This window comes from Hydra vulgaris, chromosome 01 (genome assembly GCF_038396675.1).
Source record: "Hydra vulgaris chromosome 01, alternate assembly HydraT2T_AEP".
Taxonomy (NCBI): Eukaryota; Metazoa; Cnidaria; class Hydrozoa; order Anthoathecata; family Hydridae; genus Hydra; species Hydra vulgaris.
This window is the reverse complement of record NC_088920.1, coordinates 67,040,030-67,184,208: the sequence shown is the minus strand read 5'-3', so window position 1 is coordinate 67,184,208 and position 144,179 is coordinate 67,040,030. Positions and strand designations below refer to the sequence as shown.

Genomic DNA, 144,179 nt, shown 5'->3' with positions numbered 1-144,179 from the left:
TATTTTAAAGTAACTAAACTAATATTTTATCTTCATATCGATGATTTCAAACAAAAAAAGTTAAAAAGTTTTATGAAAAATCTAAAGATATCAAAATAAATGCGTGATGTGAGTTCTAACACCTGTGAATTTTTATTTAGTCGATTCCAACTAAGCTTTCTTGTCTGATTCTGCGCGTCACGACGTCAGACATATTCAGACTAAATATCGTCTACAGATTTCGGTAATGTTTTTGCATTAAATAAAATAACACTCGGTTAAAGCTCATTTAATGAAATATGGTGTTCGGATCCGGTTTTTTAAAACTAAGTTCGGGTTCTTTCCCATTTTATGGTCATCATATTAAGGAAAGACGTCTTTACAAGAGTTTTCCACCATTTAAATTCGATTTTATACAAACATTTATGAGTATATTATATCAAAAATTAATAGTTGTATACTATTTTATGTCATTACTTTTTACATAAAATAATATTTCCTTAATACAGCAAACAAATAATATTATATTTGTTATGTAGTCTGCATAATAAATATAATATTATTTGTTTGCTATATTGAGAAAATATTATTTTATGTAGAAAGTAATTACAGAAAATACTTTCTTTACATTGTAGAGTAAACGTTATTGCTAATAACATAAGCCGTTTGGGTTTATTATTTATCAAGGTAATATATATAGTTTAATCATCTAATAATGTTATGTAAATGCGATATATACATACATACATATATATATATATATATATATATATATATATATATACATATATATATATATATATATATATATATATATATATATATATATATATATATATATATACATATATATATATATATATATATATATATATATATATATATATATATATATATATATATAGTTATATAGATAGATAGAAATATATATATATATATTATATATATATATATTTACCATATATATATATATATATATATATATATATATATATATATATATATATATATATATATATATATATATTATATATATATAAATATATATATATATATATATATATATATATATATATATATATATTATATATATATATATATATATATATATATATATAGTAAATATATATATATATATGTAATATATATATATATATTTAATATATATAATATATATAAAATATAGATATATATATATATATATGCATTTAATATATATATATATATATATATATACATATATATAATGCATTTATATATATATATTTATATATATATATATATTCGGTATGAAGTTGTTACGAAAATATTTTTTGATGGTTTGTTATAAATTTCTAAAGTGAAAGATTCGAAATCCGGCTTAGAAAACGACAGGTCATATCTAATTTTATAAGTAAATTCTTCAAGCACATAGACACATATACCTCCACCTGTTTTCAAAGATTTACGTTCAAAGCTAATGGCTTTGTAATTGGGCAAAATAAAATTAGAATTTTGATAATATGATGTATTTAAAATCCAGCTTTCCGTTAAACAAATTAAGCTAAAGTTAAAGTTTAGATTAAGTAGTAGGATTTTGAGTTCTTCAAAGTTTTGGTAATACTACGAATATTTAGATGAAACACTGAGAATTGATTAGAAAAGCATTATTTAAATCTTTTAAGAAAAATAGTGGCTTTATCCGAGTCAAAGTAGGAAGTGTTTTTCTTGCTTTGAAAGGTTGATCTTGAATATGTTTAGATTTTATTTAAGTATAGTCATTATTTATCATTTGTTTTAAGGTTATTTTTGATGACGGTTCTAAATTAGTGGTTGCTAGTGGCTATTTGTGGAAAATTCTAGTAAGATTATCATTTCTAATACCACATTTACATATTCTTCGATTTTTCTTAAATTAATTGATGCTTTAAGAACCATATTTTTGCTATTTACATCTTCAAGCTCGATAAGCAAAGGATGAATGATTCCTTTAGATTTAAGGCGGCGAATAGATCTAACTCTAGTTCCATCGGATTCAATAGCACTAAGTAAGTTATTTACTTGTAATTTGTCAATTTTGTCAGCTTGTAATCCATAGATGATGACATTTAATTCTTTGCGTTCCTGCTCTTTATGTTCTTTTGTGGTTTCAAAAAGAAGTGACACTTGGTCATTCGTTTTTTTGGCAGCCCCTGATACAACTTTCAACCACAAAGTTTCTTTTATATCAGAATTGATTTCCTTTGATTTTTCCATTTCTGCAGTTTTACTTTTCAGTTGCTTGTTTTCTTTAACACATTCTGCAACCTCAGACTTTAAGTTTTTTATTTCATCCTCAAAATTTTTTATTGCGCTATCTATTATCTTTTTTATCTGTTTTTCTTGCGAAGCAGTTAAATTAGTCATGGTTTTGCTTATTTCTTTGTTTTAATGATTAATTGATTTCTGGTATAGTTTTGTTAAAAAATTATTCTTGTGTTTGTCTTATAACTGTTTGATTGTATCTTATATATTGAATATAGTTGAAAATCAAAAAACTGATATATATATATCAAAAAAAATAATATATATTATATATGCTAGTAAGTTTTTCGTTAAAAATGAATATAATAGTAAAACACCTAATATTGTTTATATATTATATATATATATAGACTTCAGGAAAAATATTTTATATATATATATAAAGACTTCAGGAAAAATATTTTTTTAACAATATATATCTATATTTATAAACAATATTATATAAAGATATATACACTTTAGGTATGATAAAAGAACAATAAAAAAGCTTATAGAAATTTAAATTAAAAATAAAACAAACAGATTAGTAGACCAGGTGCACAGCATAACTATTCGATATGACAACTAATGAGAGGAAGAAAAATGGAAAGAAAAGAACTGAGAAACTCGTTTAAAAAGTATCAAAAAAATTGGAAAAGAAGTCTTGTCAGTTCAAAAGCCAAAAGCCAAAAAAAAAAAAAAAAAAAGATTTAGACTTTCCCATATTTATGAACGGTGATGTACTCGATGAGTCATCTACTCTTCATCTTCTAGGATTAACTCTTCCGATCTTGATGAATTGGAAATACATAAAATTCCATACATCAAATCCGTTGCAAAATTAGCATCTGCTAAGGTTGCATCTCTATATCAAGCTCGACACTTTCTTACTTCGGATTCTATTCTCTATCTCTGTAAATCTCAAATCCGGCCTTGTATGGAATACTGTTGCCATATCTGGGGTGGATCTTCTAATGATGCCCTTTTTCTTTTAGACAAGGTGCAAAAACGCATTTTAAACATAGTTGGACTTGCTCTTGCAGCCAACCTCCAACCATTATCACATCGTTGTAATGTTGCTTCTCTTTCTTCTTTCTACAAATTCTATAATGGGTACTGCTCTAAAGAGCTAGCGTCTCTAGTGCCATCTTCTAAAATTCATTCTCGTGTTACTCGTCATTCAATTAAGTCTCATCTTTTTTCTGTGACTGTTTCTAAGTGCTCCAAAAACTCTTATTCGTCTAGTTTTTTTCCTCGCACATCAGCTCTTTGGAATTCGCTTCCTTCATCTTGCTTTCCTGATTCATATAGTTTGCAATCCTTTAATACATCCGTCAATCGTTATCTTGCTCTACAATCTTCATCTTTTCTCTTTCAGTAACTTCCAATTTTTATTTATGGTTGCTTGCAGCCTTTGTAGGAATTGAAGAGGTTTGAAAAAAAAAAAAAAAAGAAATATACCGCAAACTATTATTATATGTCTAGAATATCACACTTTCCATGTATATTGTTTGCAATTTTCAAAGTCATATTTGCTGCATTGAATCTTAGAATATTACATCCCCTAATGTATTTAAGAAATCTATTGTATACTATCAGTTTTATATTATTTAAAATATCACATCCCCCATGTATATTGTTTATATATGTCATAACAATAAGTTGTATTTTCTGCTATGAATCTTTGAATATTACATCCCGTAAATTAATTCAAAAATATATCACTAACAATCACTATTATATGTTTAGAATATTAACTCCTTCATGTACTCTTTGGTGCCTAATAGACGCCCCCCCCCCCGCTAATTAATTTTTCAAAAATTTTCCACCCAGGACGTTCTTATTCCAATATTAAATTTTAGAAAAAATTCCATCCAAGATAAGACAATTTTATATAAAAATTTTTTTTTTCACTACTTACTTACTTTACGTAATATCATTCATTCAAAAACTTCTGACTTCAAAGACTTCTGTTGATATTTCTTCTTTGGGCTTTAGTACTTCTTTATTATATATTTACTTGTTTTCAGACACTAATATATATGTTAATAATTAATAAAAACATTACTTAGTTATTGCTTTAAGTATTTTAAAAACTCGCAATTTTCTACACCCCCCCCCCCCCCCGACGGGTATTCCAGCCCCCCTGCTAATTAAGTTTTAGTGATATTTCCAACCCCCCCCCCCTCCCCCGCTTATTCTAACCACCTCCCCCTCCCCCCCCCCTCCCCCACCTCCTTTTGAGAGGCACCAAAGAGTATATAGTTTACGAATGAAAAAAATAAAGTTCCATATAACAATATAAAAAAAATGTTAATTAAAGTTTCTAATTAAGTTTTAATTAAGTTTTATTACAACTCTAAAGTTAGTTTAATATCCATTAAAATATCTAGATTGTTTTTTTTTTTAATAATCGCAAAATAATGAAACCGGAATACTATTACGTACTATTTATTATATAAAGTTTCTTTTCAGCCGTTTTAAATAATTAATATACATATATATATATATATATATATATATATATATATATATATATATATATATATATATATATATATATATATATATATATATATATATATATATATATATATATATATATATATATATATATATATATATATATATATATATATATATATATATATATATATATATATATATATATATATATATATATATATATATATATATATATATATATATATATATATATATACAGGCCCGCCGCGATCCTTAATGACGCTTGGGGTCAAAATTTAACTGGCACCCAATCATATTGACCAAACTAAAAAAAGTTTGAGTACTGTCTAAATGCTAATTTTTTTTTACTGAATTCCGAGGGGGTGGGTTGAGGAAGCCTCTAGAATTTTTTAAATATATTAAAAAAGAAATGCACAAATAGACATGTTATTGAACTTTAGTTATATTGCAAGTAACTGTAAGTTTTAAATGTAATAGATATTTAGGGTGGAATGCAAGAAACGAACATGAGTCGAGTTCGACGTGACCGTTAATTTGTAACCAAAAGCGGCAGTGTATTTTTTGAGGGGAACACCTATACTTTGTCGAGTTCAAGTCGAACTCGAACATTAGTCGAGTTCGACATGAACTTTACTTTGTAACCAATAGCGGCTGAGTATTTTTTGAGGGGAAAACCCATACTTTGCCGCTATTGGTTACAATTTAAAGTTCAAGTCGAACTTGAATCAAGTTCGCTTCTTGCATTCCACCCTTAATGCTTCAAGAGAAGTTGACTCTGCGAGCTTTACTCATAGCAAAATTTGCAATGACCTCGTCATAGCACAGACTTTTTGCAAGATCGTGTTCAATAGATATAACTAGGAGATTTGTTAGCCCTTCTTAATTGTAGATCTAAATGTTGTTTTGACTAGACCAAGCTTACTGAAAGACCGCTCTCCTTCGGCGGTGGAAACGGGAATCGTGTTAAAAATACGTAACAAAATGCATATTGATTCGAAAGAGAGACTCTAGACCTTTCTGATAAATTCCATTTAATAGCTTCATTGAAGTGAGATTTTCTTTTGGACCGAAAATATTTGGCGCGCTTCAGAGTATCCAGATGACGGACCTCTAAAATAAGTTTGCCTTTATCTACATCGCTCACATAGATTTGCGCCAAAGTTTTACATTTCTCCTCCACTTAAGGTGGTTCAACTTCTTTTACTTCACTCGACCTACTATTTAATTCTGAGACCCATAGGATTGAGAAACTGTTTTTCGTCTTTTCTGCAGTCTGAAATCTGTCTCTCATTTGTTGAATTAAAGTATTGAGAGCGGTGTTGAACACGTTCACCTCAAACTGCTTTTCATCATTTTCGTAGAAATGAACTTCGTTCCTTGCTTCTTCGTAAAACGATTTCCTCTTCCTTGTCTTTTTTTGAACTAGTTTTGACTGTAATCCATAGCTTCCTATACCTGAGGCAACCAAATGTGCTTCATTAACTAATTCGGGCCAAAGAAGATCTGAATCTCTTAGTAAAATCCTCGATAAGAGTCCTCATAAGTTTCATCCCATCATCTAGAGTAATATTTTCTGATTGAAATGACACGCTGACATAGTTTATTGCTTGAAGTGCTCTGAACCAAAAGATTGTCATGATAATAAACTCAAATGACTGAATGCATTTCGCCAAAGGTTTTACGTCGTTCAAAAGATCTCCAGTTAAATCAAGATCCTGAAGTTTCTGCAAAGAAAGAAAAATTTCTCTGGGTCGCTTAACCAACGGCTTTACAGCCTCAATGCGTGCACTCCATAGCTCCATAGGGTTTGCGAGGTTTGATGAAGAGAGAACCAGTTGTCTCGGTCAAGATTTTCCATCGTATAGAGCTTCCACTAAAAAGATTGTAGAGTATCTGAATCCGGCTAAAATAGTTCTTCATTTCTACAGAAAGATCAAGGGAGTGAACACCAACTAGGTTAAGGTTATGAGCTCTGAATGGCATGTAGAAAGCTTGAGAATTTCTATGAAGAATGATCGCTTGTACTCCTTTGTACACAACAGAAATATGTCGGCACCATTGTCGTATCCTTGACCTCGATAGTTCTTTAGATTGATATCGTTTTGCTCCAAGACATCCATAATTAGCTTGCCAATATCTGCACCTTTCTTTTTGTCGAGATTTTCGACCCTAAGAAGACGCTCCTTAACTACCCATCTTTTATCAATACCATATTTGATGATGGCATAGTCTCATTAAAAACTTACTTTAGAACAATATAAGAATATAAAACAATTCTCTCTCTTCTTTTCTTATAAAAATAGGGAAGGGGTGGTTTTGAAAATGGTTGGTGTTTAAAAAGGTTGGAATGTTGAGAGGTTGGCGTGTTTAAAGCGTGATTATCAGGTGCCGTGTTGCAAGGTTGGCGTTGACAGGTGTCAAGGGTGGCATTCGAAGGAGCGTTACCATGGTGTTGGTGTTTAAAGCGTAATTATCCGGTCGTTGGACTTCAAATAAATGTTTTTTTTACTTGAATATATTGTAGAAAAAAGAAAAAAGTTTTACCATATATAATATATATATATATATATATATATATATATATATATATATATATATATATATATATATATATATATATATATATATATATATATATATATATATATATATATATATATATATGTATATATATACATATACATGTATATATATAAATATATATATATATATATATATGTATGTATGTATGTATATATATAATATATATAGATATATAAATGTATTTTTTATAAACAATTCAGCCATGTATATCTATATATATATTATATGTATACATACATATATATATATATACATGTATATATGCATATATATATATATATATGTGTACATATATACATACATATATTTGTATATATATACATATATATATATACATGTATATATGCATATATATATGTGTATATATATACATACATATAGACATATATATATACATATATATATATATATATATATATATATATATATATATATATATATATATATATATATATATATATATATATTAATATATGTATATTGTTATATATATAACAAGAGTTAAAGTACATTGCATAACTGAGATTCCAATGCTTCATTTAGATTCGCTAAGTAACATAAAAATAGCTTTAATACTTGAGTTATTCTGTTTTGTAAAAACAAAACATGTTCATTTTCAAGAAAAAAGATTCTGGCTGACAAAACAGAAAAAATGCGGCAAATAAGACAGCAAATAAGCAAAAATTAAACGTACATTCGAAGATTGTGGTATACGAGTTAAAAAAAAAAGGATGGGGAAAGGCCTGCAGTTTCCAGATTGATTATTACAAATTCCTCCCAGACACGTCAAGCTTTTGAAATAGTAAGTTCATTAATGTAAACATAACCTTCTTTTTCATATATCTCTTTATTATATTTTTGCTATATAAATCAAGAGATTTTTAAATCTTTTTTTTCATTTTCTAAAGGATGGCTTTGCAAATGAGTCTTATGAAAATTTTTGAGCTCAGAAGAAGCACTGCTTCAAGTAGCACAATGTCATCAACAAGAGCTGAAAATGGAAACAATGTATTAGTAAATTTTGCTTTGCGAAGATTCTTTTAATAATCATTTTGAGCTTGTGTAAATAATATACTTATTTAAATATTTATTTGAAATATTAGTATAAAAATAAGATGGTTAAGGCAATTACTACAAACGATCCTGCTTTGTGGGCTGAAAGTATGTCTAAAGTAGAACGTGATGCAGTTGTTCTTCAGGGGCATCCTAAAATTCTTCATCTTTTCCGAGAGACTCGAACAAGATTAAGGTTCCCTAATCAGTTTTCCACGAAATAACTCGCAACGTGGAAAAAATAAACAGAGATTGGCTTCTTTAGAGTGCAACTTATAAAATAATTTTTTGCTTTTTGTGCTCACTTTTTGGAAGCAAGCAAGCTTGCGGGGCTGGTAATCAATTGCATCTTCTACGTTGCAATGGTGGCATCAATGGAAACTGGAGAAAGCTAGCTGCAGATAAAAAATAAAAAGCCACCAAAACAATCTTCACCATCGAAACTATTACATTAAGTGGAAAACAGCGCTGGAAAGCATGGAATATCAGTGTGGGATTGATTCAAGTCTAGAAAAATTGTTAAGAAATGAGGCAGCTAGGTGGCGTGAAATTCTGCGGTGCATCTTAGATGTAATTCTCTTCTTAGCATCACGCAACCTTAGCTTTAGAGGTATATTTATGAACGTTAATTGTTATATTTATATTTACATTTTAATTTTATCTGCACTCTAATTAAAATGTCGTGATTTATTTGTGTAATTATAATCATTGTTTTAGGCTCATCAAAAATGATTGGTGATGACAATAACGGCAACTTTCTTGCAACTCTAGAGCTACTCGCAAATCACAACAAGACTCTTCAGTTACACCTAAAAGAAGTTTCTTGCGGCCAACAAGAAGGTAAACAATTTGTTGCTCATTATTTGGGTTGGAATTCTTAAAATGAATATATCAAAGAGTGTGGAAGAATTGTCCGCGGTGCCGTTATTATAGAGGCTCATATAGCAATTTACTATTCCATACTTGTCGATGGAACGCCTGACGTCTCTCATACTGAGCAAATTGCCTTTGTTCTCCGCTTTGTCTACTATGTGATGATGGCATAGTCTCATTAAAAACTTACTTTAGAACAATATAAGAATATAAAACAATTTTCTCTCTTCTTTTCTTATAAAAATGGGGGGGGGGGGTTTAAAACAGTTGGTGTTTAAAAAGGTTGGGATGTTGAAAGGTTGGCTTGTTTAAAGCGCGATTATCCGGTGCGGTGTTGAAAGGTTGGCGTTGACAGGTGTCAAAATTGCATTAGCCGGTGTAGCGTTAGCCAGTGTAGCAGGGTGTTAGTTGGTGTTCAAAGGTGGTTAGCAGGTGTTAGTTCGTATACTGCCTAATAATGGCTAGAAGTAAAGGTACTGCGCGTCATTTTGAGGAGTATGCAAGAGCTCGAGAGAAAAACCAAAAATACGTTCCTAACCACGCAGAGGACGTGGACTTTACTGTGTTTATAAAAAACAAATAACTAATAAAATCAATGTTTTTTTTAAAAAAATTTTAATGATATCATTTTTACACATGTTTTTTTATTAAAAAAGTATAAATATTATTTGAAAAACGTACAATTTACATATCTAATTTAATACGCTTGTTACAAAGTTTATTATCTTCAGTTAAACGTTTAGTTAAGTTTAAATAAAAAGACTCAACAGACGCACAGTGACCCAGATTAAGTTAAAAGCGGCAAAAATTACTAAACTATTATAAACATGTACATTAAGCTTATACTATGCATCAAAATGAAGTTTTTGGGGTCAAGGAATTCGAATTAGCAACTTAAATTTTTTTTTACATGCACTTATTACCCGTATAATGCACATGTACGCGTCAAAACACGCGTTAGAGGACTTTAAAATTTGTAAATAATATTTTTAGTAAAAAACTTAGCTTCCTTGACCCAAAATATAACATTATTTTATTATTACACTAACGCTCGAGCACGCGTTAAAGACTTGCACACGCGTTCAACGCGCGAATTTGCTAAATGCGCGCAGACGATTAACAAAGCGCGTTATGAGTTTTTAACGCAATCTATAATACAAAAATAAACAAGTCAGAACATTAAAATCTTTTTACAATTTAAATTACTAATAAGTTCACTACCTCTGGAGGCAAAGTTCTTCCTTGATAACTCCTGTGTTTTACAAATGAAATGCTGGATATTTTTTGATCCGATCTAATCAAAAGGTCGTGCATCTGATCTTTCATTGTGTTAATTCTTGATATTTTTGTCGTGTGATGTAACCTTACATATCGGATTTGCTTGTTTAGACTTTCCTAAGCTTCCTCAGAATATTGGGCAATTGGCAAATCAAATTGCTTTGAAATGTAGCAACCATGTATCAGAATTTTGTGAACACTGGGTGGCATTATATACCAACCATATTTATTAACTATAATTTTAGCTGTATCAGTACAATAAACTTCAAATTGATTACTATCGATATGGTACCCAGAGGATATTGTAATAAGGACAATGTGCATTCTCTTTATAACTTCCATATCAACCCCTGTTACTTCAGAGAAAATCGCAGAGTTCTCAAATGCTCTTCTTGAAGTATTTCCATCATTGCTATTACCAAAGCCTACTTTGGGCTGGTCAACAATGAGACTCAACTTTTCTCTGAACTTTGATTTAATAAAGTTCTTCTTTAAAATTACAGTTAGCTTCTCTTTTTCAGTTCTGGCTTGAAACTTCTGGATTTCCATTTTATAACCTAAATGTAAAATTAAGGCTATCAAATTTTTGTTTGTAAATACTTTGACTTGAAGCTCCATCAAACCCAATTTTCACATACAAAATTCCATTCATCTCAACTTTACAACTTTCCTTTAAATCAATCATATCTATAATCCTAGTAACTGTATGATTTAGCATACTTTGTAATGAGCATTTTGCTGACATTTCATTAAATTGAATACCTTCAGGATAACATTTCAGCTTTTCTTCCCCAAGTTTATTAAGACTAGGATATATTTTTACATTGTGAGAAAGAGCTGAATTTCTCAACATTTGGTATTGTGAATCACTTAAGTCAGTTTGCGTTTTCAGGGCAAGAGCCTCCTCTAGTTTCATAGTTGTTGGAGTCAAGGAATCAATACTTCTTCTCATCTGGGCTACATCAACACATTTAGAAGTTCTCTTCAAAATATAAGCTGAATCGTTTTCTTCTGCTGATTTAGCACTCTTTGATGCAGCAAGAGATAGAGCTACATGGTGTTCATTAGCTAAATCTGCAATCTTTGCTCTTTTACTTCTTTCACAAAGATCTCCCCATTCCTTAATTGGTCTTCCAGATCTAGGATGAAAAGACACACTATAATTAATGAGATTTTTTCCGAGCCAATTATTTTCGTACTTTAAAAACTTTTCATAGTTTCTACAATATTTTTTAAGCTTATTTTTCACTTTCGAAATAAAAATCTGTACAAATCTATTTAGTTCACCAAGTTTGTCTTTAGAAATTATTTCGGATTTTTTGATAAATTCAACAAGTATTTCAGGAAGTGCTTCGTTATTTGTTTCAGATTCGCGAATTTTTAAAAATAAATCCAACCTTTTCATTTCACTTTTGAAGCTTAATTTTTTTTTTCCAAATAATATTATGATTAGATTTCTTTTATTTTCAAAATAGAAGGTAAATACTAGATTGTATATTATTACAGAGCGTCCGAAAATTATTTTTAAATTGGAAAGGGAGGGGCGGTGTTGCATTTGACAAAACTATGCATGAATCAATTTAAAATATCTCCTTAAGGAGCAGGAGGTTGCAGCAAATATTGCAGAGTTAACTTGGCTATAGATTAGTGGTTTTATTTCACTAAAAATGAACGTGGAACAACGTAGAACTTTTTTTTGGCTGGCACTTATGTTTAAACTTGTGTACTAAAATTTTAATTTTTGAAAGAAAAATTTAAAAAACTTACTTTTTAAATCTAAAAAAAAAAGTAAATAAATTTTAAATATCTAAGCACTCATTACTTTAACAAAAATAATGATAAAGTTTTTTATGGAGGTGGAAAATAAGGTTGCTTACAAGATAACCATACCTTAGATTTTCATAATTTTATGGTGATAAATTTAACTTTTTACGCATATATCCCTTTATAATTACACAATAATAATATCTTTAAAATTATTTAAAGTTGATTTTAGACCAAAAAGTAGTTTACTTTAACATTTTAAGTCTAAAAATTATAAAACTTCCACTTTTTTTTTCGGACTTTTTGCCATTTTTAGGTTAATCTGGGTCACTGTGAGACGGGTGAATTTTAATATTGTATAAAAAAGTTTAAAAAAATGATTGTTGGGCTATAATGTAAACGCCTTTGCGTGTTTGTGCTCTCGACAGAGCCACATAAAACAAATGCCATGTAAACTGTGGTCTATTTAAATGAATAACAACTTTTAAAAGAGTGAGACCTTGCACTTTGTGAATAGTGAGTGCGTAGGCTACCACAAAAGGCATTCCTTTGCATTCGGTTATAATGTTTCTTTTAGAGTCATATAACATTTTCGTTAGGAGCGTGATTACAATTGGTTGTTCGTTTACCGTCATGACGACTCGCTCTTGGTTCACTGACTTTACAACGCCTTGCGTGCCATTAACAATGCCTAGCTCGGGTATTTTTCGAACACAAATAACGGGTATTCTTTTTTTGAACGTAACACTTTGCGGCGTTTTAAATGCCCATTTTTCATCGAGTTTGAAATTCTTAAATGTTTTTATTTCGCTTTTAAACACAAAATCAGGAAAAATAATTTTTTAAAATATTCCTCGTTGTGCGCAATCCGATCTTTGTTATACATGAACAACCTGGTGAAACTAGGATCCAAATGCTTATCGGCTGGCTCTAATCTTTTTCTTAAAAAAGCAAACATAGACTCGCAAAAGACACCCTCTTGTACGTTGTTCAAATGTGTTTGAAAAGTAAGGCCTTTGTTTTGCCTAAAGTTTTTTACGAGTTCGACATTAACAAATTGACACTCCTTACAGAAAGGATCCTCGAACAACAGTGTTTCCTCGCCCACTGGCGTCAGCTGGTAAAAATCTCCAGCAACGAGCAGCACGCATCAACCAAATAGCCCTTTTGAATTTTTAATGTTTTTTAATATTATATTTAATTTTTTTAATAAGTGTACAGGTAACATAGGTATTTCGTCTATAATCAACATTTGAACGGTCTTGAGACGTTCTATTACCAAGTCAGTCATATTTATTAAAATAACGGCAACGGACTCGAGTTCATAGCCGAGTCCAGCAAACGAGTGAACTGTGCTTCCTTTAGGATACATTTGTGCAGCGATAGCTGTGCTTGCCGTTACCCATATGTTTTTTTTTACTTTAAAATCCGCTCGAAGATGACATTGATCGTAAACGATATTCCAGTGCCAGCCTTGCCTGTGAGAAAAAATATTTTCGTTGTTTCTTCTCAAACAAAGCAGTGAGCTTTTCTTGGATCTTTGTTCCATTCTTACCCCCTTTGTTTTTTTAAAATTTCAAAAAATTGTGTTGTTTTTATATGAAGCAGTGACGAAAAATACTTAAGACTACTTAAGACATAGCAAATAAAAAATGTTTAAAAAATATAAGCCGCAAAAATTTTCGCTTTGTTGTTTACTTTTGCGACGTAGCCAAAAATTATTTATATAAGCAAAAGTCGCTGTTGTAAGAAAAAATATTTGGCAAACTATTACATTATAAACGGTGGATGTCGTAAAAGATGAAAGTAGAAAAAAGGATCGAGTGTCATTTGACATGGCTTAAGTTTTTACAAATGAAAGAGATAAGGTACGTTTTTGAGTTTAAAAGCGACTGTGTAATAATATTATTCTAAGAAACCTACAGCGAGATTAATAAGAATTATGAAAATGAAAGTCAAGTGTTGAGACTATAGTTTCAAAATAAAAAGTCATCTGACGCAGGGTTATGTTACCAAATGAATTAAATTTTTTGAAAAAACAACTGAGAAATAATATTTTTTTAAAAAAGCTAGGTGAGATAAAAAAATTGATGTTGACAAAAATTGGCGTTATTGATTTAAAAAAAAACATATAAAAAGAGGTACTTTTGACAGCAAAAGATCAAAAAACAAGTTGAAGCTAACAAAGTCACAAGCTCGCAAAAGTAAAGAAGAAAAGAACGTAAAAGAAAAAAAATGCAAGGCATTGAATTTACAGGGCAAACTGCAAAATTTATTTGCAGCGATTCTTTTGCACTAGGAAATTATCACATACTGGTAAATCCTTCTCAAGTGACATTATTGAATAATTCGCTTGTTGGACAGTTTTTCATCCGTGCGCATTTTCCTAACGTGACTAGAGTTAACAAGAAGGGGGAAACACTGTTAGTTGTACGAGAAAAGATCGATAACAATGAGGAACCGCAAACAAAAAAAAGAAGACAAAAAATAGTTTCAGATGAGGAAGACAATTAATAAAATGTATTTTATATTTTTTTGGAAAAAAGATTTTTTAAAAATTATTTGTTATTTTCTTTTTTTATTATATATTTGAAAGCAAAGAAATGCAAAAAACATTTTTTAAAAATAACATTATTTTTTTTAAAAAACCTTTTAAAAACAACCAAATTTTATTTGTTTCCTTTTTAACAATAAAAATATTTTTAATGTTTTTTGAAAAAAACCCATGAAAACAGCATGTTTTATTTGTTTATCTTTGTTATTGTATTCATATTGCTATTGCTTAGTTTTATTTTTTTTAAATGTTTTATTTTTTGTTATTGCAAATTTTTTTCTGTTTTTTCACAAAAAATAAAAATTTTTTTTTTAGAAAAAAATGTATTTTGCATTAAGAAGCTTTTTAATGGCTCATTCGAGCGAGTTGTGTGCTGGATTTGGAAACTGTTCATACGAGCCTTGTTCTTTTTTAGAATATTTTATTTTGATTGACGAGTTGCAATGCATTTATGACATCGCTGCAGAATATTTTCGACAAACAAAACATGAGAAATTGGGATATAGTAGTTTTTTGTACACAGATTATTCGTCAACATTGCAAACGTTAAAAAAGATAACATATTCTGATTTTGATGCTGAAGTTTACGAAGTTATTTTTTATATTTATTTTTTGAAAAATATGAAAATAAGAAAAAGCGAAATGATCAACTCGGTTACGGTGGAGTCCAAGTTAAAGGTATTTTTAACGCGTATTCAATTTGTTTATGAGTTGAGGAAAAGAAAAGTAAATATTACATTTCGTCTTCAACGAAACATTCAAAGTGATGACAACTACTATTACGAGATGTCGCTTTACCGATACATTTCAAGTATATTAGCTAATGATCGTGATCGAGTTCAAAGATCGAGATTAAAGAGATGTGAAAAAATAGATTGTCTTGTCGATTTAATATTGGACCCTGGTACTAGTTACCAAAGTAGGGACGGTTGCGCGTATGGTGTTAATGTTTTTGCAAGTTGCTACGGTAATCCGCCGTTGGTTATAAATTTTTTGAGAGGCGGCTATCTTGCATTCATATGGCAGTGCGTTTTAAAATACACTTTTTCTTTTTGTTGTGAAACCAACGGTAGGTCAGATATTATAAGAAAGGATTTGTTTATGCAGAGTGAGGATTTTTTTAAAATTCAAGAGGAAATGAAAAGTGCGGACGGCAACAAATGGTCTACATTTATAGATTACTTGAAAAAAAATTCGAAGGATTTTTTAGGTTTTAATTTGAAATTAGACGAAAATTTATCGACTTTTAACGAAGCTTGTTGTGCTCTTCTGAAAATTTGGGATAAAAAAACATATGATGATAATTACGGAATTACAGACATGTGACTTTAGAGAAAAAAACGTTTTTTCTTTTCTATGTATGAAATGTTTTTTTTAAAAATATACTTTTTTAAATATTTGAAAAAATATTTGAAAAAGTCTTTTTTATTAAATATATAAAAAAATTTAATCTTCCCAACTCATCTTGCTAACATTTAAATTTTGGAACAATACTTTTAATTTGACTACCACTGGATTTATAAGTCCTAATGGATCATAAATACTTGCAACAAATTTAAGAACTTCTTTTTTCTTCGAAATATCAACTGCGATCTTCATTAGATCATTAAAGTAAAAAATCAGAATATCCTTTTGCTTGTCCCAGGAAACACCAAGGACTTTGGTTTTAGGTTTAGGTGTAAAGTCACTTTCACAAAAGACATCTTCTAATACCTTAGAGTTTGATTCGAATTTTCGAAGGTTGAAAACACCTTTCTTTAATATCAATTTACACCACCTATAAAGGTTTATGCTATTATTAACTTCATCAGTGAAGAGTTCAAACCATCCACATGAAGGCTTTGTAAAAGTTTAAGAATATAAGTGGGGTAACTGTTTAAATACATTTCCACATGTAATTTTATAGTAGCATTAAGCAAAAAGGTGAAGAAGTAACACCAACTAAAACTCTACAAAGACAAAATGTTGCAAGCTTTGCATCAGGTAACATATTAAAATAAAGATTTTCAATGCCATCAAACCATAAAAATCGTACATAATCGCGACACATTTCACTAAGTCCAATTTGAAGAAACGCCTTCTCAATATCAGCCAGAAAGGCAAAGTTTTTTGAACGGAAAAACTGAATAGACTTCCAAATAATGATGTTGTCAAACTTGGGCCTGCATGAAGACAATCATTTAGTGAAAGTCCAAACGATTTCAAACTTGCATCAAACACGTAAGAACTTTAGTTGTAACTTTTTTATCACGCCTTACTGGTCTATGAGGTAAATAGTGTACATCACCTATGTCCAAATCATGATTTAAAACTTTTCCAATGATGCCATGGGATAGCTGATCTTTAATAATGTTGTTATAGGAGTTAAACAAATCCTCATCTTTTGAAAATTTTTTTAGAAGAGACTGTAAACGGTTAGCACATAAAGAATAGTTGTCAGGCAGTGTTGGATGATTTTCATGAAATGGTTATTGAACTACATAACGACCAGAGGTTTCATCAAAAAATGTACTATTTTATAACGACCAGAGGTTTCATCATACTACATAATGACCAGAGGTTTCATCAAAAAATGTACTATTATATAACGACCAGAGGTTTCATCAAAAAATGTACTGAAATTCCTGCAAAATAAGATTATTCTCTTTGCAACTATCACTACAGCACCATAAATCATTTAATGCATCCTTTAAAGTTACATTTTCTTCAACAAATTCAGCTTGAACCTTTAAAACATGAGTGATATTTACATTTCAACTATTATCTCCTTCATCACACACAAATCCTCAAAGAACATATCCTCCAAGTTTAAATTTCAATGCGACTGGACCTGACTTACTGCGAACTGCAGTGTTATCAAAAAAATTCCGCTCCAACAAGAATATCAATGTCTAGAGGACAATCTCCTGTAACACTATCAGCTAATTTAAAACCCTTCAAGTCTAAGAATTGTAATTGCTTACTGCAAAATCGACTTTCTGACCATTGATAGGGGCACAAATATCTTTCACAAATCAAGATATGAAAATGGAAAAATCATTAAAACATTTAACACTAAAATGAACCCTTTCCAGTAATTCCTTTTCACTTTTGTTCCCAAAACTGTTTATAATTATTTCTTTAACATTTATTGTTTGTAAATTGAGCTTTGTACGTAATGCTGGTGAAATGTAATTTACTTGTGAACAACTATCAAAGAGTATACGGGTAGGATAAGAAAGTTTGTCATTTGACATTGCTGTAACTTAAGCTATTTGTAGCAACACTGAATGTGCACACTTTGTTAATGTAGCAGCTACTAATGCACACAAGCCACTGATCTTAAAATATAACTGGATAGCGTATGCGGCAAATTTTTTGAAGCCAGTTTTGGCCTCATAAGATGGCGACGGTTTCGGTTGGTTACAAATGAAGAAATCTAACTTATATGTCATTTACATTTATAAATATTATGAAATGTACATGCCTCAAATATTATTTTTTGGTTTTACGTAACAATAATTAAAAAAGGCAATATTACATATTTACGTAAATTTCTAAATTATGTATTGTTTAACAAAATATATTCTAAGCAATAAGTTTGTATAATATCTTGCTTTTTTAAAGATAAGTAAATGTTTTTTTTTTTTTTTTTTTAAACATCTTCGCTTCCAACAAGGCTGCAAGCAGCCACTAATTAAAGTTGGAAGTTACTGAATGAGAAAAGATGAAGATCGTAAAGCAAGATAACGATTGACGGATGACTTAAAAGATTGCAAATTATATGATTCAGGAAAGCAAGATGAAGGAAGCGAATTCCAAAGAGCTGATGTTCAAGGAAAAAAACTAGACAAATAAGACTTTTTGTAGCACTTAGGAACAGTCATAAAAAAAGGATGACACTTAATTGAATGACGAGTAACACAAGAATGAGTTATAGTAGATGGCACAAGAGACGCTAGCTCTTTAGAGCAGTGCCCATTATAGTATTTGTAGAAAAGAGAAAGAGAAGCAACATTACAACGATGTGATAATGGTTGGAGGTTGGCTGCAAGAGCAGGTCCAACCATGTTTACAATACGTTTTTGTACCTTGTCTAAAAGAGAAAGGGCATCATTAGTAGATCCGCCCCAGATATGGCAACAATATTCCATACAAGGCCGGATTTGAGATTTATAGAGATAGAGAATAGAATCCGAAGTAAGAAAGTGACGAGCTCGATAAAGAGATGCAACCTTAGCAGATGCTAATTTTGCAACTGATTTGATATATGGTTTCCAAGAAAGATTGGAAGTAAGAGTTAGTCCTAGAAGATGAAGAGTAGGTGACTCATCGAGTACATCACCGTACATAAATATAGGAAGATCTAAGTTATTGCGATAACGATCAGCTGAAAAAATTGAGTTTTATCTGAATTAAAGTTCACCAGACACTGTGAGCCCCATGCTGTAGCAGAAGTGAGATCCTTTTCAAGCTCAAATGCCCCCTCCAAGCAATCAGGGAGCGTTGGTTTCTTATCACGACAAGAATAAATGGTAGTATCATCAGCAAACAATGCCACCTTAGATGTGAGAATATCTGGAAGATCGTTAATGTAAATTAAAAAGAGTATAGGGCCAAGGATAGAACCTTGAGGAACCCCTGAAGTTACAGAATAAGAAGAAGAGTGTTGTCCATCGAGGACAACTTTTATGCTACTATTGGAAAGGAAGGATTCAATGATCTTAAAGATGTTGCCGGATACACTATAAGAAGAAAGCTTATGGAGAAGACCAGCATGCCAAACTTTATCAAAAGCTTTTGAAATGTCAAGAGCGATGGCCTTAACCTCTCCACCTTTATCTAATGTACGATAAAACCTGTCAGTTATTACTGTTAGCAAATCAGCTGTAGAACGAGAAGATCGAAATCCATATTGATGGTCAGAAAGTAAGTTATTAGATTCAAGATGAGAAATTAAGTGTTTGTTAATTAAAGATTCAAAAACCTTGCTTATGATAGGAAGAAGACTTATGGGACGGTAGTTAGACGAATCAGATCGCTCTCCAGAGTTTTTGAAGATAGGGATAACAGTTGCCGCTTTCCAGCAGGCTGGAAAGCAAGACTCTGATAAGCACTTGTTGAATAGTTTTGAGAGTATAGACGACAGCTCCGGAGAACACTTCTGCAAGACAATAACAGGTATGTTGTCCGGGCCACAAGCTGTAGAAGAGTCTAGGCAGGAAATCACTTTAAATACAGATGCTGGAGTGATATGAATATCAAGCAGTGGATCAACTTGTTTGTTGGCAATATCAGGTAGAACGCAACTAGTGGAATCAAGAGATGATATTGATGAAAAGTTTTTAGCAAACAATTCGGCTTTGTCTTTAGGTGAGGTGACAAAGTCTGAACCATACAAGAGAGGTGGAATTAAAGATTTGCCCTTATTATTGATATTATTAAAGATTCTCCAGAAGTCACGAGAGCCTAATTTTTGAGATGAGATACGAGATTTTATGACCTGAGAATAGCGGGTTTTGGCGTTAGACAAAACCTTTTTACAATTGTTTCTAGCAGTAATAAGCAGACGTCTGTTTTCTGGAGAACTGTTTTGCTGATAAATATGGAAGTAACGGTTTCGATTGGCAATCGCAGCAGCACAGTGTGAGGAAAACTATGGAGGAGAGTGAGGCTTGACCTGGAATCGTCGAGAGGGAATAAAAGATTCCATGCCAGCCTGGATCCACGAAGTTATGTAAGAAGCACATTTGTCGACAGGAAGACGAAAGATTTCTACACAAGAGCCATCACGAAGAAAATCACGGAAAGAATCCCAGTCAGCTTTACTGTAGTTGTAAGAGGTTCGATAATAGGGGGATTTAGGTGATGAAGAAGAATGAGATATTAGTTTTAGAGAGATCAAACTGTGATCAGAAGCACCTAAGGGTGAATGTGGAGAAACTGAGCACTGACTAGGATCAGAAACAAGACATAAGTCGAGTAGAGAAGGTAAATGATTCGGGTTGTCTGGAAAGCGAGTTGGAAAGTTGACTATTTGAGTTAGGGATTGAGAAAGGCAAAAGTTGTGGGCTTTAATGCCTGCAGAATCACTGAATGTTATTAAATAAGATAAAAATTTTCAGTTTTTTCAATTAAGAATTAGTTATTTAACATTAGAACAAATAAGAAACTAGAAGTTATACAAGTTAACAATTTCCAAACAACTTTCGAATAATTATTTTAAGTTTGAAAAACTGAAATAATTTTATTCATATTTTGTTTATTTTTCATTCAACTACTTTCTTTTAATTTTAGTTTTACTATAAATTATTTGTTTAATATTGTTTATAATACAACTTATGCACCTTTTAGTTCTTAACTACCCAATGCTGTGTGTTAGAAGGTTACTAACATATCTGCATGGTAGGCAGCTAAGTATCTTTTTAAAATAAACTATTATGAAATTAGTTTTTCAAATAGATATCACAAATTTACAAATGCTGCATGAACTATTAGCTGAGCTCTGTGAGTACACACAACTCAGGGGTTCCTTCTAGAATTTTTTTATATAGTTATTTGTGTCATTATTTTATTATATATATATATATATATATATATATATATATATATATATATATATATATATATATATATATATATATATATATATATATATATATTTTAGTTAGTTTGGCAGCCAAACTGCCAAATGAGCTAAAACAAGGAAAATATATTGTTATCACTTATAGTTGAGTCAAACATGAGGAGCTAGATCAATTATTTTTTTCAAGAAATCGACTGATCTTAAAGCAGCATTTGCTAATGCATTTTGAATTCCAATTTCATTTGGAAAGAGGCAATCTATTAAAACAACCAATTAATTTGGAAACACCTTTCTGTTTCTTTGCATATGATAATAACACTTATGGGTGGTTTAATCAAACCTCCTATGTCTTTGAATTTTAAAAAGCTATTTTATTTTAAATGAAAAGGGAGTACTAGTGCCTTCTGACATTTAATGAGAATATTTTTTTTGAAGTCATTTTATCCACGTATCCAGCAATATATGAGATCAAAGTTTTTTTGTATTCAAATAGATTGTTGCAGTTTAGAATATCTGCATTATTGTGATCACTAACTGTTGGTTTTCTCTCCAACAAATCATATTTTCTTATTAATTCAATTTCAGTCAAAGATATTTTAGAACTAAAATCACCAAAGGAATCATCTAAAACATATATATGAGTTTTATCTCTGATGCTGCAGTTTTCATTTGAAAATTGAAGGGTACTTTGCATAAAAAGTTATTTTTATGTGAATTGTTGGCAATTAATATTGCTGTTAAACATTTCTGCAGATCTCACAGCACCAAAAAAGAGGTCTAGATGGTTTTGACTGAGCTTATATGATAATAAATAATTTAATGGTGAACCTTCTTTTTCAACCCAGTCAAGAAATACCTTGAGCAGATTTAATTGCTGCCAAATATCCAATGAAATTAGTTTTTTGATTATACAAGATCATTTGTGTAGCAGTAATCTCTTTAAGACTAATTATATTTTTTATCAAATTATTTTCTTGAATTTAATGTCATATAATCAATCTATTATGCAAATAAACTCAACAACATATTTATAAAATTATTTAACAACTATTTACAGTTCATTAATATAAAAAAGTCAACAAGCTGTAATATATAACCATAATACTTAACAGCAGGTAAGCAGGATATTTAATTAAAGTTAAGGAGATATTTCAAAAAGGAGGAAATGTTTTGAACATTTCTATATAAAGATTTTTTTCAAACAAATGTATTTTTATATACATTTGTTTCTTCAATTGTATTGAGAGATAATCCTTCAAACTATAAGAAATTATTATTTACTTTTTATTTGTTTTAAAAGTTGTTATTAATAACTATAATTCAGACCTGGGTTTTTTTTACCAGTATAAGTGACACTTAATAATATTTTATTCAAATAGTTTATGCAATAATAGAATTCAAGTATAATATAATTCTAAAAGGAACCCCTAAGTTTTTGTATACTGACAGCACTCAGTTAACAATTCATGTAGCATTTGTACAAAATGGCATCTTGCTACAAAAAATAGAGAATATAGTTGTAGAAAATATAGAGGTTAGAAATGATTGCCTTTTGTCATGCTGTTATGTTAATAACCTTCTAGCATACAGCACTGGCAACTAAAAACTAAAAGGTACATATATTATACATAAGGCTTAACTAAATTTGTAAATGCCATTTAATAATAAATTCAATTATACAAGAAAATAGTTTCTTTTTTTCTCTAATATTTATAAAGTTCATTTGTTTTCTTTTATTTTTAACAAATTTATAAGCTTACTTAATTTTTTTTTTTTTTTGTAATTTGATATAGCCATTTAAAATGTATATCGGTTTCACCGCTAGGAACTAAAATCGCCGCCATCTTGGGAGGCCAATTTTAGCTTCAAATTTTTTCGGAAAAAACAATAGAACCAGCTATCCAGTTATATTTTGAGATCAGTGCACACAAGCACACGAACACAGTTTCGTGTTACGTTACACACAAAAAAATATAAGAGAAGAAGCGTAGCGGCTAAAACATACTCAGAACACAACATAATTGTTTCCTTGCGGTGATAGAATAGGTTTTCGTAATTATTGAAAAAAAACTTGAAAATACATATCAAATTATCCATGATCTCTAAATCGAAATTACCAATTAAACTCGTTCCAGATTTACTCAATAACATGGATCAATGGAGGGGGAAAAGTCGTAGAAGCGGTAATTGAAAAAAAAAACAAGAAAAAGTAAAAAAAGACCCATAAAAATCAAATAATAAAAGAATAGTTTATGAAGAAAAACTATTGTTGTCAATGTAAACGGAAGGTGTTTTGTATTTGGCTACATAACTAGAACAACAATAGGACTTAAATCTTTTTTTCAAGTTGAAACCAAAGTCCTTCGACTATTTATCTTAGCCATATATAGTCTTTTTCACTTAATTCTTTGTTTTAAATGCAATTTTATTTTTTTAAATGAAAAAAATAAAATATGAGTTTAACTTTTTAAGTCATATGCAGAGTACAACCAATTGTCAGCGCATACTTTACATACAATAGACTGATTGTTTCAAATTTTATTGTCTTATGCTTTGGTTACTTTCTTTTATAATATACTTTGGTTACTTCCTTTTATAATAATACATTGTTGTAATTAGTTCGAAAACTCAAGAGACCAAAGTTCAATTACCAAAATTTTAAGGTACAAATACTTGTAACAAGAACAACAAATAATTATTTTTACTGTAGATATATGCATTGATTTTAGTTAAGAGATATATGCATTGATTTTAGTTAAGAGGTATATGCATTGATTTTAGTTATGTTTATATACGCTTTATTTTTAGTTTAGATGTATACGGATTAAATTAAGTGAATTGGTATGCGCATTGATTTTAGATCAAAAGCAACCAATGCATTTATTATTAAAACACAAGTGATTTTTGTATCGATTTTAGTCAAAAGGATGATTTGATGAAAAGTTTTATATTATTAAAAAAATTTTAAAATAACTATAGCTACTTTAATATAGTAAATTAATATAATATTTAATAGTTAATTATTAAATATTGTTTAATAATATTATTATAAATATTAGTTAATTATTAAATATCATTTTAATACTAATCGTCTATTGACAAGTAAAACTTATTAAGTGACACTGCAGCTAATTTGAGATAATCAAGTTTTAGTTAGTTTTACCTGCAGTAAGAACTTGCAAAACAGCAATTAATGATATCTCTAGATAAAGTACTACTATTTCGGATTGATTTACGCACTTAGTGACTTTTTCTTGCAATGTGTTGTTAATATTTGGGCATCACAGTGTATAAAAGTCAATTTCCCATAAAACTGTACTTAATGAGTTTTACTTGTCAACCGATGTTGCATGTAATTTTTAGTTTGAATTTTTTTTTTCAGGGTGAAATTTATTTTTATGTGCTATTGGTATTTTTTATCACTGGATTTAAATGCAATCTACTATTTGAGGTTGATAGCATTTACGGGAATGATAACATTAGTTGCTTAAATGGTAAAAAATCATGCAAAAGCTTAAACTATGTGTTTACAAACATTAAAAATATGAGCCATTCAACTTTAAAGATTTTAAAAGGAGTACATAAAATTTCTACAGTCATTCGGGTAAATGATTTAGTTTCCATGGAGATAGTATCCTTTGACAATTTTTTGCTCAAATGCGTTAATTCATCTGATTTAACATTTATTTCTTCAACGAACATTACAATACGAGGAGTTACAATAAAAAATTGCGGTTCAAAACATAATAAGATTGAATACAAAAAAAAAAGGAAATTTTTATCATTCTTTTATGAGCACTGCAATTTGTTTTACTAAATGCAAAGATGTTTTTATAGACAATGTTGTATTTCAAGAAAATGAAGGCGTGGAATCAAATGTAAATTATATCACAAGAGAAAAAATTTCAGTGGGCGGTGGGGTGTTTGTAGAGTTTACCAATCATACGAGTTTAAGTTCTTTTATTAATACAGATACCAAGTACTTTATTAAAAAATGCAATTTTTCAAACAATTCTTGGTCAGTGGATTAAAACAAATTGATATGTCTACCAAAGTCCAACAAAAAATATATGCCAGAGGCGCTGGTCTTTCTATTGTATTAGCAGGACATGCAAAAGGAAACCTTTTGAACATTGTAAATTGTTTATTTATAAATAAAACTGCTCTTTCGGGAGGAGGTATCTTTTTATTTTTAGCAAAGGCATCTGAAAACAACTCTATCTTTATCAATGGCTGTATATTTAAGACAAATAAAGCCTGTTTAGCCGGAGGCGGTATTCGTATTTACGAGGAATCCAAGCAAAAAAGAACGACTACAGAAAATAATATAATATTAGAAAACGTCTTCTTTAACAAAAACTCAGCTATATGGGGAGGAGGAGTCTCTATTAAAGGCACAAAACAAGGTTCGTACAAGTATGAAGATATGACAGCAAACGTCATTTTTTTTAGATGCATATTTGATGAAAATTTTGTTACTGTAGGTTTTGCAATAGGCCTTCATACACGAAATTTTAACAGAAGAGTATACGATAGAGGAGTATCATATAGGGTTGTTATAAAGAATTGTTTATTTAATAAGAATCAAATAAAATTAACAGAAGATGAAAAAGTTATTGGTCAAGGCTGTATTTACTTCAAAGAAGCGTTACTTGTTCTTACTGGCAACAATAGTTTTACATGTAATCAAGGAACAGCTGTTGTGTTGGAATCCTCATCACTAACTTTCGGCAACTCTAGTTCTTCTGTGTTTCAAAATAATACGGGAACAGAAGGAGGTGAAATTGCCTTGTATAAAACGTCATGGTTAGAACTAGAAAAATATTGTAGTTTATTGTTTGTTCGCAATTCAGCATTACAAAGAGGGGGCGCATTATATGTCAAGCATGGTGGTCCGCGTCGAGTTGCATTTCAAAATACCGAAATGCAAACTTCTCCTTGTTTTATACGCTACAAAGATATAGATAATTTTGAATGGCCTGTTAATATAACTTTTCGAGAAAATTATGCCCCGCCAAATTTTGGAAACTCCATATTGGCATCAGTGTATTAATATTGTCGTTCCGACGGCGAGAGTCACATTAACTCAACAGCTCTTGTTTAGCCTTTTATAAAATACGAAAGTTCAAGCACAGATCCAGAAATTATAACAAGTCCTGTAGAGTTAAATTTTGGTAAAGAACAATGGAACGTTTCACCGTACTTTCCTTTTTCTACAGATGTCCGTCAATTCGAGGACAAAGCGTTTATGGTTCCGTAAAAATAATTATAACTAGCGAAAACCAATTGGTAACATTAGATCCTCCAAACTACCATTTTCTTGTGCGAGATAAAATCTCTAAACTAAGGCTATTGGGAAAAACGCGATCAAAGTTTTCTGTGACATTGGTTACTAATAATGAACAACTAGTTGCTTCACCTGCATATAATTAAAATTCTTTAAATTTATGTATACCAGGTTTTCGCGAAATTGAAAATAAATGTGTTTGCATGAATACTGAATTTGGAGATGTAGTTCGTTGTTTAGAAAATGGTACGGTGTATATTTTACGTGGCAGGTGGGGTTATGTAAATAATAAAACCAGTTTGCTTAAAACTAGAGTGTGTCCAAAATCCTACTGCAAATGCCATAGTGATATCGAAGAATATCTATGCCAGTTTGATGTAAAAGAGCAATGTTCTCAAAATCGTCAAGGAAGGCTTTGTAGTCAATGTTCTGAAGGATATAGTGTGGCTATACTTAACGAAGATTGAAAAATTTGTACAACAAATGGGATGCAAATTGCTTTAGTATTTTTACTTATTTTAGGCTTGCTGCTATTTTATTTCATACTGCTAGTTTCATACTTTTTTATTTTGATATAGATTTTTCTGGATATTTTAATGTTTTCTTTTATTGGTACCAAACAATTGAATTGATTTTTATTGGTACCAAAAAATTGAAATGAATTGATTTAATTATTCCTGCAAATGTACGGCTTACCAGTGGTACACTGTTTTTAATTGGTTTTTCATCATTTACTGGAACAGGTGGAAACACAGGCTTTTGTTTGTATAGTGGACTAAATAACTTAACAAAACTTGCATTGAATTATGTACCTCCAGTTTTATTTATTTCTACTGCTGTTATATTGCATTTTGATTGCATATGGAAAGTATTTTGTCTCCGTAAGTTTAAAAAGTTATCAACAGAGGAATGCAGTGATAAGCAGAAAATCTCTCGCGGAAAAGCATTAGGCTTTGTTACTGTTGTAACATTTTTTCAGATTATTACAGTTTCGTTTAAACTTCTTGACCCTGTTGAAATTGATGGTGAGTTATATGTATTCAACGCAGCGTTTGCTAAATACTTTTGACCTCCGCATATATTTTGCGGCTTACTTGCGGTGTGTTTTTTAGTTGTAATCGTGTTATTCTTATTGTTTTTAATTTTCGATCCTAAGTTTATAAGAAGTCATAAATATGTAGGGAAAAAATATTGTCGATATATTGTCCCTGTTTTTGATGCGTTAAAATCCTGCTTTAACAAATCAAAGATAGTCGGTAAAGATACAAGCCAACAGGAAAGAGAAATAAAAATAAAGTCCAGGCATCAGCGAATGTTTGCCGCTTTTTACTTTGTCTGTAGAGTTACAATGATAATGATTTCTGTTATTATTGATAACGAAATTATTGAACATATTTTTCTCTCTTCAGCATCTATTATAGTTCTCACAATCTTTGCTACATATCAGCCTTATAGAGAACCTTGTTTTAACTATTGGGATATTTTAACTTTACTTTTTATGTGCATTGCTAGCTTGATTAGTTTGATTCTTAGTGTTCCATATGGTACAACCCAAGCTAACTTAAATGGCATTTTAGTGTTTTTGGAAGTCCTTATATGGTTCTCAATGGGAATTTTACTCTTAATGCTTGGTAGACCTATCTGTATATGGTTATTAATAAAATGCGGTTTAAAAGATTTCTTTAAAGATGGTATGTTTTGTTTTGATTATATATTTTTAAACATTTAATGCTTTTTTTTTTTTTAATGTGTGTTTTTAACGTTTTCTTGATATATCAAATAATGCGGTTATAGTTTAATATCATTAAGTTGTTTTTATAAAACAATTGCACAAAATTGAAAAATCAAAAACAAGTTCAAAAAATCCTTTCAACAATAAGTAAAATATTAAAGTATTTAAATATTAAAAGTGGTGAAGTTTCAGTTGGTTAATAAACAATATACGCGCCTCTTCTCCGGGGTGCGCGTATATTAACTTTCTGCAATTTTTCTTATCCAACCCATGCTTATTAAGACCCCCTGCCCCCAGCCCCGTTTATTAATTTTTACTTGTTATTAACAAAGAAAAATAACATTCTATGATAAAAAATAAAAATTCTTAGTATTATCAGACTTTAAAAATCGATTGACCTTTAAAAAATCTCGTAAATTTCGATTAGCAAAATTTAGGTTTTCGTTTATTTCTCACTATAGTATAAAACCTATACAGGCATATTAAATTCGATTAAAATTATAATGAAGCAGCTGTTAAAAAATGCGCATTTGACCATAAAAAACACTAGAATTAAATTGTTTTTTTGTGTTCTTTAAAAAAAATTACCACCCACTCTTTTATTACGACTCTCCTCCCCCTCCCGAACCACCCTCACATCCTGCCCTTTTATTTATTCTACATTATATAGTAAATATATAAAGCATGTTTAATAATTTCTTATTACGAATTATACGAATCTATTAAAATAAATGTAGTCATGTTAAAAGTATCTTTAATAACAAAAACATTTTACTAACCAAAAAGTTATTTTTTATATTTTTTGACGTTAATCTATAAAATTTGAACGAATTTAAAAAAACCTTTTACAATAATAACAAAGTTTAAGGTTTTTGAACACCCGAGTTAACCAATTAAAAGTCGTTTTCAAAGTTCAGGGTTTACTAACACCCGTCTTAACTGATAAAATTGGCATGCAAAGATCAACATTTTTTTACCCGTGTTATTTAAATAAAAGTGGTCAGCAAAGTTAAAAGTTATTAGTGATCAAACAACTTCTAGACTAGAAGAGGAAATTCTCATTCTCAAAAGTTTCATTAAGTAGTTTTTAGGAGTGGAATTAAAAAAGTGTTTACAATAGAATACTAAAATATCTACTATTGAATTGCATATAATTGAGAGATATATATATATCTTATAAATATATACAAAAATACCAACCTGACAATTAAAACTAATTCGTGCATTTGTGCGTTTGTGCATTTGGGGCGTTCTTAAAAGGAGGGCGTTAAAGACGGGAGGGTGTTAAAAACGTGTTTAAGGGGAGGGTTTTAAAGACAGTGAGTATTGCATACTTAACTATACTTCTTCCTCTGTCTTTCATCAAACTTGATCTAATTTTTTAAAAAAAGCGTTGCATTTTATTAATGTAAAAAATCAGTATTGTGCTTTTTTTTTGATTTCGGTCAAAATTGCTTTTTTATATTATAAATTATTAAGAAAAAAAAAAGAAAATTTTTTCTTTCTAACGCTTTGAAAAACTTTGCGCATTGGAAAAGGAAAAGGGGTAATTTTATTAGGCGTACGTATGCAGAGGGAGGGGTGCATTGAAGGCATACAAGTACGTTCAAGGGTAGGGGGTCCTAAATCAGTGGTTCCACTGCGTAGGTAATTTATGCATGCCTCCTAGGCATCGAAAATACGAAAATGTTATCTTTAAACGAAGTCAAAAATAAATGTTTCTATGCATTGCTTTCCAAACAAAAATTGATATCTAGCTAATACATTTTTCTTTATGAAAAAATAAATATCTGTACCTCAACATCAAAATCTCTTGCCACAGATTCTTTTATGTGTCATGATAATATTTTAACAACACAAAAGATTGAACAGCGTTTTAATTAAATGAGAACCGCTAGTTACTGCGTAAAAAATTTATACTAATTATTGCGTATAAATTTACTGCTTCCTGTTATCATCATATATATCTATTCAAAAAATATAAAGCAACCTGAACTATATTGCTTACATTCTGAAAATCTTTTGGTACGCTCATATTAACTAGACTTCCATGAAATGATAGCTGGTAGCTGGTATATTTAAGAGATATAATTCTATAATTATTAATACTTGAGGTGGATCATTTTTAAAAAATTGGGGAAGTCAAAACTTAAAGTCATTGATTAGGCAAGGAGCTTTAGTGATTTTTTATTCATATATGAGCAAAAACGGAATACATATTATGTGCGCTAGCTTTTTAAAAGTTATATTTGTTATATCATCAATACCAAACGATGTGCTTGGTTTTTCGTTATTTTGTTTTGATAAACTATATCTGCTGAAAAGTCTACAACGTTGATTTTAATTTTATTATTAACGAAGTGAAAAAATATTTAAGCAAATATCTGTTACGTACAGTTAAAACACTTCTAAAGTAATAATTGAGCAGTAATACTAATACCTGAGCAATATCGATATTGCTTGTAATTAATTTCTTTAATGGTTTGAGAGGATATATAATTTTTGTTTTATGTAAGTTTTTATTCGAGTATCTGAAAAACTTACCTAACTTAGATATTAGTGACATTTGAATTGAACTTAGATATCTGTCTTTTATTACTGTTCACTTTTTTTATCACTTTTATTTTTTTTTTATTGGTTTTGCATGACTGTTTTTGCGGCGTAAAATTTTTCTAAACAACCGGTAACAATTTATTTCTTCCTGAGTTGTTTTGTGTTTAAGTAGTAATTAAAATCACTTTTAAAACAGAAGTCTTAAACACTAATTTAGACAACTATGTACTCATTACTCTGAATAAAATTCAAATAACTTGAGTATTCGAAAACCACGAATACTCAATTTTCTCAGATCAGAAACTTGTTTTTAGAATGTTACATACAAAGGTCAAATAATTAACAATTAAAGGCAAGGAATAAAAAAAAAGCATTTTTTTAAAGATTGTTTTCAAAATAATAATTAGAAATAGTATTGAATCATGCATGTATTGCAAACTTAATTAGAATTTTATAATCTTCTTGGAATAAATTAGGTACTAAAAACAATTGTACAAAATTACAAATGAGGAAACAATATTCTTGACCTGGATTTTCAAATACAATTTTCGTAAAAATAATACTTCTGTTGAATGTCAAATTTTGTTTAATACCCAAAAGTGACCATAAGTCAGCTCTCTTTTATTAAAAAAAATAAAAATTTTTCAATAAAATTCCTAAATTGGTCAATTTATTTTAGAAAGCTTGTTTTACTTTGAGTTAAAAAGTAAATTATTATTATTATTACTATACTTTTTGATGAAAATTAGGAAAAATTTTAAACATTTTTTACATATACAATATCAAAATATCCTTACGGATCAAGAACCTTGTTGTTCTCTAAATAATATTGGAGAGAGTTTACTAAATAAATTTTAATACTGGCATCATATAAAATTGTTCAACAGCCTAAAAACATTTTTATTTCTTCAAAAAAATTCTGCTTTTTATTTCTAATTTCAACATATTGATTTGATTGGTTTTTTTTCTTACTTATTAGATGTAAAACAAGTTTTCATTTGTTTTTACAAATGAAGAGGAGGAAATTGAAAGAGTATTGAAACATTAAAAGTTTTGACTTCCCCAATTTTTTAAAAATGATCCACCTCAAGTATTAATAATTATAGAATTATATCTCTTAAATATACCAGCTACCAGCTATCATTTCATGGAAATCTAGTTAATATGAGCGTACCAAAAGATTTTCAGAATGTAAGCAATATAGTTCAGGTTGCTTTATATTTTTTGAATAGATATATATGATGATAACAGGAAGCAGTAAATTTATACGCAGTAATTAGTATAAATTTTTTACGCAGTAACTAGCGGTTCTCATTTAATTAAAACGCTGTTCAATCTTTTGTGTTGTTAAAATATTATCATGACACATGAAAGAATCTGTGGCAAAAGATTTTGATGTTAAGGTACAGATATTTATTTTTTCATAAAGAAAAATGTATTAGCTAGATATCAATTTTTGTTTGGAAAACAATGCATAGAAACATTTATTTTTGACTTCGTTTAAAGATAACATTTTCGTATTTTTGATGGCTAGGAGGCATGCATAAATTACCTACGCAGTGGAACCACTGATTTAGGACCCCCTACCCTTGAACGTACTTGTATGCCTTCAATGCACCCCTCCCTCTGCATACGTACGCCTAATAAAATTACCCCTTTTCCTTTTCCAATGCGCAAACTTTTTCAAAGCATTAGAAAAAAAAAAATTCTTTTTTTTTTCTTAATAATTTATAATATAAAAAAGCAATTTTGACCGAAATACTATAAGTAAGACCGAAATACTATAAATAATACAAATAGTATAATACTATACCGAAATACTATAAATAAGACCGAAATACTATAAATAATACAAATAGTAAAAAAAAAACATAATACTGATTTTTTACATAAATAAAATGCAACGCTTTTTTTAAAAATTTAGATCAAGTTTGATGAAAGACAGAGAAAGAAGTATAGTTAAGATGCAGTACTCACTGTCTTTAAAACCCTCCCCTTTAACACGTTTTTAACACCCTCCCGTCTTTAACGCCCTCCTTTTATGAACGCCCCGTTTTTAACACCCTCCCCTTCCTTTGAACGCATTCGTTCGTACGTACTTTATAGAACCCTTAGTTAAAAACCCCAAAATTACAGTAGTTTTAATTGCTTTTTAAATAAAAGTAAAACGCAGTAAAAAATTTTAATACTTTAACTAAACCTAATATCTTTTTCTGTAATTTAAAATTAAAAAATTAGTATATTCATCGTTTAAAGGTATTTTAGGAGTTAAAGAAATTATATAAATACTAATTTTTGTTGTTGTTGTTGTTGCGTAAAATAAAGTTTTTTATTGTTTCATTAAAAAGTGGCGTAAAATTCAATCTTTTAATGATAAGTTTTGTTAATAAACGAATCATTATATCACACTAAGTTCTAATTGCACAAACGCACAAATGCACGAATAGTTTTAATTGTCAGGTTGGTATTTTTGTATATATTTATAAGATATATATATATATATATATATATATATATATATATATATATATATATATATATATATATATATATATATATATATATATATATATATATATATATATATATCTCAATTATATGCAATTCAATAGTAGATATTTTAGTATTCTATTGTAAACACTTTTTTAATTCCACTCCTAAAAACTACTTAATGAAACTTTTGAGAATGAGAATTTCCTCTTCTAGTCTAGAAGTTGTTTGATCACTAATAACTTTTAACTTTGCTGACCAATTTTATTTAAATAACACGGGTAAAAAAATGTTGATCTTTGCATGCCAATTTTATCGGTTAAGACGGGTGTTAGTAAACCCTGAACTTTGAAGACGACTTTTATTTGGTTAACTCGGGTGTTCAAAAACCTTAAACTTTGTTATAATTGTAATAGGTTTTTTTAAATTCGTTCAAATTTTATAGATTAACGTCAAAAAATATAAAAAATAACTTTTTGGTAAGTAAAATGTATTTGTTATTAAAGATACTTTTAACATGACTACATTTGAAGACCTCAGTGGAAAAACCGGCGTTGTCACATTTAAAAAGTATTGAGAAAGTATTTATTGATCATTAATAAAAGTCTTTATTTAAAGCAAATGAAACTAAGCAATTTAAAAAAATTTATATTATAATTATTTTATTTAAAATTTATTCAAAAACAAAACATTTTGTAATTTTTTATACAAATATTTTTTTTTCTTTTCTTTAAATAAAGACATTTATTAATGATCAACAAATACTTTCTTAATACTTTTTAAATGTGACAACGCCGGTTTTTCCACTGAGGTCTTCATTTATTTTAATAGATTCGTATAATTCGTAATATGAAATTATTAAACATGCTTTATATATTTACTATATAATGTAAAATAAATAAAAGGGCAGGATGTGAGGGTGGTTCGGGAGGGGGAGGAGAGTCGTAATAAAAGAGTGGGTGGTAATTTTTTTTAAAGAACACAAAAAAACAATTTAATTCTAGTGTTTTTTATGGTCAAATGCGCATTTTTTAACAGCTGCTTCATTATAATTTTAATCGAATTTAATATGCCTGTATAGGTTTTATACTATAGTGAGAAATAAACGAAAACCTAAATTTTGCTAATCGAAATTTACGAGATTTTTTAAAGGTCAATCGATTTTTAAAGTCTGATAATACTGAGAATTTTTATTTTTTATCATAGAATGTTTTTTTCTTTGTTAATAACAAGTAAAAATTAATAAACGGGGCTGGGGGCAGGGGGTCTTAATAAGCATGGGTTGGATAAGAAAAATTGCAGAAAGTTAATATACGCGCACCCCGGAGAAGAGGCGCATATATTGTTTATTAACCAACTGAAACTTCACCACTTAAGAATATTAAAATACTTTAATATTTTACTTATTGTTGAAAGGATTTTTTGAACTTGTTTTTGATTTTTCAATTTTGTGCAATTGTTTTATAAAAACAACTAAATGATATTAAACTATAACCGCATTATTTGATATATCAAGAAAACGTTAAAAACACACATTAAAAAAAAAAGAAAGCATTAAATGTTTAAAAATATATAATCAAAACAAAACATACCATCTTTGAAGAAATCTTTTAAACCGCATTTTATTAATAACCATATACAGATAGGTCTACCAAGCCTTAAGATGGAAAACCCCTGAAAAATATTTTTTGAGTAAATATCGACATTTTATAAATTTAACTTCATATGCATAAAGTAAATAACAAAATTAACTGAAAAAAACAAAAAAATTTTTTTGGGGGTAAAATGGTAGCTGTAGCAGGTGCTAAAAACACAAAAATATTGAAAGACCCCGGCCAACGTATCTAAAGATGTACACAATTTTAACAAAATCTTTTTTGCATACTTGTTCTAACAAGGTAGTTTTGTGATATGAGCGAAGCAGATTTTTCATAATAATTTTTAATAGGCTTTTATATTAGACCGAAGAACATGTAAAAAATTTGACCAAATTTTATGAATTTGTTGACCTATTTGAAGACTGGCTTCAATTTTTAAAAAAATCTGTCACGTTTAAATCACAGAAGACAATCAAACAAATTCATACTTAAAATTTTAACTTAACACCACTTTTAGTTATTTAGATATGCTGGCCGGCGTCTTAAAAACTCTTCATCTGAGAAAAACAGCTTTTAAAAATGCTAACATAAAAAATTTCAAAATAGTGTAAATAATATTTATTTATTAATCTATATATAATAAAAAAAGTTAAATCTTAAAATGCACCAGTTTGATATGGGTTTTGCTCTTTTTCAATAAACTTGTCATATCGACTCTTCTTTTTACCACGAATTACTCGTCTGCGTTTCTTTGCTCGTTCTGTGTTTTTATATATGGTTAAGTATAATTTAAGCATATAATTTTGATTAATTTTTCTACATCCTTCTAACAAATACTTTCCAGGTCTCAAATTCATTTTTTCTAAAACTAAAACACTAGCTTGTCTACCAATGTTAAAATGGGCAACTGCATCAAAAGTGCCAAATTGAAGATGTGTAAGTGAGACATAATGGCCTTTTGGTATACGCTCCCATATTGTCATGTTAAAAGACTCATTGTTATTTTGGGTAAGGCCATGCAGACATTTTTTTAAAAGAATATCACTACTTAATTCATCATAAATTGGCTTAAGTTTCCAAACAATAGATATTGGTAAGCCAGGACCAGGTCTATATGTTGAGGTATGGTTTGCTTTGTCACGATTATACCGACACCAAATATCTGAACCTTCTGGACAGTGAGGAAAATGTAAATTTTCATTTTTTGATGAAGCAACATGATAAAGTGTAGCTCTTACAGCAGATTTCATAGCATTTATATTTTTTTTGTTTTGGCGAATTGCAATGCCATAATAATTTTGGAGACGATCGATAGTTGTATCGGTCAATTTTCCACGACCACCAAGACCTTTTTCTTTTTTTTTTAAATTACGTAAACGTGTTCCAACTCTTTTTTGCACATGGCCAACACATTCAAGTTTATTTATAAGAACACCTTGACAAACATTTTTTACAGCATCATAAGGAGAGGGCTCCCTCTGGCTCCATTCCACCGGGTAGTCCTTGGTAATTAAAAGCACATTTATGCTTATCATGCCATTTTTCATAGGCTAATGGGTTTTCTTTCTTTAGATGTTCTTTATGAAAACATGCTTTACATACTTATATTTTGAGAAAAACATATTAAAATCTGAAGTATGTAACATCAAATAGATTTTAATATTTAAAAAAATACCAATCTTTTATAATATGTAATATATATATATAATATAGTATGTAATAATATATATATATATATATATATATATATATATATATATATATATATATATATATATATATATATATATATAAATATATATAAATACATATATATATATATATATATATATATATATATATATATATATATATATATATATATATATATATATATATATATATGTATGTATGTATGTATGTATGTATATATATATATGTATTGTGTATACATATATATCAAATCAGGTGGGCGTTTATATACACACAGACAAACATATATATGCATATAAGCATATAATATATATGCATATATGCAAACCTAAAAAAAATAAACAAATTGTATACTTAACTTGTTCATAGCTTCAACATCTATTACTTTGCCTGTTTCCATCGAAATAACAGAAACAACGCCATTGTTTGAAGAATAGCCTCGTCGCTGCCAAGTGCCATCACATGATACTGCAACATCAACAACATTGGGCACATGGTCGGGAGTAGAATTTAAAACAAGATTACTCTTCAAGTCTTTTAATTCTTGAGCAGCATCCATCATAGTGTCTTCAGCTACAGATTTTACTGCATTAGTTAGTTTTATAACAATTTTATTATAATTATTAGCAGTCATTGGTTTAGGCATGTCCATTAATGAGACAAATCTTGAGAATCCAGAATAGCCTTGACCACATGATCTCATAGCATATACAGCCCTGGTATTAACATCAAAACTTTTTTGTATATTCAATGTTGAGGTGTAAAATTCTCTTGAATAATCACATACACAGCAGTTAACATAAAGACAAGACGCTAGACCTTTTCTCTTGTTTTCATTTTCAGGGAGAAACAACTTAGATGACATACATACTGGACATATAAGGGTAGAAATTACAGAATTTAGTATTTCTAAATCTTTAAAACGGTATCCAGTAACTATATAACTAGATAACTTTGGTCTTGATGACGAAATTTTTTTTATTTTTTTAGCAGAAGCACATATTTCATTAGAATTAATAAAGTTAAAATCAACTGGTTTCTCCATATTTATATTTACATCACTTGTAGTAACATATATTTATATTTACAACACTTGTAGTAACATTTATGTTCATATCCACAATATTTGATTCCATATTTACATCCATATCAACATTATTTACAACGAACTTTTTTTTTACATTGAAAATTTTTTTCCTTTTATTATTTTTATTTCTTTGTTTAACTCTGCATGCCTTCGTCATTGTAGAAGATTTATGATATATTTATGAGCTTTCCAGTAACTGTTTTTATACTAAAGTTGTTTTGAACAATGGAAAATACAATTCACTTGATAAGATATATTCTTCATATGAAAAAATTGGATTTTGGACTATTTTTTAGTTAAGGTAAAAAATAGTGCCGTTGCTATCGCGGTTGTTAAGGAAGCTTAAAATACTAGGGTTCAATAAAATCTATTTTAATGAAGATCTATAGCGAATTTTCAAAAATGGTTTTCAGATTGTGAACCTCTAATAAATTTTGCACAAAACAAGAAAATAAAATTTTTTTTCAAAAATTTCATATTTCTGAGGGGTTTTCCACCTTAAGAGTAAAATTCCCATTGGGAACCATATAAGGACTTCCAAAAACACTAAAATGCTATTTAAGTTAGCTTGGGTTGTAACATATGGAACACAAAGAATCAAACTAATCAAGCTAGCAATGCACATAAAAAGTAAAGTTAAAATATCCCAATAGTTAAAACAAGGTTCTCTATAAGGCTGATATGTAGCAAAGATTGTGAGAACTATAATAGATGCTGAAGAGAGAAAAATATGTTCAATAATTTCGTTATCAATAATAACAGAAATCATTATCATTGTAACTCTACAGACAGAGTAAAAAGCGGCAAACATTCGCTGATGCCTGGACTTTATTTTTATTTCTCTTTCCTGTTGGCTTGTATCTTTACCGACTATCTTTGATTTGTTAAAGCAGGATTTTAACGCATCAAAAACAGGGACAATATATCGACAATATTTTTTCCCTACATATTTATGACTTCTTATAAACTTAGGATCGAAAATTAAAAACAATAAGAATAACACGATTAAAACTAAAAAACACACCGCAAGTAAGCCGCAAAATATATGCGGAGGTCGAAAGTATTTAGCAAATGCTGCGTTGTATACATATAACTCACCATCAATTTCAACAGGGTCAAGAAGTTTAAACAAAACTGTAATAATCTGAAAAAATGTTACAACAGTAACAAAGCCTAATGCTTTTCCGCGAGAGATTTTCTGCTTATCACTGCATTCCTCTGTTGATAACTTTTTAAACTTACGGAGACAAAATACTTTCCATATGCAATCAAAATGCAATATAACAGCAGTAGAAATAAATAAAACTGGAGGTACATAATTCAATGCAAGTTTTGTTAAGTTATTTAGTCCACTATACAAACAAAAGCCTGTGTTTCCACCTGTTCCAGTAAATGATGAAAAACCAATTAAAAACAGTGTACCACTGGTAAGCCGTACATTTGCAGGAATAATTAAATCAATTCAATTCAATTGTTTGGTACCAATAAAAGAAAACATTAAAATATCCAGAAAAATCTATATCAAAATACAAGAGTATGAAACTAGCAGTATGAAATAAAATAGCAGCAAGCCTAAAATAAGTAAAAATACTAAAGCAATTTGCATCCCATTTGTTGTACAAATTTTTCAATCTTCGTTAAGTATAGCCACACTATATCCTTCAGAACATTGACTACAAAGCCTTCCTTGACGATTTTGAGAATATTGCTCTTTTACATCAAACTGGCATAGATATTCTTCGATATCACTATGGCATTTGCAGTAGGATTTTGGACACACTCTAGTTTCAAGCAAACTGGTTTTATTATTTACATAACCCCACCTGCCACGTAAAATATACACCGTACCATTTTCTAAACAACGAACTACATCTCCAAATTCAGCATTCATGCAAACACATTTTCAATTTCGCGAAAACCTGGTATACATAAATTTAAAGAAACATTATATGCAGGTGAAGCAACAAAATTTAACTCTACAGGACTTGTTATAATTTCTGGATCTGTGCTTGAACTTACGTATTTTATAAAAGGCTAAACAAGAGCTGTTGAGTTAATGTGACTCTCGCCGTCGGAACGACAATATTAATACACTGATGCCATTATGGAGTTTCCAAAATTTGGCGGGGCATAATTTTCTCGAAAAGTTATATTAACAGGCCATTCAAAATTATCTATATCTTTGTAGCGTATAAAACAAGGAGAAGTTTGCATTTCGGTATTTTGAAATGCAACTCGACGCGGACCACCATGCTTGACATATAATGCGCCCCCTCTTTGTAATGCTGAATTGCGAACAAACAATAAACTACAATATTTTTCTAGTTCTAACCATGACGTTTTATACAAGGCAATTTCACCTCCTTCTGTTCCCGTATTATTTTGAAACACAGAAGAACTAGAGTTGCCGAAAGTTAGTGATGAGGATTCCAACACAACAGCTGTTCCTTGATTACATGTAAAACTATTGTTGCCAGTAAGAACAAGTAACGCTTCTTTGAAGTAAATACAGCCTTGACCAATAACTTTTTCATCTTCTGTTAATTTTATTTGATTCTTATTAAATAAACAATTCTTTATAACAACCCTATATGATACTCCTCTATCGTATACTCTTCTGTTAAAATTTCGTGTATGAAGGCCTATTGCAAAACCTACAGTAACAAAATTTTCATCAAATATGCATCTAAAAAAAATGACGTTTGCTGTCATATCTTCATACTTGTACGAACCTTGTTTTGTGCCTTTAATAGAGACTCCTCCTCCCCATATAGCTGAGTTTTTGTTAAAGAAGACGTTTTCTAATATTATATTATTTTCTGTAGTCGTTCTTTTTTGCTTGGATTCCTCGTAAATACGAATACCGCCTCCGGCTAAACAGGCTTTATTTGTCTTAAATATACAGCCATTGATAAAGATAGAGTTGTTTTCAGATGCCTTTGCTAAAAATAAAAAGATACCTCCTCCCGAAAGAGCAGTGTTATTTATAAATAAACAATTTACAATGTTCAAAAGGTTTCCTTTTGCATGTCCTGCTAATACAATAGAAAGACCAGCGCCTCTGGCATATATTTTTTGTTGGACTTTGGTAGACATATCAATTTGTTTTAATCCACTGACCAAGAATTGTTTGAAAAATTGCATTTTTTAATAAAGTACTTGGTATCTGTATTAATAAAAGAACTTAAACTCGTATGATTGGTAAACTCTACAAACACCCCACCGCCCACTGAAATTTTTTCTCTTGTGATATAATTTACATTTGATTCGAAAGATGATTGGTAAACTTGCACAGAACTGCCAACATCAAAAAAATCAAGTGCAACATCTTCATTTTCTTGAAATACGACATTGTCTATAAAAACATCTTTGCATTTAGTAAAACAAATTGCAGTGCTCATAAAAGAATGATAAAAATTTCCTTTTTTTTTTGTATTCAATCTTATTATGTTTTGAACCGCAATTTTTTATTGTAACTCCTCGTATTGTAATGTTCGTTGAAGAAATAAATGTTAAATCAGATGAATTAACGCATTTGAGCAAAAAATTGTCAAAGGATACTATCTCCATGGAAACTAAATCATTTACCCGAATGTCTGTAGAAATTTTATGTACTCCTTTTAAAATCTTTAAAGTTAAATGGCTCATATTTTTAATGTTTGTAAACACATAGTTTAAGCTTTTGCATGATTTTTTACCATTTAAGCAACTAATGTTATCATTCCCGTAAATGCTATCAACCTCAAATAGTAGATTGCATTTAAATCCAGTGATAAAAAATACCAATAGCACATAAAAATAAATTTCACCCTGAAAAAAAAAATTCAAACTAAAAATTACATGCAACATCGGTTGACAAGTAAAACTCATTAAGTACAGTTTTATGGGAAATTGACTTTTATACACTGTGATGCCCAAATATTAACAACACATTGCAAGAAAAAGTCACTAAGTGCGTAAATCAATCCGAAATAGTAGTATTTTATCTAGAGATATCATTAATTGCTGTTTTGCAAGTTCTTACTGCAGGTAAAACTAACTAAAACTTGATTATCTCAAATTAGCTGCAGTGTCACTTAATAAGTTTTACTTGTCAATAGACGATTAGTATTAAAATGATATGTAATAATTAACTAATATTTATAATAATATTATTAAACAATATTTAATAATTAACTATTAAATATTATATTAGTTTACTATATTAAAGTAGCTATAAATATTTTAAAAATTTTTTAATAATATAAAACTTTTCATCAAATCATCCTTTTGACTAAAATCGATACAAAAATCACTTGTGTTTTAATAATAAATGCATTGGTTGTTTTTGATCTAAATTCAATGCGCATACCTCCTCACTTAATTTAATCCGTATACATCTAAACTAAAAATAAAGCGTACATTGTGCTCTCCTGAGACCGCCAGGGTAAATTTTGGTTTACTCTAATTTTTTTTGATTAATCATTAATATTGGGTTTAGGTAAGTATATTAAAATAATTTTTAAAATCTAAAATAACTTTTAAACATTTTTTTTGCAAAAATAGTTTTTACCTAAAATTACATATGGAGGGGGAGGGGGTAACATGAGGAGGGCGGTGATTTTTTTCAAAATTTATAGGAGTATTACACTTCTAAAACATTTTTTGTTACAAAAAATACAACTTTAAAATGAAAAAATGAGATCTTTTATGATATAATTAAGATAAATTCTAGATTAACAATATAACATCGAGGCAATAAATGTAGCAGTTTAACATGAAATATTAAAATTCCTTATAAAATAATTCAATCATTTCAATGTTCACAATTTTAAAAAATGAGAGAAAAGGACTACTTGAAACTGTTTATACCAAACTCAATCACACTTTTCTTAAGCTGTTTTGCATAATCATTGTGTTCCAAACGACGCTTGTATCGCTTCTATACTTGATAGTGATAGTGGTGAGCACTTTCTCCTGCCTGCTCAGCATATACACCAAGCCCAAACTGACTATGCTGAAGAAAAGGAAGAAGATGACATACTAAAATATGAACTTTCCAGCTAATATTTAATTGGTAGTTAAACTTTTCCAGAAGATGAAGCTGCAGATTTTCAAAAGCTTTTTTAAAATCTAAAACTGATTCAGCAATAGATTCTTCAATAAACATGCTAAAACCTTTTGTTTTAATAATTGAAAACTTTCTAAGACAGCTAACTACAGGTTGGAGAAATATCATATTTGGTAATATAGAGGCTGCACTTAGAAGGTTAACTTCTAAATTATCTAATTTATCTAAAAGTCTCTGTGAATTATTACCATCCAAACCAGTTCCATGGTAACCTCTAGAGATTTTATAATTCGACTTAATCCACGAATCAAAATCAGGCAACAATGTAATTAATATTTTTACAAACATAGAAGTAATACCAATTAGAATGTGTAACTCTGGTGGAGGAATGAGATGTTCTACTAAAGTTTCTAGAGGTTCATCAAGATACACAACCCTAGGAGAAATACAGTTTTTAAATTCCATCATGTGATTCTTTTTGCATCCATCTTCAATGAACTTATTGTAGTTGATATCAATTAAACCTAAAGTTCTTTTTTTTCCGCTCTCAAGAGTACTTTCCCCTTCACACCAGAGACATGCATACTTGCTGCTGTGACTGCCTAAACCAAATAAAGAGTTACCACATTTTAGATCAAATGCTATTGAATATTTTACATCACTCAGAGCTAGTGGTTTCAATAGTTTGCTAAGATTACCATTATGCTCTGAAACATCTTCAACTAAAGCCAAAACCAATGATCTTTTTACACCACAATCATCAAGACTTTCTGAAGTTGTATGTTTACATAGTGGGTCAAAAACATTTATAACGCATTTTAGAAAACCCTGTCCACCATCAATGGAAATGCTAGCAATAGTGCTATAAGGATTCAAACTTCTTTCATTAATCATATGAAGAATTAAATCAGAAGTGTCTTTTACAAATACCAAACTCCGACTTATCTCTTCATCCCCTGAAATGAATGATTCAGTTTTGACATCATAAAAATCTGAAAATATATTATGCAGCTCCTCTATCTGAGTTGCTATATTTGGTTCTAACATTTTCTTCCCTAAATTTTGTCGCATATGTTTACAAAGTAGGTTAGTCTTTCTTTTACTCAGGTTTAAAGTATTAGAGATTTCCATTATAGTTTGTAGAGATAACTTTTTAACGGATGCTCTGCTGCATTTATTATCAGGTGTGCCAACAACAAGAAGAAGATTGTTTCCAAAGGTTTTTAAAGGAAACTTGTCTCCAGATTTAATATTGTCTCTTTTCATTTTTATTTTGAGAATCCCAGAAGCAACTTGCTCACTGGATACATTTCCAAGACCTTCAGCCAACATAATTAGGTTTTTTACAGCTTCACTTTTACAGCAAAAGGGAGGAATTCCTTTACCTAAATAGAAATTTAAAGTAGGAAAAACTCTGATATTATTATATTTGTAAAACATATAAAAATAATACACTAATATTTAATAAGTCTATCATAGACTATGTATTGACTAGCATAGACTCTATGCTAAATTTAAATTATTTTTTTTAATAATTGAAGAAATAGTTTATTAGCTAAAATATATAAGTTATATAATATTTTTAATTTACTTAAGGAAATCATACCTATTGTAGAAAAGCAAGAAGGACATATCTTTTTAACAATTTTATCAACGATATCTTGATTATTTGTTGTGATCTGTTCAGATATTTCACTAATATCAGATGATCTTCTGAGTTTTTGTCTGTTTATTTGAGATATTTTCTCAATCCAATCATTTAATTTTGATGTTTCACCCCTGTTCAATGCATATAAATTTGTTTTGCAAGAATTACAAATGTTTTTCGGACAACACTCTTTTTCTACATCATATTCTCTCCAAATCAAATTTTGAATGTGAAGTTGTAATGAGGGAGTTACTTTAATAAGTTTATGTGATCCTTTTCCAAAGGAAATAAAGCAACATGCACAAATTAGACATTTTTCGTCAGCCATTTTTTGACAAAAAAATATAAGTGTTATATGATCGCTTTTAACCGTTTTAATAATTTTCATCGGTATTGCAACATTTTGTACCAAATAGAATAGATGATGCAATCATATAATGACGCAATTTATTTTAGACATTTCAATTAATTAAATCTAAAATTTCTATAATTAAAAGTTAGTTTAGATTTTAAAAACTATTTTAAAATACTTTGTTTAACCCATTAATAGTAAATAAACAAAAAATTTAAAGTAAACCAAAATTTACCCTGGCGGTCTCAGGAGTGCACAGTGCGTATATAAACATAACTAAAATCAATGCATATATCTCTTAACTAAAATCAATGCATATATCTCTTAACTAAAATCAATGCTCATGCTTTTTGACTAAAATCAATGCTCATACTTTTTGACTAAAATCAATGCGTATACCTCTTTGCATAAATCAATGCTTAAGTTTTGCTAATCAATGCTTAGATTTTGCCAAAATCTTGACCTATAGACTGTTAACTAAAATATTTGCTTTAAAAATTTTTTGCTGATGCTATAAAACAAAAAATTACAGTTGTGGGTTCTTTTTGCATAAGTTTTCCTAGAATATTAAAGAAAATTTACAAGATATAAATAAATTAAAGAAATGCTGACTCTTTTGTGTCATGGAGTTTCATATTTAAACTCTGAGGCAAAGGAGTAAAATAGATATATGGAACACTGGGGAAACATGAGAGATATTTATAATAATATATTTTTATCAAGCAGTATAATTTGTTAATAATATAGCCAGTTCCGCATTTGTTTCTTAGCCCAATAATTTGTAATAGAGTTTAAAAAATACATATCTACAGTAAAAATAATTATCTGTTGTTCTTGGTACAAGTATTTGTACCTTAAAATTTTGGTAATTGAACTTTGGTCTCTTGAGTTTTCAAACTAATTACAACAATGTATTATTATAAAAGGAAGTAACCAAAGTATATTATGAAAGAAAGTAACCAAAGCATAAGACAATATAATTTGAAACAATCAGTCTATTGTATGTAAAGTATGCGCTGACAATTGATTGTACTCTGCATATGATTTAAAAAGTTAAACTCATATTTTATTTTTTTCATTTAAAAAAATAAAATTGCATTTAAAACAAAGAATTAAGTGAAAAAGACTATATATGGCTAAGATAAATAGTCGAAGGACTTTGGTTTCAACTTAAAAACAAGATTTAAGTCCTATTGCTGTTCTAGTTATGTAGACAAATACGAAACACCTTCCATTTACATTGACAACAATAGTTTTTCTTCATAAACTATTCTTTTATTATTTCATTTTTATGGGTGTTTTTTTTCTTTTTCTTGTTTTCTTTTTCAATTACCGCTTCTACGACTTTTCCCCCTCCATTGATCCATGTTATTGAGTAACTCTTATGTTTTTTTAGAGTTGTCTTTTGAAGTAACCTGTGAATATGGTAACAAATCTGGAACGACTTAAATTGGTAATTTCGATTTAGAGATCATGGATAATTTGATATGTATTTTCAATTTTTTTTTAATACTTACGAAAACCTATTCTATCACCGCAAGGAAACAATTATGTTGTGTCCTGAGTATGTTTTAGCCGCTACGCTTCTTCTCTTATATTTTTTTGTGTGTAACGTGACACGGAACTGTGTTCGCGTGATTGTGTGTGAAAGAACAATATTGGTCTTAGGGAAGAAAAGTATTATTTTTATTGTTTTTGAACCTCCTTTTATTATCTCTGCCATCACTATATGTACATTAACATTGTATTGATAATAACAATACAGTATTTGGAGCCCACGGAAAGAGCTAGACAGACATTTGGTTGTAAGCTCAAAATTCGACAAATCGTTTGATGTAGGGATTTAAAAGGATTAGTTAAGTGATTTCTTTATTTGGAGTTGGATTAATTTACGAATAACTGTATTACAAAACTGAAGTCCCTGCATTAACAAGGTTTATTTAAGTAATAAGTTTGTGTTCTTAGCAATTTCTTTGCGTTCAAAGAATTAAATTTTTTTTTTAAGAAATCCAACCTTTACCATTGGCATCATTTTTGGAAGATAGTTTGACTTATAATATCTAATATTTGACCGCAACAATAGAGTGATATTTATCTTGATTCTGAACAGATCGTGTGTCGATTTATTGTTTTTTATTATCATCTTTGTTTCTAAGAATGTCAACAAGTTTAGTATGCAAACGTAGAGTTCGTACAACCAATATTAATCCTGTGAAGCGTCTTATTGATAAGGTTTTTGAAGGCATTGAGGACTTCAATTCAGATGATAACACCATTGATATCCTGACTAGTTTACGTGACACTCTTATTGAAAAGTTTACCAAAGTACAACATTTAAATGAAGAAATCACATATTTATTTGAAAATGAAACTGAACTACAAGAAAAAGAAAATTTAGACAAAGATTTTGTCATATTTTATCGTACAAAAATTAATAAATTTATAAATAAACAGCTTAACACTAAACCAGATGATGTCATCCGTAATTCTAACAAAAGTAATTCCATGGTAAAGCTTCCACCTTTAAAATTACACTCCTTTGATGGCAAGCCTGAAAACTGGCAAACATTTTATGAAAATTTTCAATGTGCCGTTGACAGCAATAGGACTTAAGTTCAATACAGAAGTTAACATATCTTCGTAACTTGTTAGAGGGGCAGGCTCTTTCAACTATCACTGGACTTGCCCTTACACATGACAACTATAAAGTTGCTATTAGTTTATTGAAAGAGCGTTTTGATAATAGGCAGCTACTTATATCATCTCATATGCGAGCATTGTTTATCCTTATGTCATCCTTAGAAAAAGTTAGCAACTTAAGGAATATTTCTTCTCTTCGTCAAATCCATGACAACCTCGAAATTCAAATCAAGATCTTTGAAAATTTAAACATTGACTCTCTGCAGTATAGACTTCTTCTCATTCCTATTTTGATGCAGAAGATTCCGGAAGAACTTAACTTGATTATTTCAAGAAAGTTTAATGATGTTGACTGCAGAAACATTAAAACTGTATTAAATGTCTTAAAAACAGAGATTCAAGCGCGTGAAAAAAGTAACTTTAACAGAGAAGAAAACCTATTTACGGCTGAAACATTGTACTCAAGTGAAACCTAAGGTACCCATAAAAAACCAATGAACAACTTGAATAACAATTTATCATGTATCTTTTGTGAAAAAGATCACAAATCTCAGAATTGTAAAACAGTGACCAATTTGATTGCTCGAAAACAAATTTTAAAAAGAAATCGTAAATGTTTTAAATGTTCAAAGCTTGGACATCTTGCCAAAAATTGTGCAACAATAACGAAATGCTTTAACTGTTCAAATTTTCATCATGCATCAAAGTGTAATGAGAAATCTCTTCCACAAAAAAATGACAGTCAGGAAGGAGGAAAATCATCATTAGTAGCTGCTACATTAACAAAGTGTGCACATTCAGTGTTGCTACAAATAGCTTAAGTTACAGCAATGTCAAATGACAAACTTTCTTATCCTACCCGTATACTCTTTGATAGTTGTTCACAAGTAAATTACATTTCACCAGCATTACGTACAAAGCTCAATTTACAAACAATAAATGTTAAAGAAATAATTATAAACAGTTTTGGGAACAAAAGTGAAAAGGAATTACTGGAAAGGGTTCATTTTAGTGTTAAATGTTTTAATGATTTTTCCATTTTCATATCTTGATTTGTGAAAGATATTTGTGCCCCTATCAATGGTCAGAAAGTCGATTTTGCAGTAAGCAATTACAATTACATTTGAAGGGTTTTAAATTAGCTGATAGTGTTACAGGAGATTGTCCTCTAGACATTGATATTCTTGTTGGAGCGGAATTTTTTTGATAACACTGCAGTTCGCAGTAAGTCAGGTCCAGTCGCATTGAAATTTAAACTTGGAGGATATGTTCTTTGAGGATTTGTGTGTGATGAAGGAGATAATAGTTGAAATGTAAATATCACTCATGTTTTAAAGGTTCAAGCTGAATTTGTTGAAGAAAATGTAACTTTAAAGGATGCATTAAATGATTTATGGTGCTGTAGTGATAGTTGCAAAGAGAATAATCTTATTTTGCAGGAATTTCAGTACATTTTTTGATGAAACCTCTGGTCGTTATATAATAGTACATTTTTTGATGAAACCTCTGGTCATTATGTAGTATGATGAAACCTCTGGTCGTTATAAAATAGTACATTTTTTGATGAAACCTCTGGTCGTTATGTAGTTCAATAACCATTTCATGAAAATCATCCAACACTGCCTGACAACTATTCTTTATGTGCTAACCGTTTACAGTCTCTTTCTAAAAAATTTTCAAAAGATGAGGATTTGTTTAACTCCTATAACAACATTATTAAAGATCAGCTATCCCATGGCATCATTGGAAAAGTTTTAAATCATGATTTGGACATAGGTGATGTACACTATTTACCTCATAGACCAGTAAGGCGTGATAAAAAAGTTACAACTAAAGTTCTTATGGTGTTTGATGCAAGTTTGAAATCGTTTGGACTTTCACTAAATGATTGTCTTCATGCAGGCCCAAGTTTGACAACATCATTATTTGGAAGTCTATTACGTTTCCGTTCAAAAAATTTTGCCTTTCTGGCTGATATTGAGAAGGCGTTTCTTCAAATTGGACTTAGTGAAATGTGTCGCGATTATGTACGATTTTTATGGTTTGATGGCATTGAAAATCTTTATTTTAATATGTTACCTGATGCAAAGCTTGCAACATTTTGTCTTTGTAGAGTTTTAGTTGGTGTTACTTCTTCACCTTTTTTGCTTAATGCTACTATAAAATTACATGTGGAAATGTATTTAAACAGTTACCCCACTTATATTCTTAAACTTTTACAAAGCCTTCATGTGGATGGTTTGAACTCTTCACTGATGAAGTTAATAATAGCATAAACCTTTATAGGTGGTGTAAATTGATATTAAAGAAAGGTGTTTTCAACCTTCGAAAATTCGAATCAAACTCTAAGGTATTAGAAGATGTCTTTTGTGAAAGTGACTTTACACCTAAACCTAAAACCAAAGTCCTTGGTGTTTCCTGGGACAAGCAAAAGGATATTCTGATTTTTTACTTTAATGATCTAATGAAGATCGCAGTTGATATTTCGAAGAAAAAAGAAGTTCTTAAATTTGTTGCAAGTATTTATGATCCATTAGGACTTATAAATCCAGTGGTAGTCAAATTAAAAGTATTGTTCCAAAATTTAAATGTTAGCAAGATGAGTTGGGAAGATTAAATTTTTTTATATATTTAATAAAAAAGACTTTTTTCAAATATTTTTTCAAATATTTAAAAAAGTATATTTTTAAAAAAAACATTTCATACATAGAAAAGAAAAAACGTTTTTTCTCTAAAGTCACATGTCTGTAATTCCGTAATTATCATCATATGTTTTTTTATCCCAAATTTCAAGAGCACAAGAACAAGCTTCGTTAAAAGTCGATAAATTTTCGTCTAATTTCAAATTAAAACCTAAAAAATCCTTCGAATTTTTTTTCAAGTAATCTATAAATGTAGACCATTTGTTGCCGTCCGCACTTTTCATTTCCTCTTGAATTTTAAAAAAATCCTCACTCTGCATAAACAAATCCTTTCTTATAATATCTGACCTACCGTTGGTTTCACAACAAAAAGAAAAAGTGTATTTTAAAACGCACTGCCATTTGAATGCAAGATAGCCGCCTCTCAAAAAACTTATAACCAACGGCGGATTACCGTAGCAACTTGCAAAAACATTAACACCATACGCGCAACCGTCCCTACTTTGGTAACTAGTACCAGGGTCCAATATTAAATCGATAAGACAATCTATTTTTTCACATCCCTTTAATCTCGATCTTTGAACGCGATCACGATCATTAGCTAATATACTTGATATGTATTGGTAAAGCGACATTTCGTAATAGTAGTTGTCATCACTTTGAATGTTTCGTTGAAGACGAAATGTAATATTTACTTTTCTTTTCCTCAGCTCATAAACAAATTAAATACGCTCTAAAAATACCTTTAACTTAGACTCCACCGTAACCGAGTTGTTCACTTCGCTTTTTCTTATTTTCATATTTTTCAAAAAATATATATAAAAAATAACTTCGTAAATTTCAGCATCAAAATCAGAATATGTTATCTTTTTTAACATTTGCAATGTTGACGAATAATCTGTGTACAAAAAATTACGATATCCCAACTTCTCATGTTTTGTTTGTCGAAAATATTCTGCAGCGATGTCATAAATGCATTGCAAATCGCCAATCAAAATAAAATACTCTAAAAAAGAACAAGGCTCGTATAAACAGTTTCCAAATCCAGCACACAACTCGCTCGAATGGGCCATTAAAAAGCTTCTTAATGCAAAATACATTTTTTTCTAAAAAAAAAATTTTTATTTTTTGTGAAAAAACAGAAAAAAATTTGCAATAACAAAAAATAAAACATTTAAAAAAAATAAAACTAAGCAATAGCAATATGAATACAATAACAAAGATAAACAAATAAAACATGCTGTTTTCATGGGTTTTTTTCAAAAAACATTAAAAATATTTTTATTGTTAAAAAGGAAACAAATAAAATTTGGTTGTTTTTAAAAGGTTTTTTAAAAAAAATAATGTTATTTTTTAAAAAATGTTTTTTGCATTTCTTTGCTTTCAAATATATAATAAAAAAAGAAAATAACAAATAATTTTTAAAAAATCTTTTTTCCAAAAAAATATAAAATACATTTTATTAATTGTCTTCCTCATCTGAAACTATTTTTTGTCTTCTTTTTTTTGTTTGCGGTTCCTCATTGTTATCGATCTTTTCATCAATGAGAACGATCTTTTTATCTAACCTCGCACAACAAACAGTGTTTCCCCCTTCTTGTTAACTCTAGTCACGTTAGGAAAATACGCACGGATGAAAAACTGTCCAACAAGCGAAATATTCAATAATGTCACTTGAGAAGGATTTACCAGTATGCCACGATTAAAGTCGCTTCCATCACAAAAAATCTAACTTTTTTTTATTTGGTCGTATTGGGCAATCATTCCCACTGTCGCCAAACATACGATGACTTATTTTGAAATTCAACATCTGAGAATTGATAAATTCCTGGTGCAAAAGAATCGCTACCAATAAATTTTGCTTTTTTAAGAAAAAGATTGGAGCCAGCCGATAAGCATTTGGATCCTAATATCACCAGGTTGTTCATGTATAACAAAGATCGGATTGCGCAGAACGAGGAATGTTTAAAAAAAAAAAATTTTCCTGATTTTGCGTTTAAAAGCGAAATAAAAACATTTAAGAATTTCAAACTCGATGAAAAATGGGCATTTAAAACGCCGCAAAGTGTTACGTTAAAAAAAGGAGTACCCGTTATTTGTGTTCGAAATATACCCGAGCTAGGCGTTGTTAATGGCACGCAAGGCGTTGTAAAGTCAGTGAACCAAGAGCGAGTCGTCATGACGGTAAACGAACAACCAATTGTAATCACGATCCAAACGGAAATGTTAAATGACTCTAAAAGAAACGTTATGGCCGAATGCAAAGGAATGCCTCTTGTGGTAGCGTATTCACAAAGTGCAAGGTCTCACTCTTTCAAAAGTTGTTATTCATTTAAATAGACCACGGTTTACGTGGCATTTGTTTTATGTGGCTCTGTCGAGAGCACAAACACGCAAAAGCGTTTACATTATAGCCCAACAATCATTTTTTTAAACTTTTTTATACAATATTAAAATTCACCCGTCTCACAGTGACCCAGATTAACCTAAAAATGGCAAAAAGTCCGAAAAAAAAAGTGGAAGTTTTATAATTTTTAGACTTAAAATGTTAAAGTAAACTACTTTTTGGTCTAAAATCAACTTTAAATAATTTTAAAGATATTATTATTGTGTAATTATAAAGGGATATATGCGTAAAAAGTTAAATTTATCACCATAAAATTATGAAAATCTAAGGTATGGTTATCTTGTAAGCAACCTTATTTTCCACCTCCATAAAAAACTTTATCATTATTTTTGTTAAAGTAATGAGTGCTTAGATATTTAAAATTTATTTACTTTTTTTTTTTAGATTTAAAAAGTAAGTTTTTTTAAATTTTTCTTTCAAAAATTAAAATTTTAGTACACAAGTTTAAACATAAGTGCCAGCCAAAAAAAAGTTCTACGTTGTTCCACGTTCATTTTTAGTGAAATAAAACCACTAATCTATAGCCAAGTTAACTCTGCAATATTTGCTGCAACCTCCTGCTCCTTAAGGAGATATTTTAAATTGATTCATGCATAGTTTTGTCAAATGCAACACCGCCCCTCCCTTTCCAATTTAAAAATAATTTTCGGACGCTTGTGTAATAATATACAATCTAGTATTTACCTTCTATTTTGAAAATAAAAGAAATCTAATCATAATATTATTTGGAAAAAAAAAATTAAGCTTCAAAAGTGAAATGAAAAGGTTGGATTTATTTTTAAAAATTCGCGAATCTGAAACAAATAACGAAGCACTTCCTGAAATACTTGTTGAATTTATCAAAAAATCCGAAATAATTTCTAAAGACAAACTTGGTGAACTAAATAGATTTGTACAGATTTTTATTTCGAAAGTGAAAAATAAGCTTAAAAAATATTGTAGAAACTATGAAAAGTTTTTAAAGTACGAAAATAATTGGCTCGGAAAAAATCTCATTAATTATAGTGTGTCTTTTCATCCTAGATCTGGAAGACCAATTAAGGAATGGGGAGATCTTTGTGAAAGAAGTAAAAGAGCAAAGATTGCAGATTTAGCTAATGAACACCATGTAGCTCTATCTCTTGCTGCATCAAAGAGTGCTAAATCAGCAGAAGAAAACGATTCAGCTTATATTTTGAAGAGAACTTCTAAATGTGTTGATGTAGCCCAGATGAGAAGAAGTATTGATTCCTTGACTCCAACAACTATGAAACTAGAGGAGGCTCTTGCCCTGAAAACGCAAACTGACTTAAGTGATTCACAATACCAAATGTTGAGAAATTCAGCTCTTTCTCACAATGTAAAAATATATCCTAGTCTTAATAAACTTGGGGAAGAAAAGCTGAAATGTTATCCTGAAGGTATTCAATTTAATGAAATGTCAGCAAAATGCTCATTACAAAGTATGCTAAATCATACAGTTACTAGGATTATAGATATGATTGATTTAAAGGAAAGTTGTAAAGTTGAGATGAATGGAATTTTGTATGTGAAAATTGGGTTTGATGGAGCTTCAAGTCAAAGTATTTACAAACAAAAATTTGATAGCCTTAATTTTACATTTAGGTTATAAAATGGAAATCCAGAAGTTTCAAGCCAGAACTGAAAAAGAGAAGCTAACTGTAAATTTAAAGAAGAACTTTATTAAATCAAAGTTCAGAGAAAAGTTGAGTCTCATTGTTGACCAGCCCAAAGTAGGCTTTGGTAATAGCAATGATGGAAATACTTCAAGAAGAGCATTTGAGAACTCTGCGATTTTCTCTGAAGTAACAGGGGTTGATATGGAAGTTATAAAGAGAATGCACATTGTCCTTATTACAATATCCTCTGGGTACCATATCGATAGTAATCAATTTGAAGTTTATTGTACTGATACAGCTAAAATTATAGTTAATAAATATGGTTGGTATATAATGCCACCCAGTGTTCACAAAATTCTGATACATGGTTGCTACATTTCAAAGCAATTTGATTTGCCAATTGCCCAATACTCTGAGGAAGCTTAGGAAAGTCTAAACAAGCAAATCCGATATGTAAGGTTACATCACACGACAAAAATATCAAGAATTAACACAATGAAAGATCAGATGCACGACCTTTTGATTAGATCGGATCAAAAAATATCCAGCATTTCATTTGTAAAACACAGGAGTTATCAAGGAAGAACTTTGCCTCCAGAGGTAGTGAACTTATTAGTAATTTAAATTGTAAAAAGATTTTAATGTTCTGACTTGTTTATTTTTGTATTATAGATTGCGTTAAAAACTCATAACGCGCTTTGTTAATCGTCTGCGCGCATTTAGCAAATTCGCGCGCGTTGAACGCGTGTGCAAGTCTTTAACGCGTGCTCGAGCGTTAGTGTAATAATAAAATAATGTTATATTTTGGGTCAAGGAAGCTAAGTTTTTTACTAAAAATATTATTTACAAATTTTAAAGTCCTCTAACGCGTGTTTTGACGCGTACATGTGCATTATACGGGTAATAAGTGCATGTAAAAAAAAATTTAAGTTGCTAATTCGAATTCCTTGACCCCAAAAACTTCATTTTGATGCATAGTATAAGCTTAATGTACATGTTTATAATAGTTTAGTAATTTTTGCCGCTTTTAACTTAATCTGGGTCACTGTGCGTCTGTTGAGTCTTTTTATTTAAACTTAACTAAACGTTTAACTGAAGATAATAAACTTTGTAACAAGCGTATTAAATTAGATATGTAAATTGTACGTTTTTCAAATAATATTTATACTTTTTTAATAAAAAAACATGTGTAAAAATGATATCATTAAAATTTTTTTAAAAAAAACATTGATTTTATTAGTTATTTGTTTTTTATAAACACAGTAAAGTCCACGTCCTCTGCGTGGTTAGGAACGTATTTTTGGTTTTTCTCTCGAGCTCTTGCATACTCCTCAAAATGACGCGCAGTACCTTTACTTCTAGCCATTATTAGGCAGTATACGAACTAACACCTGCTAACCACCTTTGAACACCAACTAACACCCTGCTACACTGGCTAACGCTACACCGGCTAATGCAATTTTGACACCTGTCAACGCCAACCTTTCAACACCGCACCGGATAATCGCGCTTTAAACAAGCCAACCTTTCAACATCCCAACCTTTTTAAACACCAACTGTTTTAAACCCCCCCCCCCCCCCATTTTTATAAGAAAAGAAGAGAGAAAATTGTTTTATATTCTTATATTGTTCTAAAGTAAGTTTTTAATGAGACTATGCCATCATCACATAGTAGACAAAGCGGAGAACAAAGGCAATTTGCTCAGTATGAGAGACGTCAGGCGTTCCATCGACAAGTATGGAATAGTAAATTGCTATATGAGCCTCTATAATAACGGCACCGCGGACAATTCTTCCACACTCTTTGATATATTCATTTTAAGAATTCCAACCCAAATAATGAGCAACAAATTGTTTACCTTCTTGTTGGCCGCAAGAAACTTCTTTTAGGTGTAACTGAAGAGTCTTGTTGTGCTTTGCGAGTAGCTCTAGAGTTGCAAGAAAGTTGCCGTTATTGTCATCACCAATCATTTTTGATGAGCCTAAAACAATGATTATAATTACACAAATAAATCACGACATTTTAATTAGAGTGCAGATAAATTAAAATGTAAATATAAATATAACAATTAACGTTCATAAATATACCTCTAAAGCTAAGGTTGCGTGATGCTAAGAAGAGAATTACATCTAAGATGCACCGCAGAATTTCACGCCACCTAGCTGCCTCATTTCTTAACAATTTTTCTAGACTTGAATCAATCCCACACTGATATTCCATGCTTTCCAGCGCTGTTTTCCACTTAATGTAATAGTTTCGATGGTGAAGATTGTTTTGGTGGCTTTTTACTTTTTACTGTCAGCTAGCTTTCTCCAGTTTCCATTGATGCCACCATTGCAACGTAGAAGATGCAATTGATTACCAGCCCCGCAAGCTTGCTTGCTTCCAAAAAGTGAGCACAAAAAGCAAAAAATTATTTTATAAGTTGCACTCTAAAGAAGCCAATCTCTGTTTATTTTTTCCACGTTGCGAGTTATTTCGTGGAAAACTGATTCAGGAACCTTAATCTTGTTCGAGTCTCTCGGAAAAGATGAAGAATTTTTAGGATGCCCCTGAAGAACAACTGCATCACGTTCTACTTTAGACATACTTTCAGCCCACAAAGCAGGATCGTTTGTAGTAATTGCCTTAACCATCTTATTTTTATACTAATATTTCAAATAAATATTTAAATAAGTATATTATTTACACAAGCTCAAAATGATTATTAAAAGAATCTTCGCAAAGCAAAATTTACTAATACATTGTTTCCATTTTCAGCTCTTGTTGATGACATTGTGCTACTTGAAGCAGTGCTTCTTCTGAGCTCAAAAATTTTCATAAGACTCATTTGCAAAGCCATCCTTTAGAAAATGAAAAAAAAGATTTAAAAATCTCTTGATTTATATAGCAATAATATAATAAAGAGATATATGAAAAAGAAGGTTATGTTTACATTAATGAACTTACTATTTCAAAAGCTTGACGTGTCTGGGAGGAATTTGTAGTAATCAATCTGGAAACTGCAGGCCTTTTCCCATCCTTTTTTTTTTAACTCGTATACCACAATCTTCGAATGTACGTTTAATTTTTGCTTATTTGCTGTCTTATTTGCCGCATTTTTTCTGTTTTGACAGCCAGAATCTTTTTTCTTGAAAATGAACATGTTTTGTTTTTACAAAACAGAATAATTCAAGTATTAAAGCTATTTTTATGTTACTTAGCGAATCTAAATGAAGCATTGGAATCTCAGTTATGCAATGTACTTTAACTCTTGTTATATATATAACAATATATATATATATATATATATATATATATATATATATATATATATATATATATATATATATATATATATATATATATATATATATATATATATATATATATGTATATATATATATGTATATATATATGTATATATATATGTATATATGTATGTATATATATACACATATATATATGCATATATACATGTATATATATATATATATGTATGTATGTATACATATAATATATATATAGATATACATAACTGAATTGTTTATAAAAAACACATGTATATATCTATATATATTATATATATATACATACATACATACATATATATATATATATTTATATATAAATATATATATATGTATATATATATATATATATATATATATATATATATATATATATATATATATATATATATATATATATATATGGTAAAACTTTTTTCTTTTTTCTACAATATATTCAAGTAAAAAAAACATTTATTTGAAGTCCAACGACATAATTGACATCCCCTAGGCACGCCCCTGAATTTCAAAACATTTAAACTCGTTATTAAAAAATTAACATATTTTTAGTTACAAATTTAAACATTTAAACCATTTAAACAAAATCATCAAAAATATTCAAACTATCTATTTATTCAAATTTATGTAAAGTTTGATATACGTTATATATTAGGCGTTGGTTAAAAGTGTTAACAATATTGTCTAGTATAATATTAGATAATATTGTATAATATTATCAATAAAAATTGAAAACGTTTAAGTGACACTTAATAAGTGCATACAGGTATACGTACCGCAAAAACAACCGTACCGCAAAAACCACAATGTTGGCTGAAGTGACCTTGCATGTAGAAAAAGATTCAAAAAACTTGATATAATATGATAGCTATTATGTCAGCCTATAAATTAAAGCAGTGGTTATTTGCTAATTTGTAATCAATTATTAGAACAAGGAGTTTTCCTGATCTTATTGAAGAAAGATTTCTCTACAAATACTCCACAAATTTTATGGATTTTTGCAAAGAACACAATTGCAATCGTATTTACAGAAATGCTGCTTTGACCGACATCAATCATATCCAAAGCGTGTTTTTTTACTAATTTAAAAGAATCGGAAGTTGACTTTATCGCTCAGAGAAAATAAATTTCCTTGAAACATTATAACTTATTTCGAAATATATTTGATTTGATTTCATTTATAAACATGAAAAACCGCTATAAACAAGAAGCAAATTTTTTTTTTATCTAAGTGTTTCTAAAACTTAAATCGGATAATAAAACTTAAATCTAATTCACTTGACTTCAGTAAAAAATTATTTTTAAACATAATATAAGCTTAAACATAATATAAGCTGGCATATATTATGCCAACTTTTTTATTTTTTATTAAAAATAAAAATGTTAGCATAATACACGTTGCATTCAACAGAAACAACAGAAGATTTTGATCCACAATAAATATTTATTGCCATGGGAGAACACTGCTTCAAATGTGTTACAACTCCTTTGTTTATTTCTTGTATATTGCTCGCACCATCAAAAGGCCCACACAAATTAAACTAAATAAAACTTCTACAATGTAACTAAGAAATGCTAACTTTTTTTTAGACAGATTATTTTTTATTTTTTTAAATAAAATTTAAAAAATATTAAACTATATAATTAAATCTTAAATAATAATCTTGACTAGCACTTTAAATAATAAGCAAATTTTTATTTTTTATAGTTAAAAAATAAATTATCAATTAAATTTGAATGTTGTTTGGAAAAAGACAAAAAAAATTTCTTATGAAAAAACTTATACATATTTAAACTTATACAATTTATTTTTTAAAACATTCCTCATATGTTTGCTTTCTTACAATATAGTTTATAAAGTTTTAATTTATTTTAAAATGTTTTCCAGATTTATTATGTCCTTTCAAATGGCTATTTCAGTATAATGGCATTAGGCTATTTCCAAAAAATCATATACTGAAAATCGTGTATATTTTGTCTATTATTTTCATAATAATAAAACTATCTATCTGCAATTTACTCTCATTTAATTCTAATCTATTTAAATATTTTGTAAATAAAGAATGGTTTTGATTGGTATTTTCTTATTGTAATAGAATGTAGGCATTTTAAGAATAATTACAACAATTAAAATTTTTAAAATAAAAGTGAACATATATCAAGCGCTTTTTTTTTATATATATAAGTAGTAATACTATTTATAGCAAAACACTTTTATCATATTATATATAAAACAATCTTTTAAAACGATAATTTTTTTTTAATATCTTTTTTGTTTTCAAAGTTAATTTAATGGTTATTAATTTGATCATAATATCAAATTATTTCAAGTGGTTTTTTTATTTGTTAAATACTTGGGTATTTGCACTAGAGTAAAAATTTCAATTATAAAAGCATGTAGTTTTTTTTGTTTCGAAAATTGTTTGTTTATGCGACACAATGATCGCAAAAAGTGACCAACGGAGCCGTCCAGTCACGTAGATCTGGGAGATGTGAAAATAGAAGTAGATTGTAGATGATGTCATTGGGCGAGAATCATAAATGAATGTAAAGACTATTTTGTAGGAGGAAGAAAATTTTAGGACTCAGGGATTAGGTGAACAATAACTCACGCTCTAGTCATACTAAACAAATGATAAAACAATGGTCTATGAGTAAACAAGTCAATATCGATCCGCTGGTTCATTAAAGGCAACCATGGCTAAAATTATCGCACCATACAAAAACAATAAAATAAGTAGATAACAAAATATAAAGTAAAATGATACAAAATATAAGTACGAGCAATATAAAAAGAAAAAATAGGCTAGTAAATGTGCTACTATATATGGTCCAAACTCTAGATAACCAACTGAAAACTGATAATCACCTGTGTGAGATAAAAGTATATAAATGTCATTAATGTAACAAATTCATAATATAAAGCTCACAAAGCGCTATAATACGTGGGTGTAAGAGGTAAAAAAATGTTGGTGCCATGGTAACCAATCAGAATTAAGTAGTGCATAATGGTGATCCCCCTCCTCAGGAGTGCACTGCGATCACCAATGACGTTTCGGAGAGCCCGAGACCTGCACTAACGCCACTCGTCAGGGGCGTGTCCTTGCAACAGATCTCACCGCCTGCACTCTACGTCATGCTAGTCAATATTGCAATATAACAGGACTACACTACAAAAGCCAAAAATCCCAATCCCTATCCCAGTTTTTAATACAGCTCCAACATTCTTAGAGATCTCATGAGGGTGGTAAGGGATGCGCGTGGTGTAAATATAAGCAAATATGTTGATACATATAAATATCATGTACACTTACATTAGAAAAGACAAACGTGTACACATGCATGTATGCGTATGTATAAAAATAAACAATTTAATGTATAGAAATAACACAAAGCAAATAGAAAATAGAAATTAATAATTATGAGTAAATTACCGTTTCTTTTATGGCTGAAATGTGTCTTATAAATATAATACGTAAATATCACTTCATAATCATCGAAACTCAGAATGTTTGTCGTTAGTATAAAAGTAGTTAGTTGAAAATATGGTAGAAAATCTGGTGACTCCAATAGTATGAGAAATATAAATCATGCCTGATAAGTAGAGACAAAAGCTATCACACAAAACAGACTCAGATAAATTAAAAAATGATTGGCCAGAGATAAAAAAATACAGACATATAATCAGTAGGCAGAGAATAGTGACAAAAATAAACAGATGAGACAATAAATGCGATTTTATACTAATAGCTCATAACCACTGAAAAACGTAACGTTTAAAAACAATATTGTTGACAAAACGACCTAACGAACGTTAGTGAACACTGTATAGTGCAAACCACAACAAACTAACTTAGCGACGTCAGATCAAGAAAACTAGATAGAAACAAAAAAGAAACAAAAAACCTTATAGATTGTGATATGTCTAAACTTATCTAGTGGTATAGTTCAGTACAAACAAACCAAGAATACATTTGTTTTAAAAATACGCTAATACGTAATTTTGTGAAAAATTTTCGCGCTCTTTTGCTTCTCACAAATATGCGGTCTCATTCACACGTAATAACACAAATCTGAATAAATTTACAAGGATAAGGTCAAAAAAAGATTACGAACAAAAGTATATAATAAAGAACAAATATTTGATAAACTGATTTTAGAGACTGTTGATGTCTACAGGTGTGATGGTGTTGTGCATTAGTATGTATCGTTTGGTCGTCTCGTCTGGTCTCGTTATGTTTTCGTTCACTTTCAAATCGGGTGAATAGAAAGCTAAACACACTCACTCCTTGCGCTTATGGGCTAGCACATCAGAGCCAGACGTAAGACCTACAGAATGGATTTCAATTGATCAAATGCACACATTAGTCACCGTAGGCCACAAGCCATCGCTCTTAGTCAAAAGAGCTACTGCCCCGTGCTGGTGTGGAATGATGTGCTATGGAGTGAGATTTTAGATCCGAGCACATAGTCAGCGAGCGCTGATCCGATGTGCATTGTGGAGCTTCCGAATGAACGTGTGCGTGAGTGTTAGCGTAGCCATTAGGTTATTGAGCGCCGTAACCACATCCAGCGGGATAGCCTAATGTCCGTATTGTCGTTGTAGTGTACATTGGAAGAAGTCGGGGCTCACCAGCCACAAAGAATAAATTTGTTTGTTTATGCGACACAATGGTCGCAAAAAGTGACCAACGGAGCCGTCCAGTTACGTAGACCTGGGAGATGTGAAAATAAAAACAGATTGTAGATGGTGTCATTGAATAAAAAATAAAAATCATAAGAAAATATAAAATGTGTGGCGAGACTTTTGTGAAGTAGAAAAACGAAGAATATATGATAAGGGGGTATGGGGAGGAACAACTAACGCTCTAGTCACTCTGAGTGTTGAACATATGCAACAAAGAACAAATATTTGATATACTGATTTTAGAGACTGTTGATGTCTACAGGTGTGATGGTGTAGTGCATTAGTATGTACCGTTTGGTCGTCTTGTATGGTCTCGTTATGTTTTCGTTCACTTTCAAATCGGGTGAATAGAAAGCTAAACACACTCACTCCTTGCGCTTATGGGCTAGCACATCAGAGCCAGACGTAAGACCTACAGAATGGATTTCAATTGATCGAATGCACACATTAGTCACCATAGGCCACAAGCCATCGCTCTTAGTCAAAAGAGCTACTGCCCCGTGCTGGTGTGGAATGATGTGCTATGGAGTGAGATTTTAGATCCGAGCACATAGTCAGCGAGCGCTGATCCGACGTGCATTGTGGAGCTTCCGAATGAACGTGTGCGTGAGTGTTAGCGTAGCCATTAGGTTATTGAGCGCCGTAACCACATCCAGCGGGATAGCCTAATGTCCGTATTGTCGTTGTAGTGTACATTGGAAGAAGTCGGGGCTCACCAGCCACAAAGAATAAATTTGTTTGTTTATGCGACACAATGGTCGCAAAAAGTGCTTTTTTTTTATATATATAAGTAGTAATACTATTTATAGCAAAACACTTTTATCATATTATATATAAAACAATCTTTTAAAACGATAATTTTTTTTTAATATCTTTTTTGTTTTCAAAGTTAATTTAATGGTTATTAATTTGATCATAATATCAAATTATTTTAAGTGGTTTTTTTATTTGTTAAATACTTGGGTATTTGCACTAGAGTAAAAATTTCAATTATAAAAGCGTGTAGTTTTTTTTTTTCGAAAATAATATAAAAATGTTATTGATTTTTAATAGGTTAAAAACACGATGCAAATTTTGTTTAAAACACTGCAATGACATCTTTAGAATCAAGGTTACGTTGAATCAAATATAATCATAGTAAAAAGCGAGAACACGTGTATAGCCTATAAAATGTTATTTTAAAAATAACAATATTTTTTTTTAGGTATACCTATCTTGTGTTTTTTGTGGTGCATCGGGTATTTTCTCCAAGATTACGTTAGCATGCTAACGTAAAACCTTTAAATAAAACCAGTTACTGCAGTAACTGATTTTATTTAAAGCAGATCAAATAATATTAGGACACGCCAAATTTCAGCTTCATTGGTTCACTAGCTGCAGAGATACGATCGATAAATTGAATGCGGTTTTTGGGGTACACATACAAAAAACAATAAAAGTTCAGTTAACAATAACAAGGTTATTGTTATAATAGGTTTGTAATCTACGCTTTAATTTTCCTAATGTATATGTTTGTTAATATATTATTACAATACAATAATGACTTATGTTTCTCGATATTGTTAACATTTTATCAACGTTTAATCAAAAACGTTTAATTAACGTTGACATTAAAAAGCAAGGTCACCACGGGAAACAAATTGTGTTTTCCGTGGCGACCTCGAATTTGTGGTATTTGTTACAAATAGGTTTTAAACGGTAAAATCCTAATATTTAAAGTTATTTTGAATTTTTTTCAAAGTAAAAGAGTTGAACTACGAGTCAAAAAAGTTCGGTTAAGTTTAGTAGATTTATAAATAGCTTTCTTACTATTTTGAATTTGATAATTTAAAATTTAGAGTTAAGTTCATAAGTTAGAATTATGTTATAGAAATTTGTTAATTTATTTTTACAAAGTGCCGTTTGAAATAAAGCTAAATAAAGCTAAGTAAAAGTAAGGTCCTACCGAGATTTGAACTCGGATCGCTGGATTCAAAGTCCAGAGTGCTAACCATTACACCATAGAACCGTACACGAAATCAGATGTATTTTTGTATTAATTATTAAAACTAAATATATAAATACTTTAAAATTATAATACGTCATTTATTTTTCTTATTCGAGTTTTTATTCAGTAGTTTTTAAAGCACTGTATTGTATTTGATAAATTATAATATTTTAATTACTTTTTGTAATAAATCTTTTAAATGTTAAAGTTATGAGTTTTAAAATCGTGAAGATCGTTATAGAAGCATGCGAATAAAATGTTTAGAATAAAATGAATAGAATTTATTTTATTTTTTTTAATTTTAACAAAATAGATTATTACGTTGTTCGTCAACCTGTTGTTTTATGTTTATATTTATATTATACGTATTGATGGTGTTCTATTGACGTCACGATGTAAACATTACTATTCCGACGCCATCTTGTAGGTCAAACTAACGCATTAGCTTAAGGAGCTTTAACGCAAGGCCAATTACTATTATCTGTTAATGTGGTTCCTATAGAAAAAGATTGTTAAAAAGTTTATTATTTTGATTAAATTTATATAGAATTTAATTCTCTTTCTCATGATGTAATTAATTTTTTTTTGTTTAAACTAAAACTCAATATTAAATAACTTGTTTTCTAAACACTGCCAAACAAGTTAATTAACCTTAGCAACTAAGTAAATTGCAATTAATATAATCTGAAACATTCTCAAACTTAATAAATAACCAAAAAAATAAATACAACTATTTGTGTTAACATTTTAAAAACCTTATGTTATGTATTCTAAGGCATTTTATTAAATTTTTGTTTTGAATTAATTTACATGACTCATAGTACAGTAAACATAGTTTGGTTGTTTAAGTATGCTCAATAAAGTATTAAATGGTTTTAGTATTTTTAATTGCTCTGTATATAAATAATATGCTGATGTTTATTCTATTGTAGTATCTAAAAGTGTTTAATATTTTTTAACAATAATACAATACAAGCAAGCAAAACCACAAACTTAGAAGAATGTGTCATTTTAGAGGCAATCAACACTCATGCAAAAAACGTACAAAAAGTTACAGAAGTTCCAAATGATTACGATTTTACTATAAACTAAAATACTGCAAACTTAAAATTGTTGAAAATTTATGTTAACCTTTAGCTGACATTCCAGAATGTTTTCCATAAAACATAGACTTTATATTTACAATTCCACTCCTCACATGGTTGCTGTTCATAAGTTTTACTTTAAAGTTAAAAGTTGTGTGTTTAAAATATAGCTGCTCTTTACATCAAATTCTGAAGCGAAAAAAGTAGACGCATTTGTTTAAAGTTCGATATGAAGGTCTTCAATAAATAGGAAGTAGAAGATATGAAGCAAATCAAAAAATTTATGAAATAAGTTGTAACATTTCAAGGACTTTTACGTAGAGTACAAGTATATTGTATGTTGATCTTGTGCCACCAAATAAACATTTCTAAAATCATATGAAGCTGTTGCAGTATTATTTATGGCTTGTCCTGCTTAAAGAAATTAAAAAAATTGGAAAAAAGACTATTCATCATTGAATAGAGTTGTAAAACCTTATTACGGTAATAAAATGGTATTAATGTATTGTCAGAGCACCGCGAATCATGTAAAATTGTGGAATGCAGATAAAAATATTGATTATCATTTAAAAAATTGATTTTACTTCATGGATTAGTTAGCAAAGTCTACATTACAATGTTTACCCAGGTTTTCAATTTTACTACATGGATTAATTTGCAACACTGAAGTTAGCTTGTGTAGTTTTGTCTTATTGAATTCTATGATGCTTCTTAAGCTATTTTTGATGTCTGAAAACAAAAACAGCTTAAGCAAAGTTTTTACTCAAAGTTTAGAATGATGGAAAATCCTAAAAGCAGTCAAAAAAGAAGATTCTTTCATATTAAAAAGTGTTTAAGTTTTTGTGACTTATTAGTTATTTATGCTTTTATTTTTGTGTTTTCTCAAAGTAAAGTTTTTCAATGAGTACACCTTGAAAATATGCTCAAATTTACACAGCATATTTAAAAATATATATATAATCAACTTTTTTTAGTATTGTTTAATTGTGTACAATATAATTTCATTATTAATGAAAAAAAATCTGTTTCAAAAACTCAACAAAAGTGTAGTTTTTTTCTTTCCACAGGAACCATTACAATGATAATAAGCCTATAAGATATCGAGGTGGAAGCGGGTAAACCCCAAAAACTTAAAATTAAAAGTAAATGTCCATGAAATCCTCCACAAAAATGGATCTTCTGCAAGTCGTCAAATTTTTTCCAAATCCAAAATATTATATATTTTTTTAGTTCAACAATAGGTGTTTCACTGTATATATTGTTGTCAAAATGGAGGAATATGCTCAAACATTACAGGGTGCTGCTGCAATTCGGTATGTTGCAAAATTACAGCTTGTTAGTGGGGTAGACCCTTATAAATTGAAATTTAGCGAATGGGACACAAATCCTAAATCACTTCCTTCCGTGGAGTATCCAGACATTGAAAACTATTGCGTCTACACAAAAAGTGCTTATACAATGAATGAACTAAAATCTTATAAATCTCTAGATGCATACTACCAGTTCGTCAGCGGTTGGGTTTTTGATTTGGCAAGCTATGTTGTGAATAACCGTGTCATTGTTAAAGCCAAGGTAGGAATTAGCAATATCAACAATTTAAATATACACGTATACATATATGCTTACAATTATATATATATATATATATATATATATATATATATATATATATATATATATATATTCAAATATATATATATATATATCATTCAGGTGAGACACTCTCAGAGTATCAGCCGGCCACCACTACAACCTTGGATTATTGCTGAAAAGAGTAAAAACATTTTAGCTGCACACTGCAACTGTATGGCAGGTTTAGCAGAAACATGTACTCATGTCAGTGCCACGCTCTTTGCAATAGATGCTTCTGTGCGCTTAGAGAAAAGCCGAACTGTTACTGAAGAAGCAGCATACTGGATGCTACCATCAAATGTGAAGAAAGTAACATATTCTAGGCTAAAAGACATTGATTTTACATCGGCAACAACGATGAAAAAGAGTCTTGATAATAAGTTATCTCAGACACCTATTAGACAATATTATTTACAGCCTCTTCCGTTTGTAGAACCTCCCAACACTACGGAAATGAACAATCTTTTTTCAAAAATTACATGACACTGGCGCTAAACCAAGTATACTATCAATAGTACCTAACTTTGTTGAATCTTACGTTCCTAGGTTATTATCTTCCTTGTACCCCTGTGTTTCTGTAGAACTACGGAAAGACCGAGGCACATCAGCAACACTTGAGGATATAGATGAGTTGTGCACTCAAATTCTAACTAGTAACACGCTGCTTACAACTAAGGAAGCGTGTCAACTTGTAGAAGAGCAGACTAGAAGTCAAGCTGCAAGCCACATGTGGTTTAGATTCCGCGCAGGCAGAATAACTTCTTCAAATATGAAGAAAGCATGCATTACTTCGCCCTTAAAACCATCAATAAGCACTGTAAAATCTATATGCTATCCTTCATTACTTAAGTTTAAAACAGCGGCTACAGACTGGGGGTGTCAGCACGAATCAGGAGCTCTAGATTGCTATACTAACTTAATCAAAGACAAGCATACTGAATTAAAAATTTCTAAAAATGGCCTACATATCGACCACAACAACTCATATTTAGGAGCAACTCCAGATTCATTAGTATCTTGTAATTGCTGTGGCAAAGGAGTATTAGAAATAAAATGCCCATTTTGTCTTCGAGATATAGATATTTAGGGTTGCGTAGACAAAAGGTCATCACTGGAGAATGTTTATGGCAATTTGCATTTGAAAAAATCTCATGCACATTATTACCAGGTTCAAACACAAATGTTTGTGTGCAAAGTAAAGTTTTGCGATTACTTTGTTTGGACCAAAGCAAGTTCTCACTTGGAAAGAATATACCCTGATGAGGTTTAACTTAATTTATAAATTTTATTTTATGTTGTTATTTATATTTTTAAAATAAATGAAACTAATTTAAAGGTCTTCTGGAATGAAATTTTGCTTAAATCGCAACTATTCTTTGAAAAGGCAATCCTACCAGAAATAATTGGAGCCATTCATTCGAGGGCGCAACCTTCCTTACTCGAAAAGTTTAATACAACTACATCAGAAGTTGAAGCGGCTTTTTCTTGCACATCAGTAGTTGAAGCAGATATTTTTAGTACATCAGTTGGTGAAGCCACTATTTCTAGTACATCAGTAGTTGAAGCCGCTATTTCCACTACAATGGACCCCGATTGCAACATCGAACTATTCTGATTATGTCAAACGCCCTATGATGATTTGTATAATTATATTGGATGTGATCATGCAAGCTTCAATTACAAATGGTGTCACTATGAGTGTGTTAAATCTAAGTCTCCACCTAAGGGAGCATGGTTTGTCCCGAGTGTCGTAATTTGCCACAGTATAAAAAGACAGTTGGGTCAACCAAAAGTAAGTGACTCATAAATGACTAGATTAACATAAAAAAATGTATATATTAATATATTTATGTCACCCTTGTTATATTTTTAAATAATATAGTATATTTTACTAACATATTGAAACGGTATGTCATAATTTCCGTATTAATCAAAACGTACGATTGATTTGCAACAATTGGTAAGTGCGCAACTCACTGTAAAAATTTTGTTTACAGTCGTTATATTGTCTGCCTCGCACATTAAAAAATCAACTGGTAAAATTTCCTTTAATATAGTGTATTTGTTTCTTGCTTATCCAATCACTCTTTCTACATTGACTCTCGAATGGGCGATTTTTCTAGTACTTTCGACATCAACAGCTGATAGCTGCTTCTTTCCTCTTGTAAAGGCTGGGATTTTAACCTCAGCACACATAAGACCAACAGAGTCGGCTATGTTAAAACCTCGGTCAGCTAGCACTACATCTCCAGGGTTGAGCTTCTCAAGGAGCCCACATTGTTCGGTGATAAGTTTATCGCTAGTTCTCCCACCCCATCCCTGGGAAATGTAAGAAATAACGCCTTGTGGAACAATGCCGATCAAATATTTTACGGTGTTATGACTTTTATAGTTGCTCCATGTTTGTGCTCTGGCCATAAGATTTGAGGGTTTTTCAATAAAAATTTCAAAACAGTCTATGATGACAGCTATCTTAAGCCCAAAGTTTTGTCTAAACGATAATGGCATGGATTGTTGTAATTCTTTTCTTTCCGGCCAGAAAATCAGAGGTTTCATACGAACATATAATATGTGCAAAATATTCTTGAAAGTTTTTGACGCAACGGAATAGGAAATGTTAAACCGAAATGCTAAGTCTTGTAATGGGGTTCCAAGACGCAGCTTCATTAGCACAAGAATCACTTTTTGAAACTTAGATAGTCGCGAAAGCGCTGTTAGTGAAGTGTATGCTTCGACATGCTGAAATAAAGCCAATAACACTTTGCTACTGGGTAAGCCTGTGTAATAAAGAACTTTCTCATCATCGCTAAAAGACTCAATTGTTATTTGAAACGATAAGAGCTTTTCCTTCAAATTAATGTTTTCACTTAGAATTCGCCTATAATCTTTCGTCAGGAATTCGCTTTCATTATGTTGCGCTTCATCAGTCGTAAGGAATTTGATTCCATTACTTTGCTTCTTAGCAACAGAACCTTTCAACAAAAAAGTGCATATTTTAGGTTTTTCAATTGGATCGCTGATTGAAACCTCGCTAGTTGTTTCACTGGCAGCTCCCTCTGCAAAATGTAGCAAATCCTCTGCGGCAGCATACTGGTTTTTTTTTTCATCTCTATTTTGCGCACGAGAATATCTGAAAATAACATAAACCTGTGAGTTAAGGAATGTCAATGTTGAAGTTAAACAGTCGACAATAAAGTTGTCGTAAGAGAATGTGGACTAACACTTCGCTTAAAGCGTTACTTTATTTACTTTAAATTAGTATAAAATATTTTTGAAATTGACTGTGTAATTTTTTATAATACCAATGTAATGCTTTACAAAAGTTACGCAACACCATTTTAGTCCACTAACCTATAAAGCGCGTACCTTGCAACTTTTGAGGTTTTGGGGAGAGTGGAGGTGCCTGTCTTTTTATCTTGTGATTGCCTTTCTGATGCAGACAACAATAAACTAGGAACCCAATCTGGGTTGGTAACATTATATAATGCAGATGGTTTACCTATAAATAATAAATATGGCGTAAATATTAAGAACATATATATTGTACATATATAGAACTTTACAAGTAACATAATATGGCAGAATTCTATCAATTTCATACCTGAAATAAAGTGAGCAGAGCATACTTTCGAGAATTTGGTAGGTTCTTTTTGCCTATTAACTGCTGCAATCCATTCACAGCGCCTCTTAGATGATAACTCTTGGGTTTTACTACCATGATGCCTAATAATAGTGGGGAAGCTATGGAAAGACATTTTGCTACGGTCTGCTCTACTTGAGCAACCGTTGACAAAACAAGTACTTGGCATAGTTTTGCTAACAAGGATAAAATAATTTATAGTTTCTATAAAAAAAAAAAACAATGTTTTTACACATGTTTTAAAACAATCTTTTTTAAATGTATAATGAAAATAAATAAAAAATATTCTATAATTAAAAAATCTTTTAATTTAAACTTTTATTTCACCTATCAAATTCGAATTAGAGAAGTTGTATTTTATATAGTACACAATTCTAAAAGAAGTTGTCATGTATATTATTTTAAATTTTATTTTTTGTCAATTTGAACATATTTTTAAGATGTATTTGAAAATTGATTTCTTAAAAATCCAGATAACTTAAAACGTTCAGAATCATGTTTGTTTATAGTATCAACAAAAGGTTATGTTGTTAAGTCATTATTGAGATTAATTATTAAGTTCCAGTTGTTTGCATTCATCGTTGAATTCAATGAAATCATTAAAAATCTGCACATGTCCAACACACTTTACTTTCAGTGGTATATAGAATTGTACATAAGGCCCACAACTAACAACATCTTTAAATAAAAAAGAGTCACCTCTTCTGAGAAAATCATTGCACGTTTATCAATGAAATAAAAAAGATCTTCTAAACATTATTGTTTGAATGGATACATATACTCCTTGAAAATGTTTTAATACTTACAGATTTACTATAGATTTACTAATAGAAGTCATTGAAATGTTGCAACTTATTTCAAAAAAATTTTTAATTTGATTTGTGCCTTTTCCTACATATCTTAAAGCTAATGTAGATCTTCCAATGAATTTCATCTACTATATATACTTTTATTTCCAGTAGAATTCAATGTAAAGAACGGTTAATTAAAAACACTGCTTTTAAGCAAGCTTTTAAAGTCAAAGTTTAACTTATGAACAGCACTCATGTGATAAGTTAAATAGTCAATAAAAAGTCAATGTTTTATGAAAAACATTCTTGACATGACAGCAAAAAGATACACATATATTTTCAACAACTCAAAGTTTATAATAAAGTTATAATCATTTGGATCCTTTGCAACTTGTTTACGTTTTTTGCACGAGTGTTGATTGCCTCTAAAATGACACATTCTTCTAAGTTTGTGGTTTTGCTTGTTGCCAATTATTATTGTTACTAATTACTATTAAATACTTTTAACATATTACAGCTATTAAATAAGTAATTTATATGCATAGCATTTTAAAATAATAATGCAATTTAATAAACTTATTTAACATGCTTAAACAACCAAAATGTTTTTGCTGTTTCTGAGTTATGGTAGTTACTAATTGATAAAAAAAAAATATATATATATATATATATATATATATATATATATATATATATATATATATATATATATATATATATATATATATATATATATATATATATATATATATAAAAGAATTGTATGTGTTATAATACTTAACAGAAGATCTTAAAAATGTAAAACACAAATAATTTAGTCTATTTTTGAATGGTTTGAAGTACTTTATGTTCAGTTTACTTAATTGCACATTACTTAAAACACACTTTTGAAAACAAGTTATTTAATAGAGTTTTATTTTAAGCAAAAATAAATTAATTATATCGTGAAATAGAGAATCAAATTCTACATAAATTTACTCAAAAATAACCTTTAAAAATTTATCCACTACAAGATATGTTATCTAAATAGTTGTAATTAAATACGTTATGTCAATAAACGTTCGCTTTGTTTACTTTTTTGCCATACAGTATGGCGGCCGCGAATTTTAACGTCACGTGATAGAATACCATCAATATATATTGTACGTATAATATAACTATAAACATAAAACATCAGGTTGAAGAAGAGCGTATTTATTTATTTTGTTAAAAATTGTTTCAAATAGTTATTCAGAGATATTTTAACTCCGTAAGTATTTGTGTTACTCGTTTTATCATACTGATATTTAGTAAATATCAATCATTATATATCAAATATTATTTATACTAGTTGTCTTCATTACGAGGACACATTTAAAATGGTAATTGTCTCCAATAATAATTTATGATCTATAATATAGAATAGATCTTCAAAAATAATTAAAAGCATATACTTTTTTAATCTAAACATGAATAGAAGGGTATAATAAACGTTTAGCCCTCCTCACGAGAAAAAAAAAACCGGTTTAAATTAAAAGAAACTGTCTAACTTCCAACTAATCCTGTTAAGTGAGGACTATTTCGACTGATAAGTTTTTGCTTAATACTACCCGTATTATTAAGTTTCGATTAGCCTGATAATATTTGTTAATTAGTAAGTACCTACTATTACTGGAGACGGTTAGCACAGATCGTGATAATGCCAACCTAACTGACCCAAGAACGCCACTTATATGGTGTGATAGCGTACACATCAAGGTACCCTTAATGCAAAATTTTAAAATTTTTTAATTTTGCTCGCGAAAATAATTTGAACATTCAAACTTTTTATTTTTTAATTATTTTAGTTATCTTATCTAAATGTTTTAATAAAAATATTTTTTTATTTAATCTTTATAAAATCTTTTTAACCATTTCTTAACATTTTCTTGCATTTTGACAGTAGTTTATACCTTAAAAAATGCTGATATTTTCACGCAATTCATAAGCCAAGTCAAATGCTTTAAATAACAAATCACTATTTTGGTCTATGAAATAAAAATGGTAGTTAAAGTTCGGCGAGTTACTTACTGGTAAAGTTACTAAACGGTAAGTTACCTGTAGTCTACCGGTAGCTTAATTTTAGTAATCGGTCACTTCCACACGGATCAACGGAAGTAAGTTAAAAGATTAAAATATTTATTTAAATGGATGTTCTTAAATCACATGCTTTTATATTTCATATTTTTATTAAATTTATCATAAATGTAACGTAAATTTTGTAAAACGGAATACTTTACGGAAAAAAAACACAAAAAAACTAACAGTTCTATTTGTATTTATCCGCGTACATTAATTAGTGCCCTAATCAACTGGATGTATTGCACCTTCTAACATCGTGTGCAATTTCTGTCTTCTTTCTCTATGTTTTCTCTAAAACAACTTCTTCTGTCTTTCACTCTATTATATCTTTGTTCTTCCAAAAATCACTTTACTCTTAGTCCGTAAAGCGGGTTATGACGCTCCTTGAATTAATGAACACCATTCATTAATTATATTTTACATTATTTTATGATTCAGAAAAATAAATTAGTTTAGCTATTTTTTAGTTAAATAGATATTTAACGCAACTTCTTTTTATGTAAGACAGTACCAAAAAAGAAACTTTTAAAATTTTCAATACTGGGCAACTGTTAGAAAAAGCAAATTTCCAAATTTATCTAAAATTGCAATCAGGTTTGTCACAGTTCCGACACCTTCCGCTTCTATTGAAACTCATCTTTATTAGACAAGGAAGATAAACAAAATTACTTATGCGATGGAAGCTATATTGAAGAAGATGAAGAAGCGATGACTTTATTAAGCTCTTTTTATGATTTGACTTAGTGACCAACTTTTTTAGCAGAGAATAAAAAGTTTATATTCTTGAAGTTTCAAATATTAATACTGTGTAAAGTTTAAAATTTTCTTATGTTGTATGCAACAGTTTAATCTTTGAAACTATATATAGTGTGAAAATATGAAAGTAGAGTTTTTAAACAACAAAAAATTATAATATATTTTTTCACCCATTTTTGTTACTCGTTTGTTATTAGATTTGTTCATTGTTTATTACAATGTTTTTTTCTTAATAATGTTATAAAACGTTTGTTTAGTTTTTATATTATTGCTAAATAAACATTTGATATTAATAGTTACAATTTATTAAACATCTTATTTTATTAAACATTTGTTATTAATAGGTACAAAATGTTTAAAACATGTTTGCATGAAATATATATATATATATATATATATATATATATATATATATATATATATATATATATATATATATATATATATATATATATATATTTCTAGCGAGGGACTAGTTTTTGATTTTTTCTCTTTTTTTTTATACTGAAAATGCTTTTAAATATTTGTACGCAAGCGACTTAAATGAAATCTGCGTGAGTGTGTTGATAACGTACAAATTCTTCTCACATTCTATCAATAATAGATGTCAGTTTTTTTTAACTTACTTTTTTAAATTAAAAGTTACCCAATGTTACCATAAGTTACACTCAAGTTATCTTAAGTTACGCTCAAATTACCGCAGTTACCGGTAACTAAAAGTAACTGTTTTGAAAGTTACCAAAATTGTCAAACCCTAGTCATGCCATTCCGCAATTATCCAGCCATATTATTTAAAATAATTTAAACTAACGTTAAACTATATCCATGCCAGCTCTAACCACCTACCAAGTATTTTGTTTGCAAGTAACAGTTGCCGACCTCTATTAAACTAAGATTGTCATCAAACTCTTCCAACAATAACTTTATAAAAATTTGCTCCTATTAACAAAGAAGCCCTAATAAAAATAGACATAGCAGCAATACCCAATAATAAACCCTATTTTTAATTAAAAAACTAATAGTGATAGTAACAGACGCAAGCGATTATCATATGGTTTAATCCCCCTTTCAGTAAGAACGTTGTCACCAAAATATGAAACCTTTTCTTAAAGTTAATTGACTTACGTTTTCCAGCGCACCACAAGCTTCACTAGACTTTTAACAGAAACACCGTCAAAATAAGTTACAGTTGCATGACAAATATTGTTATTATTATAAATTCACACAACTAAGACATTTTGCGCAATAAAAATATTGATAACGCTAGATACAGTAACTGTATAAATAGAACTACATGTCGTTTAGAAAATCAATGCTTAACTAAAAATACTGTTTATTAGGCTACTCTAACACCACCTAACGCCAATCATGCTAAGAAGTCTTATATTGGTATAAGCAAAAACTCCTTTAAGATTAGGTTTTCGAATCACATAAAATCTTTTAACCTAGTCAGGTATAAAAACGACACTGAACTTTCTAAAGAAATTTGGAAACTTAATGAAGCAGGTATTATATCGATATTCAAATGGAGTATTATTAAAAAATGTCAACTTTATAACCCATCAAAAAGAGGTGATCTTTGAATAAATGAGAAATATTTTATTTCAACAAGCAATCAAGAACCTTTGTTAAATAAAATAAGTGTATGGTGTAGATTAGGGTTATGACATTTTTTCAAACCCATGTTCCTGTACTGTAGTTTGATGAACTTTTACCTAAAAAGCACGAAATAAACTATAATTTGCATACCTTTTGAAAAAAGTTCAACCCGTTGAAAAATCGATTTTTAAATCAATTTTTCAATGGCGAGCAGCAAACCGGTTTATATTGTCGCCATCATTGACAGTTATTTAAATTAAATTAAATATTTTAATAAGTATATATTTTTTTTAAATAAAATTTTTTTTCAGTTTTAAAAATGCACATACATTGACTGAAAAATATAAAGTCATTAAAATATATAACTGAATTTAAATAAATTGTAGTTAAAAATCGATTTTTCAATGGCGGGGTGAACTTTTTTCAAAAGATTTGCAAATAATAGTTCATTTCGCGCTTTTTAGGTAAAAGTTCATCAATCTACAGTACAGGAGCATAGGATTGAAAAAAAAGTCATAACTCTAGTGTAGATTTCATTTAAATAATTTTCCGTTTGTCGTTTGATTTAACGTTTTATCTCTAAAATTTTTTTTCAAGGATTTTTATTTTAACGGTTTGAAATAAATGGCTGAACGATTGCCGAATAACATGCAATTTAAAGTGCCATTAAAAATATGTACTTTTTTTAATTTAGAAAATAGTATATATATATATATATATATATATATATATATATATATATATATATATATATATATATATATATATATATATATATATATATATATATATATATATATATATATATATATATATATATATATATATATATATATATATATATATATATATATATATATATATATATATATATACAAAGGCTAAAAAAAGCATTCCGCAGTCGGTGTATCGTTGTCTGGCAATTATTGTATACAGCTTATATTAGCTCACATCTCGAGTTCGCGGTATCAGCCAGGTCACCGTTTCTAAAAGATGACATTGAAGCACTAGAAAAAGTGCAGAAGCGTGCAACAAAAACGTTTGCACTAATAAAGCACTTACCGCAGGCCCAAAGACTCCAAACGCTGGTTTTTAAGACTCTTGAAAACCGCAAAACGCGAGGCAACGTAATTCAACAATTCAAGATCATTTGAAATATTGACAAGGTCCATTTTCATGTGCCACAGACACAACACTTAGCTAAATTAATTTACAATCCTTGAGGTCACAGTCAGTGCCTTGATAAACAAAGAGTAAATCATCGTATTGAAAGAGAACAGTTTTTCACAAATCAAATTGCACGTCACTGGACCGCTCTCCCGCAAAAGACCATCGCTGCTCAAAGTGTCAACTGCTTCAAAAACTTTTTCATTTAACTATAGCTTTAATTATTTTCACTTTATTTATATTATTTTATTTTTCAAATCTTTTATTCTAAACAAATTTTTATTTGTTTTTCTTTTCCTCCCCTACCTAACTTTTATATCTCTCTATGTCAATCTCAATGTCAATCTCAATGTCTCCATGGTTACTATGTTAAACATGTTAAACTTTGTAAATATATTACTTTTGCTCAAAAAATGAAAAAATTAAAAAAAAATTTTATAACGATAATAAATAGATTTCAATTCTAAATACAATTCAAAACAAACGTGTTTTTGATGGGGTTACGCAGCGAAAAAGTAAACGAAAGTACAGTTTTTCTTAAATTGTAATGTAAATACAATGCATGCAATGCAAAGTCATAATGCATAAAATTAAAATTTTTAAATTTATTTTACGTTTAATACAAATTGTAACAAGTTTTGTACTGATTTTTTCAATTATAAGTTTGAATCTTTTTGGAACCAAATGGGAAAACTCTTAATTTCCCTAGATTCTTTAGCGCTAATAAATATTAGACAGAACCCAATCAAGTAAATTTGTTGGATTTTTATACCATATGGGACTCGTCCGGAAACCAATACACATACCCGTCAAAACCCTGTTCCCGTAAGCCCACACAAAACCAAACGGTAACCGTATATCAATGTTGACTATATTTGATTATCTATTTGAGTTTATAAATCACAGTATAGTATAAATCACATTAACAAAATATGATGATAATATAAATCACATTAATAAAAGGTGTATGTGTGTGACTAATACTAAATGACTATTATTCTTTTTATGATTATTGTAATTATTTTTATTGTTGTCATTTTATTTTTATTATTATCATTATACTTTTATCATTGTATTGTTATTATTGTTACTACTACCACTCTTATTATTATCATTATTAGTATTTTACTCCTTTAACTTTTAATGTTTGCTTTGTTACAGCTGTGGACGATTATTACTATTAGCATTAACAATATATTTAGTAGCTTTTATTTACAAGGTTTTTACTTAAGATTAGTACATGTACTACTTGTAAACTTCCATGAATGTAACAACTATTTCAGAATATATGAATTGATTGAATTGATTGATTGATTGACTGGGAACACTCCTTATTCTAAAATAGTGATTCCTAACCTTTCAAATGCCGCAACCCATGATATGATTTGCCGAATTGTAGCAACCTCAACAATACAATTATTAAGGTTGCTCATAAATCACTACATTTTTGCCGCTAATTATGATGTTTTTTGATTTCTTATTACCTGATTTTATTTATAGGCACTACATTTTTTTATAACTAATTTATAATAATTTATCAACAAAATAATCATAAAATAAAGACCGGCGAGTTGGGAACCGCTGTTCTGAAAGGTGAAAATTCAGAAAAGGTAGTTTCAGAAAGGTTTCACTTGCAGAGTTTGCAACTGCGGCAAATTGGACGCATTTTTTGTCATGAGCAAATAAATATATTTGTCAATTTTTACAGAGTTTGCAAGACTGCAGCTTATAGATTTTTACTTTGAAACCCTTTAACCCTTTCTTTCCCGATTTATAAAATTAAAAAAAAAAATCACAATTTTTTTTAGGTGTCCCAAGAAGTCCTTACGGTCTTATCACAGAGCAACGCGGATGAGCATTTAATTGGAAGTTCACGCCTCCTTCCAAACCAATGTCGCAAAACTTGCCCAGAGGTGGGGCTTGAACCACGGATCCTTTGATAATGACATTCAATATTTTCAAAAAACAATTGCGATTCGGCGGGTACATTTTTAAATTGCATATGTTGCCATCTAGTAGGAAGTAGCAAAACTTAAGCATTACTTAAAATTAAAAAAAAAATAAAACAGGGTTTGATTTTTGAATATGAAATTGGATCTGCCAAATGGCAACAAAGAAGAGATTAAGCGAGCAATGATTGGACATTCTAAAAGCATTTGAGTAGTAGTGCTCGACATTCTTGAATTGTTTGTGCACTTAACTTATCTTCTTTTAATAAAAAAAGTTTCGCGTAAAAAAAATTAAAAATAACAAAAATTGAGCGGTATGTAATGACTGACAGTTTTGTAACATAATTTGAGCAGAGGGTTAAACTATTGTTAGAACTTTTAACTCAGAATCAACAGTACGAGATTCTATGCCTGCTCGGACAACATTTGTAAGATTGGTAAGGAAAGTGGCGTGAAATTTCTAATACACCAGGTTGCGGATTCACAACACTTTCGTAAGTCCAAAATTTGCGTAAAGTTTGCGTAAGTTTTGCTTAAGTTCAAAGTCACGCAAAGTGGTATTCACAAATCTTGCATAAACAAAAACTTAAGAAATTCCTATGTTTTTACGTAAGTTATTACTTAAGCTTGGTTTCCGATAGTTATAGAAATGTTGTGCAACAGTTGTGCGTTTTTGTTGTACAACAGTTGTTGCCGAGATTGGTTTGATTCTATTTCCGTAACCTTTGTTTTACAACATAAATTTTGTTGTACAACCGACGTTTAGTTGTACAACTAACGCAAGAAAATGTTTCCATTATAAAGCATTATTGTTGCACAACAGTTGTACAATATTTCTACAACTATTGGAAACCAAGCTTTACGCAAAAAGTCTAAAAAACAGTTTTCCTAAAACATTTTCCTAAAAAGTGCACAGCAAACTTTATGCAAGAAAAGTTACGTCTGCTATTTTCTGACTTGAGTTTGGCGTAACTTTAAATCATCTAACAATATTTAAAAATGGCGTTTTTATTATTATAAAAGATTTCAGATTTTGTTTGTTATTGCCAATAAAATATAATTTTATACTAATTTTATACTGCTATACGTTAAGTTATTTATTTGAATTTAAGGTTAGCGGCAGGGTTAGTGTTAGGGTTAAATAAAACCAATGGGCATTTACTGATGGCATAATACAGGAAGCCGAATAACTATCTTATATGAGCCCAGGATGATACAATTTATATTAAATATGCTCCAATTATTTCTTCATGAGTGCTTGTAATGTTTATATTTAAATTAATAGATTGGAAGCATTTTGTTAATAATCAATATCTCATTAAAAAAACCAACCGACTCTTATTTCGTCCATTTTTAATCCAATTATTAACTACTTTGGTTATTTTGCTAATAGATACTCAAAGTAGATTGAAAGAATGTTTATGCTATATATGTTATTACTTTTAAAAGTAATTGCACGTACATGCTATATGGGGCTATTCAAAAAATACGAAACACTATTTGGCTGTTTTTAGACTCCCTTCTTTATATATGTGACATTTTAAACAATCTCTCCCCACCCCCTTTGTGACGTGACATTATTTTTAAACAAATATATTTTTGAGTTTGTACTTTTTTGCTAAAGGTTTACTATTCCGCTGTGATTAGAACTTAAATTTTTAAAATTTTCTCATGTGACTGTGGCTAACCAACCCCTCTCCCATGTGATATTTGGTGACACTTTCAAACACCTCCACCCTATATAAGAATGTCACGTATTATTTGAATAGCCCCTATATAGTTTATCTACATTTTTAAATATTGCAGTAACAAAAAAAAAATATTTGTAAGTAAATGTAAGCCCTTTAATGTCTAAAATGCCTAAGCCTAAAATGTTAGTCTTTAAAAAAAAAACATTCACTGTTTAATTACGTTGCCCTGTATGTCTTAATAAAAAAAGAATTAGTAGTACTAACTACTTTTAAACAAATAGTTATAAAATATTTGTCTTAAATTTTGCCTAAGTTTATGCGTAAGCTTTTGCGTAAGTTTTTGCCTAAGTTTTGCGTAACTCATGCACAACCTTAACTTTACGCAAATGCGGCGAAAAAGTTGTGAATACCAAATAGTTACGCAAAAAATATTTTGCGAAGGTTTTTCGTAACTTTTGCTCAGCTTTTGATAGTTAAACTTTTTAGTTTATTTTGTTATAATGGTTAGTTTTTTTAAAAATTTAAACCTTGAATTTTACAGATTTTAGTTTCAAAACTCAAAATATTATTTACTAGTAGCATGGATACAATTTGTATTTCATAAAACGCAAGAGTTACGCTAAATTTGTGAATCCACACCAAGATCGTTAGGGCTACTTGGAACGCCTCAACAACCGGAAAAACAAACAACAAAACAACCTATTGCACTGTTGCAATCAAATGCCAAATAAACGCTGAAAAAAAGAAAAAGGTTTTGTAAATTTTTTTTTGTGAATTTTGTTTTGGGTATTCTGCACGACACTAAAAGTAGCCAAAAATATCGTAACTTTTTAATATTGTAATTTTCGCTAATACATCAAAATTGTATTTACACTTTTAGATTGAATATAAACATGAATACTTTGTTAATGGTTATTTAATGAGAATTTATTGATATAAATAGCGGGGGGTGATTCACTAGAAAAATATTTTTTATAAATCGATTAATTATTACTTGTTGTTTTCAAAAAGAATCAAAACTAAATAACAATGTTTAAAACTGAAATATTTTGAAAACAAAAATTAATATTTTTAAAGCTTGCAGAATAAATATTGTAAAATTTAGAAAATGAGTTTTGGCGTTTTGCGGTTTGTCTTGGAAAAATCAATGATTCCCTTTTTATGGAAATAAAGTTTTTGATATTATTACTGTTCGTTTTTGTACCAGGGTTTGCATTTTCTATTGGTATGTTTAACAATTTTTTTTGCTTTTAGTATATTTTAATACTGAGTTAAATCTCTGTTTACTTAGATAACTTTGTTTACTTAGATAGATAAACAATATGAACTAAAATTGTTTTAAAATTAAGTTGTTTTTTTTTTAAGTTTTTTTTTTTTTATCACGTAAAAAATATGATTTGTAAAACTGAACGATGCGTTTTAATAGTTAACTTTTAAGATTTATTTTTTATTTGCTTTTTTTTTAAAGCTTTTATTGGTTCTTCTTGGATCGGAAAACTTGCAGTAGGGATAACTGGTTTTGTGTGTTTTATTGTCAGTTTAACATTAGCCGTTATAATAAAAAAACGTTTTTGTTTAAAAAAGTAAGTTATCCTTTTTTTTTTCTCTCTTCAGACATATTATGTATAAATAAAAGTTTATCGTAAATATATATATATATATATATATATATATATATATATATATATATATATATATATATATATATATATATATATATATATATATATATATATCTGTGTGTGTGTGTGTGTGTGTGTGTATATATATATGAATGCATACATAAAAATATTATAAAATTATTATAAATCCGGCTAGTATAAATATATTATTAAATTACTTTTTCAATAAGAAATTTATGAAATTGTTTTTGATTTGGCAATCATTATGATTTTGATTTTTTTAAAAGATATTTTATAATACCTAAAAATGAAAATCAAAAAAGACTATTTTTGGTATAGCTCCAAAAATGCATTTCCCCCAGATTCTCTAACGAACGCAAAATAACTTTAAAATTACAGTAGATTTAAGTGTTTTATGTTTTATCCATTTTTTGGAGCCTTGCAACATAATTAAAAACTTCATTAGGATAACAGTTACTGACACTCTTTGAACACAATCTATACCACAAATTATAACTTTGCAAAAAAGTTGATAAAAATACCAATATTAGACCATAAGTTAAAGCTTTCCAGTACGGAATTCTTTGTTGCTATGATCGATTTAAACGCATTATGATTATAAAACAAAGTGTGTCATCAAAAAAAATTATTGAAAATATTTTAGACCCAATACATAACATTGGTATATATTAAAAATAATAACAGCCTTAAGATTGATTCCTAATGTCAAGTTGCTTTCTACTACTCAAGTAATTTTATTTACTTATACATTAGGCCTTTGGTATTAAAATTTTCTAATTTTGATTGTAAAATATTGTGGTCCACAGAATCAAGTGCCTTGGAAAGGCAAATGAATACACGCATTTTTACCTTTTTAAAAATGCCGAAATAGTTTGCAAGTTCATTTGCATGTTCAGTCGAAAAATTTTTTTGAAATCCAAATTGATTTTTATATGAGTTTGTTTAAAGTTAAGTATGTATATATTCCTAATAAACTATATTTTTATAAATTTTAGAAAACACAGAAAGAATTAAAATTTGTAATTAGGCACGTTGCAATTGTCATAAGTATACACAAGGTTGACTTAAGCAAATTTTATTTATTATGAAAAGAATTATGTTTAAAAGATGTTTAAGTTAAGTTATTAAATAAAATAGAAATTCTCGAACGCATTCAACAACTTGGACTTCTACGTTACTAGTAATACTGTCATATTCATACGACTTGCTTTGCTTTAGTTTGGTTAAATTCTCTTTAAGGGGTTGTTCATTTAAAATACAAAAGAGCGACAATTAAAAAACTTTTATTGAACTTTCTCATTTAAAGATAAATTATTATTTCAGATTTTACTGGATGAAAATTTTTTCTTTTGAAAAAAAAAATGCATTTTAACAAGATTTTTTAAATGCTGTTTTTTTTCAATGTTTTTCATAAAATGATGAGTGTTTTTAAAATTTTTATTTTGTTTTGCTTTGTTTGAGGCCCAACATAAATTTTTTTTTTAAAAATAACTTTTTATAATAATACAAAGGACCCGTTAAATATTCAAGCGTCTTTAAGCTACCTGCAGAAAAATTGTATTTTTGTAAATTTTATAAATCCTGTGTTATTTTATTATATAGAACACATCAAGGGGGTAAGTAAATATTAAGGGGGTAAGTAAATATTAAATGCTTTGTACACTTTTTCGTCACCTTTGTTCCATGGTTTTAAAAGTTTAATAAAACCTAAATTCTCAGGTAAATTTTACGCATATATTACATTATTATATATATATATATATATATATATAATAAATAAATAAATAAATAGAATATATTTCAGACAACAAGCATGTACAAATTAGGAGCCAGGTCCATAGTTTTATTTTTGTTTTTTTTTTTTTTTAAAAAAAGAAAAGTATTATTTTAAACTTTGATTAACTGAATTAATAGAGTGATTCACCAAGGTACAAGCCATCAACTGTTTACGATATTTATATATATATATATATATATATATATATATATATATATATATATATATATATATATATATATATATATATATATATATATATATATATATATATATTCCAACAATTTTTTTAATATAATTTGTTTAACCGAACGCTGGATAACTGAAAAAGATTTAAAAACTACTTCAAATTTTAATCTTCCTTACTTTGATTTAATTTCTCAAGAGAGACTTATCAATAAACGCGGTGGAGGAGTTCTTATTTATGTAAAGAAAAATATTGCGCATTATATTAGGAATGATTTGAGTGTTTCTGACTGCGACAAAGAAATTTTAACTATTGAAATTCTAAACAATCAATCACAAAACATTTTAATGAGCTGTTGCTATAGGCCCCCAAATGGTGTGGCCGAGAACATGAGCATGTATTTTGAAGAAAACCTTTTTAAAATAGGCATTCTTGAAAAAAAAAAAAATTTTATGCTAGGGGATTTCAATATGAATTGCTTCCATTACTTTACGGACATTAAAGTTAAAAATTTTTTATGATTCTATTTTTGAAATGGGAGCCATTCCTTTAATAAATCGCCCTACCAGAGTAACTCCTAAATCGGCTACTCTAATTGATAACATTCTAACAACTGATATTTTTAACAGTGACTTAAACAAAGGTATTTTAAAAACAGACATATTGACCATTTCCCTATCTTTTTTATCATAAGCAACTCTAAAATTATGACCAAAACTAACATAAAAGTTAAATTTAACCAAAAAAATGTTGAGCAATTTAAAACACAATTATCATTACTTCATTGGAAGAACATCGACTTTAGTGATAACGCAAACAAAATTTACGATGATTTTTTTAATACATTTTACTCAGTTTATGATGCCAATTTTCCTTTACATGAAAAAACATTAAATCAAAAAAACATTAATTCTCCCTGGGTTACCAAAGGTTTAAAAAAATCATCAAAAGTTAAGCAGAAATTATACATAAAATATCTAAAAAACAAATCATTCGCCAATGAGAAAATATACAAAGACTACAAAAATCTTTTTGAAAAAGTTCGAAAAAATTTAAAAAACATTACTATTCTAAAATTCTCAATAAAGCCAAAAATACTTGTAAACGCTCCTGGGAAATAATAAAAGAAATTATCGGTAAATCAAAACCGTGCTCAGGTTCCCTGCCACACATGATCAAAGTAGATAACAATGGTATAATTAATTCTCAAACAATAGCTCACGAATTTAACAAATTCTTGTTGAAATTGGCCCTAAACTATCTAAATTAATTCCTAACACTAAAACATCATTTAAAGATTTTCTAGTACCGATAAATAATTGCATTCACTCGGATGAGTTATCTAAAGAGTTACTATTTGATGAGTTCGAAAAAGCCTTTAAAACGCTAAAAAAAAAAATAAAGCAGTTGGACCGGACGAAATCAATGGTAACATAATTTTAGATTGCTTTGAACAATTAAAATATATTCTTTTTAAAGTCTTTAAATCATCAATCGAACAAGGAGTCTTTCCTGATCAATTGAAAATTGCTAAATTTATTCCACTATTTAAAGGTGGTGACAAATCTGACATTAGTAATTACCGGCCTATTTCTATCTTATCCATATTTTCAAAAATACTAGAAAGAATCATGTTCAATAGAGTATTTAATTATTTTAGTTTAAATAATTTATTATACAACAATCAGTTTGGCTTTAAGAAGAATAACTCAACCGAGCATGCAATTATTCAGTTGGTACGTGAGATTTCCAATTCTTTTGAAAAATCTCAATTTACATTAGGAATTTTTATCGATCTTTCAAAAGCATTTGATACTGTGGATCATGATATTTTACTTTATAAACTTAATTATTACGGAATAAATGAAAGAGTTAGAAAATGGTTTCAAAGTTATTTATCCAACAGAAAACAATTTGTTTCTTGTAATGATCTTAATCATACACAGTTTTTAAATGTTTCCTGTGGTGTTCCGCAAGGTTCCATCTTAGGCCCTCTTTTGTTCTTAATATATATCAACGACTTGCATAAAGCATCAAATCTTCTAAGTATTATGTTTGCTGATGACATAAACTTATTTCTATCTAACAGTCACATCTACGTACTATTCTCCGTTATGAACAAAGAACTTCAAAACATATCTAAATGGTTTAAAAGTAACAAATTAACATTAAATGTAAACAAAACAAAATGGATTTTTTTCCACCCGCTCTCCAAAAAACGTTCTCTACCCCAAAATTTACCAAAAATTTTTATTGACCATAATGAAATAAAAAGAGATTCTGTAACTAAATTCCTGGGGGTTTTCATTGACGAGAACATCACATGGAAACATCATATTAACTATGTCTGCTCGAAAGTTTCAAAAAGTATTGGAATTCTATATAAGGCGCGTACTCATTTAGATAAAAATAATTTAACTAAACTTTATTATTCTTTTATTCATAGTTATATAAGTTATGGAATTATTGCCTGGGGTAGTACTGATCAAAGCAATTTACAATGTCTCCATCGCCGTCAGAAACATGCGATCCGTGTAATTAATTTTGCGGATCGGTTCTCAAATTCCTCAATATTTTTCAATCAAATGAAAATCCTCAATGTTTATAAACTAAACTTATATAAAAATTTATCTTTTGTTTATACGTGGAAGTATGACTTATCTCCTTTAATTTTTAAAGACCTTTTTATTTTGAAACCTTTAAGCAAGTTTAACATGAGGAATAATAACTATTTAAATAAACCACTCTGTCGAACAAAGTTCAATCAATTCTGTATCACTTATCGTGCAGCTCATCTCTGGAACAAAATTATTTTGCCTAACTTCGGCTTACCCCTAACTTATTCTGTTTTTAAAATTAAATTAAAAGATCTCAATCTCTCTATTGAAAATATCTTAGAATATTTCTAATTTGTCTTATGATATATAATAATTTTGAAATGTATGTTCAATCTTTGTTTTATACTTGTTGACAATTTGTTTCTATTTATCTAAGTACTATTTTAATATTTTTATGTTAATTTTTTACGTTCTCTTAATGTAAAAAGGCGTTTTTATAATACTTTATGTACTCTGTTTTGTAAAAGGCTTCTGACGATAAGATCATTTGATCTTCTTTTAAAAGCCTTGTTTGTATTTGAAAAATATATGTAATTTATATATATTACGTCAAATGTAAACAAAAACTTACGAAAAAAAAATATATATATATATTTATATATATATATATATATATATAAATGGTAGGAAGAAGTATAATGGGTTAAAAAATATTATAAAATAAATTTATGTTGGAAACGATAAGTTTAATGAATCACAAAACATTTATGCTTATGTTACTTTTTGCAACATGAAGCAGAGACAATTTAAGTAATAAAATAGGGAAGATGGGGGAGCGAATTTATAAAAACGACCGACTTTTCTATAAAAAAAGGTCCACAAAACTAAAATTCACCCGGTTTGAATGTGTCGTATACCTGACAAGCCACCTATATTACTAAAAAAAATAATAATTAAAACTTAAAAATTGTCTTCTTAAAGGTGGTCCTCTCCCCCACCCCCACCCCTATCCACACACACCCCGTAGAACTACATCTACATAAATCATTCATGTTTACATCACCACCAAATTAAGATTAAAATAAAGTAAATTAAAGCAGCCGTGGCGCAGTGGTAGCGCACTTGCCTCAGAGACAAAGGATCCGTGGTTCAAACCTCTGGCAAGTTTTGCGACATCGGTTTGGAAGGAGGCGTGAACTTCCAATCAAATGCTCATCCGCGGTGCTCTGTTATAAGACCGTATGGACTTCTTGGGGCACCTAGTTATAATTAAAAAAAAAAGAAAAAAAAAGATGTTTATTCTGATTCAGAGTTTTTATTCACATAGTCCATGTTTATATTTAAATTGCTGAAATCTTATTTGACTTTTTTATTAAATTTATCTGTGAAAAGTAATAGCTTATTCATTGTTAAAACATTTTGCATTTCAATTATTTATAAAACTCTATTTTTTTTTAATTTTAGTTCTTGTAAGAGAGGATATGTTAGATTTCCAATATTAACGGTTTAAGAGTGATATTCATATTATTTTTTATTGTTAAACAAAAGTAAAATAAAGAAATTCAAAAATAAAATATAAATAAATGAACAAAAGTTTTCTAATATTTACGGTATAGATTAATAGGCTAGGTGATTAAAAAAAAAATGCTTATTTAAGTTTTCTTGTCCATATGCTAACCTCTTAATCACATTTTTCAAACCATTAAAAGGTTGTCAGCTTGAGCAAAATGTTTTACGTGTTGTTTCATCGATAGTCTTTTTCTTGGTCATTTTAATTACATAATAATAATTACAATTTTAATTAACAATAGTTTGCAAAATACTTAGAACTATTTTGCAAACTATTGTTCTTGCTTTTATTGTCTAACTTTCCAACTCTATCAATCTATTTATTGTAATAGGTTCATATATTTCAAGGTCCTGCTTGATAAAAATTGAAGTTTTTTAAAATTTTCATTTGTTTCGTTTGATTCTTCTTTATTTCACACAGTTCATAAACTGATACGTCGGTTGTGATTCTCTTTAATCTTGAGAAATCTTTAATACTACGAAAGACCAAAAAAACTAAGTCTATCATCACTTGAGTTTCGGCGCCTACGATGCGATCTTATCCAAATCTTTAAACTAATACATAGATTTGATATAATTAATAATATATATCAACCAAAATTTATTAACTCCTTTTCACGTGGTCACCATCTTAAAATAAAGCGTGAATATATTCCACGCTGTCTTCCAAGACACACCCAACTATATAATAGATCTGCAAAATACTGGAATGAATTACCCGAGCAAGTACCTTTCTACTCAATTGTACTTTCTTATAAAATTAGACTAGATCACTGGTTGAGTATAAAATTCGCGACGAATATTTATAAAACTGGTTGTTTATGGTAGGGTGTTTTCCCTGTTTGCTGTATGTATATATTGTATATATATTTTACGGCTGCAACTATAATAATAATAATATAGAACAATAGATGTATAAATATAAATTAAAAAAAAAATTGATGTCAGATCAGAAAAGGTATCAAAAAAAAATAATTTTATCTAATCTCATGTATTCAGAACTTTTAAACAGGGTGAGAAGATATAATGAAATACGAAAAAAAATGAAATAATAATACAATTTTAAATACATTAACACATTTTATAAGATCCCGGTAGGAAACCTGCGACCAATCAAACCGGTAAACAGACAATTAGCTAGTGACATTCTAGTTACAGTTTGTTAGTCAACAGGTAAAAAAACAAATCTATTTACTTTTGTTTATTTTCATTACTACCTTGGTGCAACACAAGCATAACAAAAAAGTGCTTAGTAAACAAAAAGATGCATTAAAACTAATTTAAATATGGACCGTTTCTTAGAAATGTAGGTTTTATAAGCATTTCTTGTTAGCGAATAATACTTACATAAAAATGGTTTACTATAATGTATAAATATTGCAGGTTTTAAGTTACATATTTACATCACACCATAACTAAATTATTATTTTTATTGCGTTATTGCATAGTGTATTGAAATCTCTTAGCGTTCAACAGTTATGAACTAATCAAATTTGTAACCCCGTTTAATTGAGGGGAGTTCAAACTTTATATAGCCATAATTTTTGAACGCTAAGAGGTTATTGTATGAAATTTTAAAATTTATTGATATATATAAATTTATTAAAGAAGAGTATACATATGTATTAGATATTTTATCAACTTGTTGCTCTCACGTTTGCGCAGTTGTGGTCAAAAGTTTAGGGCTTTTTTGTTACCAGACTCCAATCGTCAATTATTCGCAAAGCATCCTTATTTTACATGAGTATAAACATATAAATGTTTTGAGCTTGTATGATGTCTGGAAGTTAGATATCTGAAACATTAAAAAATGCTGGATCTGTCCCTGATTGCAAATATAACATTTTTTAACATTTCATAACAATTATAATGATTATTCTGTATCTATTCGATAGGTACTTTTGATAGCTTTGAAGCTACATGGTTGTTTTTGATGAAACTACTCAAGTAGTTAACTATTCGAATATCGCTAGTCACTAGCCGATTTCCAACCAGGATGTTGTTCAATTGATAAGCAAAAAAAAGTGGAGTTTTTACATATACGCATCTAAATGGTTTAGCATTTCATTATATAGATTAAAGGTTTATGTTTTCACGCACTTCTAATAAAAACAAGAAATGGCTGCATAAATTTTAAACCAATCACATGATATGTTCTAAACATTTAGAAGGTGGCAAAAAAACTTAAATGAACAATTAATGTATCAAAAATTATTAAACTAGTTGTAAAAGAAGTAAGAGACAGTAAAAAAATGATAAAAAGAATGAAAACGATACTGTGTTGACTGAAAGAAAGAAAAAGCCCTTTAAGAATAATGTTCGTAAACTTAAAAATGTAAAGTGTGAAACCAAGTACATTTTAGGATATCAAGAGTACAAACCAAAAGAATCATATAAAAATAAATTTATTTCAAAAAACAATAAAAATATATAGTCAACCTTTAACCACCACTGTTCACAAAACAACATTGAAAGTTAGAAACATTACAACAGTTAACTTTATCCAAAACCAAATCTGTGTTTATTTTTAAATAAATACATACTTTTAGTATTTCTAAATTATCAAATTTTAAAATACTGTACTTAATTGAGTAAAAAAATCAGTTTTAAAATTTAATTTTAATTGATTGCATAAAAAATTCTTCATTTGTGTGTAAAGCACAATTTTGTATGTTTTAGTAATAGGTACTAAACATTGACATTGGTGAAACTTGATTAGTTAAAATTTTAAAACTTAATTGGATAAATTTTAAGGTTATTTGAATTTTAGTTTTCGCTAAGCAATACTTGATTAACCTTCTTGTGTTTGTAAACAATTAAGACAGTTTTTTATAAGCTTTTTAACAATGAAATTGGAACTTTTTTATTCAGTTTGTTATAGTGCTTATAATAAAACCTTTCATTTCAAAAAAGAAACAAGTGCTAAAGTTTTAATAGTTAGGTTAAAAGTTTAAATTAAATGTTTCTGCATGATTTATTTGTTTGTATGTAAATACTTACATAAGATGGATCATATCGAGCCATGTAGGTGAAAGTCGGGTAGCTCCGGACAAATAAGGAATAAGTAATATATTGCTCAAACGCTTCCAAAAAACAAAGTGCGAAATGACTTTTATGAAAGTAGAAACGCTTATTTATTAAATTAAATGCAAAAAAGTAGTTAATAGCACACTTTGATGACATAACATAAAAAAAAATATGTTAAATGATGTGTTAAATATTAAATATATGCTTATGCTTATAGACGCAGAGAAATTATTAGGACATGGATAGGACACATGAATGTACTCTAAACGCAAAAAATCGGTTATGAAATCCAGCGTGATAAACAATATTCAAGTGAGAACAAAATTCCTGATCAGTGTTGTTTTGCAAAAAAGATACTAAATAGTCTTAGAGCTGCAAGATATAAGATCCTGACCAAAACGCTAAACTAATTCTTTATGCAAATAAACGAAGCTCCTAAGCTGTAGGATAGGAAATAATTTAGTTATTGGTTTTATAACTATATACTGTGGATTTTCAATGTTATCTAAAATGTCTCTATTTCTACTAAAGTTAGATTATCAACTTCTCTTTTAGATTCATTAAGAAACAAAATTCTTAAACAATCGTGTTCATAAAAATAATTATTCTATGGTCTTGGAATGTTGTAAAAGGAATGTATAAAGTTTTATACCCTCCTAATAGAAAGTAAGGCTTTAGCTTCATTTCTTTATTCATTTAACCCTGACGTATTACGAACAAAGTACGACTAACATACAATGGAAAAGCTAAATTTTATGTGTTTTGAACATTCTTCTTTAATACTCAAAATATGTGTTGTACTAAGTCCAGTATTATACACTATTTTTTCACTCAACTAGTCTTTCTGAAGCTTTTCCTTTATTGCTGACTAAAAGTACACAGACTGCAAATTGATCTTTATATGAAAGCCTTATACAAAAGTAAACCAGCGCTTCAATTTCATTTGCAATAACAATAATCTAAATTTACTCAACGTTTCAATCATTTAACATTGGAAACAATGTCCGAGATAAGAGTTCTTCATAGGAGCGCATATTAAATCATTTACTTATTGATACATTATTAGGAAGTTTGATTAAAATTACCATTAAATTTATTTCTATCTTCACGAAAGGTTACTAAAAAGGATAGCAATCAAAATTTAATCCTAGTGATAGATATAGATAATGATTGCAACAGTTTTTTAAACTATTGTAATCATTATCTATACCTATCATAGGGATTAAATCTTAAACGCGCTTTTCCCTTCTAGCTTATAGAAAAAACGTATTCCAACAATATCGGCTACAGATGAACGCCTAATCTTCACAGCAGGTATTACTAAGCAACTAATCAAACAAGATCATTCATTAAAAAAGCTGAAATTTTGATTATCTTACGCAATACATAGCCAAAATGTGATAACATTCAATCAATTATTAAAACTATAAAACAACTATAAGTTTGTATATTATTTCTTATATTCATATTCATCATTAAAACGTATAGAATATGCCGCTGTATGTATGATAGAATATAAAATATGGCGCTGCATCTATGACTACGTATGAATTATAATACTTTGTTTATATGTAAATATATATACTGTTAAAAATAATACTTTTAAGAGTTTTTAATAATCATTGAGGAAATGCTCATTAAAATGCTCATTAAAATATAGTGACTTTCTAAATGGAACACTATAGAGATTGGAATATAATCTTTTTTTTTTTAATTTTACTCGACATTTAACGAAAAATTTAGCATCAAAAATGTGGGCCTAAAGTATATATTTACCTAGAAGCAGCAAACATGGGGTAGAGAAGGAGTTTAATACCTAAACGTACTAAAACGCAAATTATATATAATTTCTTTTCTTAAAAAATTTCTTTATCACCCAATTAAATAACAAGGATATTATTTAAACTTACATTTTACTGTATTCAGTTGCTGGCTCTTACAATAGTTCAATGGTACTAGACGGTAGATTTTTTTTGTTATGTATCTTCTTTTTAAATGTGCAAATTAAAGCATCGGATACACATATAAGACGACGTAAAAGGTCTAAGTTGTTTTTTTTACCGATTACATTTTCTTGTAAAATTTTCACGAAAAATCTTAAAATCTTCATTGGCAGCCTCTTGAGCCTCTTTAGGAAACATACCTAATGGAAGAATAAATAAATTAACAACTTGCCATGAATTAAAATATTATGAAATAATTAGGTCATAGGTTTCCAAGGGCTCAGGTCTGCATAGAGCAAAACAGTTTTCCAACAGAATGTTCTAAATTTTGTTGAGTCAATGTCATATCTACATGATATTGTGTTCAAAATAGTATGAAGCCTTTTCATAAGATCGACATCCATGTTTAATATATTAACTGATCATATTGCTGAAAAAATTCTTCAACTATGTTATCATTGTTTAATGTACCTGCCTCTCCTAATCTTGGCTGGTCAATGACAAAACCCATCCTTTATTGAAATTCAGCCTAGAGTTCAGTCTATTTCAGCTTGAAAATATTTTTTTTGTTTTCAGTTTTAGTTTTCCACTTCATAATTGGCATCTTGTATGATATATGAAGCATAAATTTTAAAAACCTAATCCAATCAATTGCCTTTGAGTGTTTTTTTGAACTACTAAAGATAGACTTCCATTGAAAATGCACCACACACTAAACATCATTCGTATGATGAAAGTAATAGATTGAATTTTTTCATCTACCATTGTTAAATTTACATTATTTTGCTTTTCAATTTCCTACATTGTATCGTCCTCCAATAGAACAGATACAACAGATAATGTTATATTTTTAATAGAAATTATAGTTGACTTATAATCTGCAAAAACTACTTTCTTTGATTCTTTTCTATATATAAGTTTGAGAGGACTGCAGTAACTAGTTGAAATTTATCCAAACAACTTGTTTTATGTCATCTTTGAAACAATATAATTCTAGAGGAACTAAGCAAGTTATGAATTATTTGGCTGCTGCTTATAAACAGATTGCCCTGTTGAACCATCAAAACCAAGTTTATACATTAGAATTAGTCTAGCATAATTTTTAAGCACAGGCCAATTTAAAACAACACTATAAGTTGAATCTATTATTAATACAGTAAAAAAGGTTTAGTAATGGTATCTCTAGTTATTTCTAGTTGATGTCCAATAAAAATATTTTCAACTTGAGTGTGATTAAGTTCTTGTTCATTGATATGGTACAGCTTTTTTTAAAGCTATATAGATGATTTCGAATTCCTTACGGCCTTATCATAGAGCACCGCGGAACAGCATTTAACAAAGAACCATAAGCCTCCTTTCTTACCAATGTTGCATGTATGACCATAACCAGCTTTGAACTTCTGAATCCAAAACTCTAACTACTACTCCACGGCTGTTATACAATGACAACACAGCTTCTGAATAAGAACTGAATAAGAATCATATAGACCTACTACAGTAAAAAGTTGATGATTGCTTCTAATTAATCCGTAGAAACTCAGATGTAGTAACTACAAGCAGTTGAAGTTACCAAGAAAATTAAGAATAGGTTTTTCTTGACAAATCTTCAATAGCACAATTTTCAGTTTTTTTGTTTGTAAACAGGTTGTCCAGTATCTTCAAGTCCTACCTCAGTTGAGTAGTCCTTTATTTGAATTCCAGAGGCAGCGATAAAGTATGTTGTATTGAGTTATATTAAGGATACATCTTGTTGGATCCTCTTTCCTTAGCAAAATTTTATAAATTACATATTGTAGAAAATATTTTTGTGTGAGTGGGAGCAGGCAATATGTTGTTATATGTTTTTTGCAGTAGTAAAATTTTTAAAGTATGCTTTCAAGTACCGCGGTACAATAAACACTTAATTCGACAAGAATAGATTATTCCTAAAAGTCACATTTATATTTAGGTATTTCTCAAGTAATTTAACATTCTTTTGAATTGATTAAGTGTATTTTAAAATAAATATTTTTAGTCATTTAAGCATGCGTGATGATCGCAAATGGCTGACAAAGTCAAAATATTTTAATATAGTTTACATTTTGATTTAATTTATTGCACGTCAGTTCATCAACCGCCTAATGGCGTAGGCATTAGTATTTTTGTCCACAATTCATTTAATTTTTTGCTCTCGTAATGACCTATGCGTTAAGGAAAAAGATTTCGAGTCATTGTGCGTTGAACTTTTTAATAAAACCACAAAAAACATAATCGTTAAGAAATCGTCCATAAAGTACGTACGCTCGGATGGGCAGAAGGAGTCTGTAAATGACGTATATGAAATGGGGGGGGGGGCTAGGGTCAATTATAAAAGTAAAGACGCTAAATTAAAAAAATATCATTAAATGTTGGGTAGGTAGATTAAAAGTGTAGGTACTTTTAGGGAATTGGCGAGTACTCAAAAATAGGTGGGTGGAAACAAGAGGTTAAGGGAGGGTTGGGGAAAGTTGAAATAAAAGCGTACGTGCTTTATGGACAACCCTTAAAGTTATTTATAGAAAACCATCCGGAAGCTTAAAAAAGGTTAAAACTAAGCTTAAAAAAGGTAAGCTTAAAAAAGTAAAAAAACATTTTTCATTAAAGTCAAAAAAGAACGGAAGCTTGTTTACGTTGTTCGCGATATCAATATGAACTTGTTAAGACAAGCTTCAAATAAAGTTAAACACAAGTCTTCAACATAATGTTATTTGAATAATAAATAAGCCAACCAGAATAACTCAGAATTTTTCAACTCTCTGCTTGAAATTTGTAAGAATTTTGAAAATCTTGAAAACTTTATTTTTAGAGAAGTAGAACCTTCTTTGCCACAAAACGTTCAAGTTCTATTTAATCCAATAATCATTTTGGAAAATGAAGAAAACTCACAAAGTGGTCCTATATACGAATCGAACTATTCGAACTACGCAGGAAATTTACACTTGCTAGGTGTTCATCGCTTTATTGGACTGCCAACATCAAAAGTATTAGAGAATGGAGGTTTGTTTTTTAAAAAAATTTATAAAATAGTATCTTTAAGTTTTACATTTGTTTTATAAATATAATATAAATATAAATGTTATGTAAAAAGTTGATTTAAACAAGTTTTTAAAAATTTAACACAAATTTATCCTTGATTATTAAAAAAAAAATTCTTTATAAATCGTCTTTTAATTTAATCAACTTTAAATAATTTGATTTAATAATTTGTTAATTTAAAAGAGTAAAAGTTTTTTACTTATCTAGAAAAAGAAGAAACTGAAGAAATAACTGTACAAATGAAATTTGATTGAAGAAATAACTGTACATATAAATTTGATTGAAGAAATAACTATACAAATGAAATTCGATTGAAGAAATAACTGTACAAATGAAATTTGATTAAAGAAAATGAAAAAGCATTGATTATATATTGTATATAATTGTTATGATTTAGAAAAATCATTTAATTTGTAATGTAGTTTGCAATCTGATGCGAACCTTTGTTTGAAGTAGCTTTACAAAATTTTGTAATTAGAGAATGCAAGAAGTTTTTATTTATTAAATCGTTAAATTTCAAAACACAAAAATAATCATATAAAAAAATATAATTTGCGCTATGTAAATTAATATTAACCTTGCGATACATTAAAAAAAGTTTTTGAAACAAATTAAGTAAAAGAATGTTTATAAAATATAGAAATAAAAACTTTCTAATAAAAAAAAGAGCATTTCATATGCAACATCATCATTAACATTTGTCGTAAGAATTATCGTTATAATTATATCTTTTATTATTTGATTGAATATTTTATTATTTTTATTATTATTTTTATTGTTATTATTGCTATAATGTTTAAATTACTATTGATATATATTATTATGTTTTCAGATGATACTAATTTATTTTATGCATCCTAATCTATAACAGAACTTTATGAAACTACAAATACTGAACCTGAAAAACTAAACACTTGGTTTAAATCGAACAAATTATCGCTAAACAGAGAAAAAACAAAATACATTCTTTTTCATTCTAACCTAAAAAAAATACCACCCAATTTACCTTCGCTAAATATAGATACTAAAGAAATTGAGAGAACCCAAGTACTTAAATTTCTTGAGATACTTATTGATGAGAACATGGAAAGCGCATATAGATATATTAAATACCAAAATATCAAAAAACATTGGAATCCTCAACAAAGCTAGTCATATCCTATCTCCTGAAAATTTAAAACTCCTATATTTCTCGTTCATACAAAGCTATTATACACGCTAATGTTGCATGGGCGTGTACTCACAAATCCAAATTGTCCACACTTTATCAAAAACAAAAACATGCTGTAAGAATAGTTTATAATAAGGATAGACTCTCGCCTGCTGAGGCATTATTAAAAAACTTGATAACATTAAATGCATGTAAAATCAACATATTCCAAAAACTGATATTCATGCTAAAATATAAACTTGGACTTGTTCCTCCTCACTTTTCAAAGAATTCTTCCAAAGTAGCAAAAATAGATATGACACAAGAGAAACAGGTAACTTCAACGTACTTTTTTAAAAAAACAACTCTCTTGCGCTTTTCTATTTCATACCGTGGTCCCTATCTATACAACAAATTAATATCTAAAAATACTCAACTGGAAAAATCGAATAACTTAAATTCTCTGAAAACTTTACTAAAAAATCTTAAACACTAATAACTATATTAATTTTTATTAATCCAAAAATCTTAAAATTAACGTATATGTGGGTGTATGTGTGTGCAGCCGTGACGCAGTGGTTAGAGCGCTTGCTTTATAAGCAGTAGATTCAGGTTCGAAAGGTTATAAGCAGTAGATTCAGGTTCGAAACGAGCTTTGGACATATTTTTGAGTCACGGTAAGGAAGGAGGCGTGAACTTCCTGGTTAAATGCACTTCCGTGGTGCTCTGTGACAAGATCATTAAGTCTTCTCTTATCTTAGTAACAATATATATATATATATATATATATATATATATATATATATATATATATATATATATATATATATATATATATATATATATATATATTGTTACTAATCTAACATTTAAAATAAATACAAAAAATATTTTATTTATATATTTTATATATATATTTATATATATATTTTATATATATTTATATATATATTTTTATATATTTTTATATATATATATATATATATATATATATATATATATATATATATATATATATATATATATATATATATATATATATATATAATATCAGTTACGCATTGCGGTTTCTTGATGACAAGACCTCCGGTCTTCATTAAGTTTCTCACGTTCTTTATAAGATAATATTCAATACTCCACAGTACTCTTTTATATATTTTTTGTATAACACAATATTGTGGATTTTTATCATTTTATTATACTCTGTACACGTTTTTTATTATACATTACGAAGTTGTAACGATTTAAGAACAAAAAATTAAAAAACAAAAAAATTATTTGAGGAAAGTCGGGTAGACCCGGACACTTAACGAAAAAGTAGATTGTACACATATACTAACAGAAAACAAAGTGTTAAAAGACTTTTTAAAAAGTATAAAGATTTATCTATCGAATTAGAAATAAAAAAACTAATTATTGATTACCTTAATAATATACAAAACATAAAAGAAAAAATGTTAGAAAAAAGGCATGTTTAAAAATTGGAGGGTAGCCCCGGACACATAGTCTCACCATGATTATACCTCTTTTTTATAGTGTGACACAAATATAATATATAATTATTTAGTAATAAACTGTTCTTAATACATTTAAAAAAAAAATTGTTTTGAAAAAATGCCTTTGATATATAAGGAATGGGAATGAAAATGTCATTATTTAAAAAACATTACTTTTTTACTAATGAAAAGAAACGCTTTAAAAACACTTTTTTCAAATCTAAGGTCTTTATACTGGAATTAAATGAATTACTATTATAGGTTTATGTATTATGTTAAATTTATTAGTATTTATATAAAAAAATTTGCTAATTTTTAATATGTAGACGGGTTAGGTTGTCCGGAACCACCCTCTAAACATGTGTCTGATACCACCCGATCATACCTCATTCACATAACTAGTTTTAAAGCCAGTGAATTAAAGATTTATACTATATTTTTTTTAACAACTATTGCAAATAAAAATATATCTTTAATCATTAAAAAGCTATAAGTTTACATAAAAATTAGGTTTATTAATATATGAATCAAAAATGATGAAACATCGCTCTTCTGATGGTGGTAAACAATATCTTACACTCCTAGCCAATCGCTTCGGTATATTATGATAGATATTTTGCATATGCCATATTTCTACTCAAATGATATTTTTATAGTATTTAAAATCACATAGCTTCTTTAGTTTAAGTTGTACATTAAGTTACTCACCGTCCGGAGGCTACCCAAGTTTCAAGGCTGAACAAAGAAACAGGCTGAAGAACACATGTGGGAAGCATATGTCATCCATATATTTACTGCTCCTCTCAAAGGGATAGCATTGGTGCGGTTCATGTGTAATTATCCTGCTTGTACCAATAAAAACGATACTAAAAACGAATGATTGCCAAGCTATATTCTTACAGGATGTTTCAACGACTTGTTCTTATATGTATATTTATTGAATGCACATGCGCAGTCATATATCGGTTACAAAACTTATAAAGCAAAATGTTATTAATTTTTTTTTATGTTTCTTTATAACTTTATTCACAAACGCCTATAATGTACAAATTTCTTAAAACTTGTAACATATTTGTTTTGTATTCTTTTGTATTTTCTACTTTTTTGTATTTTTGTATATACAAACATGTAAACATCTATACAATTGTTAATATAACTTTTTGAATAAAAAATACTTTTTAAACATGAAAAAAAAAAAAAAGAAATGCGTAAAAAATATTGAACTTATTTGTTTTGTATTCATTTAATACACCCCAATCAAATACACCCCAATCAAATATACCCCAAAATTTTTTAAATTATGTTAAAAAAAGCCGCAAAGTGTAGTATTTGTATAACAAAATCAAAAGTCAAAAAAAGTTAACATAAAAATCCTATTAACCTTATAATTTTCAAGATAATTGCATCATTAGATTACGTTATAATAAATTCTCCTCGATTTTTTGTTTGTCACATTTTCATTCAGAACGTGGCGGTGTTGTTTGAATTTTAAAAAAAAAGATTTGAAAATTTGTGACATTTGTCATTCCAGCTTTTGTTATCTTATTGTTCAGTTTTGAAAAATTAAACTTCTAATTATGGAAGAGGAAGGTATGCACTTATGAACGTATGTACTTATGAAGGTATGTACTATATTTTTAAATAAAATTATTTCAAATTTCTGTTGTTATTGTGAATAATATAGAGCGCTTTTGCGATGACCTATTAGAGTTTTAATTTTGACATAAAATTATAAGACGATAATGTTTTTGTTGACAAGTATGGTCTTGTTGATTTAAAAGTTTTTTACAAGCAATAAATATAGGCTGTTAACAATCAGATACTTTTGTAAAATTATCCGCCAACGTCCGCTACCTTTTGTTTTAACGCTTTGAAAATAGTGTGTTAACTATTACGAAATATACACAATCTCTTAAAAAGTACCAAAATAGCTATATAATAAATTCTTGAGATTTTTAAAACATTTTATACAAATTTAACTAAATTACGTTAACAAATCTTAAATAGATAGGGGAAAGTATGCACCCTTGATTCTAAAATCCAGGGGGAAAAAAAATAAACAAAAATTTACGAAAGACAAAATTATAAAACTATTTTAGAGTTTTCTATATTTATAGTTTTAATAAACTTTAAGAAAGCATATATATTTTTTTTATAGTCAAATTAGTTTTACAATTATCATTAATTTAAGAGAATGTTATTAACATAATGCGCCCTGGATTTTATGATCAAGGGTGCACGCTTTTCGCTAATATATTAAATTATTAAACTATAAAATCTCAAACAAATATATATGTCGATCGCTACGAACACCATTACCCAGCTTTGTATTTATTGTATTATCATTTATCTTCTAGATTCGTCTAAAGTAAAAAAGCTGTTCACTCGAAGAGAGTTATATGAAATAATAAAAGATTATAAAGGTAAAAAATTTCAAGAAAAGTTTTTGTTGTTGGAAGAACAACTTTTAACAATTATGAAATATCCAAGAAATCAAAAAAGTGCCATAACAAGAATTTTAAAATTTTAAAAAATAATTTATTCCATTAATTTTTTCTCTTCATTAAACAAAGCTTCAATATTTACGAAATTTTTTTCATTAGAAGTCACAAATTAATGAAATTATATTTTTTTTTCAATTGACAAAATTATATTTGTTTATAATTGATAAATTTATAAATTAATTTTAATACATAATAAATAAATTGCATATACACTAGAGTTGTTAACCGGAATATTTCGTACAATTCCGGAAAAATAAAATTCCTTCGGAAGGATATTGAGAATCAGGAATTTTTTTTTTTCGTACCGAATTTTACGAAACAAAAAAACCCGTCGATGTTCATTTTGCAAATGCTACTTACGAAATATCGCCTTTCGCAAGTTGAATTACGAAATAAAACTATTTTGCTACATACGAAAGTAGCGCTTACGGAAGTCGCACTTGCGACTAAAAATGTCTTTCAATTAACAAGAGTTAAATAGTGAACATAACTTGAACAACATAAACTTTCCCATTTTGAGGGAAAAAAGAAAATTTAGAGCATGTAAGTCATTTGTTTGGGATCATGTAGATTTGCCTCAAATAGTAAATCGGTCAACAACAAAAAAAAGGTCATTATCGAACTAATTTTTACTGTAAACTTGTCGTTAGTTTAACTCAAAGGCAGTTTATCTCCTGTTCCTTTCTTTATATTCATTACTTACTCGAAGTTGTGAGTCCCTGAAGTCCCTTAATTAGTCCCTGAGTCAGTAAGTTAATGGAAAAAGAGAGACGGTTTTATACGAATAAAATTGCGTGATTGGGAAACAATGCTGTCGTTGAAATCAAAAAAAGATATAGGTCATGTAATCAATCCTAAAAAATAACTACTCCATAAAGTACGTACGCTTTAAATTTGATCCTCCCCTCCCCCGCAATTTTTAACATCCCAACGTTATTGGAACTATACAACCGCTGAAAGTTTTAAAGCTCTGGCTATTTTGGAGAGCAGTAAAAATTTAGTTGCAAGTGCTGAAAGTTTTAGAGCTGTAGCTAGTCTGAAAATTAGTGATAAATCAATAAAAATTTAATGGAACCAAATATTTTACTAAGTTTTTATGTATGAGAATATAAATAGTAAACCTCCATTTCTGCAATATATGTATATATATATATATATATATATATATATATATATATATATATATATATATATATATATATATATATATATATATATATATACATATATATATACATATATATATATATATATATATATATATATATATATATATATATATATATATATATATATATATATATATATATATATATATATATATATATATATATATATATATATATATATATATATATATATATATATATATATACATATATATGTAAAAACTATTGAAGAATCATTTAACAACATTATTTAAATAATAAATAATAATATTTTTTTGTATAACAGTTTAATGAATGCTTTCGAGTTTATTCCGTAAGCGCACATTCCGAAACACTCCTTCCGTAAGGAACTGTTTCGCAAGTATTCTTTCGAAATGATTTGTTTCGCAAGTTTCTTTTCGTAAAGAGCTATTACGGAATAATTATTATTTATTTTTTTCGTATAACGCATTACGGAAGGTGAATTTGCGAAAGAACAACTTCCGCAATAGCAACTTGAAATACGGAAGATAAAAATGCGAAATTTTCGTATGTTTTTGTTTACGGCGAACAACCCTAATATACACACAAAAGACAACAAAGTACTTCAGGAAACATTATATCCATAGAAAAAGAGATAACTATGATATTACGAAAAAGAGATAACTATGAAAAGAATAAAGTTTTTCATAAACTACGTCATAAACTACGTTAGATTTATTATACATAAAAGTTTAGGCGATGATAATACTTTACAAAGGTTATGCCGCCAAGCCAAAAATTCCAGTCTAATTCTTCAATCCAGCATCTACAACCACCAAACTTATCAGCCACCTTCAATATTTCACCTGTTCCTAAACTACTAAAATTCCTCGACACAAATCTAACCTCGCTCTCGAAAAAGTTCGACAAACTCAACTTTCTCTTTTAACAATAGAAAAATGTACCCTTTTTCTATTGTTAAAAGAGAAATCTGCTATTTTTGCCCGACTTCTCGCAGCACCCCGAGACCGAAAACATCTAGTAAAGCCAAAGTTTAACAAAGCCTCACGGAAAGTCAAAAGACTTGTTTATAAAGCTCTTTGCACACACGAACGTAACATCATAAACAAGTGCAAAGATAACCCTAGACTTTTTTATGACTTATTCAACAAGGCCAAAAACTGCAAAAACAATATTAAAGCTTTCGAGAAACTACCACCCAATCTCTCTCACCTCTGTTCCATGCAAGCTGATGGAACGCTTAGTTCGTGACTCCATGCTCAAGCATATGACTGACCATAATCTGCTTGACAGTAATCAACACGGTTTTGTTCTTCGCAGATCGTGCATGATAAATCTAATTGAGACTTTCAACATTATATCTAACGCGCTTGAATCTTGTCTTGAAATTGTAATGATTCTTCATTATTTTGCTAAAGCCTTTAAAAAGGTTAGTCACTCGCTTCTACTTGTCAAACTACGCGCGTATGGCTTCGACAGGGGTACATGTAGTTGGATGTAGTTGGATCAAAAGGTCGTACAAGCTGACTACATTTCAGATTGGTTGGATGTCCTCAGTGGAGTTCCGAAAGGTTTTGTAATAGGACCCCTTCTCTTCGTTATCTTCATCAACGATATGCCAAGTCTTACTCATCACTGCTGTAAACCCTTTGCCGACAATACAAAACTAATAGCTGTTATCAAAGACACCTCTGACTACCAACTTCTCCAAGAGGACATCGATCGCCTAATTAAATGGGTCTACACATGGAGCATGAGTTTTAACGAGGACAAATGTTAAGCCATGTTCTTTGACAAGAGAGTCAACAACCACCTCAACACTGCATTTATTGACATTTTGCCTAACTCGCACGTAGTATTACCATAACTGACCGCATTGATAACTGCCGTAGCCTTAGTGAGACCACCTCCGAGCGTGACCTTGGTATCATTGTCAATGACCGATTTAAGTGGCAAGACCAAGTCGCACATCCTGTCGCCAAAGCCAACTCGGCACTTGGCATGTTAAAAAGAACATTCTACTATTGGGGCATTAACAGCTTTTGTGTACTTTAAACAACTTATGTACGACCACATCTTGAGTTTTGCTCTGCCGCCTGAAACCCCTATTATTGCGGAGACAAAGATGCTCTCGAGTCAGTGCAAGAAAGAGCCACTAAGCTCAATAAACTAACCGCGATAAACATTCAATCGCTGAAAGATAGAAGTCTTAGGGGTGACCTAATACAGTATTTCAAACTATACGGCATTAACAAAGTTGAGCTTTGTAAACCAAACTTACTAGCTATAGCACTAAACGTGCAAGGACCAGCCTACGGTCTCCGTGGCTAACGTCACCGTCTTCAACTTCAAGCAGTTGCAAACTGTTTACAAAGAAAATTCTTCCTCTGTAATCGCATCGTACCTGACTGGAAAATCCTTCCAAACTCTATCGTATCTACCGCGTCAGTCACCTTTAAAAATTAACTTATTTTTTTCCAAAACTTTTTATTAAAAACAAAACGATTTGACTTTATCATAGCGGGGCTTCGTTAGCTGCCTGCTTGCAAATGTTTAAGTATTTTCTACAAATTATGTATATTATTATTATTGATAAAGTTATCTTTATCGTTATGTGACATAACATTTTTAAATTAATTAAATACTAGATTGCTAATCATCATTGAAAAGCGTTTCAGCACAGTATTTCATATATAAATTTCATATATAATGAATTGTACATTTTTATCCATCATAAAATACTAAAAAAAATTTTAACTATTAATTTTTATATTTTTTTGATATTTTACCATTTTTAAGTATTATTATAATTTTTTCATTTTTGATAAACTCTTATAATCATTTTAGGTTTTAATAAAATATATCTGTTAATAAATAAATTATACTATATTATCTTAAAACTTTCAATTCTTATAAGTTATCTGTTTATTTAATTTGTTTTGAAGTAATTTAAAATTTTATCAATTGTACTTTGACAGTAATTTCTTTAACTTAAAAAGTTAAACTTGTTTATCATCCCTTAGCTATAACCAATATACATACTGAATAATAGCTATAACCTATATACATACTGAATAATAGCTATAACCTATATGCATACTAAAGCGTAAGAAAATCTTAGACGTTTAAAATCACGTTGACAATGTTTAACAAAACCAATTAATATTTTAAAATACAAGCTTTACACAGTTTATACAGTTTCGTTTCCACCCATTTTTTAAATTGTTGAGTTGTTATATGGAATACCATCTTATCCTCGTTTTTTACTTATAGAGAACCAATGGTAATTTATATAATCAATAGTTTTACAATAGTAATTTATCATTGCCTAATATGGTAACCATTTTTTCCATAAATTACGTACGCTCGGAGGAGAAGAGCGGTTCTTCAAATGGCGTATATGAGATGGAAGGGCAGTGGGTCAATTATAAAACAAAGGAGACACTAAACTAAAAAAAAAAATCATAAAATGTTTGATAAATAGGTTAAAAGCGTAGATACTTTATGGAGGTGGAGGGTACTCAAAAAAGCGTATTGCAAAATGCGGAAGTGTGGGGGCGGGGGGCGGGCGGACGATACAAAAGCGTACGTACTTTTTGGACGACCCCTAATCATAAAATTTTATGAAACTCTTTAATAATTAACTTTTTTTAGTACTTATTTTAGCTCGGTAGCCGACATTTTTTATCTATTTCTCGCATTTTACATGTTTTGTTTTTGCTTTTCAGTTTTATTATTTTAAATAATATTAATAGCAGTTAACCTTATTATTAGCAGTTTACTAAACTTATACATTTACCTGTGTAAATATTTTTAACTAATCTTAAGGTGGTGGAGCTAGAATTAATATTGAAAAATTTAAAAAAATTGTTTGTATTTTATTTTTGAAGAGAAATTATTTACCTTTCGTGTGGTGAAATAATTAAAAAAAAAAAGTTATGAAATCTTTTGTTTATAAAGCTTTTATGTAACTACATACAACGATCAGTTCTTAATTAGCCCTTAGCAACAATAAACAGTTTTTTAACTTAATATTTACCCTAAAAAACTAAAAATGTATTTGCAACTGTTGAAGGAAATTAACTGAAGGTACATTACAAAATTTGGCAGTTTTTTGTAGCAGCTTTAGTGCATGCTGTTTAATTTTGATGTTCAATCTTTTTAGATTTAACTTCTAGTATTATAAATAACGAGTGCTTCAAGAAATAACATTTAAGTATCTAAAGGATTAAAGATTCAAGTATCTAAGGAACTAAACTTTAGCCAAAAAAGATAAGACTTTTCACAGGAAACCGTTCTACGATTGCAACAGAAAGAAAACAGAAAAGTAATCCAGATATTGTTCTAACTTCAAGTTGTGCAAGTGCAATAAATTTAAAATCACTAAATAACGGAAATAAAGTGGTAAATGACACTGTGAATAAAGATTATTTCATACTTTTTTAATTCGTTTTTTAATTTTTTTTTGGTATTGTGGAAAACGTTAGATGTCCAGATTGTTACAGTCTTTCTAAGTGCATGGGTTTTGCCCATCACCTTGAAATCAGTGTAGTATATGAGAATGGAAAAATTTTTTATATTTTTCTAAACAGCGTATTAAATTGAATGGCAATACAGCCCAGGGCATGTCAACAACGCAAAAGTTTGCATAGGCTGGAGAATATGGAAAAATAAAAAAATCATCATGATACAATGTTGGGAAAGCTCAACATGCCTATCATGTAAATCATAAACGATGTTCTGAATCAATAGTAGCAGCTGGTGCTCTTAAAATTGCCGTTCAATTAAAAATAATACTAATTATACTCATTATCTTGGAGACGGAGATTCATATTTTAAAGAAGTAAAATTGATCCCTTTAAAGACTATGGAGTAACTCTTGAAAAGTTATAGTGTGTTGCACATTTACAAAAAAGAATGTGTTTACGACTACGAAATTTAATCATAAGTAACAAAGGAACGCTAACTAAGTATGCAAAACTATGGTTTATATATAAACCATATTTTGAAGTAATAAAAATAACATTAATTCCATGAAAAGGGCAACATAGACTGTTTTATTACACTATAATGGATACTCAAATCTAGAGTTTCGCCACTGTTTTTGCCCAAAAACTGAAATTAGTTGGTATCAATATCAATGACCTAATTACATAGTACTTCAAAATATAAAGAACATATAAAGTTACCAGTATGGATTTTAAAACCAGTGTTTTTGGATCAAATAATCAATTATAAAATTATTATTAAATCAACTATCTAGAACTATAAAGAATTATTATTAAAATGTATACAAGGATAGACCCAAAATACAAATTCAAGTCTTAATACATTGCTTTGGTCTCGTTGCCCTAAAAACGTACCTGTTTGTAAACAAACTTTTGAAATGAGTATTAATTCAGCAATTTAACACTATGAAGGTGTTAAAAATGTTTTACTTTTATTGCAAAATATATTACAACTTTCTTTCACGTTTTATTGACCTTTGATTTTTTGGAAGATTTTGCAACTTCAAAACCAAATATCTCAGGTTAGAAAAATTCAATTTAATTGAAATCCTCACAGTATCTTCAGTATACATATAAAACTCATTTGAACTTAAATCTTATAATAATTAAATGGATTTATAGCAAATTATTTGTTTTTTATTCTCAATTTAGTATTTTTTTAGCGTATAAATGACGCATATTTTTTATCCCAATAAGATTCCATATGTTCAAATAAATTATTATTGAATATTGTTGAAGAACAAACCTACACAAATTCATTTTGATTTGTTGATTAGATTTTGTGATATTGTGTTTTGAATTTTCCTCATTTTTGGGCTTACTTTTTATATAAGTATGGGTAGGCGAAGCAAATTAAATTTTTTTTTTAAAAAGTCAGATGATTTTTAACATTAATTTAATTTTTTAAAATGTTTTTGGGAGAAAACAATAATTTTAAAAAGAATTAGATTTTTTCTAGCCCTACCACCTTAATGACAAAAAATTCAACCATCTTTTTAGTTGATCTTGAGGACAGATATATAAAAAAAACTAATGAATAAAAATAATAGTTAATAACTTAAATGAACACAAACAAAAAAAAAAAAACAAAAAAAAATTAAATGCCTGGTTTCTTACGTATTTTGACAAAACCTAAATATAAATAACACAAATACAGAAAACAAAATCTTAAGATATAAAGCTGCATTAATGCAGACTTCTTAAATATAAATATAGCTTATAAAAATATTAGCAAAATAGGAAATATATATTAGTTATTAAAAGCAATCAAAATAATTCAAAACAACTTAAAAATTAAAAAACAAAACACCTTTGGGCGCAAAACAATACTACTAAACGACTTTTCTTTAACGCCTTTAATTTAACCACGAAAGTTATTAAGTAAACTGAGATTAAAACGTATAAACGTCATCACGTCGACAAATAAAATCATTAATCTTTAAATGTAATATTTCTGACACACATATACCGTTATCAAATAAAAAAATTAAGTAACCCAACTTGCAGGGGGTAAAGGTGCAGTACTTGGGTGGGGAGCAGCAATAGGCCCGGCATACAGATTTTCCGTATCATTAATTTGTTTTTGAATATTATGTGACGTTGACTGAATAGTTATCGGTTGACGAGGAACTTCACCAGGTTTCCGTAATTCTGTGGTTTTACCTAACGCTCCTCTACCCCGCCCAAGCAAACCACGACCACAACCACGTTTGTTCGAATCACTGGTTGCAATTCCATTTTTATTTTCAATTACGTTGGTATTATTATTATTTTGGCATTGTTCACGGGCTATTTTATTAATTTCATTAGTTGTTAAGTCAGTCTCGTGATCTTTACCTCCACGCGAAACAGCCCAACGCTTTTGTTGCTCAAATGACTTAAGTTGCGAGGTATGCTTTTCTTGAATTAATCTTTCTTCCTGATCTTCAGATAGAACACGCATCCTACTTGCAACTTCATCAGCTAAATTTTCAATACCTAAAAATAGTTGAATATATATATATCCACTGTAAATCTAAAAGGTTCTTCGCGGTTCTTTGATAACCTAAAGGTTCTTGGAGAAAATTAAGATTCTTTAAAGAACCTACGGGTTCTTTATATTCTCTAATGGTTCTTTGAAGAACCGGCGGCTTATTTGCAAAACATTACAAAGAATCCACAAGGTTCTTCAAATCGTTTTACGGAAAACCTCAAAGAACCTTAATATAGGGTTCTTCAAATCTTTGTAAACGCCATTTTATTTTTTTTATCGGTCGTTATATTGGTAGACTAGTATGAATTTATAAAGAATGGTATAATAACAATAGCAAATGATTATCACGACAGTATTTAATTTGTGTTTTAAACATTTGAATTGTTTTTATTCTCGTTGTTAACATCATTAGCGATTATAAAAGCAACGTGTTTTTTTTTAATTTTCGAGCAGTTTTCTTATTTCTATATGCTTTTATCATGCATACTATAAATAAATATATCATTGTATATTCCTAATGATTTTATTTAGATAAATATATCATAAATATATATATATATATATATATATATATATATATATATATATATATATATATATATATATATATATATATATATATATATATATATATATATATATATATATATATATATATATACAGTATCGGACAAAACGAGTGCAACCAAATAATGCTAATTTAGTTTCTTTATATAAAAGTGCTGCATTTTTTCAATTTAGAGAAATAACTATGTAACTCTTTAGAGACAAAGTTCTTCAAGTTTTATTCATCACAAAGTTCATTATTTGTACATGAAAATTAATAAATTAATCAAAAGTATTAAAAAAAGTTGATTTCCTTCTGGACAAAATAAGTGCAACTCGACAAAATGTTGACCAAGCTGTATTTCGCTATCAATATTTCGTGGCGAATCCTTTGTTGTCGATCACAGCCTTGCATCTTCGAGGCATAGATTCGATCAGGTGATCAATGATACTTTGTGGAATCGCTGCCCAGGCCTTTTGGATTTGTTCAAGCAGTTGATCCTTATTACGAACACCTTCACGATTAATTCTGCGGTTGACGATCTCCCACAGGTTTTCGATAGGGTTGAGATCCGGAGATTGAGGCGGCCAATCCATCACCAATAGGTGGTTGTCTTGAAAGCACTGCTTGAATACTTTTGCAGTGTGTTTCGGATCGTTGTCTTGCTTAAAAACCCATTTTATTTGCATATTCCATTCAGCATGAGGTAACATAACATCTTTCAGGATATTTCTATAAATGAAACAGTCCAATATTCCATCGTTTCGATGTATTGGACCTAGACCATTAGCAGAAAAACACCCTCAGACCATTACATTGCCTCCACCATGCTTCACGGTCTTATGGCAGTAACGTAAATCGAGGCGTTTTTCGGCCGGCCGACGTACACGGCAAATGTCATCGCTCCCAATGATGTTGAACTTCGATTCATCACTGAACAGGACAGTTCGCCATTTCTGCACATTCCAGTCAATATGAGATGTAGCAAACAGGAGTCTTTTCTTCTGGTTTTTTAGTGAAATCAGTCGTTTCTTTGCAGGGCGTCGAGAAAACAATCCGGCTTCAACAGCACGTCGTCTGATTGTTCGGTCTGATACAGGCAGCCTAATTGCTTTTGTATCTCGACTGATGATATCCAGGGATCCTTCTTGACGGATCTGACGATCATAGAATCTATTCTAGAAGTGGTGGAACGCGGTCTTCCACCTTTGTTATCTGCTGCCAACTTCCCCGTAGAACGATATTTGGAACATAGTCTTGATACGGTCCTTTTTTTCACGCGATATTTATCACAAATGCTTTTTTGTGACATTCCACTTGTGTAATCGCCAATAATTTTCTTTCTTAGTTCCAATCCAAGACTGTCGGGAGCCATTTTTGCACTTGAAGTCATAAAAATAATAAAAATAAATAATCACGCTTCTCAAGGCTTACCGTGTTACATTTACCTTGTGATGATACAATAACGCTCTGTGAAACACAACGTCTTGGTTGGATGTGGACTGTATTGATGTAATGAAACACTTGTTGTATTTCACTTCTTGTATTGATGTTCTTCGATAAAACACTTTGATAAAACTCACTTCGATAAACTGTCTTGATAATACTGACTGATTGACTTCCATATACTGACTGAATTACATGTCGATTTACATGTCTCTTATATAGTAAAATGAACCTGTGTGAAGCTGTTCTGGAAGATTCTAGATGCTTCTTTTCGATGCTTCTGGAAGATTCTGGATGCTTCTGAATGTTTCTGGATACTTCTGGATGCTTCCAGATGCTTCTTCTGGAAACTTCTGCATGCTTCTGGAAACTTCTGGATACTTCCTTTAATTATTAAAAAACTTTCGTGACGTTGACACGGACCAGACTTAAGAAAATGAAACAAACCAAAAAAGTTGCACTTGTTTTGTCCGCTGCAAAATGGTACTTGTCAACGAATATCTGCCTGTGTGCTGTCACCTGTCAGCTGATTGCTCATGTCATGGCATGCTATGACTCCAGACTCCTGAACAGTTTGCTGTGGTAGTATAGTTCGTTTCGTAAGTTCGTTCGTTTTTAAGACATGTAAAATTAGGAACACTTTTTAGCATTGTTCGATGTTGGTTGCAAATGTTTTGTCCAATACTGTATATACATATACTTACACACATACATACATATATATATATATATACATATATATATATACATATATATATATATATATATATATATATATATATATATATATATATATATATATATATATATATATATATATATATATATATATATATATATGTATATATACATATATATATACACGCACACTAAGGTATAATGTAATAAAATATCATATATTATATGCATATGTATATATATATTAATGTCTTTCTTTGTAAAGGATGTTTTTGATAAAAAAGAAACTCTTTGGAAATGTAATGCTATTAATATAAATGGGATTCAGTTTCATTTGCACGATACATTTATTTTATCTTTACTGCACACTGAAGAAATTCCTTTGTCTTTCAAAATATTTCACATTATTTAATTTCGACAACTCTGTGTATTTAGTGGTAAGCTGCTAATTTGTGACAAATATAATGCGCATATGCATGCATTCAGAGTTAAAAAGATGAAACTTTGTCAATATGTTTACCAAATGAAGTTCGTGACTATCAACTGCTTGATATATATTACAAGAGGGCTGCACCTGTATTACTCTTAAAAACTTGTGTTTTAAATAACTTTTTCTGTTATGTTTTTTATGTGAATATTTTGTTATTTAATAAAAGCACAGTAAAAGGGACACTGGAATAATAATCTCAAGAGAATTAGAAATAATATTTTTTAAATGATTTTTATTTGTTTAATAAAACAATTATAATATATAATGGCTAAGTATACAGGTTGATCTTCCTAAAAGTTAAAGGTTTAACTTTTAGGAAGATCATTGGAATAAGTTTAAGTTGAGGAAGATTAAAAAAAAACTAACTTCATTAAAAAGTAAACATTCTTTCATTTTTGCTTTCAAAACTTTTCAACCAACCTGTATACTTAGCCTGTTGAAAAAAAAATTTCATAAACAAATTAACTTACACCCATTGCGAACTGATTGTGCATTATTTTTACTTTTCTGAGATGAAATACTTGGAATGAGTGTGTAACACACTTCTTTCTTGAGAGGAAGGTGTTGGTCAGTGACAGGGATATCAAAATTTTCACAAAAATAATCTGACAAACAATAACTAAAAAATTAAACACACAAAATTAATAATTCTAAACTAATCAGCAAAATAAAAATATATATTAAAAAAAACTATATCATAATAAAAACATACCAATAACGATTCACAAAACCCAATGCACAAGTTTTCGAACCCTTTTCTTCATGCCATTGACATCTTTGGTTAAATTTTATATAACATTAAGAATTTCATACATTACAGAATTATTTAAATAACATTATCTAAAACAGCTTTTCTAAAATTTAAATACTATTCTATATTGTTGAGAAAAACTTTTACTAAATTAATTACGAAACAAAAACTTGTCAAGAATGTTTATATATATATATATATATATATATATATATATATATATATATATATATATATATATATATATATATATATATATATATATATATATATATATATATACAACCCTCGGAATTAGGAAAAATGATGTCGGCAATTATTTGCCGACCACATACTTTTAGAGGTCGGCAAATAAAATTTAATACAAAGGTCTTACCATAAAACATAGAAACGAGGTCGGCAATTTTTTGCCAACCTCAAACACTTCTAGGTCGGCAGTTAGGTCGGCATTGCCGAATGCCGAAATATATATATATGTGTATATATACACATATATATACATACATATATATATATATATATATACATATATATATATATACATATATATACATACATATATATATATATATATATACATATATATATATATACATATATATATATACATATATATATAAATATATATATATATATATATATATATATATATATATATATATATATATATATATATATATATATATATATATATATATATGCTGCAACAATGATTTTTAATCATCATTTTTTTAGTCATCATTTTAATCATTTGTGTTTATCTCTTTTAGTTTTATCCGAAGATAAGGAGTTGATTTAAAGGCATTTCTTTGAATACATAAATTTACCATTAGACATAACCATGTTACTTTAGTTACGATAAGAAAACTATTTTAATTAAGAATTTAATCATACATACAGGTGGAGGAGGTGTTTGGAGGTTGGGAACAAAAAAACACTAATTTTTAGACCCACTAACATGGGAGCAACAAAAAGTTTTTCTAAAATTTTTTCTTTATTGTTTTTATCTAACTTTATATTCATCAACAAATTTCAAATTTCATGCATTTTAAAAAAGGTTTTTATATATTGTTCCAATTTTTTTTACATTATATAGTTATAATAATAACATGTCAGCTATAAAAAACTTATTGTTAATAAAAATTTCAAAAGTTATTGAAAATTTTGCTTTTATAAATATAAATATAAAATTCTATTTTTTGTTTTCAAAATTTTTTGGATTTCAGAGATAAATGACCATAATAAAATAGCAGTAAGTTAAAAAAAACTTTTTCAAACACAAAAAGATTAAAAAAATTAGATTTATGAAATGTAAATAATTATATACATTGATTAGAGTGATCATGATGCCTATGAGGTAAGTAGCAATAAATTGCTTGGGGTAAATTGAATCATAAAATAACTGCGGATTTTATTGATTTTATGCACTTTTCTAGTTATTTCTGAAGTAATCATTTTTTTAACAATCTTCTAATATTTCTACACATCAATCAAAAAAAACATTTAAGAATTCCAATTGTTAAATTAAAATGTAATTAATTCTTTTAGTTTCTTTTGTTTGTTTTTTAATGAAAGTTAATTAAAAATTATTTTTTTGTTGCTAAGTTTGATTTTTGTTTGTTTTATGCACTTGATTGATTTTACGCACTTTTCTAGTTATTTCTAAAGTAATCGTAATTTTTAAGTAATCATTTTTTTAACGATCCAATATTTTTACACATCAATGAAAAAAAACATTTAAGAATTCCAATTGTTAAATTAAAATGTAATTAATGAAAGTTAATTATAATTCTTTTTTTGTTGCTAAGTTTGATTTTTGTTTGTTTTTTATGAAATTTTATTATGAATTATGAATTTAACTAACATTTGTTTTATTTTTTTACATTTTAATTTTTTTTTAAACAAAACTTTATTCTGTTTTTCTATTCTAAAAACAGAACTTAAATATCCTAAAAACTTCTCTTACATTTTTCTAAACAAATTTAAGTATTCTAAATAAATACTTTTTTTTCAGAAACACTTTGAAGTTAAAATAATAAATTAGTTTAAATAATAATCCTTCTTGTTTATTTTCTTCAGTCTTTAAAGTCTTATGAATATAATTATGAGTTTACTAAACAAGTCAGGTATATGTGAAGTTTTGAATAATAAAAGTATTGCAGCTCAATGAAAATACTTTCTTCTAATGTAATTATAAACTTTTTGTTGCCAAATAGAAATTAGATATTAATTTATAATTTTTCTTTGGACTTTGTGTTGCAACTTACCCTGTTCTCTATTGCAACTTGCCCAGCTGCGGGGTAAGTTGCAACATTTTATTTTTCATTTTTGTTCCACTATTGCAGAACAACTAAGTTTTATATTATACTTATCAATGCTGGTTTAATACCTCATGAAGAATCTATTTTAAGATCTATTTTAAAACCCTGGTAAAAAAATAAAATAAAAATCGAAGTTATAGGAGATAAATGCAGTATTTTAAATTTTGTTGTAACTAGCCCCAGTCTACCCTACTACTCAAGTACTGAGTTGGCAAAGACTGGATTTGAACTGGTATCACACAACAGCTGGGTTTTTAACAATATTTTTATCATTCTAACCAACTGAGCAAACCAGCTACATATATATTTTTTTTACAGCGCATTTGCGATATTGAGAATATTTATTGATATTGTTCTACTAAATAATGGGAATTTTCTCAGTTGATGTAGCAACAGTCCTTTGCAACACCAGGCTATTTTAGTATTTAGATGTTATTGAACATTAAAACAGTTTAAATACTCTATAGATGGGTGCGTGTATGTGCTTATATATGTGAGTGTATAATATATATGATATAGCATGTATTTAGTATATATGATATATATATCATAAACTAAATAGGGAGAACGCGCAGGAGTGTCTCTACACCGACTGCGGGTTTAGATTTCATTTTTCTTGTTTTTTACAAATAAACCATATTCAATAAAAGTAAACAAATTAAGTCAGCAAATGTAAATCTATATACCTTATCGTGTATGTGTGTGTGTGTGTGTGTGTGTCTCTCTCTCTCTCTCTCTCTCTCTCTCTCTCTCTCTCTCTCTCTCTCTCTCTCTCTCTCTCTCTCTCTCTCTCTCTCTCTCTCTCTCTCTCTCTCTCTCTCTCTCTCTATATATATATATATATATATACATACATACACATATATGTAAAATATGTATATATATATATATATATATATAAATCATTAAAACATCATTTCGGTATCATACTTATTCAAAACAATTTTAACTCATATCAGGGCTCAAATTATTGCTAAAAAATCTAATCACAAAAATTTTTAACTTTTTTTTTAAAGATATAAATAAAATAATAGTAAATAAAACTATAAATAATAATAAAAAACAAAATTAATCAAATTAATAAATAAGAATTGTTGAAAACATTATCGTCATAAAACTTTAGGCTTGATATTATTTTTAATATCAAAAAGATGCTCTATCTATAAACCAAACAAGTAAAATCAAGTTAAAAAGACAAACAAAAAAACTTAAAAAAGTACTAAACTTATTAGAGACCACATTCTTTCTAACTTATCGCTTCAAGATCTAGTGTACTATTAAAAACATAGTTATAATAAACCAAAAATAAAAAGTTTTAAAATTTAAAAAATTTTTTTTTTTCATTTAAAGTGTTTTTATGTTGATATTTTCATCAATGTTTTCATTCAAATTGTTTTGCAATAAAATAAAGTTGAATTATGTAAGTCTAAGTACATGCTAAAACCATTTTTTTTGAACAGAAATAGAATAACTTTTTTTCATTTATTAAAATAAAATACAAAAAAATAAAAAATAATAATAATAATAGGAATTCATTTTTTTAAACTTCATTTTTATTTCCTTGTTGATTGTTTGCAATTAATTTTTTTTTGCTGTTTAAACTATTTTTAATAAACAAAAAATAACAAAAAATCTATACAAAAAAATTTAACAAACAAATCTTAACAATAAAACTTTTCCTTCTCACATGCATGTTACAAATTAGATGTTGTTACTAAAACTAGATCTATGTTTATCTTTGTTATACCACTAGGTATTATAAATGTCGCTGCGGTTTCCATTCAACTAATTTTAGAATTATTGTAAGCGAGCATTTAAAATTTTTAAAATTCTAAAACTTTTTATTTATTTCAAATTTCAAATTTCAATTATTTAAATAAATGAATTTTAGGAGACTAAAATTCTTTTCTTGAAATAGATTTCTTCTCAAAATAAATTCCTAAAAACAACTTGAGTATTTAAATAAAACGTTGAAATTTTAAAGAAAATCTTGAAATTGCTATAAATAAAATAAAAATATATTTAAAAAAATTTTGTTACTAAATATATTTAAAAATATTTAAAAAAATGATATTATAAATTTTGTTACTCTATTCGAAATTTCTTGTTAAAATAAATTTTAATTAGAAGCTTATTATGAGTTAACAACATATAAAATATAAATAGAAATATTCATATGGACGACTTTAGCAAGTAAATGTCTTTGAGCATATCAAGTAAATTTATTATTTGAATAACTTAGCTGTAATTTAACTTAACTGATTGTTTTGATTTAGTTTATAGGTTTTATTTACTTTATCCATAATGAAGAATTGCACTAAATTTAACTTCAAAATAGAAGTAGGATATTTTTGGTTTCCACGCAGAGAAATAAAGTAATTAAAAATCGTTAAAAAGTGCTTTATGTTGAATAAAAACCTTTAATGTTAGAGAGCTAATGATCATACTTCTATATAAAAGTTAAATTCAGCTTGACATATACTTTATGATGACCCCTAATAAAAACCTCAGATAAAAACATTCTTTATTTTTAGAGTGTCCAAAAAAATGCAAAAATAGAAAAACGGCAAAAATATTTTTTTAAAGAAAAAACTAATTGTGAATGTGCCAAAAGCAATTACAATTCGCAGATGTGATAGGCTTAATTTGAGCCCTGTGATCGTGATAGGCTTAATTTAAGCCCTGCATATATTAAGAGCCATAATCAAACTAAAATAATCATTAAAAAACTGTTATAAAAAATTATTATAAACATGACAAAAATGATGCCATTATCATAATCATTTCAAAGATTTTTAATTTTATAAAAATAGTTTCCAAAGGCGAGTTTACGCCTAACTAACATGGTCACATTTTAAAATGTTTTGACATTAATTGACGTTAATTGTTAATTGCTATATCCGGTAAAATGGAAAAATTTATTTTTATAAGTACGTTCGTGATTGCATACTTACGTTATATGGAAATCTCATATTTGTGAAAGGAACAATTGGTTAAAATACAAATATCTAATTAATTTAAATGATAATGAGCATTTTAATATTCACACATATATTCGATAGTTTAACCTTATGAATTTAAAATTGTTAAAAAAGATGAGTATCATAATTTTAATGTTTAAAGCCTTTTTTCTAAAACACTTTCAGTCATTTTATTCAAATACACTAAAAAAAAAAGCCAATGAAATACAATATTTGCAATGCTAAAATTTAATGAAAACATTTTAAATTGTGATAGTGGTAATTTGGTGATGACTCAACATTGGAAAACAATGTTGCAAAATTTTACGTTGCAAAATCATTTTTGTTACGGTTTTCTATTAGTTAATTTAGTTTGATAATCCTTGGTGATAAAAACTTGGCGCAATCTTTTAGCAATTGTGAATTAAAAAACAATAAAAAACTTGTTTTTAAAAAAAATGTTGTTTTGCATAGATATATAATTTAAGTGTAAGTGTAAGACATCATCTACAATCTACTTTCATTCTGTTTTCATATCTCCCAGGTCTATGTAACTGGACGGCTCTGTTAATCACTTTTTGCGATCATTGTGTCGCATAAAACAATAAGTGTAAGTGTTTTCTTTTACTAAAGATTTTATTTGTTAATAAAAAGTTACAGTAAAATGAAGCCAACTACTTTAATAGAACAAGTATATAACTGTTGTAATTTGCATCTTAATGCTAAATTGAAGGACATTTTGTTGCCTCTAATCACCGTGAAAGAACAATCAAACATCATGAAAGAAACAACCAATCTGGAACTTCAACAATAGTTCCAGACAGAAAATTGTGAAGAAATTTATATGTAATCATTTCTTTATTGTTAATAACATTAAAAACAAGACAATATGTTATTTAAAGAAAAGAAAAAAAATCCTGATTGCACTGATAAACAGTTAAAGCAGTTGCAACTGAAATGTGAAAGAATTCAGAAACATAAGTCAAAAACAGTGAATTTTTTATTGATGATGAGTTGCATTTAACATTTAAACATACAAATAAAAATTACAATACTGAATTTCACTGAGATAATCCAAAAAATGTAAAATAGAAGCAAAATAAATTTGAGAAAAAAAAAATTGCGTGCAAATAACCATATTCCCTCACGGAATCTCTCAACCATTTATAGTTCCTGCATGACTGGCAATGAAATTGCCAAACAGTGTATAAAATCATCATACATCAAAAGATTGATTCCTTTATTAACAAATATCATAGTGGTGATCATGTATTTTGGCCTGAAAAAAATATCTATTTTGTTAAAAAAATTAATAATCCAGTTTGTCTCAGAATTATGACCTATTGAGGAATTCTGGTCATTTTTTAAAGGCTATCAGTATAAAAACAATCAAGAAGCTGAAAATTAAGATCAACTACATAAAATAATTATGTGTTGTTAAAGAAAAGTAGTTATTCATAAAAATCCTGTACAACATGTGCGAAGATGTGTACAAAAAAACTGATGCAGTGTGTCATAATGAGGAGAAAGCATTTTGTCAGTTCGGAAAGTAAAAAATAAACATATTGCTTACTATTATGTATTAAATTTTTGTTCATTAAACTTTTCTTTGTACTATTACAACATGTGTTTATTCTGTGGCAAATTTTTGTCACCAAGGGTTAGCAGCTTTAGCTATATGAGCTATAATATCATTTATAATAATAATAAATAGTATGATACTGAAATATTTTATTAATTTATACTATTGCCACATGTATTGTTGAAGATGTCACTTAAATATTTTGCCTATACAACTTCTACTTACAAATAGCCTGACTCAGTTATTAAAAGCTTATTTTAAAGATGACACTTAAATCTCATTTTGTCTTAATGACTCCTACTTATAAATAGCCTGATTCAATTATTGAAAACCTATTTTAACCCAACCAAAATTAAACTAAAATTTACTTATAAACCTTATTGTGTGTCATTTTTGTAATGATCATTGAGACAAATAAAATAAAGTCACTACCTTGTCCCAGCATCCCAGTCAAATATTGTTGAAGAAATCAGGTCTGTTGCATTCTGCTTGCATGAATTTATAGATTTTGGTCTGTCTGATAAATGAGCATCAAGATCTAGAATAAGACTTTCCAGCTCATAAACTCTTTTCAATTGGTATGTTCGGCCTGTAAAACATATTCATTTTTATGTATAAAAAATAGTAAAAAAAAAAAAATGTTCAAAATAAAATAGCATGCAGATTTAAACAGTATTATAAACAACCTGCTTTTTTAGCCAGCCATTTGAGACACATATCAGTTTTATCACACTCGCTAATCTAAACAAAATATATAGATACATATTTTTTTAATGCAACTCACGTTATTAATTTCTGAGAACTTTTTGTAAGTTTATGAAATTCAATAAATAAACGTTTATTTCTGCTTAAATTTACAAATTGCTTTTTTAACAATTGCTATTTTAACAATTGTGATTTTTCTACAGACTTTTTTTTTTTTTAAAACATCTTTGCTTCCAACAAGGCTGCAAGCAACCACTAATTAGAGTTGGAAGTTACTGGAAGAGAAAAGATGAATTGATTATAGAGCAAGAAAAAGATTGTAGAGCAAGAAAAAGATTGTAGAGCAAGATAACGATTGACAGACGACTTAAAGGATTGCAAATGGATTAAAGGATTGCAAATTATATAAATCAGGAAAGCAAGATGAAGGAAGCGAAATCCAAAGAACTGATGTTCGTGGAGAAAAACTAGACAAATAAGAGTTTTTGGAGCACTTAGGAACAGTCACAGAAAAAGGATGAGACTTAATTGAATGACGAGTAACACGAGAATGAATTTTAGTAGATGGCACAAGAGATGCTAAATCTTTAGAGCAGTGCTCATTATAGTTTCTGTAGAAAAGAGAAAGAGAAACAACATTACAACGATGTGATAATTGTTGGAGGTTGGCTGCAAGAGCAGGTCCAACTATGTTTACAATGCGTTTTTGCACCTTGTCTAAAGGAGAAAGGGCATCATTAAAAGATCCGCCCCAGATATGGCAACAGTATTCCATACAAGGCCGGATTTGAGATTTATAAAGATAGAGAATAGAGACCAGATTAAGAAAGTGTCGAGCTCGATAAAGAGATGCAACCTTAGCAGTTGCTAATTTTGCAACGGATTTGATGTATGGTTTCTTACGGAAGTAAGAGTTTATCCTAGAAGATAAAGGGTAGATGACTCATAGAGTACATTACCGTTCATAAATATAGGAAGATCTGAATTATTGCGATAACAATTGGCTGAAAAAATTGAGTTCTACCTAAATTAAAGTTCACCAGCCACTGCGAGCCCTATGCTGTAGCAGAAGTGAGATCCTTTTCAAGCTCAAATGCCCCCTTTAAGCAATCAGAGAGTGTTGGCTTCTTATCATGACAAGAATAAATGGTAGTATCATCAATGAACAATGCCTCCTTAGATGTGAGAAGATCTGGAAAATCGTTAATGTAAATTAAAAAGAGTATTGGGCCAAGGATAGAACCTTGAGGAACCCCTGAAGTTACAGAACAAGAAGAGTGCTGTCCATCAAGGACAATTGGAAAAGAAGGATTAAGAAGAAAGCTTATGGAGAAGACCAGCATGCCAAACTTTATCAAAAGTTTTAGAAATGTCAAGAGCGATGGCCTTAACCTCTCCAAATTTATCTAATGCATGATAAAACCTATCGGTTATTACTGTTAGCTAATCAGCTGTAGAACAAGAAGTTCGAAATCCATATTGATGATCAGAAAGTAATTCAAGTTTACACCAATGATATCTTTGATATCTCCTGCTTATTTTAGTTTTTGTAACACATTTTTAAATGTATATGAATATACATTTAAAAATGCTATTTTTTATTTAACTATTGTTTATGTTTATTTTTGCACTATTTAATAAATTAAAATACATAAAAGAATTTTATGATTAGTAAAGTGGGCAAAACTAGATAAAAGATGGAACATCAATAGATGTAAACATGGACGAATGTGTCAAAGTTTTAAATCTTTGGTTTCAAGAGAAGATTGTTAGTCTGAAAAATAATCGTTGAATGTATGATAAAATAGTGTGTATTACCAACTGTAAAACATGGTGGATGTAGTGTTGAGGTGTGCAGCTGTTTTGGTCTGAATGCCACAGGTGATGTTGTAAAAACAGAGGAAATAATAACAAAATTAGTTTACTTGGACACATAAAAAGTCATGCTATACCTTTGGAAAGTTGGGTTAATGAGAAACCATTTATTTTTTCAGAAGAATATGATTTAAAGCTCAAATCTAAAGCATATTCTTCAGAACCTTGTATAAGTTATTTGACTGATTTTGAAAATGATCAAATATTCAATAGAATGATTTAGCCCCCCCCCCCCTAATCACAAGATCTCTCTCCTATCGGATTTTTATGGGATTAATCAAAAATAATGTCAAAAACTAATGCCTAATGATGCATAAAATGTGGAAAAAACTTATTAGTTAGTGGCATAAAATTGACTTGGACAAACTGAATAAGTCATTAAGTAAAATACCAAGAATATGTATGGTGGTTATTGTCGTTAAGGGTGATTAATAGGCAAGTTAATTGTAAACTAGTCAATGAGACTGTATATTAATTTTTTTGTAAACCTAATAAATAGGAAGATAACATGTAATTTAGGAAGACTTTGTATTCGGTTTTTCTCCCAATAGTATATAAAACTTTAATATCTTGTATTGAAAAGTTTGACCATTGTAAAAGTTATGGATGGTAGAATATATATATATATATATATATATATATATATATATATATATATATATATATATATATATATATATATATATAAGCGTTTAGAATAGTTTTACTGTTTACTTTAATTTGCTTCATTGACGAATTTATGACATAAACTACATCATTTTTTTTGCCTCACTTATTTAAATTACTTTTATTTTACTTTTACTCTTGTTCATAAAAGTTCTAATTTATTTTTGTTTTAATAAAAATATTTATTACTATATATTATTTTTATAATATAAAAATAATATAATAATTGCTGTATTTAACTGAGAACTGAGAACTTTATTATCTGTAAATCTTTTTTTTTATTTTTTCATAAATTTTTGCTGCAAATGTAATAAATGATATAAAGAAAAATATAAAAATTTTTAACAATAGGATTCTTAAAAATATATATCTGTTTAGTAAAATCTTGTAATTTTTGTAGTATTTTTGTATGATTGTCTATTTAGTATTAAGTATCAAGTTTAAATAGTATAAAATATGCGCACAAATTTTTATTAAGTTATTAATAACTAATTTATTAATAACAGTTTTTAAAACGAGCAGAGATTTAAAAAAATTCATATCTCTGCTACTCAAAATCAGAGATATAATATTATTATTTAAAATTTTAGCATGTAACTAAAAACATTATTTCTTCCAACTTTTATTTTTTTAAATTAATCTTTATTTTTTAAGTAATTTTTGTGTGTTTAGTTTCAATCATGAAGAACTATTACTCAGATGATAATTTAAAACAAAGAAAAAAATAAAAACTTTGACCACCCATAAAAAACAATCGACTGTCGATTCCACATGTTAGCCGACCAAATTGACCGCTCACCTTCAATTTCTTATTTTCCACGCTGTGTGTATGTGTGTGTGTGTGCGTGTGTGTGTGTGTGTATATATATATATATATATATATATATATATATATATATATATATATATATATATATATATATATATATATATATATATATATATATATATATGTATATATATATATATATATATATATATATATACATATAGACACACTCTAAGATAAAAATTTCTTTAGAAAAAACAATAGAAAAATGCATTATTAAACATGTACTTACCCTTACAAATAATGGGGGTATTTTACCAGAGTTTCCAGACAGAAAATTTATTAGCTCATCATATATTCTCGGGTAAGTATCTTCAGGTAAAGCTATCCCTTCAACAGGAATTTCGTGTGTTAAATTGCCTAATTTAAAAGATTTAAATAAGTTACCTCGTTAGCTTTTTATTCTATAATACAATTAACTTTTAACATAAAAATAAAATAATAGAAAACTATGAAATTTACTTTTTTGTTGTGCTATAAACCTGTAGCCCTGTGGAATTGGACCTGAAAAAACAATAAAATTTTACTCAAACTTTGTAGTAGATCAACTTGCAGGGAGAAATGAGAGGGGAGGGATCAACCCTCAGTGGTATAAAATCAACTGTAAATATGCCTCTTTTATAGTAAAGAATTTTTAAGGGGGTTTACTTTGAAGTATAAGTAATTTGAAAGTTTTTACTCCAAATAAAATTGTTTTTTTTAAATCAAATAATGTGTTGATTTAAAAAGAAAATAATCTATCAACTTGACACTGCAATGCATCTTAGCATGTCTGTACTATATAAACTAGCCTATCATTTTGTATAAATAATTTAATAAGTGAAACATTTACATAATATTAAAACATTTTTTTAATACTTATAAAAAAGTTTTAAAAAAAAATCTGGAAATAAAAGATTTTAAAAAAGTACTAATAATAATTAGAACCTGGATTGATATGCTTATGAAAAGTTCTTTCAATTCCATTTCTAAGACTATATTCCACAACTGCAATCTCTAAAGGTTGATACTCAGGCTCCTCAAGAAGACACACAAACGATGGAAAATAAAACTTCTCATCAAGAACCTCTAAAAAAAGTTTCCTAAAAATTACATCAGAAAATTCTAGGAAAAAAACATTGTTAGAATTCTATGGATTGGCAGGATCAATAAACTTACGTCTCCCTGGTAACCATTCAGAACTCACTTCATCATGCTCACGTTTCCTTTTAAACTCGATAACTTTAAACTTGTCTGTGTTATCCTAAAATGATTTCAATGAATTAGAATTGTTTAACTATAGAACTTGTTCAACTTTCAATAAACATTCAATAAACTTTAACTAATTTTTAAAATTTTTTGTTTAAAGGTTTATTAAAAAAAAAAAAAATCAATTATTTTATAATTAGTGCAGTGCAATATTATCATTACTAGTAATTGACCAAGGTCTCAGCCACAGCCCCAGCTAAATATTGGACTTTTTACAAACTTGATCCTGACAAAATTAAAAGATTTAGCAAGGGTTAATTTCTGGGGCTAGAAAAAAAATTATAACACATTTATATTATAAATTTATGCATATATTTACTATTTAGTAAATACTGGCATTTTTTATGGTTTTATGGTAAATATGATTTATTCAGACAATCCTACTATACTTTAAACCATAATTTTACTTTATTGGTAGCTGTTAATGGAAATAAATAAACTGTTAATGGAAATAAATTCAATTTTTCAAGACTTTTCTCAAGACAGTCTTAAGATCAACTGGTTTCCTAAATTTAAATACTTTGATTCCTTAATTGGAACAGCTTCTTATAAAGAAATATCCAGTAAAATCAAAAGAAATAAATTAAAAATTATTTTCAGTGTCAAGAGAAATAAATTAAAAGAAATAATCCGACAAGTAAATTAAAAATTATTTTTTAATTATTTACAGTGACAATTTAAACAATTCATTCAAAACTTATTATAGGATTAAAATTGCCCGGGCAAAATGAAATTTCTTTGACCCTTTGATGTTATCACTGATTAAGTACAGAAAATGTTAGTTCAATCAAGAAAATTTTGAACTATTTTGTTATATCACTGCAACATCATGCCTGCAGCAATTTATAAGATATGTTTATGTTATTACTTGCATTTTAAATCATCACATTAAACACAAAAAACAGTATAACATGCAGAAGTATGTTTACCCAGTGAAATCAATATAGTGTTTACAAGTCTTTATATGACCACGTAAATAATATTTTGTTTTGTTGATTTAACCATTGTTTTTAACAAATGCGCTGAAAAAATTGGGTTTTAATTATGTTGAAAATAAATAACTTCGACACATTTATCTTTACTAACGTTTTTATATTAGCAAAACGCTTTTTATGAAAGTATCTTTGAAAGTTGTATAATTTTTTATTTAAATTAATTAATTATATAAGGTTTTTTTTATAAGTAAAAAAAAAAAAAATAAATTAAATTTTATAAGCGGCGACTTTAAACAGTGAAGTTCCCTTCAATAAACTTTCTATAAGAATCATTAAAGGGATCCCCATCACAATATCTTTTTAAGATAGCATTTTTTTGTTGTTGTTGTTGTTGTTTTAAAGATATAAGTATTTTTTCTTCTACAATCAGAAAATCAAATATTTGTATATCTTTTTACTAAATCACAAAAAAAATTTGTAATTTAGTAAAAACCTATACAAATATATATATATTTTTATATTTATAATTTTTTTCTTTACTTGCTTTTTTTAAGTTTTTTTGTTTTTACTTGCTTTTTATTACTTTGTTCTAGAAGCAAGCCAAAAACATAAAACAAATATACATATTTTGTGATAATTAGAGTTCGCAGGCAGAGAAAATAAAAAGGCAGTATAATACAGTTAATGGTTTTATATTTAGTCGATATGGTTTAATAGAGTTGTACGTTTAATGTTTAATTTACATTTAGTTATGGTTTAACTCTTTCATTACCACAAGCCTCTGGTAGCAGCTTTCGAGTATGCTTCACAATTTATCTTGTTTTGTAAATAAAGTTCCATTCTAGACACATAATTTGTTTGTTCTAAAGCACAGTGATTTAGAAATAATTGAAAATTGGCCAAAATATAGTTTTTTGAGTAGCGAAATTTAAACAATGTTATTAGCTAACTATTTTCTACAATTTCTTATATATCTAACGGTATAAAAAAATAATTACTGAAATAATAGATTCAATTGTTAATTTTTGTTTGAATATGACCAAAAACAGGTTTTTTTTATCATTAAAATTTTATCATTATTAAAACTTAATTTTCTCCCTAAATACAAAACCTTTCATTTTAATTTTCATTATATACAAAGATAATAGATAAATTTATCTTAATTTATAAAAAAATGTAAATATGTAGTGATAAATCTTATAAAAAACGCATTTAAAAAATGCAAACTTTATGAGTTTAAACTGATTTTTATAGTGCTAGGACTTTTTACCTTAGACTTCCTTCACGAAGCCAGTTCTTTTTTTAAAGAGTTTCTATCATTCTGTTTAAAACTAAAAAAGTTAGCTGCTCCAACTTGCCCCATTTTGAAATAATGTGGTTTTAAAAAGCTGATTTTATAAAAAAATTAACGATGTAAAAGCTAATACAACTGTGTAATTATAAAAAAGTTTTACGTAACAAAGTTAAAAAATCTTGAATAACCCTTCTTAAAAAAAACTTCTTTAAAAACTTGTAGAAGTGTTAAGTATTTAGTTGAGTAATTACCTAAGTCTTTTGAAGAAAAAATATTCTTTTTATTTATTAAACAAGTTTTGTTTCGGACTTGTTTTAGTTACTATTTATAAAAACAATGGTTTAAAGCACTTTGCATTTCTTATTGTTTAATGATGCGTGCTAAAAACTTACTTAATTAAAAAGTACATTTCGTTGCGTTGGTTTGACAAGATTTTAACTGAAATTTTTTATATTAAGAGAATTAAAAAAAAAATCTTTTAATTCTTTTTAATGTTTAATTAAAGTTATTTATATTATTGTTTGTTTATTCGTTTATGCAATCTTTTTTTGATCGATGTATAAAAATACATAAATAAATAAAAAATAATCATATAAATATTTTTATTTAGACATTAAAAAAGAAGAAAAGATTTATTTGTTATTTTCCTAATATAAAAAAAATCAATTAGAACCTTCTCAAACCAATGCGACGAGTTGCTTAGCTTTCTATTGATATATAGTTTGTTATGCTTTTAAAGAGATTTACTATTCAAATTTTAATTAATTGTTAATGTTATGCCATTCAAATTTTATTCAAAAAAATGTGTGGTTGCTACAAAAAGATTTTTGGTCGACTGGTAGCGAACTGGTAGCGAGTTAATGCGATTCTTCGTTTTTATATTTATATTATAACTATTTTTTGTATAACTTAGTACAAATATTTGTTTTAACTTTAATTTAGTTTGATTTGTACGGTTATTAGTAAAATAATTTGTTCAATATTTATTTTCTTAGTTCAGTTTATATAATTTATTCAACTCACTCGTTTTTTATTCATTTTATACTTCAATTTAATTTATATGCTTTAGTAAAATTATTCTTTTAGTATCTAGTTTATATTTAGTTTAAACCAGTACATTTTACTGCAAATTTTCGCTATATATCAAAACAAACTTTTTTTTGGAACTTAGTAAAAAGTTACACAATTAACATGATTTGGTGATTTGGTGGCAAAAAATAATACCATATCTAGAAAGAAAAAATTTATACGATGATGTCATACATACAAAAACTGTTATAAATTAAACACGCATGGAATAAATTATCAAGTCTGCAGATTGCGGCTAACATTATACAGACTCCGAGAACCAAAAAAAAAAAAAATGGAGACGACAAGCTTCAACTAAAATGTGAACTTTAAAATTAATAGTGTGCATTCATTATTTAGTTTTAATTAAAAAAATTTAGCCTAAACATTGTTTTTTTAAACATTTTCTTTAATATGAACACAACTTGTCTCAGCACCTGGGGATCCCTTTAAAGTTTTTGTTGAGAAGAAAAAAAAAGACAAACGTTTTTGAAAGCCATTTAATTAAATAACTTTGATCTTTACTTACATTTTAATAATGCATTTAAATAAAATATGCATTTAAATAAAGTAAAATATCACTGCTAATGATTTTTTATAAAAACATTAATGAATAATATATTTATTATTTAAGTATTTATTTTTATCATAAATGTTTTTAAATTAAAAATTATATCAATTTTTTAAATAAACGATTTATTTATTTATTCTTTTGTGCAAAGAATTGTTAAGATTATTAATTTAAACTTTTAAATGTGCACGTTTATTAAACAATCGTCAGTTTTAAGTTGTTACTTTATTTAAAAAGGGTTTCGCATAATATTATTTTATAAAAACATTATTAAAAATGAACGATTCAAAGTTATTTATTCCAAACGTAATTTAGATAATCTTATCATTATAGTTTATTATTTATTTTAGTTAAGTTTTAATTTTATTTTGTTTTTCGCTATTTTTTTTTACGAAGATTTATTTGCTTCTTTAGCAATAAGTTTTTTTTGTTTCTTTGTAAAAAGTTAAGATAATTTTTTCAGCGTGTTTTTAACATGTATACAAATTTTCAAAACAGCCGTGGTCAAGTTAAGTAAAACCAAATAGTATTTGCACAGTCATGACATGAAATCGCACGCCTTCCTGGCCAAGCCTGCATTATCAACAAAAAAACTGTTTCAATCTAGACTTACAAAATGAAATACTCTAAATGAGAGTGCATGCAGAAGATGGCTTAAACAACTTTTAATAAAGGTATTTTTCACATTAAATATGCACATTGCCATTAAAATTAAAGAAATTAAAAAGGTTTGAAAATAAAGATTAACAATAATTTCTAGATTAAAAAATAATAACATGAAAAGCCACTCTTTTAGATGTTATTTCTGATAAAAATTGATCATGCCCTTTCTCTTTACCCCTCTGCCAATATTGTTATTATTAGTGACTTTATTGCTCATCACACTGAATAGCTTGGCTCTAACGCCACTGACCCTGCTGGCACTAAAGCCTTTAACTTCTGCATTTCTCAATGTCTTACTCAGATAGTTAACTTTGTGACTTGTTTTCCTGACAACCCTAGTATCATAGTTTTTTTCTCGGCACCTCAACCCTTTGGAACTCTCTCCCATCTTTGTGTTTTCCTGATTCATACAACCTTTAACTTTTTAAGTCTTCTGTCAACCGTTTCCTTGCTCTTTAACTCTATTCTTTTTTTCTAGTAACTTTTAACTTAAAAGTGGTTACTTGCAGCCTTGTTGGGAGTGAATCAGAATAAAAAAACAAAACAGGAAAATCATAGTATTTTTAAACAGGATGTTCTAAAATGTAAACCTCCACCACTTTTAAAATAAAAAATAAAAGCTCCTTGTGGAAAATTCATCAACATAAAACTAATGCATCATAACCAATTATGGCTCTCCTTTATCAAGTTCAGTTATAATCCTTGTAAAAAACGAACTCCACATTCTTTTAAAATGGCAAGCAATTTAGGTATGTTTATAGACACACTTGCAAATTGGGTATGTCTCTACCAAAATTTTAATTTTGTATTTTAACAGTAAAATGTTAAAACCTTTACATTACCAGAGTTGCACCTCACAGATTAAAACTTTTAAATTACTTTTAAGATTAATTACTAAAAAATAAAAATTACTCATTATTACGTAGGTAATATTGCATAAGTCCATTTATATAACTCTATTTAAGGAACACCTATAGTAAGGTTTGAATATTTAAAGATTAATGATATATTTAAATAAGCACCTAAATTGAAAATAAATCATACATTAGCCATGGAAACAACGCTGTTATGCTTGATTTGATTTTGTGAGGGATTTTTATTTTTATTTTCCCAGTCTTCTTTTGCCAAAGTTTTGTACATTTCTTTATCTTCTGCAGAGAGATCCTAAAACATAACCATTGATTTTATATAAATAAATTACTGAGATAAATACCTTATTTTGAAATAAAATTTGTTTACTAGAAAACCATTCTGGACAGTCTCTAATTTGGATTTTAAGTTTTAGTAAAATAGATAATTAATTGCAATTAATTTGTAAAAAAATTTATAACTATTTTTAATAAGTTTTTCATGTAAGAAAGTAAAGTCATAAATATTAATATTCAAATATAAAATATTTGGTTGTTTTCACTACTTTTCACCCCATTCATTTCAATAGCCTCCACTTTAGTTGGATTCTCCACTTTAATTGGATTGTGCATTTAAACCCGATAGTTAATTTCCTGATGAACTATTGTCATTGACAATGCTTCAAAAGGTTTTGGGCTAGTGCATTGGTAACTTACTGAACTTTTTGTTAACAAAATTTTTAGTAGCCTATTTGAAACTTTTTTTTAACTTTTTAAAGACATTTTTTTAAATGAGCAATTGGTATCTTTATTATCTTATTAATCCTTATTCTATATAACTAATAGTTCTTATTAATCCATTCCAATGTTAATATGTTGGAAATTGGGCAGTATAAAGGAAACAATTTCAGACAGGCATCAAATGTGTTAAATACATTTATAATAAAAACCAATCAATTCTTTAATTTAACTTCTTCAAAATTTATCAATTTACTGCTACGTAATAAAAGGAAAGCTTCGAACGTGAAAGAGAAAAATGAGTACAAAACCTATTACAAAATCATTAAAAACTGTTTAATCATGGAAATACGATTTTCTTGGTCAAAAAGTTATAAAAGTTAACAATTTAGACACTGTTGTTAAAATATTATGTAAACTTTGTGCAAAGCATAGAAACATCATTCAAAGCGAAACTTTAATATTGGGGTCTGCTAGAGATTCTTTAAACACATTTTCAAATAGAACTCATCATCAGGTTTAATACTTATTATATTAAGTATTTATAATATAAAGCACATTAAAAATTGTTAAAAATAGGCAATTATGTAATCTTACTTATTTCACTTATCTTCCAGGTATTTATCTACAAAATCACACAAAGAGGCTGAACGATTAGACAAAGTTAGTAACTCTTCTACTTCAAGCGTGAAAATAAAGACAGCATTAAAGTCTTCAACTTTTTCAAAAACTCTATGTAGCATGACGGTCATAATGCTTACTTTTTACGATTTCTAAACAAAACAACTTTATCAGACATAATGCAGTGAATGGCTTGTTAGAAAAAGATTACTTGGTGTGTGTATTTAACACATATTGATGCTGTTATATGCTGAGTTACATAGTCTTTTCTTGAAGTTTAACAATCAATTTTATGTTTTTTTTGTTGTGACAGTTGTAACTGTGTCGGGTGTAACGAAAAATCCAATGCTTAGAAACAATAAATAAAATGAGGCAATAAAAATGTAAGAAAAAAGTATAAATGATTATTAACTACCATGTATATTATGTTAAAAAAATGCACTATAACATTATTAAAGTTCTCAATTATGGATATACGATATGATATTTAATGCTACACAACTGGACTGTAAATAAGCGTCTAAACACGTCTATAAAACCCTTACAACATTAAAACCATGCCATGGTAAACTATATTTTTTAATAACTTATTTGCTTCTTTTTTCTTCCTCTTTCTTGCAGAATTGCCTCTATATATATATATATATATATATATATATATATATATATATATATATATATATATATATATATATATATATATATATATATATATATATATATATATATAGAACTGTTATTTGTTGTCAGAAAGTTTTCTCCGTATTTTGTTGACAAAAAGTAAAAATTAAAATGCAAGACCGGAAATTTTTTTCTTTTTATTAATTGATAGACTGCCTGCCCCAACCAAACCCTCAGTCGATGTAGCAGCACTACCTTGCGAGTCAGGCTAAAAGATAGTCAATGTAGCAGCACTCCATTGCCAGTCAGGCTATTTGTCAGTCGATGTAGCAGCAGTTTGTTGCGAGTCAGGCTATAAGATAGTCGATGTAGCAACACTCTGCGCATGATTTACAGTAAAAAAAATAAAAATAAAAACATTTTATTAAAAAAAATAACAATAAAAACATTGTTTATATTGTTAAAAACATTCAGAATGTTTTAAAAACATTCAGAATGTTTTTAAAATAATTCTGGTCAATTAAATTGGCATTTTTGCGGTTTTTTTAAAAAACGATAAATTTGTAATTAAATTAATGGTTTTTACTTTCTGACAACACGCAAATGTTGGATGAAAGTCAAAAGTAATTAAAATTGACGTATGTGTTGGCGTAAGAATCATTTTTTCCTTCCGTACTTCCCAAATGCAACAATCTATAGAACTATATATATATATATATATATATGTATATATATATATATATATATATATATATATATATATATATATATATATATATATATATATATATATATATATATATATATTAGGGTGTCCCAAAAAACAACATTTTAGAAAAATATATGCGGAGACCCCCTTAATGTGTTTTATTTAATACAAAAACACTCGATTTAAAATTTTTTTGAATAAAAATATTTTAAGAGGTCCCTCAAGACCCTCGAATATTTAATGGGTCCCTAATATTTTCAAAATAAAATATTTTTCAAAAATATGTCAACCTGGTACTCAAATGAAGCAAATTATATAAAAATTTCAAAAATAATATTTAATTTGGAAAAATTTTAACTTATCAAAATTGTCATAAAAATACATAAAAAATGCATTTTTTTGTTTTTCGTTAAAAAACGTAATTTTTCATGTAATAAAACCAAAAATAACAATTCTATATTTGGAATCTATATTCTTTTAAAAATTTTTATATAATTTCACTTCATTTGAGTACCAGGTTAACATATTTTTGAAAAATTTTTTTTTTTGAAAATATTAGGGATGTATTAAAAATACCTCTGCCTAAGATGAGTATTTTTATTGAGATAGTGTCTCAATAAAAATACTCATTTTAGGCAGATGTTAAATGCATCCAGCTACTGTCTTGTAGAAGACCTCCTAGGCAAAGACTTAAGGGGTAAACAGACTCTATCTGTTGACCAGCTTCGCACCCCTTCTTTATCTATTAGGCTGGCGCAGATGTATTTTTAATACATTGTTTCCATGTTGAATGCTGGATCTTCTTGACTCAATGCATGGGTTTTGCTTGTATCTCTGTTTTAATGACTAGGCAACTCATTCTATTATCTCCTAATGAGGGTACAGCTCTAAAACTTAGTTTTATGGTTCTGAGTCCGGCTGGTAGTCAGGTTTCCCAAACTCGGTGGTAGCTCTCAGAGAACCTGATCCCATAAACAGCTGAAAAATATCAAAGTATTAACAGTGCCATGTTGCGCATGGATGGTGTCCCTGTTTGTACTTTGGTGTGCATTGCGGAGGCCACATTTGGAGCCCTTTGTTATGGCTTAGGGTTTATTAGTAGTAACGAGGCAATTGCTTGGGCTATTAAAAGGTGTTCTGAGTACTATCTATGCTTTGAGTCAAGTTCTTCAATCTAATTTTAAAATGAATAAAGTACCAAAAACTATAAACCACAAAAAACCATCATCATCACCAAGTTCTCTAAACCTATCATTCACTAATATTCGTGGTCTTCGAAGTAACTTTTCTTCTGTTGAGTCTTATCTCTTGCAAAGCTCACCAGACCTACTTGCTCTTTGTGAGACTAATTTGAGTTCAGCTGTCTCATCTTGCATCCTTAGTGTTGATGGTTATCTTCCTTTAATTCGTAAAGACTCCAATAGTCACATGATTGGCCTGGGCATTTACATTCGTAAGAATTCACCCATTTGTCGTGAAACTAGATTCGAATCCACAGACTATTCTTTTATGTGCTTTTGTTTAGCACCACTTCACTCTATTGCCTTTCTATTTGTTCTATATCTCTCTCCTTTCATCTCAAGACTGCACTCTTTTTGATGTTATTTCTGATCATATCGACCAACCCCTCTCTCTTTATCCATCAGCTAATATAGTTGTTGTTGGTGACTTTATTGCTCACCACTCTGAATGGCTTGGCTCCAGTGTCAGTGACTCTGCAGGCTTTGAAGCCCACAACTTTTGCCTTTCACAACCCCTGACTCAAAGAGTCAACTTTCCAACTCGCTTGACAACCTGACAACCCGAATCATTTACCTTCTTTACTTGACTTATGTCTTATTTCTGATCCTAGTCAGTGCTCAGTTTCTCCACATTCACCCTTAGGTGCTTCTGATCACAGTTTGATCTCTCTAAAACTAGTACCTCATTCTGCTTCATCACCTGAATCCCCCTATAATCGTATCTCTTATAACTACAGTAAAGCTGACTGGGATTCTTTCCGTGATTTTCTTCGTGATGGCCTTTGGGTAGAAATCTTTTGTCTTCCTGTCGACAAATGTGCTTCTTACATAACTTCATGGATTCAGGCTGGCATGGAATCTTTTGTTCCCTCTCGACGATTCTAGGTCAAGCCTCACTCTCCGCCATGGCTTTCCTCACACTGTGCTGCTGCGATTGCCAATCGAAACCGCTACTTCCATATTTATCAGCAAAACAATTCTCCAGAAAACAGACGTCTGCTTATTACTGCCAGACACCATTGTAAAAAGGTTTTGTCTAATGCCAAAGCCCGCTATTCTCAGGTAATGAAATCTCGTATCTCATCTCAAAAATTAGGCTCTTGTGACTTCTGGAGAATCTTTAATAGTATCAATAATAAGGGCAAATCTTTAATTCCATCTCTCTTGTATGGTTCAGACTGAGTCACCTCACCTAAAGACAAAGCTGAATTGTTTTCTAAAAACTTTACATCAATATCATCTCTTGATTCCAATCGTTGCGTTCTACCTGATATTGCCAACAAACAGGTTGATCTATTGCTTGACATTCATATCACTTCAGCTTCTGTATCTAAAGTGATATTCTGCCTAGACTCTTCTACAGCTTGTGGCCCGGACAACATACCGGTTATTGTCTTGGAGAAGTGTTCTCCAGAGCTGTCATCTATACTCTCAAAACTATTTAACAAGTGCTTATCAAATTCTTGTTTTCCAGCCTGCTGGAAAGCGGCATCTGTTATCCCTATCTTTAAAAATTCTGGAGAGCAATCTGATTCGTCTAACTACCGTCCCATTAGTCTTCTTCCTATCATAAGCAAGGTTTTTGAATCTTTAATTAACAAACACTTAATCTCTCATCTTGAATATATTAGCTTACTTTCTAACCATCAATAAGGATTTCGATCTTCTCGTTCTACAGCTGATTTGCTAACAGTAATAACTGATAAGTTTTATCATGCATTAGATAAAAGTGGAGAGGTTAAGGCCATTGCTCTTGACATTTCAAAAGCTTTTGATAAAATTTGGCATGCTGGTCTTCTCCATAAGCTTTCTTCTTGTGGTGTATCTGGCAACATCTTTAAGATTATTGAATTTTTCCTTTCCAATCGTAGCATAAAAGTTGTCATCGATGGACAGCACTCTTCTTCTTATTCTGTAACTTCAGGGGTTCCTCGAGGTTCTATCCTTGGCCCTATACTCTTTCTAATTTACATCAAAGATCTTCCAGATATTCTCACATCTAAGGTGGCATTGTTTGCTGATGATACTACCATTTATTCTTGTCGTGATAAGAAACCAACACTCTCTGATTGTTTGGAGGGGGCATTTGAGCTTGAAAAGGATCTCTTCTGCTACAGCATGGGACTCACAGTGGCTGGTGAACTTTAATACAGATAAAACTCAATTTTATTCAGCCAATCGTTATCGCAATAAGTTAGATCTTCCTATATTTATGAACGGTGATGTACTCGATGAGTCACCTACTCTTCATCTTCTAGGATTAACTCTTACTTCCAATCTTTCTTGGAAACCATATATCAAACCAGTTGCAAAATTAGCATCTGCTAAGGTTGCATCTGGTTTGATATATGGTTTCCAAGAAAGATTAAAACAAAAACGCTTATTCGTCTAGTTTTTTTCCTTTAACATCAGCTCTTAGGAAAAAAGATAAAACTAATGTTATTTTTAAAGAGTATTTAATTGTTATTTTAAAAAGCTATAAAACAACAATAAAACAAACTGCAAAGTTATTTTAATAATATAAAGAGCTTTTGTTAATAAAAGATTAAAAGTAAGACCAAAGCAAAAAAATATTAGATACCACGTTTTTTTAATATATTGTTTCTTGATCTAGCGTACTATTAAAAATTTAAGTATAATTAAGTTTTCTATTCAAATGGTTTGAGGATGTTTTCATTCATTTTTTTTATTTAAATGATTTTGCAATAAAAATGAAACAAAAAAATTTTGTTTAATAAATCGAATTATATTTCCTTAGGTTGAAAAATATGATCTAATTAATTTTTTAGAAAAAAATTTCTTTGAGGAGAAGTAAAATAATTTATAAATTTTAATTTAAATTTTTTACAATTTATTCTTAATTTTAATTTTTATAAACACTGGTTTAATGTTTGCAATAGAATATTTCTACTTTTAAAACTATTTCCAAGAAACAAAATATAGTTCACTATTCAAAATGTTTATGATTTAAATAAAACTTTCTATCAAAAAATACTTATCAAAAAATACTTATCAAAAAAAAATATACATATATATATATATATATATACATATATATATATATATATATATATATATATATATATATATATATATATATATATATATATATATATATATATATATATATATATATATATATATATATAGCCTTCGGAATTAGGGTCGGCATTTGGCAATGCCGACCAAACTGCCAACCTAGAAGTGTTTGAGGACAGCAAAAAATTGCCGACCTCGTTTCTATGTTTTATGGTAAGACCTTTGTTTTAAATTTTATTTGCCAACTTGATGCCGACCGCTAAAAGAATGAGGTCGGCAAATAATTACCGACCTCATTTTTCCTAACTCCAAGGGTTGTATATATATATATATATATATATATTTTTTTTTTTTTAAATATATATATATATATATATATATATATATATATATATATATATATATATATATATATATATACAATATACTTGATCATTAAAAGTTTTAGTTGGCATATAAATGATATGACAAAAGTTTATTTTATGTTATATGTTTTGAAATTGAGGTGGTGGTTTCCGTGCTGTTGTAAAGCAAAGGTTTTTATGTTTTTATTGTATGGGCTGGATATGTATGATGTGTTTTGTTAACCCAAGATTATTATTATTTGTTTTTGTATCAGCTAATTTTGTGCATTGCTGTTTCACTTTTTTTAATGTGCAGAAAATATTTTGAAGATATATATCAAAGATAAATACCACAGCATAGATCACAAGGATGGAGAAATATCGAAAACTGTTGTTGCAGATTTTGAATTTAAAAGATTATAATACATAATGCTAAAAAGAAATAATACTTTAAATTTTTTTAAAATTTATTATATTCTTAAATATATAATGCTTAGAAAAAAAATTGCAAGATTGTATATAAGTATAAGGACAAATAAAACCATAAAATTCTGACACCTCATTTCAACTTATTGTTGATGAGTTTTTAAATAAAAACTTTTGTATCCCCCTAACTCAAATCAAAATCATTCACAATAGATCTTGCATTTTATCAAAAAATATTTATGCGCTTAAAATACATGGTTGTGTGAAAATTAAGAGCTTGCTCTGACACTTTTTTGGGATAATGTTCAGAGTTTTTTAGAAATCGCTACTCTACATCAATTGGAATCAAATAGAAAAAAAGTATATAAATATGATAAAAATATAAAAAACCTACCCTCCATTTTGGAGAAGCTGCTGCAATAAGATCATTTGTATTTCGTATTACATGGCCTTCCTTCAGTAGTTCATTTCGAATTCGATTGGCGTAAAATATGAAACCATTTTGTTTGTTTTTAGGACCCATATTTTATAAATAAATCTATAAGTATATATACAATATATATATATATATATATATATATATATATATATATATATATATATATATATATATATATATATATATATATATATACATATATATATATATATATATATATATATATATATATATATATATATATATATATATATATATATTATATAAATGTAATATATCAAAATTAGGTATTTAATTTGCATAAATTGCGCTTATGCACCAGTTGTGCCAATTATTAGCTGATAGTTAAGCTGATTAATGGGTCCAAGGCATCAACATTTGCTGACAGACCAAACCACTACTGGTGCATAGACGCAACTTATATATGCAAATTACATACCTAATATTAATATATTACCATTATATACATACATTGAACCTTATGATTAGCCACAATCTGCCTTTTTCATCTGAACCCCATTAATATATATACAGCCCGTGGAATAAGGCATGCGGCAATGCAGACCTAACTGCCAACCTTGAAATATTTTAGGTCGACACAAAATCCTCACACTCATTTCTATGTTTTATGGTAAAACCTTTGTACCAAATTTTTTATGCCGTGCTGATGCTGACTTCTAACAGATTAACATCGCCAAAATATTGCCAGCCTCATTTTTCCTAACTCCAAGGGTTGTGTGTGTATGTGTGTATATATATATATATATATATATATATATATATATATATATATATATATATATATATATATATATACATATATATATATATATATATATATATATATATATATATATATATATATATATATATAGAACTCTTAGCTGGTTGTCAGAAAGTTTTTTTGTATTTTGTTGACAAAAAGTAAAAATTAAAATGCAAGACTGGAATTTTTTTTTCATTAATTGATAGAATGCCTGCCCAAACCAAACCCTCAGTCGATGTAGCAGCACTCCCTTGCAAGTCAGGCTAAAAGATAGTCAATGTAGCAGCACTCCGTTGCGAGTCAGGCTATTTGTCAGTCGATATAGCAGCAATCCGGTGCGAGTCAGGCTATTTGTCAGTCGTAGTAGCAGCAGTTTGTTGCTAGTCAGGCTATAAGATAGTCGATGTAGCAACACTCCGCGCATGATTTACAGTAAAAAAAATAAAAATAAAAACATTTTATTAAAAAAAATAAAAATAAAAACATTGTTTATATTGTTAAAAACATTTAGAATGTTTTTAAAAACATTCTGGTCAATTAAATTTGCATTTTTGTGGTTTTTTTAAAAAACGAATAATTTGTAATTAAATTAATGCTTTTACTTTCTGACAACACACAATTGTTGGATGAAAGTCAAAAGTAATTAAAAGTGACGTATGTGTTGGCGTAAGAATCAATTTTTTCCTTCCGTACTTCCCAAATGCAACAATCTATAGAACTATATATATATATATATATATATATATATATATATATATATATATATATATATACACATATATATATATATATATATATATATATATATATAAACTTTCTGAATGTTTTTACATTTATTTATTTTTTACTGTTCATATACGTCTACTAAAAAATCGGTAGAACATGCAAGAAGTGTTGTTACATCAACTGACAAATAGGTAGAACATGCGTTGAATGCTGCTACAACAACTGGAAAATAGGTAGAACAAACCAAAACCCTCTACAAATGGTTTGGACAGGCAGTCTAGCAAAAAAATATAGCAACAATATATATTTATTCTATAATGTATATAGATATGCATTCATTCTCTTTTCCTTTTTTCTTAAGTCTCTCTCTACCCCATGATACTTTTCTTCTTGCGCAGCTGTTTCTAAACAATAAAAAAATTTTTCCCCACAAGAACAACTCACTTAAGAGCCAATTTCTCTTTTACTGTTACTGATTAATTAATTTTAACTGCTAATGATTAATTTTAAAAAAGCTAATGACTAACAATTTTATTGATACTCCAATATTGATAAATGACAACACTCTTACTGAATTCTTTACTTAACATGTTTTCTTTTTTATTTATTTATTTGAATTCACCTCTTCAAGGCCACGAAAGCCACTACAGTCAAGGAGGCTTCTTTAGTTGTGGTTACAACCCTCTCTCAACTCTATAATTCCTTTTTATAAAAAACCATAAATTTAATTAGTAACCTCAATAAAATAAATGCATTTTGACAAAATCTGTATTTAGCTTTGTCTAGCTAGATAACATAGAGTAGTTAAGAGCTGTTTTATTACCACAAACAGTAAGTTAAAGATCTTTTCATGGCTTTTTATATTTTTGAAAACGTTTAAAAAGTGGGTTGAAATAAAATGTGAAATAATATAATAATAATTAAAATAATAAAGTGTAAAATTGCTTTTAATGGTTTCTTAAATAGGTACCTTAGTGTAAAGATTTTGTGACGTGGTAAAATACCAAGTCATTAACATTTTGTTAAATAATTTAATATCTCATTTATTGTATTTTTTGCTATTGCCTATTTTATCCTAATTAATAAAAAATTATTATTTATACTTTATTGTCGTAGAATATTTGTATATAAAATTAAATAAGTTTTTTTAAACCCAACTGAAGATGACTATAAAATAGTCGAAACATGTATTGTTTTATTTGTTAAAAAAAATAAATATGGTTTTTAATAATAAGTGGAGAAAATTTATCTTATTTCTCAATTGTTATATATATATATATATATATATATATATATATATATATATATATATATATATATATATATATATATATATATATATATATATACACACACACACATATATATATATATACATATATATATACATATATATATATATATATATATATATATATATATATATACACAATATATATATATATACAATATATATATATATATATATATATATATATATATATATATATATATATATATATATATATATATATATATATATATATATACAACCCTCGGAATTAGGGTCGGCAAAAAATACCGCGAACGGCATAGGATCATGAAAAAATATTTCTAAACTCTTAATAAACTTCTTGAGATACAATTTATGACAAGTTTGGTAATTTTTGTCAATAAATTAACAAGTTTCAGCACAAATACAATAAGGCTTAAAAAACACCAAATCCTGGCCGGAGATCCGAAACATGGCCATTGCGAACTTATTCCTGGCCATTAAGTTTTACGAAGTAAAAGTAGTGACAATGATTTTAAAAACACAACAAATTTATTGTCTCGAGTTTAAAAAATAAGTTCTGCACAAATTTTTACTTGTGTATATTCAGGAAATATAGAATAAAAGCAAAATGCGAAAATAATAAAAAAATCCTTTTTTTAACAGCTAAACAAAAATAAATTTTAAATCGCTTCACAAAACTTAGCAAATGTCTTAAATGAATAAAAACATAAACTTGCTATACTTATGTAATTAATACTAATGTTTTTTGTCATGTCATAAAGTAGCAGTTTAAGAAAAAAGCCAGCGTTTGATAAGATTTTCAGTTTTAAAATGTATTTTACAATTTCAACAACAATCTCAAAAATATACCAATTCAAAATGGTCCTTATGAGGTTTAGTAAAAGAAGTATATTAAATTAGGCAACAAAATACATAAACATAATATAGTGATACTTTGCAAATAACTCAACATTGAATTGCTGTTTTTTTTCAAAATAAAAAAATTAAAATTTCAATAAAAATATTTAACAGCAAAATAATTAAATATATATTTAAAAAATAAAGCAAACAATTACAACACTTTTATCAGGATATCGATTCGTCCATCGTTTTTGGATCATTAAGTTACATTAACATTTTTCAACATTGTTTGCAAGAGTTGCTTGTATCGTCTGTATTTTTTTTTTGTTTAGATTGGATTAGATTGGATTAAATTTTTTTTATTTGGTTTTGTTTTATTATTCATATTATTTGCTTTGTCAGATAATGGAACTTTAGTCTTTGCAATCAGTTTTTTCTCAGCAATCTGAGATTTCAATAATTTACACTCTTCTTTTTCCTTCAACTTTTGTTGAAGTGCTTCAAATCTCTTTCTGGACCAATTCTCTTTTTCTTTATTTTTTTCTCTTTTAGTTTCTATCTCCAGAATCTTAGCATCGCAGGCTTCCTTAGATGTCAATATGAAATATGTTGGTTGCAGGCCATTTTTTGAAAATTTTTTAGTAGTTGGCAAAATCTTTTTTGGGTATGGTAATATATCATTGTCATCATCCTCAGTGTTTAACAGATTATTTAAACCATAAGATGTAGATGCATTGGTGAGAAGAGTATATGTTGTATCATTAGACTTATTATTAACAAGCGGTGTTAAAACATGGTCAAGTGCTATTGTATTTTTTGGAAGAGCAGTTAATACATCAGGAGATAACATTTTCAAACTTTTCCAACTCATAAAAGTTTCATCACTCTTAATGTCAAATCCTTTATCAAAACAAAAAGCAAAACATTGGCGTTGTTGGTCTGTTAAAACAGATTCCAGATCATCAATGGAATAAGTTGGTAAAACAAGACTAGAACTATTCACTTTTTTCTCTACACAATTGGATTCAATAGCAAAATCTATTTGTACATTACTTACTGCAAAGTTTGTTTGATGTGGTTGTAATATAATTTCAGAAGTTTTTTCAGATTTTTCCAAAAATAATATGCTTCTTATCTTCGTCAAATCTTATACTTTTTTCATATTTAGCCTCAGTTAATTGTGATGGTTCATAAAGGTTGTTTGGCAGATAAGCCTCTGGTGGAATTTTATTGGGATTGAATGGAAATATACCACAGGCATTAAACCCTGATTTAATGTTCTTTTCCGATAAGGCTTTTACCCATGCTA

At 28.5% G+C, this 144,179-nt stretch overlaps 6 protein-coding genes, 1 long non-coding RNA gene and 2 other non-coding genes across 11 annotated transcripts; 4 read left to right on the top strand and 5 right to left on the bottom strand.

Moving 5' to 3' along the window:
• Positions 1–7,911: 7,911 nt before the first annotated feature.
• Positions 7,912–9,437, top strand: LOC136075548 (uncharacterized). Its single transcript, XR_010636002.1, has 3 exons — positions 7,912–8,113; positions 8,220–8,974; positions 9,082–9,437. It is a non-coding gene; the product is annotated as an uncharacterized LOC136075548 (long non-coding RNA).
• A 5,005-nt stretch (positions 9,438–14,442) lies between these two features.
• On the top strand, positions 14,443–16,251 carry LOC136075547 (uncharacterized). Its single transcript, XM_065788996.1, has 2 exons — positions 14,443–14,799; positions 15,149–16,251. The coding sequence occupies exon 2, from the start codon at positions 15,155–15,157 to the stop codon at positions 16,157–16,159; it is 1,005 nt and encodes a 334-aa protein (XP_065645068.1). The 5' UTR covers positions 14,443–14,799; positions 15,149–15,154; the 3' UTR covers positions 16,160–16,251.
• A 23,556-nt stretch (positions 16,252–39,807) lies between these two features.
• On the bottom strand, positions 39,808–41,635 carry LOC136075546 (uncharacterized). Its single transcript, XM_065788995.1, has one exon. The coding sequence runs from the start codon at positions 40,979–40,981 to the stop codon at positions 39,923–39,925; it is 1,059 nt and encodes a 352-aa protein (XP_065645067.1). The 5' UTR covers positions 40,982–41,635; the 3' UTR covers positions 39,808–39,922.
• A 14,183-nt stretch (positions 41,636–55,818) lies between these two features.
• LOC124809437 (zinc finger MYM-type protein 1-like) lies at positions 55,819–57,405 on the bottom strand. The gene is made up of 3 exons (XR_010635591.1): positions 57,146–57,405; positions 56,284–57,039; positions 55,819–56,177 (listed from the first exon to the last, which is right to left on the bottom strand). It is a non-coding gene; the product is annotated as a zinc finger MYM-type protein 1-like (transcript).
• A 6,701-nt stretch (positions 57,406–64,106) lies between these two features.
• On the bottom strand, positions 64,107–64,178 carry trnaq-uug (transfer RNA glutamine (anticodon UUG)). The gene has a single exon. It is a non-coding gene; the product is annotated as a tRNA-Gln (tRNA).
• A 706-nt stretch (positions 64,179–64,884) lies between these two features.
• LOC136075545 (uncharacterized) lies at positions 64,885–68,774 on the top strand. Of its 2 annotated transcripts, XR_010636001.1 has the most exons (3): positions 64,885–66,814; positions 66,956–68,138; positions 68,211–68,774. XR_010636001.1 is itself a non-coding variant. In XM_065788994.1 (2 exons), exons 1-2 carry the CDS (start codon positions 66,512–66,514, stop codon positions 67,355–67,357), a joined length of 705 nt encoding a protein of 234 aa, XP_065645066.1. In that variant the 5' UTR covers positions 64,885–66,511; the 3' UTR covers positions 67,358–68,774. The 2 variants fall into 2 exon arrangements, 1 of the variants encoding a protein (XP_065645066.1); XM_065788994.1 differs by having other exon boundaries at positions 66,956–68,774.
• Positions 68,698–71,917, bottom strand: LOC136075544 (uncharacterized). Its single transcript, XM_065788993.1, has 3 exons — positions 70,476–71,917; positions 70,241–70,373; positions 68,698–70,004 (listed from the first exon to the last, which is right to left on the bottom strand). The coding sequence occupies exons 1-3, from the start codon at positions 70,681–70,683 to the stop codon at positions 68,948–68,950; spliced, it is 1,398 nt and encodes a 465-aa protein (XP_065645065.1). The 5' UTR covers positions 70,684–71,917; the 3' UTR covers positions 68,698–68,947.
• A 9,639-nt stretch (positions 71,918–81,556) lies between these two features.
• On the top strand, positions 81,557–96,807 carry LOC136074952 (uncharacterized). Of its 2 annotated transcripts, XM_065787148.1 has the most exons (5): positions 81,564–81,792; positions 82,036–82,150; positions 96,096–96,286; positions 96,533–96,594; positions 96,656–96,807. In XM_065787148.1, the coding sequence occupies exons 1-4, from the start codon at positions 81,729–81,731 to the stop codon at positions 96,577–96,579; spliced, it is 417 nt and encodes a 138-aa protein (XP_065643220.1). In that variant the 5' UTR covers positions 81,564–81,728; the 3' UTR covers positions 96,580–96,594; positions 96,656–96,807. The 2 variants fall into 2 exon arrangements, with proteins under 2 accessions (XP_065643219.1, XP_065643220.1); XM_065787147.1 differs by having other exon boundaries at positions 81,557–81,792; positions 96,533–96,807.
• An 11,928-nt stretch (positions 96,808–108,735) lies between these two features.
• On the bottom strand, positions 108,736–139,363 carry LOC100199024 (protein maelstrom homolog; the record flags this gene model as incomplete). Its single annotated transcript, NM_001309740.1, is given in 11 exon segments — positions 108,736–109,612; positions 113,239–113,387; positions 113,481–113,543; positions 120,815–120,971; positions 121,069–121,123; positions 124,690–124,817; positions 124,920–124,961; positions 125,385–125,525; positions 125,616–125,700; positions 131,281–131,400; positions 139,218–139,363. Coding segments are annotated over 11 exon segments (1,560 nt in total). The 3' UTR covers positions 108,736–109,121.
• Between the last annotated feature and the right edge of the window lie 4,816 nt (positions 139,364–144,179).

What these genes read in the sequence shown, in the direction of transcription:
- LOC136074952 (XM_065787147.1), top strand. Translation starts at nt 81,729, where the DNA reads ATGGAAATAAAGTTTTTGATATTATTACTGTTCGTTTTTGTACCAGGG. An exon ending in AAACGTTTTTGTTTAAAAAA is followed by an intron (nt 82,151 to 96,095) that starts GTAAGTTATCCT and finishes CTTTATTTTTAG; the next exon opens with AGAAGTAGAACCTTCTTTGC. An exon ending in AAAAGTATTAGAGAATGGAG is followed by an intron (nt 96,287 to 96,532) that starts GTTTGTTTTTTA and finishes TTACTTATCTAG; the next exon opens with AAAAAGAAGAAACTGAAGAA.
- LOC136075545 (XM_065788994.1), top strand. Translation starts at nt 66,512, where the DNA reads ATGGAGGAATATGCTCAAACATTACAGGGTGCTGCTGCAATTCGGTAT. An exon ending in GTGTCATTGTTAAAGCCAAG is followed by an intron (nt 66,815 to 66,955) that starts GTAGGAATTAGC and finishes TATATCATTCAG; the next exon opens with GTGAGACACTCTCAGAGTAT.
- LOC136075547 (XM_065788996.1), top strand. Translation starts at nt 15,155, where the DNA reads ATGTATTTTGCATTAAGAAGCTTTTTAATGGCTCATTCGAGCGAGTTG.
- LOC136075546 (XM_065788995.1), bottom strand. Translation starts at nt 40,981, where the DNA reads ATGCAATTTTTCAAACAATTCTTGGTCAGTGGATTAAAACAAATTGAT.
- LOC136075544 (XM_065788993.1), bottom strand. Translation starts at nt 70,683, where the DNA reads ATGCCAAGTACTTGTTTTGTCAACGGTTGCTCAAGTAGAGCAGACCGT. An exon ending in CTCTGCTCACTTTATTTCAG is followed by an intron (nt 70,374 to 70,475) that starts GTATGAAATTGA and finishes TATTATTTATAG; the next exon opens with GTAAACCATCTGCATTATAT. An exon ending in AAAACCTCAAAAGTTGCAAG is followed by an intron (nt 70,005 to 70,240) that starts GTACGCGCTTTA and finishes TGTTATTTTCAG; the next exon opens with ATATTCTCGTGCGCAAAATA.